This window comes from Amphiura filiformis, chromosome 16, assembly GCF_039555335.1.
Source record: "Amphiura filiformis chromosome 16, Afil_fr2py, whole genome shotgun sequence".
Lineage (NCBI taxonomy): Eukaryota > Metazoa > Echinodermata > Ophiuroidea > Amphilepidida > Amphiuridae > Amphiura > Amphiura filiformis.
This window is the reverse complement of record NC_092643.1, coordinates 9,249,804-9,359,306: the sequence shown is the minus strand read 5'-3', so window position 1 is coordinate 9,359,306 and position 109,503 is coordinate 9,249,804. Positions and strand designations below refer to the sequence as shown.

At 36.9% G+C, this 109,503-nt stretch overlaps 7 protein-coding genes across 9 annotated transcripts; 1 reads left to right on the top strand and 6 right to left on the bottom strand.

Moving 5' to 3' along the window:
• Positions 1–1,421: 1,421 nt before the first annotated feature.
• On the bottom strand, positions 1,422–14,648 carry LOC140135512 (uncharacterized). Its single transcript, XM_072157039.1, has 3 exons — positions 14,450–14,648; positions 7,457–8,000; positions 1,422–5,970 (listed from the first exon to the last, which is right to left on the bottom strand). Exons 2-3 carry the CDS (start codon positions 7,813–7,815, stop codon positions 2,547–2,549), a joined length of 3,783 nt encoding a protein of 1,260 aa, XP_072013140.1. The 5' UTR covers positions 7,816–8,000; positions 14,450–14,648; the 3' UTR covers positions 1,422–2,546.
• Positions 14,649–14,746: 98 nt separating this feature from the next.
• On the top strand, positions 14,747–86,409 carry LOC140135511 (probable D-lactate dehydrogenase, mitochondrial). 3 transcript variants are annotated; one of them, XM_072157036.1, is made up of 13 exons: positions 14,747–14,902; positions 19,844–19,994; positions 28,213–28,325; positions 29,239–29,380; positions 30,669–30,810; positions 32,554–32,713; positions 33,519–33,624; positions 35,541–35,634; positions 36,159–36,287; positions 37,576–37,703; positions 39,210–39,300; positions 41,274–41,385; positions 85,759–86,409. In XM_072157036.1, exons 2-13 carry the CDS (start codon positions 19,881–19,883, stop codon positions 85,928–85,930), a joined length of 1,503 nt encoding a protein of 500 aa, XP_072013137.1. In that variant the 5' UTR covers positions 14,747–14,902; positions 19,844–19,880; the 3' UTR covers positions 85,931–86,409. The 3 variants fall into 3 exon arrangements, with proteins under 3 accessions (XP_072013137.1, XP_072013139.1, XP_072013138.1); XM_072157038.1 differs by lacking the exons at positions 14,747–14,902; positions 19,844–19,994 and adding an exon at positions 25,521–25,576; XM_072157037.1 differs by lacking the exons at positions 14,747–14,902; positions 19,844–19,994 and adding an exon at positions 25,622–25,729.
• LOC140136359 (E3 ubiquitin-protein ligase TRIM71-like) lies at positions 42,526–47,163 on the bottom strand. The gene is made up of 2 exons (XM_072158088.1): positions 46,894–47,163; positions 42,526–44,151 (listed from the first exon to the last, which is right to left on the bottom strand). The coding sequence occupies exons 1-2, from the start codon at positions 47,161–47,163 to the stop codon at positions 42,526–42,528; spliced, it is 1,896 nt and encodes a 631-aa protein (XP_072014189.1).
• On the bottom strand, positions 56,134–57,221 carry LOC140136358 (uncharacterized). Its single transcript, XM_072158087.1, has 2 exons — positions 56,629–57,221; positions 56,134–56,528 (listed from the first exon to the last, which is right to left on the bottom strand). Exons 1-2 carry the CDS (start codon positions 57,206–57,208, stop codon positions 56,134–56,136), a joined length of 975 nt encoding a protein of 324 aa, XP_072014188.1. The 5' UTR covers positions 57,209–57,221.
• On the bottom strand, positions 63,893–68,499 carry LOC140136357 (E3 ubiquitin-protein ligase TRIM71-like). Its single transcript, XM_072158086.1, has 2 exons — positions 67,589–68,499; positions 63,893–65,479 (listed from the first exon to the last, which is right to left on the bottom strand). The coding sequence occupies exons 1-2, from the start codon at positions 67,856–67,858 to the stop codon at positions 63,893–63,895; spliced, it is 1,857 nt and encodes a 618-aa protein (XP_072014187.1). The 5' UTR covers positions 67,859–68,499.
• LOC140135510 (E3 ubiquitin-protein ligase TRIM56-like) lies at positions 75,599–85,281 on the bottom strand. The gene is given in 3 exon segments (XM_072157035.1): positions 75,599–78,031; positions 85,006–85,144; positions 85,146–85,281. Coding segments are annotated over 3 exon segments (1,875 nt in total). The 5' UTR covers positions 85,271–85,281; the 3' UTR covers positions 75,599–76,420.
• A 16,331-nt stretch (positions 86,410–102,740) lies between the features above and the next one.
• On the bottom strand, positions 102,741–106,503 carry LOC140135509 (echinoidin-like). Its single transcript, XM_072157034.1, has 3 exons — positions 106,238–106,503; positions 105,958–106,180; positions 102,741–103,263 (listed from the first exon to the last, which is right to left on the bottom strand). Exons 1-3 carry the CDS (start codon positions 106,396–106,398, stop codon positions 103,036–103,038), a joined length of 612 nt encoding a protein of 203 aa, XP_072013135.1. The 5' UTR covers positions 106,399–106,503; the 3' UTR covers positions 102,741–103,035.
• Positions 106,504–109,503: the final 3,000 nt, after the last annotated feature.

Sequence of the window (109,503 nt, the reverse complement as noted above, 5' to 3'; positions counted from 1 at the left end):
CATATTCATGAGGGCCGATTGTTCCGTGTCAAACAATCACGCCAGCGTTGCGTGCCTTCTCGTATACGTGATAGAGCATTGCGTGCTTTCGCAATTTCGCGATAGACCATGAAAATACGCGGCAATTGCGTAGCAGTCTTGCCTGTCGCATTTCATGGAACAATTGGCCCTCATTATCGGATGATGCGGAGACTTTGACTGGTGGTACGCGCTCTGTAGTCCTCTGTAATTACTATACTCAATACAATTTATTACATCACCAGGGTATGACATCGGTACTATAGGACCAAATTCGATGTGGTGTCTAAGCTGCCTTTAGGAACCGGGTTCATTCTCTCAAAAATGCACGAGTTGAGTGAACAAACAAATGTTGTTTTTTCTGGGATTTTCATGCTTTTTTTCCTGGTTATATTTGAATTTGTTCCAATTTTTCTTGGATATTGACACCAAATTTGAGCAGGAATGAGTCAGGACCCTGGCAGAAAAGTATTGCTCAGGAAGCTGAAAAAAATCTCCACTTTTTGACATGGTGGTGGATATATCAGTCAGAACAATATAACTTTAAAATCAGTGTAGGGCGTAGGGCCTACATTACATGGGTCTACATTAAGGCTGGCATTTTCGGGCGGGCTAGCGGGTACCCGCCGAGATTACATTACCGGGTAGGAAATGCCTCCCGGTACCCAAACTCAAAAAAAAAAAAAAAAAAAAAAATCGGTTTTGTAGTGTCCCTGGACCTAAATGCTAGGATCATTCATGGTTGACCTAAAAAAAAATTTAAAAAAATTTCAAGATGTTTTGTATTTTTTAATATGAAAATTGATAATTTGTATTCATGTCATAGTCTATTAATGATTTCAAAATGCATTGAATTTGAATGCATTTTGAAATCATTAATAGAGTATGACATGAATACAAAGTATCAATTTTCATATTAAAAATACAAAATATCTTGAATATTTTTTTTTTTTTAGGTCAACCATGAATGATCCTAGCATTTAGGTCTAGGTCCAGGGACACTACAAAACCGAAAAAATAAAAAACTGCGCCGGGTACCCGGGTACAAAATTACCCGAAAATGCCAGGCCTAGTCTACATACAATTTATATTGAATGGAACAATCATAAGGCAGCTATAACATAGCAGATCTACACTAAGCTGAAAAAGAAACTTTAAATTTTTCACAAGGATAAAAGTACACACAGGATTATCATACCTCAATACTCTACTCTACAGTTTAACAGATGCCAATTATTGGACTGTGAATGTGAATGTAGCTGTTCCATGTCATTGCATTTTACTGTTGTGTCAGTTGGACAACTGCTTGGTAATTACTAGAGTATAGTGTTAGAGTAGAGTATTGAAGTAATCCTGTGTGTAATTTTGGTTCATTTTGATGGACAGGATAAACAAGATATATGACCTTGTGAAAAATTATAAGTAGAAACACTGACATTGTCTCACCCATATAGCTATTCAAAAATGTGCTTCATTATCATTTGTTAGAGTAGATATTGCTCTCAACTTGTATGCAATTCAAACCTATTTATAATTATATTAGTTGCTTTCAAGAGAAATTTCAAGAAATTTCAACAATCCCCAAGTGACTCAAATCTAATAATTTACCATCACTTTTCAGTTCATATTCTACGACATTTATGTACGTGATGATATTCAAAATTTCTTTATCAATATCATAATACAAACCGATTGCAATATTTTTCATACTTTAAATTATACTGCTATGTCTGCTCATTCCGTGCAGTACATTATTATTATACATCAATTTTGCTTCCATAAACTGTAATTTTTTCATGTTTACATCAAACAAGCTTTAACATGGTTTGTGTCATGTTACAGAATCAAATTAGCAATGTGACGCTACAGGGATAGAAGCTGGTAGGTTGTACTTTACAGCAGCATATCTGATGATTAATATTTGAAGAGCTTGTTTCCAACCCATGTTAAGTCCACAAACACATGATCCTGATTTACCTGTGCGATATTGCAATGGGTGGTAATGCTATGCGTATAGTAATTTCAGTTGGATGCACCATTACAAAGCAAACAGTGCATGGGTGCACAGTACTAATACTGTGTGAGGCCTTTGGTTCCCAAATGAGAACAATAGTCTGCATATTGTTATGCAGCATTGTTGTGGCTTGCTGATGGTACAACTCATTGTTGCTAATGTCAAACTTGTCAAAGTAACTGTGATTGTATCACACAAGTAAATGAGAAACATGTAGTTGGACTTAACATGGTTTGGAAACAAGCTCTTCATTTATAGACAGATGAAATTAGCACTTGTTGTTTCTCTTTCTTGATCTTGTGTTTCTGTAGTTACACACATTTCACGTTTAACTATCTCAATTTTCTCTCGCTGTGTTTCTATAATATTTTCTTGCCCTGTGCGACTTGTCTGTTTCCCCGTCTCCTTTAAATCCACCTGTTCCTTAATTTCCACCTGCTTAATTGATTGCTCTATTGTTTCACCAAACTGCTCCTCTGTCACAACACCCTTTAAGTTTAAGTTAACAAATTTATCATGTGTCACCTGATGCAATTTTAATCTGTAGTTTGTAGCAAACCCTTTCCCACAAGTGACACATGTACGGTTTGACATGATAGAGCATATGATGCTTCAAGTGACCCTTAGTTGCCCAGCGTTTATTACATATGCTGCAAACATGTGGCTTGTCTTTGCTGTGATGCATCTTCTTATGAACATTGAGATTACCTATATTACGAAACTGATGACCGCATTCTGTACACCTGTACGGCTTCTCGTCTGTATGAAGTCGCTCATGGTTATTCAAGGTGTTTTTGTGCTGAAATGATTTACTGCAGAAATCACATTTGTACAGGTACTCATCACGGCTCAATTCATTGCCATATCGAGATTCATTATCATGTGTCTTCTGATGTAATATTAATTGGTTGTTGTGGGCATACCCTTTACCACAGGTGACGCATTTAAATGGTTTTGTATGATTACGCATATGCTGGTTCAAGCGACTCTTATCTTTCCATTGCTTATTACAGATGCTACAAACATGTGGCTTGTCTTTGGTGTGATGCATCTTCTTGTGGACATTGAGATTATGCGTTGTACGGAACTGACGACCGCAATCTGTGCAGCTGTATGGCTTCTCCCCTGTATAGAGTCCCTCATGATTCTTCAAGGTATTTTTGTACTGAATTGATTTACTGCTGTCCAAACCATCATGTGTCTTCTGATGCAGTTTTAATTTGAAGTTTGTGGCATAACCTTTCCCACAGGTGACACACATACATGGCTTGGTATGAATACGCATATGATAATTCAATTGACCCTCAGTTGCATATACTGTCTGGCAGAAACTACAAACATTGGGATTATCTTTGGTGTGCTTTGTCTTCTTATGAATATTCAGTAAATTTGCGGTACGAAACTGTTGACCGCATACTGTGCATCTGTACGGTTTCTCGCCTGTATGGAGTCTCTCGTGGTTCTTTAAGGCACTAAGGTACCTAATTGATTTATTACAGAATTTACATTGGTACGGTTTCTCTTTGGAGTGGATCCGCAAGTGAATGCTCAACGATTGTTTGTGTACAAACCGCTTCCCACATTGAGGGCAGAGGTATGGCTTAACATCTGTATGTTTACCTGCGATATGGATGCGCAAAACCTCTCTATGGCCAAAACGTTTCAGACATGTTGGACACTGAAAAGGCTTGACAACAGAATGTATGCCGATTTCATGTTTTTTCAAAGCATTCTTACTTTTATATTGTTTTCCACACACAGTACACAAATATAGTTGAGGCTGTCCATTCCCAGAATGAACAGTCGCCATGTGGTCTCTAAGTGAACCTTTATGCTCATAGCTTTTGTCACATTGTGTACAAGGAAAACGTTCCTGTAGCGTTGTTGTGTGTTTACGGCGTTCATGGTTTAATAGTGTATAGCGTCTTGCATAACTATTCCCACAATGTGAACAAACATGCAATTTGGCAGGTGGGTCTTTAGTTTCATTACCATGGATACTTGGCAAGCAATTATGGTTCTTGTGACTTTTCTTATGTTTAAACCCCTTCCCGCAGAATTGACACTTATAAAGCATATTGCTACTGTGTTTCCTTTTATGAAGCATGAGAATATACTTAGACTGGCAATGTTTACCACATTCATCACATTTATATTTGCCTTGATGCCACAAAATGTGTTGTTTGAGAGTTTTCATAGATGTGAATTGCTTGTCGCACACTGTGCATGGATGATAAGTCACAAGCCCGAAATGCCCCGTAACATGATCCGTTATATCATTTCTAAATTTGAAGAATTTATCACATATGGGACAATTGTCTGGTTTTTGATGCGTTTTGTCATCCTTGATGTGCTGCAATAGTTTGCTAACGTCTGAAAAGGACTTGTCACACGGTACGCACCGACACGATATCGATGTGTGACAGGTTTTGTGAGTCTCTAATGCAGTTTCATCTTGAAAACTTTCCTTGCAAAAAGAACATTGGTGCTGTGCTTCCTCAGAAACCAAACCAGTTTCCTTTGTTTCCGTTTTAATTTTGTCTGTCCTTTTCAAGGAACCACTTGGAATAGATGAATTATTTTCCTTTCCCTCTGTGGAAGCATTTTGACATATTTCAGCAGACATTTCTGTCTTAATTTGAGAGAATTCTGAAATGCCTGTACCAACTTTAACTTTTCCTCCATCTTCACAAGTATTATGCTTCAAACAATTGTGCGTCTCCAGACTTTTCTTATGTTTAAACCCCTTCCTGCAGAATTGACACTTATAAAGCATATCGCTGCTGTGTTTCCTTTTATGAAGCGCGAGTATATTCTTAGAATGGCAATGTTTACCACATTCGTCACATTTATACTTGCCCTCATGCCAATTAATGTGTGGCGTGAGGGCTTTTCTACATGAGAATCGCTTGTTACACAGATGACATGAATAAGGCTGAACCCCATAATGACCCATAACATGATCTTCTATACTTTTTCTGGATTTGAGGTGTTTCTCACATACGGGACAATTGTCTGGTTTCTGATGAGTTTTGTCATCTTTGATATGCTGGAATAGTTTGCTAAGCTCTGTGAAGGATTTGCCACATGATGTACACTGATATGACTGGTCTGATGCGTGACAGATTTTATGAATTTCTAGTCTAGTTTTGTCTTGAAAATATTCATTGCAAACGGAACATTGGTGTTTTATTTCCTCAGAAACCATAGCAGATTCTACTGGAACCACAACCTTCTTTTCCTGACTTGAAGTGGATTCTTTTTCCTTTTTTTCTGTTTGAACTTTGACCTTTGATCTTTTTGAGGAATGACATGATTTACTTATAGACTCCACTTTCTTTGAATCTTTTTGGCTTCTTTCAGTGGACACTTGTTTCTTACTTACAGAGGATTTTGTGGTGCCAGGTTTCACTTTTCCTCCATCTTCACATGAATTATTTCCAAATCCCTTTCTTTTGGTGGAAGCTTTTTGCTTTCTTTCAGTCAACACGTGTTTTTTACTTATAGAGGATGATGCGGTGCCACTCACAGGTTTAACCCCCATGTGTGTTTCGGTATGGTGACTGATTAAACTATCAGGTTCTGAAAAAGATTGCTTACATGATGAACAAATATATCGAAACTTTCCGCTTGCTACTTTTGAATCTCTTCTATCCTGACTGCGGTCAGTATCATTTCCTTTTACCACAGATACTGTCCGCTTCTCTTTGTCAGCGATGCTATTTGTTTTATTATGTGTTGCCGACAGTAATGGGCCTGCAGGAATATGATGACCTTCACTAGGAGGGGGCCTAGAGTTTGTTGATATTGTTTCATGTCTTGGAGTTCTGTTGTCTATATCCTCTTCTGTGTGACAATGGGCTCTGCTTGCTGAGGCATCTGCATCTTCAAAGTGCTCTGCGTATGGACTTGCTGCATTCGTACCCAAGGTTGGCTCACTGTGCATAGAGATAGAGATAAAAAGATAGAGAGGGAGAGACAGACAGAAGGAGAGAAAAAAATGGTTTCAAAATGGTTAGCACATAATGCTGAAATTATTTTTTCAATCACCACATATGTAAATACACACTGATGTAAGTCTATTCAATCATATAGAAATGTGCAATCCTTGCAGTGACAGTTCTGGATACAAGGATCATTCAATAAGTGCTATCTCCAGGCATACAACTTTTGTTCTGTAGATGGTAGCTTCTTCAAATGTTGCATGATTAAACATTGGTATGTCACCTAGAAATAAGGACAACTTCCAAACGCACTCACTTTACACCCAAATTTGGGGGTAAATTGTTCAGTTTAACCTAATGTGCCAGGTGCAAACAGTACTGTATCAATAAACAAGTTTGACTTAGAGATCTATCTATCACTGCCAAATAGACGTTCGCCTTTCGTATCTCTTTCCTTGTTGGAAAGGTATAACGTTGAGGAGATAGGAACATGTACCGTCATCCGGGACCTACTCTGCCATGTTTGGCTGAGTAACGGTACATGAACACGGTCTTTTGTGCCTATGTAAATTAGTCATTGTGTAAAGCTGTGTTTATACCCATGGGTTGCTCATCATCAGACTGAATCCTTGACCGACAGAGGGTGTCAATACAGGCCTACGTGTCGCTTTTGAAAAACAGCGATTCATGCGCATGCTCAGCAGGCAAATACGACGGCGATTTAGTACACTGATCATGCGTGCGATTCAGATTTCTGCAAAAGCGATTGAGTATAAATGAGTCTTTAGAAATGACTGGCGATTGTGTGTTCTCAAGTGGGTTTTATCATGTTAATTAGTGACCTGACACACATTTGTATTGGTTCGATCAAGCATTGATTTTTTGTACTGGATCGTTCAAGCATCTCCAACAAATTTTTCAATGTAAGTGCCGCTGGCCCTAGTGGAAGTAAAAACAGATACTATGGCCAGAGTTCTAGGGCTACTGCCAAACTACACTTTCCTGCCATGAAAAAAATTCTTTTTTTTGGCACATTTTTGCTAACAGTGTCTGTGCCTATAGCTTGATTTTGGCTTTACAATCATCAGGCACCCAGCACTGGCGTAACTAGGGGCAAAGGGGGGCAACGTGCCCCCGGCGTTACTACTAGGGGGCGCCAAATCAGCCTCACTTAGGGGTAGGGGTGCCAATTTTGTTTCTTGCCCCGGGCACTACCAACCCTAGTTATGCTACTGGTGCCCAGTGTTGTAAGGATTATTTTGGTACCAAAATGACCCCTCGATATCTGTTCCAGTAATCCATACACCCACTATGGAAGACATGACCTTAAATCTCTTACACAGGGTGTGTAGATTTCAAATGGAGACACCCATATTAGGTAGTCCCATTTGAAATTCACACTCCCTGTGTAGGAGATTAAAGTTATGTCTTCCATTGGGGGTGGATGGATTTCAACTGGAATAGCCCATTGCTTCCTTACCTGTCAGTCTGTTTATCATGAACATCCCCACTACAATCCGCCTCATCTTGTAACGTGTGTGTACTGCCAGACACTTGGTGCGTCCTTTTGTGGATTTGCAACGAGGCGCCATCTTCAAAGTTTTCTCCACACGTATTACACAGATGGGAGACATTGCCTGAATGCGCAGTAAGTACATGCTCTTGAAAGGTGTGTGTGTCTCGAAAAAAACGATCACAATGAATGCATTTGAAGTTGACATTTTCAAATTGCACGTCAAAAGAACCATCTGGTCTTGAATCTACTGTGAGGTCTTGCGACCCGTCTTGAGACCTGTCTTGCGACTTATCCTTGTCATGTTTTGATGATGTGGATGCCATTCTGCTACTCAACTCTTTTGCATAATGTGATTGTGAATTGAACTCATTTCAGTACTGCCTTCAATGTGTCTTTTTTAGCTTTCGACCCTATCAATATTTCTCTACTTTGCAAATCTTACGCTGAAAATGTCGGGTGCATTGTTCTCCAGTGACTCTTGCATATGCACTGCTGAGCTGTTTGGTCTCTGTGAAAATAAGAAAAGTTACAGTTGGTAAACCATCAACGCTTCATTTTAAATACTGATTACTGACATTTACTTCAGAAATAAAAGGTACTGTAATGCATTATTCTTTACACGCAAATAATGTGTCCAAGGCAGTAAAAACATAAATAATGGGTGAGGCGCAGCCGAACACATTATTTAAACGTTTTTACTACCGAGGACACATTATTTGCATGTTTCAGGATAATGCTGCACCATTTTACTCAAAAGATACAGTTGAGTGACTCTTTGATATAACTTTCATCCAAATTTTGACAGCATGATGCGCCATCCTACCCGTTGCAAAAAATGTTGATGTTGTCCACCTGGAAAACGATAGCAACATACTGTCATACATACAGTAGTACTACACCCATCGAATGTGTGTCATTAGCCCTCAGATCGGCCCTCAGACACACACACAGGCATAGAGTTGTGCAGTAGCATGTTTTGTTGACATTTTTTGTCAATGTTTACATCAATGACAGAAGTACTCCCATAATTGACAACTCAAATACAAAGGACATCAGTTGGCAATCTTAATGTTATGCAATCAAATTTACAACACATCAGTCTTACAATGGGCAGAAAGTTACTGAGTCAGAGTCACGCCATTCAAGTGCCAATATTGATTACTTCAAGTAGCCTACTGGAGTGACCAGATATGACCCTGTATGATTTTCATGTTATTTTGCAATTTAACAAAACCATGTTTTCCTTGATTTTGGTATGAAATTGAGCAAATAGAATTCAATGTCATGTCAATTTGGAGTTATTAAGGGCAACTAAAACTGATGTGAGGTAAGTTTTATCTGTTTGGAATCTGTATTGACTATTCTGAAGGAATTACTGCAATGTAAACAAACTAACTCATGGCCCATATGAACATTGTGTACTGGTTTTCAGTACCCTGTTTTCCATGGGTGACTGTAGGAACCCATGGATTCGATCCATGTACAGTAGTACCGTACTCTACAGTTTGTCCACTCTGAAGTACAAAGTGACAACGCGCGCGTATACAGTGCTTAAACAGTGCACAGTGCTGCGTCTCTGTTCATGTTGCAGGTATGTGCATATGTGTGCCTTCAAAGTTGGCACAATATTTGCGTCCATGTCGGTACTTTATACTTCAATCTCAGAGTAGACTGACTGTACTGTAGCAGGATCGAATCATTCGAATGAGTAACTAACTATCGTGTGCAAATTTGAAGCTTGAGTTCTCGAGTTATAATAATAAGTAAGCTTATACTATTACTATTATTACTGTCTCAGGTTACCATGTTACAGCATATATTGTACCATGGTACAGGAACTCATGAACTGGGAACTGAGCCACGGATATGACGGTAGCGAGATCAGCGCATACGATGATTTACGCATTTGTATCTGTTTGTGTGTGAAACTTAGTGAAAACAACTCACCATTTCTCATCCTTTCAAAACTCCAAATACAATAGGAAATTATTTTTACTGAGTTTAAAGATGAAATTTTCCAATTATGTAAAGTTTTCCACAAAAAAAGAACATTAAGTATGTTTTTTAATGTCATGAACTTGTTGAAGTTCAGGAGTTACCACCGTAGCGACTCGATCGACGGGACGCCATTTTTTTGTCTGCTTGAAATTCACGAAATCTCGATTTCAGGGGTGTGATTGGTGCTTTAAGAAAAAAACCCCATGAAATTGCGAAGCGGAGCGCGCGAAGCGAGTGGAGCTCTCGCCTGTTGTGGCCGGGTGTCCAGGGGCCCGCTTAATTTTAAAACTGCAGCCAACAAGCTAATAGTTGAGACTTATGACTGATATTTGATTTTCTTACAAGAAACATTATTCATATTGTCCCACTGCATTAATTTTATTCCTAAGTCTCGATGTTTTGAATGTTAAATAATAGGATGAAAACACCAGATATTTGCACACAATCCCAATGCAAGGTATGATCAACTGTACCAGTGTGTACAAAAGCCAGACATACAAGGTCAGAAACCCCATTGGGTTGTGGGAATTATATGTCTTTATACATCCTCTGATTTTTATACGAGTGATATTATTTTTGTTACTACTTTTAATCAACTCTATGATACTTTAAGAATCTGTGTAATTTTTTTTTTTTCACTTTTTTTTCACTTCCTTTGTATTTTTTTTCAATACTTAAGTTGAGAAGTGCAGTGTCAGATGAGGTTGACAAGTAACTAATGCCAGTAATGGCACTGGCAGAACATGTTCATGTGTTGCATGGGTCACATTAGATTATGATTACATATTCATTTGTTTATTTTTTTATTTATTTATTCCTTTATTCCTAAATTTACTTGTTTATTTACAATATTTATTTATTTATTTCTTGGAGGCAATATCATCGTCTCTAAAATAATGCTGTATTGTACGCAAAAAATTGACTCACAAAAAAACCCCAGTAAACTTCATATGACTTTAAATAGGCATAACCTCCCCATATTATATTAAGTTCTAGAGCTGATTCTGGCACCATTGTCTTTCTTTTTTAATGCCCTTTACATTGATACCAGATTTGTAAGTGTTACTTGTAAAAATATTCAAGTGCTAGGCAAATAAATCCAGGGTACCATCCATATTATTAACAAAAAATTACAAATTCCACTACCCTTCACAACTTCAAATAGGTTTAACTCCCCCATACTTTGATAGGTATAATACACAAAAATTGAACTTTTTTTGATTCTCATCAAAGTAATCTCATATTAAAGAGGTAAATGAAAGAAAACTGATGAGGCATAAATGAATGTAATACGACATGTGGTGGCGGAGATATGCTAATTTGAATGTCTCAATTTTTCAGCCAATTTCCTGTACAAACTTTTTGTGCATGCACATATTAAAATGCTTATAGGCCTATACTGTGCATTGTGAGTACACAATTTAAAGAAAAAGCACTTGCTATTTACCGGTACTGAACTGTAAATGTAATCCTAGATTGATTGAATTTGAATTGATGTGAACATAAGGGCCTATCATTTTCTTTGGAAGGGGGGGGGTCCCAAATATACAGGGGGGTGTCATAATTTTTGGAAAGAAAAATAGGGGGGTCATAAAAGTTTTGATGACCAAAATGTAGGGAGTCATAAGATGACCACAGATAGTGTGTTTATCTTATTCAAAAGACTGAATACAATTTTAGCCTCTTCAGGGGTACATGACTTGTAAGGTGTATCAGTGGGTGATGGGGAGGGGGTCATAAAAGTTTGTTGCCCGATATAGGGGGGTCATAATTTTATTGATGCTGACTTTTTGGAAATTTGGGAGCCCATGAAAATGATAGCCCCCTAATATACAAATGAACATGTATGAGTAACATTTTGTTTTATTTCTGTTTTCTGATGCAGATTCCAGCTTTGACAGAGGATGGAAACCAGGGACTGTCTTTTGGAATTTGCAGGAGAGCATTACATAGCTCTTCTAGAGCCTTCAAGAGCTGTTTAGAACATTAACAATAAAATGTAGTGAGAGAATGGTCAACTAAGGAAAGCTAAAAATCACTCTCCGATTTAAGGAGAGCAGAAGAGAGCGATTGCTCTCGCTCTCCTCAAAAGGCAGTCCCTGGGAAACCACAGTGAGGGCCAACAGCATATGCAAAAATAAAGAAAAACTTATTCAAAAAAATGAAATTTGTGTTGAAGTGTCTTATTATTTTTTTGTCATTGAAAAACTCACGGTTTTGATACTACCCACCCAGTACACCTTTTCACTGATACAAGGGGGGGTAATTTGTTTGAGGGGGCACCCTTTAAAATGTTTAATTATTATAAGCACTAGCTGATGCATTCACCCCTCCCCCAGGAAAATGTTTTTGAGCAGGCACCCTTTGGAGCACTGGCTGGCGCATGCTCCCTATTCCGAAGATCATTGCGGAAACTCGAGGGCCAGTTCACTTGATCATCACATGAACCCCCCCTTCCCCCAGCTTAAGTTTTGTCTTTGAGCAGGCACCCTTTGGAGCACTGGCTGGCGCATGCTCCCTATTCAAGATCATTATGAAACTCGAGGGCCAGTTCACTTGATCATCAGAATGGGGTCACTCCTGTGTATGAACCCCCCTTCCCCCAGCTTAAGTTTTGTCTTTGAGCAGGCACCCTTTGGAGCACTGGCTGGCGCATGCTCCCTATTCCGAAGTCAATTGCTGACACTCGAGGGCCAGTTCACTTGATCAACAGAATGGGGTCACTCCTGCTCAAGTATGAACCCCCCCCACCCCTTCCCCAGCTTAAGTTTTGTGTTTGAGCAGGCACCCTTTGGAGCACTGGCTGGCGATGCTCCCTATTCAAGATCATTGCGGAAACTCGAGGGCCAGTTCACTTGATCAACAGAATGGGGTCACTCCTGCTCAAGTATGAACCCCCCACCCCTTCCCCCAGCTTAAGTTTTGTGTTTGAGCAGGCACCCTTTGGAGCACTGGCTGGCGATGCTCCCTATTCAAGATCATTGCGGAAACTCGAGGGCCAGTTCACTTGATCATCAGAATGGGGTCACTCCTGCTCAAGTATGAACCCCCCCGCCCCCATCCCCCAGCTTAAGTTTTGTCTTTGAGCAGGCACCCTTTGGAGCACTGGCTGGCGATGCTCCCTATTCCAAAGATCATTGCGGAAACTCGAGGGCCAGTTCACTTGATCATTAGAATGGGGTCACTCCTGCTCAAGTTACCCCCCAATGACGAAGCGCCATAGGACTACGCCCCCCATCAATTTGAACATTTTAGAAAATCAAATAGGAAAATGGCCAAAAAACGGCCTGTGGTCCCCCCCCCCCGCCATCATACCCGATGTGTATGGCACAGTCATTCATGCGTCTATCATAGCAAAAATCTGATAGCGCTATGCATGATGGGATAGGAATAGAAAAGGTCCAAATTTGCTTCTTCCCCGACTCATAGTCGGCACAGAGTGAGAATCTATCCCAGCATCCACAGCATGAGCCCATTAGCCGAATTCGTACTACATAAAGTCCCCAGTTCACTCACTTTTTTTTTTTTTTTTCCATCCGAATCTCATCAAACCAAACATTTTTATGTACAAAAACTATCTTTATTCACCGCGTGCTCCATTTAACTTACCGCTCAACTCCGTTATTTAGATATTTGGAGAGTAATTTCCGAAAAAAAATAGATCGAAATCGTCACTTTCAAACCCACTAGAAAGTCGCCAAAATTTGCCGCGACCACGTGCGAATCATCTGACCTCTTCCGGGTTATGATCAAGTTCAACCTTTTGACTTGACCTTGTAAGCTTTGGAACTGTTTTTAAAGGGGGGGTAACCCTATTGGTTTTGGATATGGATTGTCTTTAAAATTACATAATAATATCAAATATCTCCCCCTTTATGCTGCTTTGTGAAAAAACGAGAGCATTTTCAGCGTAAATGTGAATAAATAGCCAAATTTGCAATCCAATACCTTGTATCGTGAATTGCATTCTGGGTAGGCATGCAACAACAACAATTCCGTTCAGTATGACGAATGCTGACATGCTGCAATGCCCGGCCCGTATTGAACGGAAAATATTTGTTTGTTTTTGTTTTTTTTGTTTTTTCGTAACAAAAAAAAAAAAAAAGGAAACAAAATATATTTCCCCTTGCAATATGTACATTTCAAATGAATATAAAAAAGTTTGGGTTAAAAATGGAGAAAAAAAACCTTCCGATACAGCGTTATAAACCGGGTAACTCTCGGGTAAAAGAACGGCGCGCTAGCCAATTGAGCTATTTCACCAACTGAAATAATCAAGGAATTGTTTTAATTATATACGGCGGACCGTCTCCTCAGCACTTAGCGTAGTCTCCTACACAGCCAGTTTGCGTCGGTCTGACACTCGTCGATCCTCGTGGCGTGATAGCCACATACAGTCTGGCCGCGAGACTACACTTAGCGTAGTTCGCTTTTTTCTCTTCCCATGATCCGAAGAAATTTTTATTGTTTACAAACTGGTAACCTGTAAAAACCGCTGTGATTCATGATTTCTCCGGAAATACATCGACTTGGAGCGTCAAATTTCAGGATAGTAATGAGAAAAATAGTATCTATTATGTGATACCAAAACCTCATCAACAATGAAAAAAATCGGGGATGATGCTGTCGATCGGGTAACGGACCTTTAACTCGATCGAATTCCCCCCAAAATTTTTTTCAAAAACATCGCCGTAAAATTTACTACGGTAATGAATTTCCAAAATGGCGCCGGGTGCGCGATTTCCCTATGCTGAGAGAGGCTGAATATTGCGCATGCTCAGGCAAGGAATGCTCACATACCTAACTTTGAGCTATAGAGCTGTTTTTGGTACCATTGTCTAAGTTTCTTAATGCTCTTTACAGTGGTACCAAATTTGTAGATGTTCCTAGAATAAACCTAAAAAGTGTTGTCCTCGCTAAAATGACGGAACTGGGTTTTGTTTAGAAATTTAAGCTTACCTCATTACCTCAGCAGCTCGAATGAGAGCTAACACTAGATTAGTACGGTAGCAACAGACTAGACTAGGCAGGCGCCAGGCCAGGCTTCCAATGTACATGTACATCGACTGATGAGTTCCGTAGTTTATTCCACATACATGTAAAACATGCCTAACATCAAGTTCATTAAAATCATTTATCATCCATCATGAAATCAGAATTTCGACGTGACCCCAGACAAAATGACAAAATGCTAGATGACCTTTCCAGATAACCGCATCCATAGACGCCGAGTTTCCATTAACGTATAGAGATTTAATATGAGTTAAATGGCAAAGTTCTCCAACCTTGACCCGTGACCTGAGCCCATGATTTGCTTCAAAACAACAAACTTGCAGGGTCAGTCACGTCGGCACAGCTGATCATGTTGCACAGATTCCAATAGAATTTATATTTTAAAGACTTTAAAGAACGGTAAGCGTACGTGTGAAAATGGTGGGATATTTTAAAGTCTAATCTTTAGCGTGCATGCATGGATTGTAAATGCAAAATGTAAAATGCAAAATGTAAGATTGTTGTTTTAAATGCATGATTTAAGCTTATTCTAGACTCTATAATTTTAATAATAATCATGTTTACCTTGCAGATTTCTTTTTACAATTTTTTTTTTACTGCTCACCATATCCAGTGTGTATATAATATTTTCCACAAGGTCCTATGGTCGCGCTCGTATACCCAAAAAGGAACTTTGCAAGATATTGCAATTGTATTGAAACTCCACAAACATGACAAAATTTGCTTGAGAAGTCTAGCCACGAATTTGCTCACCGATGATCTCCACATAGATCTTTGCATTTAAAATCTAGTCGGATTCACTGAAGCATAACACCGTGCAGAGAAGATGTAATGAATTACATCTTCTCTGCACCGTGTAAAGCAATGGACGTTATAACACACTGATCACGACTATGTGCGATCGCATCAAAAATGTTGCTAAAATTGCATTTCAACCAAAGTTTGGACTGCAAAAAGGCAATCTTTACGATACAGTTGACTCATCATATAATACCTTTCATCCAAATGTCAACAATAACAACATAACATCCATTACAAAAAATCATAAATGTCACTGCTGCGCTGACTGACCAAAAAACGATACCAACGTACTCTAGCATAGTGCGTACCTATCGTGTGCAAATTTGAAGCTATATATAGAGTTCTTGAATAACACAAAATACAAAATAGAGTTCTTGAGTAATTGATTGATATATTGAAGATATAACCACTGCGCATGCATGCATCCCACATGATGCCATATGATGCAAATGAAAATCATGCAATCACAATTTTTCCAAAAAGACCTACATGCATATTTTTGGTGTTTGGGGAAAAAAAATTATATAGAACAAATACGGAAGGTCAAAATTTTCATGATGGACTGTTTTTTATCCCAGCTACATACACTTTATTACGGAAACAGGACGGTTCGCACCCTTTCAATTTCGGACCCGTGCACTTTCGCCCCCTTTCAATTTCGCACCCGTGCACTTTCGCCCCCTTTTTAAACCGCGGGTAATGTGCTGCTGTTGATTGATGATGCACGATCGATCGCTTCAACTCCCGGCGGTACAGTGGGGGTGTTGTATGTGTATTGTATTGGTTGACTGTTTAGTGTTGATTGTCTGTGTTTGCAGTACCGGTACTGAGTCCAGCGTGTACAAAAGCAAATAGTATGTTTTGTTTTCCCGGGATGTTGATGGACTCTCCGGTTCGATTGAATTTAATAGGCCTATATTATTACAATAATGTGCTTCGACTGAAGATTGGTATTCATTATGTTTTTGATTTGTTATTTTATTTTACTTAGGCATATTTTATTTCATTTCTATTTTATTTTATTTTAGGCCTGTTTATTATTTTTATATAATAATTATTATTATTATTATTATTATTATTATTATTATTATTATTATTATTATTATTATTATTATTATTATTATTATTATTATTATTATTATATTATTATTATTATTATTAGAATTATGTTACCTTATTAGCACTTTATTAATAGCTATATAATTTAGTGTTAAATTATTTAAAGCCTATAAAAATTATATAGGGCATAATATTGATATGGTCAAAAATGTGATGGCTTATAATTTATAATTTTATCTCATCTTTATGTTGCCGAATTGATCTTCTTTGACATGAAACTAATGGGAAAAAATATTTAGCAAATTTCTCAAAGACAAATGCGCACAAGCAAAACAAACGCCTGCCAGCAGCTTTGCGATAATGCTGTGCTGACTTTCGCCACCTTTCTTCACCGCGCGTATTAGCTGCCACTAGTACGCGAAAGCGCCGGGCGTGACATGGGTTCAATCAATGCAATGGTACATGTAGCCTACGGTGACTAGGCAGTAGCACACATATATTCATCCCAGAACATACCCGTACCGGATCGATTGCTTGACAAGTCTCCGGGCCACGCGGCCGCGTGACTGTATACATAAGGTGTAACTTCTTCAACCCATTATGTAATGAATGACTTACGGGAAAGCGCCGGGTATGGTGTGGGTTCAATCAATGGTACCGTAAACAGACACGCAAAAGTGCCATATGCCTAGTGACGTCTGGCGATTGCTTGACAAGCCCCGGGCCCAGGGACAGCGTGCGGTATAAACTTGTCAAGAAATACATGCATGGAAACTATAGAAAGATATTTATTTACGAACAATATGTTACGATTGCACATTGAGAAATATTACAATTGCATCCATATTCTTTGCCAAATATAAAATATTATTAATCAGGAAAGTTTTCTGTTCGTTTTAATGAGAAATGTAAATAATGAACCAAATGTTTTAACTTTTATATGTCTTTTAATGAATAATGTATTTTGTCTGTGTTCTTAATTAATTTAATATATATATATTTCTACAAGTGTAATGTAAATTGTATAAAACAAAGAAATGTAAATACTTTTAATGCATTTTGATATATTTGATGTATGATTTTTTGATGTTTATGTTTAAAAAAAATTCTTACATATATAGGGCCTATGTATAATTCTACAAATTGTTATGTATATTGTTTTCATGACACAGGGCCCCTGTAATAGCAGATTTATCTGAAGGGTAACCCTGTATAAATATGGTTTTAATAAGTAAATAAACAAATTTGTGGAAAAAATGCTATCCAATTCTGCATTATAATGATTGACATTTATATGTCCATGATTCATTTTGTTTACCGGCCTGTCAATCACGGACTCATTATGACGATGCTTCATTAACACCACGGCATATCTTACGCGGTATCTTAATCCGCTAAATACTTTATGCCGACAATTTTAAGGCAGGATGTTTGAACTCGAAGATGTCAATAATGTAATAGCATCTATTTCTTAGATATTAATAAAGAAGATCGTGTAAAGGGATGACTTTCTTTCTTTCTTTTTTGATAGTGCCTTTTTTTTCTTTTCTTTTTATCAAGAAAGCTGCTTTGTCTTTTGAAACATGTCTTGTTTTTGGATGTTGCTGCACATAATAATTTATTTCTATCAATTAGATTTGTTCAGTTCATCTTAATTTCTTTGTATTTAGTTTTTTTCTTTTCTTTTTTTCTTTTTTATCTTTCTTTCTCTTTCTTCTTTCTTTTCTTTCTTTCTTCTTTCTTTCTTACACTTACACATTAAAGTATTTATTTTGGAACTTAGCTACAAATATTATGAATTGCAACTAAACGCTATATTCAATTTATTATTGTTATTATTACTGTTATTATTTAATATTATCATCATTGTTAAGGGGGAGGCAAGCAATTTTTGGCCAGCCGAGAAGGGGGAGTGATTTTTGGCACACATTCATGTGGTGCCCTTTAAAAAAAAACGCTCTAAAATGTAAAAATGCTTAGGAAACAACCCGATGACCGTGCGTAAGCAGTTGAAGGACTGGTGGATCAAGTCTAGTAGTGGAGCGAGCAGGATAATTTGCATATTAAAGCATTTCCGTACTGTTTTCCTAAGCATTTTTAGAGCGTTTTAACAAAGTTCCCGTTTTTATACATACATGTATTATAGCCTTAAATATAAATTTATTATTATTACTATTTATTGTTATTACTATTTTTATCATTGAATTCTAATTATTTCATTATTTTGGGTAAGCCTGCTGCTAAAATATCTGGCCTGTAATATATTCTGAGAAAAAAAAATCGTTCCTCTATTTTGTTTTAAAATATCCTTTCTTTCCTTCCTTCCCGGGTTTATCATGACTTAATAAGTGCATGCCCGACGGCTCAGTACTATAAACATACTACGCCGCATCGCCTGGAGTTCAAGCAATCAATCGTGCATCAATCAACAGCATGGCAGCAGCACAATACCCGCGGTATAAAAAGGGGGCGAAAGTGCACGGGTGCGAAATAGAAAGGGGGCGAAAGTGCACGGGTCCGAAATTGAAAGGGTGCGAACCGTCCAGCATTCTTTATTACATATTAGATTTGCAAAATTTAGTCCGAGGACTGTTAAATTTCAAAAATGTCAATTTTTAATCATTTGCCTTGTATTATATTGCAAATTTCAAAATATCAAAATTATTCGATATACAAATGTAAGAAGGACGGACAATAGGACATATTGAAAATGCAATTTGATATGTGCTCTCAGGCCCCACAAAAAAATATGTAAAAATGTCTCTTTCCCAGCCCTTTAAAAGTATATGTAGATGTTAAATTGCTGAATTTCATTGCAGTTTTTTACAATATTTTATCACTTTTGTGAACTATACTGATGAATATTTTGTTTTACACTTGTGATACGATCTGGTCCATGGGGGCCAAAAGAGGCATTTTTGAAAATTGAGTTACTGTATAATTATTGCATTATGGCCATGTGATATAAGGTGGGAACCTCTTTCGTGACGCACCTTAAATGTCTGAAAATTACGTTTTCGCACATTCAAAATACCATATCTGGAAAAGTATTGACCCTATACCCCAGCAAAATTATACATCTTCTGAAAGGAAATTGTCCAAGGATTCCAAAAATGACATTTTTTTGTGGTGGAGGTACATGTATACCTAGTAGAATGTTATATTCCAAAGTAGGGAAGGATTTTTTCAAAAAAAGTGTGTCTGAAAAAAGTTGGGGTTGTTCCATCTTTTGCACTTATAAATACCCATTTCTCATGCCTGTCAAAGGGGACACCCTTGTGAAATCCCTAGATTGGTTTGTAGGACCGTTCAGTTCAGTTCCAGTCAATTTTCTCTACAAAGAAAATAACAATTTGCCTTTTCATTGGTAATTATAGGGAGTTTATTCCCCTGATAAGAAATCAAACTTTTGGAATTGAACTTAAAAGCCATACCATTTTTAAATTCTTTATTTCCCATTGTATTTTACCCAAAATACAGATTTCCTTTTCCCCATCAGGCAGGCAGCAGAACAAATATGAGTAAAGTATCATACCTTACAGGGAGTGTGTTGTCACTATGTGGTAGGAGGTGTCATCAGGGGAGACTTGGTATTGGTAGACACATGTCAACAACCAAGATATGGAATCAGGTAAGAAATGGGTTACTAATATATAGTCATAATGTATGCATGAGTAAAGCATCACACCTTACAGGGAGTGTGTTGTCACTATGTGGTAGGAGATGTCACCAGGGGAGACTAGGCCTTGGTAGACACATGTCAACAACCAAGATATGGAATCAGGTAAGAAATGGGTTACTAATATATAGTCATAATGTATACATGAGTAAAGCATCACACCTTGCAGGGAGTGTGTTGTCACTATGTGGTAGGAGATGTCATCAGGGCAGGGGCGACTTGGCCTTGGTAGACACATGTCAACAACCAAGATATGGAATCAGGTAAGAAATGGGTTACTAATATATAGTCATAATGTATACATGAGTAAAGCATCACACCTTGCAGGGAGTGTGTTGTCACTATGTGGTAGGAGATGTCACCAGGGGAGACTAGGCCTTGGTAGACACATGTCAACAACCAAGATATGGAATCAGGTAAGAAATGGGTTACTAATATATAGTCATAATGTATACATGAGTAAAGCATCACACCTTGCAGGGAGTGTGTTGTCACTATGTGGTAGGAGATGTCACCAGGGGAGACTTGGCATTGGTAGACACATGTCAACAACCAAGATATGGAATCAGGTAAGAAATGGGTTACTAATATATAGTCATAATGTATACATGAGTAAAGCATCACACCTTGCAGGGAGTGTGTTGTCACTATGTGGTAGGAGGTGTCATCAGGGGAGACTTGGCCTTGATAGACACATGTCAACAACCAAGATATGGAATCAGGTAAGAAATGGGTTATTAATATACCGTATAGTCATAATGTATGCATGAGTAAAGCATCACACCTTGCAGGGAGTGTGTTGTCACTATGTGGTAGGAGGTGTCATCAGGGGAGACTTAGCCTTGGTAGACACATGTCAACAACCAAGATATGGAATCAGGTAAGAAATGGGATACTAATATATAGTCATAATGTATACATGAGTAAAGCATCACACCTTGCAGGGAGTGTGTTGTCACTATGTTCTTCGTTGACAAGGTGCAAAAACTTCGTGATAGCTTAGACAATAATGTTGACCTGCCAATTTCGACTGAAATCCCGGAAATCTGCTCTCATTCATTCTCCGAGTTTTTGACTGTTTCAGAGGAAGATGTGCTAAAGATCATAATGTCTGCTTCAATTACATCATGTCGCCTAGATCCCCTTCCAGCTTCGCTCTTAAAGTTGTGCTTACATGACCTGCTGTCTAAACCATTACTACCATCGTTAATGAATCTCTTTCCACTGGCGTCGTACCCTCGTCCTTTAAGCATGCTTGCATCCGTCCGCTGCTAAAGAAACCTGGCCTGGACAGAGAGGCGTGTACGCCAACTATCGCCCTATCTCCAATTTGCCATATTTAGGCAAAGTTATTGAGAGAGTTGCCGTTCTGCAGCTACAATCTTATCTTACCGACAACCACTTACATTCCCGCATTCAATCCGCTTACAGGCGATCATAGTACGGAAACCGCCTTATTACGTGTCCAGACTGACATCTTAAGCACCCTGGATCAGCGCCATGAGGCTTTTCTAGTCCTCTTGGATTTCTCGGCGGCATTTGATACAATTGATCATGGTCTCCTGTTTACGCCGCCTTGCCACACGCTATGGAATACAAGATACTGCCTTAAGCTGGATCCAGTCGTACATGAGTGGACGTACTCAGTCTGTTAGCATCAAAATGTTCTCTCTGATGCACTGCCATTAATCTCACGGTGTCCCCAGGGATCGGGTTGCTGGGCCGCTGTTATTTACACTCTATAGTGCGCCCTTCATGACCTCATACAATCGCATGGTGTCAGTAGCATAGTATACGCAGATGACACTCAGCTATACTTGACATTCAATCCTGAAGATCGAGAGTCCGCAATAAAGAAGATTGAAACCTGCATTGCTGATATACGTTTTTGGTGTTCAACTAATAAGTTGGTTCTCAATGATAAGAAGACTGAGTTTATCCATTTCTCCTCTCAGTTCAGTAAGTCACCTGCAGTGCATTCCCAATTATCCATCGGTGAAACCGTGATTCAATCTTCACCACGAGCTCGTAACCTCGGAGCTGTTATGGATTCTTCACTTCGTATGACAAATCACGTGGATAATCTTTGTAGATCTGCTATGTGTGCCATCAGAAAAATCGGTCAGATACGACAATATCTGGATAACAACACGACTTGCAGGCTAGTACATGCTTTCGTGACATCGCGGCTGGACTCCGTCAATTCCCTCTTGTATGGTTTATCTCAATCTGAAATCGCGAAGATCCAACGTGTTCAAAACACCGCCGCTCGTCTTGTTTTGTGTGCATCTCGCCGTGAGCACATTACACCTTTGCTCTGTCAACTGCATTGGTTACCTGTTGAATACAGATCTATGTTTAAGATCCTGTTACTCACATACAAAGCCATGAATGAAATGGGCGCCTGCGTTTATTTGTGATCTTGTTAATCTGTATGTTCCTACAAGACCGTTCACGATCGTCATGTGCAACACGTCTCCAACTCGCTCGCTCAAACACGAAATTCTACGGTGATAGATCCTTTGTAGTCGCTGCAGCAACTCTGTGGAATCGCCTGCCCGCAGATGTCCGTCAAGCTACATCTCTGCCAATGTTCAAGTCAAGATTAAAGACACATCTTTTTCGCCAATGTTTTCATGTTTGATATGTTTTTGCTTTTCGCGAATTTATAAATGGAGCTCTTTTATGCATTATTTAGTGTATCACACCAGGGTGAAGTGCTAGTAACCCCTCCCCTGGTGTTTTTTGTCTATGATTTCGTCATCTACTATGTTTGCTCACAGTTTTGCGTGGATTAACCATCACCACAACACTTGGGTGACGTGCTAGCAACCTCTCCCCTTGTGTCACTTATCGCTTCATTTTGCATACAGTATATCATTCCATCTGCTTCTGATTAATTTTCGCAATTTTCGCAATGTTATTCTGATTTAACTAGAGTGAAGTGCTAGTAACCTCTCCTCTAGTTAATAACGTCATTGTTCTGCATCATGTTAGCATTGCCATCATTTTCTGTGCTTCGTGTATCTTCGTGTTACTCGCAAATTTTTTTCATCATTTGGATCTTGTATAGCCTACTCATTGTCTGAACTATTACATCGTATTTTGATATTATTGTATTATGAATTATTATGCAAGTTTTTGTTATTAATTATGTTTAAAAAAGTGTGCAATATGTTTCGCATAATATTTTGTCTACACCTCGTATAACTCAAGTTTCTTCTTGGTTGCTCTCGTGTCGTGTCTTGCTCTTTTCATTTGAGCATTATACCTGGCGTAGATAATTATGTTTGCTTCGACACTTTGCTATTGTTTGTTGATATTTTGATATTATTGTATTATTAATTATTATGAAAATATTTGTTATCAATTATGTTTAAAAAATGTGCAATAATATGTTTCACATAATATTTTGTCTACAAATCGTATTAGTTATTTTTCTTGGTTGCTCTCGTGATGTGTCTTGCTCTTTTCATTTGAGCATTATACCTGGTGTAGATATGTTTGCTTCGCCACTTTGGTATTGTTTGTTGATATTTTGATATTATTGTATTATTAATAATTGTGCAATTTTGGTTATTAATTATGTTTAAAAAAGTGTGCAATATGTTTCGCATAATATTTTGCCTACACCTCGTATAACTCAAGTTATCCTTGGCCTTGGTAGACACATGTCAACAACCAAGATATGGAATCAGGTAAGAAATGGGTTACTAATATATAGTCATAATATATACATGAGTAAAGCATCACACCTTGCAGGGAGTGTGTTGTCACTATGTGGTAGGAGGTGTCACCAGGGGAGACTAGGCCTTGGTAGACACATGTCAACAACCAAGATATGGAATCAGGTAAGAAATGAGTTACTAATATATAGTCATAATGTATACATGAGTAAAGCATCACACCTTGCAGGGAGTGTGTTGTCACTATGTGGTAGGAGGTGTCATCAGGGGAGACTTAGCCTTGGTAGACACATGTCAACAACCAAGATATGGAATCAGGTAAGAAATGGGTTACTAATATATAGTCATAATATATACATGAGTAAAGCATCACACCTTGCTGGGAGTGTGTTGTCACTATGTGGTAGGAGATGTCATCAGTGTAGACTTGGCCTTGGTAGATACATGTCAACAACCAAGATATGGAATCAGGTAAGAAATGGGTTACTAATATATAGTCATAATGTATACATGAGTAAAGCATCACACCTTACAGGGAGTGTGTTGTCACTATGTGGTAGGAGATGTCATCAGTGTAGACTTGGCCTTGGTAGACACATGTCAACAACCAAGATATGGAATCAGGTAAGAAATGGGTTACTAATATATAGTCATAATGTATACATGAGTAAAGCATCACACCTTGCAGGGAGTGTGTTGTCACTATGTGGTAGGAGGTGTCATCAGGGGAGACTTAGCATTGGTAGACACATGTCAACAACCAAGATATGGAATCAGGTAAGAAATGGGTTACTAATATATAGTCATAATGTATACATGAGTAAAGCATCACACCTTACAGGGAGTGTGTTGTCACTATGTGGTAGGAGGTGTCACCAGGGGAGACTAGGCCTTGGTAGACACATGTCAACAACCAAGATATGGAATCAGGTAAGAAATGGGATACTAATATATAGTCATAATGTATACATGAGTAAAGCATCACACCTTACAGGGAGTGTGTTGTCACTATGTGGTAGGAGGTGTCATCAGGGGAGACTTGGCATTGGTAGACACATGTCAACAACCAAGATATGGAATCAGGTAAGAAATGGGATACTAATATATAGTCATAATGTATACATGAGTAAAGCATCACACCCTGCAGGGAGTGTGTTGTCACTATGTGGTAGGAGATGTCATCAGGTGAGACCATGCCTTGGTAGACACATGTCAACAACCAAGATATGGAATCAGGTAAGAAATGAGTTACTAATATATAGTCATAATGTATACATGAGTAAAGCATCACACCTTACAGGGAGTGTGTTGTCACTATGTGGTAGGAGGTGTCATCAGGGGGGAATTGGCCTTGGTAGACACATGTCAACAACCAAGATATGGAATCAGGTAAGAAATGGGTTACTAATATATAGTCATAATGTATACATGAGTAAAGCATCACACCTTGCAGGGAGTGTGTTGTCACTATGTGGTAGGAGATGTCACCAGGGGAGACTAGGCCTTGGTAGACACATGTCAACAACCAAGATATGGAATCAGGTAAGAAATGGGTTACTAATATATAGTCATAATGTATACATGAGTAAAGCATCACACCTTGCAGGGTGTGTGTTGTCACTATGTGGTAGGAGGTGTCATCAGGGGGGACTTGGCCTTGGTAGACACATGTCAACAACCAAGATATGGAATCAGGTAAGAAATGAGTTACTAATATATAGTCATAATGTATACATGAGTAAAGCATCACACCTTGCAGGGAGTGTGTTGTCACTATGTGGTAGGAGATGTCATGAGGGGAGACTTGGCCTTGGTAGACACATGTCAACAACCAAGATATGGAATCAGGTAAGAAATGGGTTACTAATATATAGTCATAATGTATACATGAGTAAAGCATCACACCTTGCAGGGAGTGTGTTGTCACTATGTGGTAGGAGGTGTCATCAGGGGAGACTTGGCCTTGGTAGATACATGTCAACAACCAAGATATGGAATCAGGTAAGAAATGGGTTACTAATATATAGTCATAATGTATACATGAGTAAAGCATCACACCTTGCAGGGAGTGTGTTGTCACTATGTGGTAGGAGGTGTCATCAGGGCAGGGGCGACTTGGCCCTGATTGTATTGATATTTCAAAGTAAAATGCTATTACCGTACCTATTTTAATGCATCTAAAGGTCCAGGGAAATTAATGAGTTATCACTGGAGCTGGAATATATAACAATATAGAGTCATATTAAAATGCATGTGTACATGAGCAAGGGTGAAAATAATTGGGCTACATACCTCGTTTAAGGCCAGTGTTCTTAGTCGGTTAATTAACCTCAATCTTACCGGTTAATTAACCGCATCATATTTAACCGGTGGTAAAATAGGTTAATTATGAATTTTGAATAATTGTGATGCTTTTTTAAGTTTTAACATTTTAATATCACTTCATTCACTGGAAATATTAAAATAGTATTCTTCTTCCTTTTCTCTAGTCCTAGAGTGTCATGCAGCACATCATAGACCATATGCAGACTATATCATGGTCTATGAGGCATGAGCACACCACATGTACAAATCCATGGGGGATGGTTCTTTGACAAATTTTGTACGGGGATGTGCCATGCAGACTTTTGGATGCTGACTTTCTCTATACCTACTCTTTGCTGCTATCAGTGTACCAATATTTCACAAAAAGCACCCAAAAAGCGCTTTTAGTCCTGAGCATTGGTCTCCACTGAAAACCTACCCATAGATGAAAGCATAGGGAAAGTGTGTGATTTTTTGAGAGCAAAATATGTGCGCCAGTTTTCTAAAATGCGTAATTTGCGCTTTTTTTCCAAAATGCATGAATTCTCTCCCCAAAAAGTTTGGATTTGCAATATTAGGTCAACAGATAATGCAATTCAATGTTATAGCAAGGCGAATGTTGTAAATCTGTTGAAAACTACCTATCCAAGTACATTTTTTGACCAAAATGTAGGTTTTAAAAGTCAAAACTTCAAGTGTTCCTTACAATATTTTTCAAATTTTATGTCATATAATGGCCAATTCTCTAACTCTTATGCAAAAAGTTACTATTTTTGCCTGTTTTGTCATACAGTTCAATGAAATATGACATTGCTAAAGAGCACTTACAAATTGATATGACCCAAAATGTGCAAATTTTCTGCACTTTTTGCACCTTACCCATGGATATACCAAAATTGCTGAAAAGGTAGGCCTATCCCAAAACCGTGGCACATCCCCGTACACATTCAACCAGGCAGAACGCCCACCACCTGTTGTACAAGTACCCAAAAATCCACAGCAAATTGAGCAGATTATACCATTTTTGCCCAGGATTGTTTCAACCAATAAATTAAAAGTTGATAAAATTAAAAATGTATGTGAGTTACAGACTTACAGTGTCATTGTGCGCCTGTGTCAATGAATGAATTTTTTTTAAACAGGGTGAACTGACATTATAAGTTTATATGAAAATATTTTTTTAATTTTAAAATTTTAAAATGGAATGTTTTCAAGCTAAGGCTAATGGAACTCGATTGTTATTGACCGCCCGCATCACTTTTTCAATTTGACCAAAACTTTCATTATTTTCATAAAAAGTCAATTATCTGAACATTGAAATGGAAATAATCAAAATTGAAACTCTCAAAATGTCTGACATCCCCTGCTGATCATAATCAGCACTTTTTCTTAGTTGTAGGGGTAGAGGATGTAGTAAATAATGGAAATTTAAGGATAACCTCATCATGTTTCTAGTGATTACAAAAATTGCTAATTTCTTTTCATTTTTATGAAAACAAATTCAAATCTTTTCTCAATCTGTTGCAAAATGTCTGTAAAGATGATCTAAGCATTAATACATGTTTTGAGATGGTCTTTCATCAACAATATATACTTTGGTACTGGTGGGGTACCTAAATTTGGAGAAAGCTGTTCATAAAATCATTGATTTTGTTGACATAATGGATAACGAAAAGAGACCGAATAATGAATAATGAAATAGCGACCTCGTCCTTTTTTTTAAACATCCAATCGGAAACTAATAATCGAGTTCCATTGGCCTAAAGGTGGACAAGCACACTTCATCTGCTCATGTTAAATGCTTGCACAATGTTCTTCAGTATGATGGCATATTGAATTCCGAGCTCGGATTTATATATTTTCCAACCATAATTAACCAATCTTACCGGTTAATTAACGTTAATTAACCGGTTAATTAACCGCCACTTATAATTAACCGGTTAATTAAGAACACTGTTTAAGGCCCATTAGTTGCCTACTGTAGCCATTTGAGGCTCCATTGAGATTAAAACTCATAACACCAGGTACACTTTTTGTCCTGAACGATAGCTAATTATTGTTTAAATGAAAGTACACTATTGAAGTGAACTGTGCCATTGGATATCAGACCATTTTTCCCTCAAGCCGTATTGGTTTCACTCATGTTTTTATTTATTTATTTATTTATCTATTTTTTGTAGCAAGCAGTTTCTGAAGAAGCAGTGAGTGCCTTTACATCCATTGTTGGCAGTCAAAATGTATCTACTGCTATGGCTGTGAGGGAGCAACATGGTAGAGATGAATCATGGCATAAGTAAGCATCATACCTGAAAATATAACCCTTAATTCCTAAACTATATCTCAACCCAAAACTGTAGCCCAGGGAAGGGGTATTTGTGTTGAGGGATGTCCTGCCAACACCTTGTATCTACTGTGGTATTTTTGAACTTTACAGTCATCTCAGCTGAATTCCTATCTATTCTCATATTTGTCTGGAAACTGCATTCCCAAATTCCTGCTCTGCTAACCCTAATCCGACTGAAACTCACTAAAATTCACTATAAACCACTGTGCATGCATGCATTCCACATGATGCATGATGCAATCAGTATAACTTAGGGCTCATATTGAAATACCCTACCACGCTTTCACACAGAAAGAAGGCAGGATTCCCCTTGCTAAGCGCGTGCCTCAGGAAAGCTCGGTCATAAAACGGATGGATTATATGCATCAGTGATACACCCTGCCTTTTGAAGTGGTCCATGATGAATGGGAAGAAAACAAACTGACTATGGCTCATCGCACAACCCAGGAAAGCGCGCTCCTAATTTAAGTGGCTAATTGCAGTGTTATATAATCACACAGGATTTTAACAAAAGAAGGCTAGCACAGAAAAGCTGCAGGATGGCGCACACCGTCCTGTGTAAGGGAATTTCAATATGAGCCCTTATATTTGCCCACAGAATCGCTGACCAGGCCAGCAAAACTCTGTGGCTGCAGATTGGTGATCTACTGCGTGGCATGCAAGGGGTCAGAGGTTCAAATCCGGGGGCATCAAGTGACTTAGAACTGTGTTCATCATCTCTCCATTTTTATTTCTTCTTTCCCTTCTGATAGCAAAAAAAAATGGGTTTGGTTAGTGTTAAGATCTCCTGTCTATTGTTATGCAATACAACAAATTTCAACCATGGCAGTATCAAATTTTACTGAATTTCTGTTGATTTTAGATGTGTAGCACCTGATGCAGTAGTTTGGCCAGAGAACACAGAACAAGTCAGCGAGATTGCCAAGATCTGTCATAAGAATCGCTATCCCATGATTCCATTCGGCACGGGCACAGGATTAGAGGGCGGTGTTACAGCTGGGCAGGTAAGTCTGCAATCTCAGAAAAATTGTTCAAACACTGGAAATGATCTCCTTCTACCCCATCCAATGTTTGAATGCACAATATGCACCTCATCACCATACGTTTCCCCCTTCTTGGTGGGGAAAGGGCAGGGGATATGTGGACAGATGTAGCAGGTAATTTGCCTTTTGTTTTCAGCTGGGCAAATGACTTAGGGTTGTCCAATGTCAAAAAGTGAGGACATTTATTGATGATCCAATCCAAACTATGTGATGATTAACACTAAAGCACCCGCTCCTGTTAAGGGACAGATGTTGAGCTCACACCTACACTGCTTTTTCGACTACCAGTTCAAACCAACAGGGTTCAGACAGTGTTCTTAGATATGGGTCACAATTATCTGCAAAACTACTGTACCCATAGAAAAAATATTTAAGGGGTTAGTAGCTCAAGCCACACACCTTCATAGACAAATAATTCAAGTACCCCACTGGTTCTGCAGTGAATATGATGTGTTAGATATTGGTGTAAATGATGCTTAATACCTAGACGTTATCACATCCAGTCAGTGTCATAATGCAATGACTGTGTGGGCTAGCCTATTGCTGGTATTATTAAGGGGGTACTACACCCCTGCCCAATTTTGTGCCTGTTTTTGCATTTTTCTCACAAATTATAGCGCATTGGTGACAAGTAAGATATGTACATTATAGGGGCAAGGACTACAACTATTGCACTGGAAATTTTGTTTCAGCACAGACAACAGTTTTGGAGTTACACTCAAAAATGAGGGAAAACCAATATTTGATAAATAAATCAATAACTACTTGCCTTGAGTTGCTGAATTTTCAGTGCAGTAGTTGTAGTCCTTGCCCTATAATATACATATCTTACTTGTCACCAATGCGCTATAATTTTTGAGAAAAATGCAAAAATAGGCATTAAAATTGGGCAGGTGTAGTACCCCTTAAAGGTTAATGTACGTGTGTACCTCATCACTTTGAGTGAACGCTAGAGATTTGAAGCTGCGCCCGATGAAACTGGCTCTAAATTCACTGCCACATCCAGAGGAAAATGGTATAGTGGTGTGAAAAATTTGTTACTGGATTCATGGTTGATATGATAAGGAAAGTACCATGTGCTCAACCCTACAATGTATACCAGTTTCAGGCTTTGGCTTCATTCGCTATAGGGATTCATGCATGGTAATTCCACATATCATTTACTCAGTGACAAAAATGTTTGCCGCTTTTTTTCCCTCTTCATTTCCCTATTAGTTCAACAATTTCTTTCTTCCTTCTGCATCTCCAGGGCATGGTGTGTATTCAACTTTCGAAGCTGGATCAGATCACTGATTTCCACCCAGAAGATTTTGATGTATGTGTACAGCCAGGAGTAACAAGGAATGCACTTAATGACTACCTCAGGGATCAGGGGTTATGCTTTCCTATAGGTGAGTAGCATTGATGTGTGTGTTCAGCAAGGAGTAACAAGGAATGTACTTAATGACTACCTCAGGGATCAGGGGTTATGCTTTCCTATAGGTGAATATTATTGATGTATGTGTTCTGTCAGAATATGATGAACCTGGAGGTGATTCTGATGGATACACTCCCAGTTGCCTATTCCAGCTGCCAGCACAGGTACACCATCGGCCAAGGTACTTGTAGTTCCAGGGGACACTGCTCTTGGGTCCTGTGCAGTAGCAGCATTGTATTGTGCAAGTACTATAGGTATACCAGTCAGGTACCTTGGCGACGTGACGGTGTGCCTGCTTAAGCAGCTGTTATTGGGATTTGAATTGCAGAGTATGTAACCAGTATCCTGTTCTGTCAGCTGTTCCCAAACCTAGTTCATCTGTTTCAGTGTGCAATTTAGAATGTCAAGGGATTGTTACCAGTACATCACTCAACAAATTATCAGATACACATGCAGTGGATACACAATTGGAAATCCCCCATTTTGTATGTTTGTGTATAAAAATCCCTCTTTTTAAGGGAACTGGAATGAGCGTTTTGAGCGTTTCGACAGCATTTTTTTTGTGGGACATGAGAGAGCACATCAGACCTATCGAATTGCATTCTGAATACGAAGAATGTCTTTCTGATATCAAATAATTTTCATTTTATGAAATTCACAATATAATACAAATTTTATGACAAATTATTCAAATTTGATATTTTACACATTTGGAGTCATCAAAGTAAATTTTATAAATTTAATGATATAGTCTTAAAGTGTATGTAGCTTGGAGGAAAAGCCGACGATCAATTGAAAATTTTGACCTTTCATATTGAAGATATGGATTTTTTTCCCAAAAAGACCTAATTTTTTTTGGTGTTTTGGGGGAAAAATCCATATCTTCAATACGAAAGGTCAAAATTTTCAATTGATCGTCGACTTTTCATCCCACCTACATACACTTTAGGTAGAAATCATCAGATTTATAAAGTTTACTTGAGTACTGTTAAATATCAAAATATCAATTTTTAATGATTTGCCATAAAATGTGTATTACATTGCTAATTTCAAAAATCAAAATTATCTGATATCAGAAGGACATTCTTCGTACATTCAGAATGCAATTCGATATGTCTGATGTGCTCTAATGTCCCACAATAAATACTGTCCAAACATTCATACTCCTTCCCTTAATACAAAATCACAAAAATTGAGGGTGTTAAAATGTCCCTTTTGTGATATCACAAATATTTGACATGACACCTGATTTAAAAACATAAAGTGTAATAAATGCACTCTATAAAAGAAATACAAAATTGAAAATTCACTTGTCATGCTTGTCCTCATTCAAAACAAAGATGGTATAAGTATGATGCTTTCTAGCAGACAAGGACAATATATACTTCTGGTGATTTGAAATTTTTATGGATTCCTTTTATGGATTACAAATCAAATGCTCCCTTTATGGAATTCTTGAGAACAGAAATTTGAAAATAAATAATATTAATCACCCTTTTTTCATGAAGTTGTCCTTGAGCATGTGTAGCTGGTATAATTTGGGAAAGTGTTGGAACCAGGCATGATCTTTGTTTCTGCCCCTTTTTTGTTGAGCAGTTTGGGTACATGTTTGTTCTTCCTCATGAAGCAATGTTTAGTGAAGCATGTTCTACTTCTTTTGAATTTCCTCATAATTTCTCACAGCAGCCTTATAATTTTTGTTCTTTTATTTTCATAGATCCTGGTGCAGATGCCTCTCTATGTGGAATGGCTGCCACAAGTGCTTCTGGTACTAATGCAGTACGCTATGGTACTATGAGGGAGAATGTGATGAACTTAGAAGTAGTCCTAGCAGATGGAACCATAATAGATACTGCTGGCAAGGGAAGACGAACAAAGTAGGAAATAGTTTGGTTTTCATCTTATTTTGGATTCTTATTGTAAAGTAGCTTCAATTGAACTCAGCAAGTTACAAGTTTATTTACAAGTTTCTATCTTGCAAGTTAAGTAAGAGAAAGAGAGATTAGAGACTTTTTAAGATTAGTTGGTTTGTTATCAAAAGCTACCATCACCCAAAGGAATTTGATAGATAATTGGTGGTTGTTTGGATATGTTTGCACCATTTAGCTGCAACCAGCTTATTTAGGTGTTACTATCTGATTCTAGCAATTAAATTACAGCGCTGTGAATCCTATGAAAATGTGCTATATAAATCCAAAATGTATTTATTTGCTCACAATACCAAAATAAGCGAACCCGTGGTTAATTTTTTTGGAAAAGTTAACATCAGGAATAATATTCATAATATGTGTATGTGCATTACTAAGGTTGTGCTTTGAATACTGAGGCAGTCATTTCAAAGTTCATTTCATAGAAAGCACTGTGTAATTTTAAAAGCTTGGGTGAAAACCAGGAATACTTATAGATACCACCAGCAATTATTTTATTTTTTTGGAGGGGACACAGTGAAATCTGGGGAGGCAGCAAAAATTTGCAGATTAGCTTTGTCAGTGATTTGTTGTTCAGACTGGGGGAGAGGTTGCTTTACTCAAAGATTTTGTCTGCACAACAATGCAGGGTTTGTAATGCATGCATTTTTAACACATTTGTTGGTATCAATCTCACAGACTTAAGACCATACAAATGACAGGAGATATCTTATACAAGAAGTTACAATCTATTAAATTGTGTTTGTTTTTCCAGAAAAACCTCTGCTGGCTACAATTTGACTAATCTAATAGTTGGATCAGAAGGTACACTTGGAATTATCACCAAGGCAACACTAAGGCTTCATGGGATACCAGAAACAGTAAGTTGAAGAGATGGCAAGGTCAAATTGAACAATACTTGGTATTAGACTGGGAAAGAAATTACCATTATATAAACTCCTTTTTTCAAGCATCTATATCTCAAATTATTTGTGACATGTTCATATCGTGTTGCATATCAATCAATAACTACATTATTTCCCTTTAAAATGACACCACATTTCAAACAGTCCTCTCTTTCACAGCTGAGTACACGTCTGGTGAATGTAGTTGGGTCTCAAACAGAATGTGCCAAATTGACCATTATTCTGTGTTCTAACAACACTAGTCACAAACCTCAATAGCGGGTGGAAAACCATACACAGCGACAACAGCCAGGTACTTCACCCTCATGCTGCTCACCAACCTGGTCACACATTGCTGTGGGATGGCATTTCATTCTTCAACCAGGATTCGTCGCAGGTCATTCAATGTGGTCGCATTGGCTATTCTGGCATGCACATGCACAGCACGACCAAGCTGGTCTCACAAGTGTTCAATCGGGTTGAGGTCTGGACAGATGGCAGGCCATTCCTTTCTCTCTACTCCCATATTCTGTAGGTAGTCATTGACTACACCGGCTTTGTAGGAGCGAGTGTTGTCATTGGAGGATTGCATTAGGTCCCAGATTGTGGAGATATGGGATTGCAGCTTGCTACAAAGAATAATGCTCAATTTGGCACATTCGGTTTGAGACCCCACTAAATTCACAAGACATGTACTCAGGCGTGAAAAGGGTGATTGTTTCAAATTTGGTGTCATTATAAAGTGGAATACAGTAGCTATTCACAGATATGCAACATGATATGAACATGTCACAAATAATCTGAGATATAAAAGCTTGAAAATACTTTCCAAACTTTTGTTGAGGAGTTTAGTTTTCCTGTTTCATGATAGAAGCCATGTCATAAAGAATCACCAAGAAACAATGTGCTATTTAAGCATACTGATGATGATGAAAAAATATGTATGGAATATCCTTGTTGCTTAAAAAATTAGATATTAGTTTTACCAAGTGTATGTTAAAAGGGCATTTCGTGATCCACAGTATCAACCCCCCACTTTTCTCAAAAAAAGTTGAGATTTTTATACCACTGGCTGCATAATGTTTATGTACAAAATATTTCTTGCAGATTTTAAAGTCAATCAGCAAAAATATCTTGAAATTTGAATTATGTTCTGGTACACCAGAACGAAATTACAGCACATTGTCTATGGAGCAGTGTAATACACATAATCATGCATAACTCGCAAACACAAAATCAGAATCAACTCAAAATTTTGGAATAAGCTATTTTCGTAGATATCTACTGAAATATGTAATAAAAAGAAGATGCTAGAATGACGAAATACTCCTTTAATGAATTGAAAACTATCATTTTCTGATCTGGTCTATTTTCCTTTGTCTATCTTATAGTAAATTGCTGTATACCTTTAACAAGAGCATACTTCTGCGATGTTGACAAGGCACAACTCACAAAGTGTATAACGCATATACGGGGGAATTAACATGTAAAGCACGCATATAGGCATAGGGTAACATTGGTGGAGTACGTTCTCATCAAGATTTACAGCAAAATACTATAATATGTACTGGACAAGCTTCTACAAATTCAAATAAATAAATAAACAAATCTTCATGGAATCCTAGAACTAGTATTAGTTTAATTTTGAAGGGCATCCAGATTCACAAAATATCTATCCACAAAAGATGAAAGGTAAACGTTGTGAGAAAACATAAAATTACAAAAGTATAACTAAACCAGAATAGAAATTTGATCACCAAAGAGTTTTATTAAACATTTTGTTATTCAGAAGATTTGCATACTGTAATATGCAGCAAATGTTATAGAATTAATCACATTATATATGCATTTGTCTTATCAAATTCTTGTATCCATATCTAAACATTTTACAGACGATGGCTGCAGTATGTTCTTTTGATACCGTCCATTCAGCTGTAGATACTGTGACCCAGGTCATGCAATGTGGGGTCCCAATGGCAAGAATAGGTAAATAATAATAATAATGATAATAAATGGTTCTTTTTAAATTGCAAAATCTTCCAAGGAACTCAATGTGAATCCAGAAAAGCTTGGCGAAAGAGATGGGTTTTAAGCTGGCGTTTAAATTGAGATAGTGTTGGGATGTTAGGAAGCATGTTCCAAACAGTTGGAGCAGCAAAATGAAATAAGCGTTCCCTGACTGATTTGAGGTTAACTCGAGGAGTTTTGAGTAATTTTTCAGAGGATGATTAAAGGGAGCAGGAAGTTTGATAAGTAAAAAGCACAGATAACAGGTATGGTGGTAAAGTGCCAACTTAAAATTAACGTTAGAAAACTAACGTTAGATTCATCATATGGTAGAAAAATGTGTTTTCTCGATCCAGAGAAATAAAATTAAAAGAAAATTGAGTCAATTATCAGCCATCTTGGATCATAGCATATATAGCATTCTTGGTCAGAATTCAATTCATTCTGCATTTTCTGACTGTACAAGCTACTGCAATCATTGGTGCTCTTTTAATTTCCCACAGAATTCCTTGATGATGTAATGATGGATGCATGTAATAAATTCAGCGGTCTGAATCACCCAGTGGCACCTACCTTGTTTCTAGAATTCCATGGCTCAAGTGCAAGTATCAAACCGCAAGTGGAATTAGTAGGTAAGTCAATATATGCAGGACTGTAGCATGGCCCCCAATAGAGTAATGGGTTATTCCATTTGTAATCCACACCCCTGTGGTAGATTTGCGTAAAGTCTTCCACAGAGGAAGTGCCAGTTTTGAATAGAACAGGCAATTGGGTAACTTCAATTTGAAATACTCACTCCAGTTGTGGAAGATATAGGTAAAGCTACATACAGGGGAGTGTGCATTTCAAAATGAGCAACCCTGATCAATTACATTTGAAAAATGTTCTCTCCCCGTGGAAGATATTTTCAAAATCTTCCATAGGGGTAATGTGGATTTTAACTGGAATAGCCCAATTTGCAGTGAGGTAGAACCAAAGAGTACCAATGTTTGTGTGTCGTTCATGGAGAGAAAAATTGGATACATTTGTATCATTTCACTATGCACATGGCAGCCCATGATTCTTAGTGCATGGGTTGTTTGTGTTCTGCGTGTAACACCTTGTGCCAAAAATATGTGATAAAAGCTGCATGTGCAAATGTTTGTAACCATCACGGATAAAGACGCCAACTGTCGTGCCATTTCGGGCTTTAGCTAATTAAAGCTGGCGGTACACTATTTGCATTCTATGAGTGACGCACCAATATGGCAAATTTACCATAACGTTGCGCTCGGGCTAATTTTGATTTGGTACTCTTTGGGTATTATCTCTTTTGTATATTAACTTATGTGGGCCTACTTGGAAAACTGTGCTGGTCACTGAAGTATGTTATCCTTAATGAAGAAAGATTGAACTAACATACAAATTCAAATCATACAGTGCTGCATTGTCACCCATTTGAGAACAAAATGCCCACACCCCATATTTTTCTTGTTGTAATTTATTGTTGTATGACATGTTTGTTATGAGCAAATGCACAACATTATCTTAAAAGGAAATAAAATTGATGATCTTGAAATGAGTTACCACAAAACCACTAAAATGACAACCAGATTTTAAGAAGTGATTACCGTAAAGATTCGCCTAATGACGCTATGGGGTCATTTGACATTTTGGGGTTACATGAAATTTTACCTGAAATTTTAGGCACAACCTAAATGTACCCTCCCATAAAATTTCCACCAGCAAATAAGGGCATGGAACCTTAATTCTTGTTGGGATTTCAGAGGAGTGAGCTCTCTTTGCACATTAAATGTACCCCAAGGCAAAGTGTGCCATTAGATGAATCTATACGGTATGTATGTTTAAGTGATGATGCAGTGCTTTGTTAATACATGCTCATATTAACCATATCAAAATATTTTATTTTATTTTTCACAGGAGAATTAGCATCAATGAATAATGGTTCAGACTTCCAATGGGCAGAGCAAATGGAGGATAAAAATAAATTATGGAAAGCTAGGCATAATGCATGGTATGCTGGCCTAGCATTAAGGCCTGGCTCCAAGGTAATTTTGAATAAGTTAGGGAAAGCTAGGCATAGTACATAGTATGTGGGCCTAACATGGAGGCCTGGCAATAAGGTAATTGAAATAAGTTTGGGAAAGTTAGGCACTATGTATAGTAGGCTGACTTAGGTAATATATATAAATAAGTTATGGAAGGCTGGGCATAATGCTTGGTATGCTGATAATAATGCTGGCCTAGCATGACCCCAGTCTATGGGCTCATGCAGGAAAATAGCTTACGCTACAGGTAATTTAGGTGATTCTTGGCCAAATTCGAACAGTAGGAACGCTAGTAGCTACGCGATAAACACACACACACATAGCGTGGTACAGAAGAAAGTATATATGCGCCTTACATTGCGTACATGCTTTAATAGTATGCTACATGGACGCAACAGACACATTCGAGCTTGGCTAAGAATTACTTAATTTACCTGTAGTTATCAATGAAGTTTGTTTGTCAGTATGGAAGTAGGGTTCTGATTTGCTGATTGAATCACTACAAAGTTATCACTTCATTCGCTAACCAAGTCACATAGCATCAGGTAATCCTTGCTTAATCCCATTCTTTTCACATAATTCTGGGTGCAGTCGTCATCAAGTGGCAAGCTTTGTTGGAAATAATTAAATGTTTCTGAAAATTGTATAGAAAGTTTATCCATGCAAGTAAAGCAGGGTCTGTCAACCTGTTTTTGAATACAACCACATTTCTTGAAAGGCAGACCATACAAATTGTATAATCTGTCCCACCGTATTCCTACAATAGACATTTCAATTGAATGGACACAACCTGACATAGCGTGACGATTTTTCGCGTATACTGCGCAGTGTGCCCTTACATGCGTGACTCAGAAGTGAATCCAACCATGCCAACTCACTCGTTATTGGTTATTCATAAACACTTGAGAATGTTCTTGCAATCTTATTGGTTCTTACCTGTGTGATATGACACGATATCACACACTTAAGCGTGTGCGTGTCAATGCGATACTCGCACATGCTATTTGAACCAATCAGAGGTGCGTAGCAACAACAGGACTGATCGATTCTAAGCCCTAGGTAATTCTTTGTAAAATGTAGGATTTAATTTGATTAAAACTTGGTATACTTATGATTAATATATTTATTTGAATTGAAGTGTTTAAGAATGAGAATAAAGGTATTGTTTTTAGCGGCTGTTGTGCATCTATCGTCTCAAATAACACACAACATCATTATTTTTGGCGTAAAACAATGAGGTGAATTCGGCTTCGCCTCATTGTTTTACTTAAAATAGTGATGTCGCCTGTGTTATATAAGATGATAAATGTACTCCAGCAGCTAAAAACAATACCTTTATTCTCTAAGTATTGTATCCAAGGTCATGCGTTTGCGTTATAGTTTGAAATATGGGAGGATCGAGTACATATTTGGAGTTGCAAGTAATACAGAAAATATATAACTCCACCAATATTCATGATATATTGCTCATATATTATTATCTATTTTATTTCCCCATATATTCAGGGCTTGTCTACCGATGTATGTGTGCCAATTTCTGAGCTGCCTTCAGTCATTGTGGAAACAAAAGAAGACTTAAAGCAATGTAGTTTTATAGGTAAGAAAAACATGTCTTGCACATTTAATATTATGATGGTTTCATACTTTTTGCTGCTTGCCGCTAAGCAACGTGACGCTTCATTGTGCCGCTTGTACTTGTCTGCAAGCGGAGTGGCACATCGCTGAGCAGCAGCGGCATGACTCTCAGGGGCGGATCCAGGAATTTTCAATAGAGGGGGCGCCGAGCCACCGCCACCGCGGCTCGGCGCCCACACAAAGTCAGGCGCCGCTCTGCAAAAATACACAGAGTCAGGCGCCGATCTGCACAAAATAGAGGGGGCGCGCACCGCCCCTGACTCTGAAAGCCACTTTTGCTGCTCAGCACCGCTCTAAAATTGTATTTTGTTCTCATACGTCAGACCGGCACCGCTCCGAGTTTACTTGAATTCAACTCCCAGCAGTGCTACCGCTGCGGCAAAGCGGTGGAGTGATCAATATATTGGCTTGCCACTGGTCACCGCTAGCTTTTCTGGTGCGACTGCGCAGTGAAGTAAAATCATCTTCAGAGCAGAAAAGCGGCAAGCGGCAGGAAAGTATGAAACCAGCATAACAAGCCAAAGACTAAATACATTCGATTAATATTATATTGAAGGGGACTAACTTTGATTTCCACAAATCAAGAAGGGCCCTAGGGAGCCATTTCCTAACAAATGCATACTTGCTCTAGCTTGGACCAAGTTATACCCACCCACCAAGTAACAAGTTTGATGGGCGTGCGACCTCTGAGAATATAAGGGCAGACAGACGGATAGATGGATATTCCGTATTTATATAATATAGAAAATAATGTCTAGCAACTGTTAATCAAAATTTTGTTCCACTATTGAAGCAGTAGGCAAGTATCATCTCATCTGCAAACATGAGTATATTTTGATTGACAGTTGCTAGGCATTATTTTAAATATATTCATCAAATCTATCTAGCCCTGTATAGTTTGATCGGCTCGTAATCGGTGGGCCTTATAACATCGCGGATTAATATCAATATATTTTATTTCGAGCAGCGTCACCAGAGGCATCAGTAATTATTAATTCAAGTCCTGTACTTTATTCTTTAATACGCACAATATAGACCAGAAATGTCAACTGTAGCACTTTTAACATGGGTATACTTTTTGGCGTATTGGTAAAAGCCTAACAATTCCCGCCGATTACAAGCTGATCAAACTATAGTAACTATTTGTGAGTAAATGAAGCTGAATGAGGAAAGGGGTAAAACAGATGTTTATAGCACATTGTTTCATATGAATCAATGAACATTTGATACCAAAATCAATGTTAAACAGCACTCTTTTCAAAGTTATGAATAATTGAAAATCATGTTGTCTTATCACCTCAATGCATATTTTCATAAAACTAAGCTTTGAAACTGATAGCATTATATTGCACAGTTCATTCAAGTGCATTATAAATTAGACCCATTTTGATCATATTCCACATTTGTGACCAGCTCCAACAAAACCTGGAACAAGACACCAGGCATGTTTTTGAGTTATAGACCTTTAAAGATGACATTCCCATAAAAAAAATTAATTTTATGATATCTGACCTTGGGACTAAGTGGACTTTCAAATCCTTGAAAGTACTTATTAAAAAGAGATTTATTTAATCACTATTGACAGTTGAACTATGATCATCCCTATTCAATCCTGTGTTAAAGCAGGAAACTAATTATCCCATTACTCAAATTTGCAGTTTGACAAAAATATCAAAGTATCATTTACAAAATTATCTATATCTTGAAAAGTATTGATGCTATCTATATAATTTTGGTATCATTTTGAAGCTTATTTTCCCGTGCTTACATTTTTATTCAAATCATGACATGTCACAAATGCAACTTGTTCCTGGTTTTGTTATAATGGGTCACATTTGTGCTCATAAATCAAACTGGCATTTACCGCATTCAGACTCATTCACTGGTGTTAAGTCACATTTAGTAACATGCATTATTTTTCTTGTATCCATGCAGGTACCATAGTAGGCCATGTAGGTGATGGCAACTTTCATGTCCTGGTTGCATTTAACCCTGAAGACCCAGAGGAGATGAAACAAGTCAAAGAGTTTACAGAGAGAGTTACAAGGTAAAGGAATAGTGACCAGTAAAATATCTCAAATTTCTTTGTCTGCATCGCATACTGCCATATCTCGAAAGGCTGCATTGTGTGATCTTTTTTTTGTTATTGTTATGAGATACAGAAAATTAACTTCATATATTAATTTTAAGATATTATCACAATATTACAATCTCATATCCATTCATAAAATAAAGAAGCATGCTTAAATATAAAATAACAATATGAAATACAGCAATGATAATAAAAATCGCACAAGGCAGCCTTTTGAGATACGACAGTATGTGTTGCAGACGACGAAAATAGGATATAGAGATTACCAAGTTAGGGTGTGTTGTATATTGTGTTGTATGTGGGTGTATGTGTGTGTTTGAATCTGTCTGTCAGCCACTGAGTAGCTAGATGTAGCACGTATAGTTGGGTAAAATTGTCTCAAACATAAATATCATAACAGGAAGGTTTAATTTTGCTCGATTTGAAAGCTGTGACGGTAAAAATAGAAAAATGACCTAATATATACATCATAAATCAAAATTTTAATACAATTATTCAAATTTGAATTTAAGACAGGATAAGGTGTACTTTTGTTCTACTTGCCTGCAATTATCAAGTCTAGCTTACTTTTAGGATACAAAAAAACCCATTTTTTCTTGGAAAAGTTGATACTACATTTTGTATGACTTCTTCGCTAAGTGAACAATTTTACGGGCTCATTAATTGCAAGGTCTCCATGCCGATGCCACTGGCGTATTGCCTGTTTAAATAATTTTTCATCATTATTGCCTTCATTCCTCACCTGTGCCTTTCTGTGGTTTATGGATATTCTTGTTATGTCGCAAATATTAAATTTTTTATCTCATTTGTGAACGACACATTTAGATTAATCACTGTAACATACAAAACAACATGTTGGTACATTTTTAGTATAAATTTTACTAAACTTGACTAAAGCGTGGAGATAAATTTCAGTTGCAGGAACTTGTTGATGCACCAGACTGCTTGTAGCTATAGGGTGGGCAAAAATGTAAAATAGAAATAACTCCTTTTGCTTGATCACATGGCATATGTCCCAAAACCACACTCATAGTTATATCTGGGCTTGTATTCTTGTATTTCATGATTAACACTATTAATTATTATAAATTAGGATCATGGCCGCTGAAATATTTTGACATGGTTATCCCCAAGGTTAGCAACAAACAGCTCCATGCCATCCCTTGACATTGCAATACCTGTTGGGTTTGGGACCTGTGTAGTAACACATCCCAGGTAATCACCTTCAGCTGTGAACCTGTACACACCTGTAGGATCACCTGTACCTGCATTGGAGGCAAATATCTCACCTTGTCTACTACAACATACAAAACCAGGGCGCCATACTTTGACCTCTGCTGGAGGTTGTATGACCCTGATGCTACTGCCAGAGTAATCCATCAGCAGCACACATGTTCCTTGTTTCAATTCAGTGTCCCAGAAGGAACTCACAATCTCTCCATTGGAGGTAACTGCAAGGCGGAATGGCTCAGATTCTGTTGCAAACTTTGAGATGAGAGATCCATCAGCATTGTGGATGGATATGGTGTCTTCTACCTGTCCTACTATGATTTTTCCACTGGAATCTACTGCTACTGAATTAGCATTAACTGACTTGTTATTCACATTAATTATAGGAGTAGTGCTTACTTGTTTACCAGCACTGTCATAGGTGACAATTTGTGATTTGTCTCTTGGTATTGTCACATAGTTATGATTAGGTGTAACAGCAACATCCAAAGTACCAGGAGAATCAAAAAGTGTACATTTGACTTGACCTTCCCTTGAAAAGATCTTAGCCCCTTTTTCGACGCTACATACTACAACATCACCTTCTTTGTTAATATCAAGTCCATGTAGCCTATCAAAGTCCCCAGTACTAAACTGTCCAGCCAGCTTCCATTCTTCTCCCAGTGTTAGTGTCCCATCCTTCAATAGCTGCCCTATATTTGGAATTGCTGGAGTAGCTGCCTTGAACTTCACATAACTAAGAGACATGTCTACCGCTTCTGGTTTGTACTTGGAAAGCTGTTGAAGTTGTAAAGACAGGAGGGCATGAGTGGATATGATTTCAAATTCCGATTCTGACGCAAGGACTCTGGTTGTGTCTTCTGTAGCTTTTTGAATATCTTTCATTGTTGACTCCAGGTTTGTCTGCTTCTGACCAAGTAATTTTATTCTTTCCTGCTTGATTTGGTCCACCTTTCCTTTAAAGTCATTCACTGTCTTCTTCACAAGGTCAATGCACTCTTTTTCTATCCTCTCAAGTGAGTCTGTGGCTATTTGTGAATATATTTCAAGTTCTGCCCTCACATTTGTTGTAGTCTTGACAGCTTCCTGGAACTTTTTCAAAGTAGCTTCACTTTGCTTCATCAAGTCCTTTAACTCATCCATGTGATTTTGTGCCGCTTTCTTCAGGCTTATACGAGTATGCTGAGCAGGACATTCGTTCAATATGACACAATCCCTACAAAGTGCTCTCTTCTCATTTTGACAGTAATATTCACACAACTTTCCGTGCATCTTGCAGTACCTATATTCCTCTTCCTTTTTAAGATTCACTTTACCAGCAAGGATGTCTTCCATGGTGATCACTTTGTGGTCTTTCATGGCTTTGATGGCCTTATGGTAGGTATAGCATGTATCACAGAGGTATTCTTTGCAGTCAACACATCTGACTTTAGCTTTGTTACCAGAAGCATTGCAGTTACTGCAGGTAGTGTCAGCTGTTGGTTTTTGAGCCTATTATGAGTAACAAAGAAAAAAGGCATTGTAAAATTACATTTAACGGTTGGTTCTCTATTGGTTACTATAGATGTCTCCATTGTTGCTCTATACAATTGCATGTGATTTGCGATTATGCAAATTAAGCACAAAAGCAGACAAAAATCAAGACTCATTGGGGTTTGAGCCCTGGACCTCATGGTTATCGATCAGGAGATATACCTCTGAACTAACCAAGTTCACAGTTGGTACCCACAATCAACAAATTTAATAGTTGGCACACCTTGACAATATGTTGGAACTCTTCATTGCTACTCTGATAGTTAAGTGAAATTAGTATAACTATGTTTGATGAGAAGTACATACCTTTTCCTTTCCCCTTCCCTCCCCCATTCCCCCTCAATCAATGTTGGGGAGACTGGAGAGCCCAATGGAAAAAGTGCTTTCATCAACATTGAACTGGGGAAGAAGGGTGGCGATTTACAGTTAGTATGCCCAAGCATGCCAACATTAATTTCTTTGATTGTTCGAGGCGAATGTAAAAAAATTTCATCTAAATTTTGTTTTTGTCTCATAACTCAGAAACGGAATGCCGCATGAGCTTCATATTTCACACAATTTGGGAGTGGATTATAGGCCTTTGAATTATAATAAATTTGTACATGTAAATAAAGAAATTGGTTTATTTAGGGAGTGGTCACTGAAATCCTCCCCTATGCTTAATTAAACACATTTTGTGATGGGTCTAAACTGCATCTAAAATTGTTTTTTTGGTCCATATCTTTTAAACAAAAGCACGTATTACAACCAAATTTTACGCATTTTATTATGATGATATGTTTCCACTTCTATCAGATGTACAGTACGAGAAACACTCAATTACGGGGGAAAACTATGCAAATATGTAGCACACCATGTAAAGCTATGTGAAAACCGATGAAGGCCAAATAAAGTGCATAATGGTGACATTTTGCATTTTAGCTCAAAAAAACAGTTTGACAACACAGAAAAAAGGACTACAAACAAAATACTAAGGTTTTGTTAAGGGGGTACTACACCCATTGCATTTTTAATGCATTTTTGTTGCATTTTGTGAAGAAATGAGAAAAAGAAATTGGACAAAGTGGTATGCAAAATGAAGGGGCAAATCTTCTCGTTCAATTGGTGGCATCAGTATCAATGAAGCGTACATGCTTCTAATGATATAAGCCAAAAGGTGGTACATCACTGATGTTTTAAATTCACTTCATTTTGGAAAGTTTACTATCAACGGATTTCGTTAAAATTTTGGATATGTGTTGCTAACACATTAGGGAAATAATGTTGATATTTAAAATGGGAATAAGTGGTCCCTGATTTCTTTTATGACTTCATGAACTTGGTGCTCCACAACTATCAAAATACGAACCAGTTAAAATGCTTCTATTTTCAATGTTGAGCTATATTTTGTATTTTGAACTTCATGACACTATTTCACTGAAACTTAATTAAGCCATAGGTAACAGGTTACCACAACCACACTACAGCAATGTTGAAAAAGATTGTATTTTTGTCACCTATACCACCATATTAGGTAGTTTTCCGTAAGCTTCATTTTTGTGATTTTGGTAACTATTTTATATTTATTTGCCCAATCCATCTCAACTAGGCAATCTAAATTGTACTCACCAAATTGATGCCTCATTATGACATGTATGATATCACAGACTATCAAAATTGATGCCTGAATTTGACCTGAACCAATTGACCTATAACCTGACCTTTGATGACCTTATAGCCTTTTTTAATCTCTTTTCCTAACAACACATAGAAGATAAATACATGGTGTAGTATTAAATTGTCTATGTGGAAGAGATTAGGCCTATTTAATTTATTCAGTGTTATAATCAGTGAGTACATTTCTATAGATGGTATAACAAAGGATTTAATGTATTCTATTCATGTACCCTACTTGAACATGTTGAAAAGAATGACTTACTATACAATGGTTTAAAAGCACCTTTTTTTTTTTTTTTTTTTTTTTTATTTCACATGATCCGTGTATATATATCGCCTAGCTATAAATGAAAAAATATTTTTTTAGACCAATCAAACCAATATATGGGTGTAGTACGCCCTTAATGGTATTAATCATTGAGAGAATAGCGTTGCACTCTATCAAGAAGAGATAACAAAATTGCCGGGGTTCAAACCCGTACCTCCAGATCATGGGCTACATACCACACCACTGGACTATTATGTGCAACTGTGATAAAGACTTGAATCATTGTACTAATACGTTAAAGATGAATACTTTTTTCTGTAACTATTGTGTAAACTGAATAAATTATGCGCTATGCATGAAGTTTTGCAAATTGACTCGGTAATCCACGATATATTGTGTACAGAAACACCTCGAAATATAATGGCGTTGCTCAGTAACTGACGATATGCCTCGATAATAAAAAAAAACAAAAAACTTGTCTATTCTTTCTTGATCACTGTCCAAGATTCTGCTTTCTGCATTCTTAACAGCCCTACATACGCATCACCTCCATTGGGCGCCCCATTACTTTTTTAAAGGAATTTTTAGTGATGTATTGTTCAGGTAAGATTTGATACCTCCACTTTGCATGATATTTACCCTCAGTGTAGCATATTTTAAAATGAAGATTAGATCTTTAATTATTTTACCTTTTACCTGCATTATTTTCACTTCAATAATATAGAATAATCATTGTTTCAGTGATTCCATCTTTAAAATTGTATTCAATTACTCACCTTTTCTTCCAAATCCACTGTATCCTTCAGACTGCTCACAAGAAAATCCACAGGTAGATCCTTCACGTTGTCCTTTGATATCTTCACCTCTTCTCGACAAGTAGGACAAACCAGAGTTTGTTTGTCTTTACTTGATGCCACTAACTGCTCCAAACACTCCCTACAGAATCCGTGCTGACAGGGAAGAGATCTAGGGTCACTATATGTGTTCATACAAATGGCACAGTTGAGGAAGTTTGTTTTGATGGTTTGCGTAAAGTGACTGGCCATGGTATGTAGTTGAGCTTGAGATTTATATCACATTATTTGTCTTGTAATAACAGCCAAGTTAAAATATCACATTGGGCTTCAATCCTGTACTGTGCTAATTACTTCACACTTTCAGAAAATATTATAGATCCATGATCACAACATTGTGTGTGTAGATATATATGATATAAAAAGCAGTGATCAATGATGTAACACTTTCAATATACTATTGATTTTGATGGCTATTTCATGATCAACAGGACTAACAGCTGACACTTTTAAAATATGAACTCATTACTTATCTGTGACCTGTTGGGTGCATACCGGTAAAAAGCCCCCATTGACTTTCTGTACAAACATGGTCCAGGAAAACATCATTTTCTTGACTCCAGAGCGACTCAGTTCTTCAAAACTTACCCTTTCTGCAAGTCAAAGGTCAGATGAAGTCATCCATTGTAGAAATTATATACGGAGTCCAGCATTTTTTCCAGAAAAAAGCCGACTAGATCACCCATAGCCCATACAGCTTACACCACCTCACAAATAGCTTGGTGTTTCTGAAATGTAACACATTTTGAAAGTTTAGCCAAATCGTCATAAAAAGTCGGATCCTGCTCATTTTTCACAGACAATCTATTTCCCAGGCCTAAAAAATTAATGAGAATTAAATATGAATCATTATCAGGGCCTAATAGTTGGGTTTTAAGCCTTTTCTATTGCATTTAATTCTTATTAATTCTTATGGCACGTTTCCTCATTTGAAACACTGATTTTTTTCTCCCAGGGTGTAGGAGACTTGCATTTACTGGTGTGAACTCGGTTGTTCCCACAAGTCCAGAAATGTGGCAATTTTAGGGTTTTTACAACCTGTGCCTTTAGGCCGGCTTGTATTGTATTTCAACAATTTCTTTCTTCTTCTTCTTTCTTTCTGTCAATTTGCTTCTTCTCCCACAAGCAACATTGCACAGTGACGCCATTTGCACATATGCATTGTTATTACACTGTGTCTTTGGGGTGTTCACAGATTTGGGGTCAAAGGTCATTAAGGGGTAGCTACTTCCAGTTTATGGCCCAAACATGATTTTTTACACTAAAAATACTTCTTCTACAAATAACATGGAACAGTAATGCAACTTGCACACATGCATTGGCATTAGTCAATGCCTATGGGGTGTTCACAGATTTGGGGTCAAAGGTCATTAAGGGGGTCATTTCCGGTCTGAAATTTAAAATAATTCAAAAATTAAATTCTTTCTAAAGTTACATAGTATAGTGATGACACTTGCACATAAGCATTGATATTAGTCAATGTCTTTTAGGTGTTAACAAATATGGGGTCAAAGGTCATTAAGGGGTCACTTCCGGTCCAAGACAAAATATCTTCAAAATGCCTCTTCTGCCACAAAGAACATAGCAGAGTGACGCCACTTGCACACATGCATTGACATTAGCCAGTGTCTATAGGATGTTCACAGATTTGTGGGTCAAAGGTCATTAAGGGGTGGCCGTGTGTCCTGAACTCGCCACCCTTAGCGTTACATGACAAATATTATGAATTTTTACACCAACTGGGTTTCTAATTAGATTATCTCGACAATCATCAACCCTAAACTAGCAAAAGTATACATTTTTGGAAAGCTGAAGGCATAAGCAATTCAAATATATACATTTCAACTCATTATACAGGTGACCTGCAAGTTATACATGGTGGAATAAAAAAGATTTTGATAAAAAATGGGTCACTCAATGCATTGCTTATTACAAACTTAAAGTAATAAACTGGAAGTAAACAACATTCATTTGGTTAGAGGATATGGAGAGCCAACTGACTTTGGAAGAAACCAAAATCACAGCTGTTTGGTAATCTAGGAATATAGGGTGTCCCAAAGTATGTTAGATTTTTTTACAATTCAACATATTTTGAACCTAAACATTTTCCCCCTAACCCATACAGAAACTAGAGTCAATAGAATCTGGGTACACAGCGAATAGCTATCTGGCAACCATATTTTGACCTTTTGACCCCAAAGTAAACATTGACCTTTGGGGTAATAAATAATTTTAACATGTTAAGAATGTCGTAAGAATCGTTCCTGTTGAATTTGAGCTCGATTGGGCCAATTTTAAACATTTTTTTGCAAGTTTGATGTTTCAACCTCCTTAATGACCTTTGACCCCAATATAAAAAAAACCTCATCTACACCGAGAAAATGCATTGTTACAGTTTAAATTAAATAAATCTACTATGCTTAGTTATGGAGATAAAAATTCTTGAAGTTATTTAGCTTAAAACCGGAAATGACGTCTAAATGACCTTTGACCAAAAAATAAAAATACCGTGCATACATCGGGTAACACTAATGCATATATGAAGTTTATGTCACTCTATGTTTTGAGATAAAAAAATAAAAATATTTGATGATTTTTGGTTTTTGACCGGAAGCGACCCCTTAATGACCTTTGACCCCTAAACTGTAGACACCCCAAAGACCCTGGTTGGTAGCAATGCATGTGTGCTAATGGCAACACTCTGCTATGTAATTTGTAAAAACAGTGATTTTTTGAATATTTTTAGCTTTCAGACCGGAAATGACCCCTTAATGACCTTTGACCCCTTATCTGTGAACACCCTATAGACACCGACCAAAGTCAAGTCGCATGACCTAAGCATGTCATCATCACATGTTATTTAGCCATTGTGAGCAGGTCAAAGGTCAAATGGAGTTCAATGTCATGTCACATGTGGGGACATGGTCACTGGTATTTGTGACCAAGTATGGTCAAAATCAGTCAAAGCATAATAGAGCTAGGGCGAAACGTGACAAGTCACGCAAAATGTCACGTTTTGCTAAGATAAAGGGAAAAAACTCACGTTTTTGACCATTGCAGCTAGGTCAAAGGTCACAGCCAGGTAAAAGTCAAATGGAAGTTTTGGACTAGCCCAATGGTCATTTGGGTCAAGTATGGTTAAAATCTGCCAATGCCTTGCGGAGCTAGAGCTCATTGCCAGAAAGAAAGAAAGAATTGGCAAAAGACAGAACACAGCGAATTTGCAAATTCGCTGTGTAAAAATATGTCCATATTTAGATTCTTCGTCAAATTTCCCTTCAGAAAATCTATACTTTGACTATGATAGGATAAGTAATTAAAATTTTACAGTAACTTTTAGATTTTGAAGACATCTGCATTACTTACTACAGTGTTTAATATGACAATGGGTAGTTTTGTATGGAAAAGTTTGTATTTTCTAGACTAAACCAATCATAAATTATTAAAAACAATTAGTAGAATTGTTTAGCTGTAAGGCCATGAGTGTTTTAGATGCTAAATAGAGTTCAAATCCAATTTACAGCCTTTACAGAAGCAGATTACGCACTAAAAATACCAATCCCATAGAGTTTGTGTGTACCACATCCCCCACCACCACATCCCCCACCACCGCCACCCTGCCCATTCTGAATTCTATGAAGCACAGTGTCAGTATTAAAAAGGTTCAAGTATTTCTTTTTACAGGGTTGAAAGTGCATTTTATTTAGCAATAAAATGAGACCACAAGCATGACAATACCTTCTTGCTTTACAGAGATATCATTTGTTTTGAGTCAACTTTGGCAAAATGTAACGTCGCCACCTTTTTTTGGTAGCGAGCTCAAGACACACGACCGGGTTACTTCCGGTCTATAACTAAATACCTTCGATAATTTTTATTAGCCTGGAAAAACATACCAGAGAGCCGGTATGTTCACACATGAATTGTTATTACAAAGTGTAAATGACACGTTTTTTATTTGGGGTCAGAGGTCATTAAGGGGTTACTTCAGGTTTAAAACAAAACTCCGTCAACTATTTTTATTAGCCAGGGAAAAAATAGCAGAGAGCCGGTATAGATGTTCACACATGAATTGTTGTTACCCTGTGTATATGTGGTATTTTTTTAATTTTGGGTCAAAAGTCATTAAGGGGTCACTTCCGGTCCGAGACAAAATACCTTCAAATTGCATCTTCTTCCATAAACAATAGCTGAGTGATGCTACTTGCACACATGAATTGACATTAGCCAGTGTCTATAGTATATGTTCACAGATTGGGGTCAAAGGTCATTAAACTGGCCGGCTTGTTCGTGTTGTATGCAACACTAGTCAGATTTTATTCTAGCTGTAAAGCTTGAAAGTGGTACCAAATTTGTTTTTGCACCGTGTGTGCTTTTGTAAATTTGCTAAGGGTTCTTTAGAATAAGGCAGTGAATTTCCCCAATTATGCAGCACTGATGAATGGGCATAACATGCTAAATCTGAGGCTATTAATGGACATGTTGAAACTATGCTTTATTCTGTATAGTATGCTTATTGTTATAGAGGGCCATACTACAGGCTGCATGCATTGTAATGTACAAAAAGTAGTCTAGGTTTCGAATAATAACCTCAGATCGTGTACTGTCTATGAATGAGGCATTAACAATAATTATCAGGCATTTAATATTCCTCATTTTACATGCTCTTATTAATGTCTCCCCTGAACATATTCAGAAAGAGACTATGCAGTTAACTTTTTCTGTGTAGGTGTGTCCGGGAGGTGTGTGTGTGACACTGGTTATTAGTATTAAATCATATGCAGAATGAGGTTCTCGTTTGGAGGTATTTACAAACAGGGTGTGGGTGTGTGTGTGTGGGGGGGGGTGTGTGTGTGGTAAATTTGATGAAAGTTTCGTAAAATATGCTATTCCAAAAGTATTACTACTAGTGAACTCAAACTTGGTAGCAATGGTCATTGGTAGGAGACTTATAGTGAATTAAAGCATGTTGAGGTCAAAGGTCACCTTGCGATTGAATTAGGTTAATGTCACTGGGAAGTAATAAATCGATCATTAGCTTCCCCCAAAAAAATTGTTTGTTTGTCCACGTCCGACCGACCGTGTACTCTGGTCCCGACTGTGTCTTTTTTTTTTTTTTAATTTGCGTTGAATGTGCTAGTAAAACAGTGGTTAGTATAAATTTAAAGAATGAAAATGTAAAGAAAATGAACAGTATAACATGCAGAACCATCTCAAGAGTTAAACCAGTAAAGTGCTGTGTGTTTTGACTTATTTACCAGCAGGGCTACGAAATCACCGGTATCGTGGTACCGGCGCCGGCGTTCCCAGAAAAAAAATTCATAGTCGCAGAGAAAAAAAAACACCAGACGGTAAAAATGTTTTTAATATCCTAATCATTTAATACCATTTTCCTTCAGATCTGAAAATATTCTGTGAAAACCACCTCTTGCAAAATATATTTCTGCAAACTTTGAGAGCTTTTGAGGATAGCTCATAGCTGATCAATAAAATTGAACGCGAGGAATATCTGTAAAGAAAATATGAAAATAAACAGATGCCTTTTAATTTGTTGATTTTAAATTTTGTATGGCTCGATCCACTGTAGTCTCTAACGCTGCTGCGTCAACAAGAGCTCCAGACCAGACGACACCGCTGGGAACCCAGAAAGTAAATGCGGTAGAGTCTAACTGTCACCTTGTTTTTCAAGGGTTCATACCACTATAAAATCCGCTATATAGTCTCAACTTTGCATAAAAATTGTGCAAAATCGGTACAATATTAACAATTTTAGTGTTGAAAATTATGTTTGCTAGAACTTGTGAATGTGATCTATACAAATTTGAAATGAAAACACGACAATTTGAGTGATATTTACGATTATGTGCGCATGAACAGACGAGGTCAAAACATGGTTAGCAGTCGGATGCCACACGGAAAAATCTGGCCTTTTTATATTGCGCTAATTTTCTCAAAAAGTAGACCTAAATTGCGTAAATAAATTATCCATAATTCATAATTTGCCAATGTTCTTGAGTACAAATCCAAAAGTATTTCGGTATAAAGATCTGAAACATACCTCAATGACGTTTCGTACTACACCGTATAGTAGGCCTACTTTCTCAAATGGACTGATTTTTTTTTCATATTTGAATTTTCAGAAGTTTGGTATAAATTTTTGCAACCTGCTTGTAATTAAGTAGTTTCGTACAACGGCCGGCCCCTGCCTGGACCCGCTGGGGCTTGCCCTGGACCTCACCCGTTCTTACTCGCGCTCCGAATGAGTGCTGGCAGAAAATATTCCAAACAGCACTTCACGTTCCCAGAAAGGGAATTATTTTCCGCTGCCCTGTTTACCAGTCTTCAAATTGTCAGTTTCAAGTGCAATATCTGTAAAAAAAAAAAAGCCTCTATGGACAAACAAACAATTTTTTTTGGCCTTACCTAGGTTGGTCAAAATACTTCATGTGGGAAGGGTCAAGTGAGGTGGGAAGGGTCAAGTGTGGTGGGAAGGACAATAAGGTCAAAGGTCACCCAGGGGTCATATATTCAATTTTTATATGAAATTCTGAAAATTGCTCGATTGGGCAAATAATTGCAGGAAGTAAATTCTGAGGCGTGAGAGAGATATTAAAAATAACCAGAGGTCACCCAAGGTCACAGGTTATCAAGAGCTCAAATTGTAAATTGCTCCTTGTGACTGAAACTTGGTGGAACTAAACATGAGGATGAGGAAATGTGCTCAAAATCATCTTTTTGTCCCCATTATGGTTTTTGTGGTTATTGTCCAAGCTGTTGCTAGAAAGGAAGGCATTGCTATTGTACAAGCACCTGGAAAGTTATCATGGTTGTGTTTAGAAAGACTTTTGTAGTAGACAACCAAGCCGAAAGGGCTTTTACAAACTTTGAACCAGACTTCATAAATTTCCAGTTGTGAATACTCAATTTAGGTGCATGAGGCTTTTGCACCATAGGTACTCTTACCGTATTTCGTCAAATAAACGCCCCCGGGGGCGTTACATTTTCCCAAGGGGGGGGGGGCGTTTATTAGAGGTCATTTTTAGCACGACAATTCCCGTTAAAATCATTAGGTAAGCTTAAAAGTCACGCTAAAATGACGAACTATGAACTTTTGACACTGACTTTTGGTTCACTTCGGGTTGCCGATGCAGATTTTCGCCATTTATTGCTGCTATTATCAACCATGTGAGCAACTTGGTAAGCTTACTACACAAGATAGCATGGAAATATCGGAATTTTTGAAACATCTTGGTTGAAAAAGTGGTGGGGGGCGTTTATTTGAGGGGGGGGGGCGACTATTTGACAAAATACGGTATATGGGTACCAGATTCAAAAAACAAAATTTAAGAAATCAAACAATTTTTTGTTTGGTATAGAATGTATGTATGTTTTGTAGATCTTTTTCTCAAAAGGAGGGTTGTTAACATGTTCCTTGTTTTGTGGGAATAACTGCCATTATGGAAAAAATCACACTTATCCTACTCTCTCATGCTAAAGTCATGTTATAATATGAAATTTGTCAATTTTTTTGTCAAACCTGATTTTTTTAGCATATATTTGTAATGTTTACTCATGCCCAACTTACACCTAAATGGAATCGTTTTAATGGAATCCAAATTTCATTGTGTTTGTAGGTCAACAGAGCAATTTTGACATAATTAATGTGATAATTATGAGAGTCAAATGTCATAATATTTTAATTAATACATTAAATCCCCCATAGAATTCCATGGTCAAACTAGCCAGTAGGGTTTCTTTCACTTTTACCTTGTTATTGCAGCTTTGAATGGATAGAAACCCTTCCTGGCATCGGGTAATTACAGAGATGCCACTTTTCCTGATTTATCAGGAATTCCTGATTTTTGCCATTTTTAGACATAAATTCAGGATTTTTTTTTGCAATGAATGAGTGGCTATGCTTTGCAACTTCCTGATTTTTTTCAACAAGCAGGCATCTCTGGGTAAAGAATAACAAAATTAAAATTAACACAAATCATATACATACATAATATGGCTTTAACCATCATCCTAAAGGTTCATCCGGCACACAGTGTCATCGCCCCGATATCTTCATGGCAGAAATCGCAATGGTAGGTTAAATCCACCGCCACGCATGGCCATTTTGTATCGACCTGTTTAACAGTTTTGAGTCACATAATGGGCCGAAGGACATCTGACTAAGGCTACTGACAATAGCCCCGATTAGGCCGGTCACTGACCTCGCCGAGTCGAGCATGGTACATGTACGCCATAGGTCATATGCTTTTAGACTACCTTCACAATTGGCCTATACACTGCGCTATATAATTCGGCACATATAAATCAGAATTATTGTCAGTTTCTGACTCAAGACGCAAGCTTCTATCTCAAGACGCAAGCTAACAGTATACAAATATTGACTGCTATGAGGGGCATGGTTAAAATTATAGGCCCAGGTGATCTCAAAACCATGACTATGCCCGAGGCATAGCCGAGGGCATAGTCATGGTTTTGAGATCACCAGGGCCTATAATTTTAACCATGCCCTAATATAAAGCAGTCAATATTTGTTTTATATACCGAATAATATAGATTCTTGTCATATGATTGGTTAAAAGTAGGCTTATTTGGTAGCAATTTGAGTTATAAACATGGTATAGCTTAGGTCAGGCCTAGGCTATATAATACCATAAGCTTAGCCTAGGCTAGGCTAGGCCATACCAATTAATACTGCTTAAAAGCAAAGAAAGGTATAAGCTTACTTACCGAAAGTGTAAAGGTATTCCATCCATCCAATGTTAAAATAACCATGTCAAAAGTTCAAACATCAAAGTTTAAAGTTTCATGGGTAAATCCAAGAGTAAAAGTTTCATGGGTAAATCCAAATTCCAACGCCGAACTTCAATTTTATAAACATGTAAAATGTTAAACAACAATTCCAAGTTTGAAAGTCAAGCCCAATGATCAATGGCAACATATATACAAAGTACAATGTAGTCTACTTGTTGTAAATTTTAACAACACAGTGTTGAAAGTTAAACTGCGTTGCCTTCTCTTCCACTTGACTGTTGGTGCTTATGTTTACTGGAATAGTCATTTGTTTGGGAGACTTGCCAATATCCCGCAGAACCTGATCTATCAGTTGAAGCTCATTGTCTTGGCTTTGGCTGCTTGACATGGGGTCTAAGAAGCTTGAAGCGTCAAATGAACTTGTTGAGGGATTACTGGAGACTGTGGACGTGGATCGATTACTGCAGCTATGGCATTGCTCATCTCCACTTTTTTAGCTTCACTGGTTCTCGCGTAGTTTTTGATACTAGCCTCTGAATGGTGACCCGACACTGTCATGATATCGCGACTGGTAAATCCTGCAGTGTCGAGTGTCGTGATGCTGGTGGCTTGCAAACAGTGGTTGGTGTATGTGCGTGAACAATTTGCTCTCAGGGAAACGTTCTTCACCTTGTCACCGAGTGTGTTTTTCCCCAATGGTGAATTATTATACCATGGCTCAGAATCATTATCAGGTGCAATGATCTTTGGCCGTTGCCAGAAGCTTTTGCAGGCAGGGTTAAGCTTCTCTTTGTACATCATGAACGATGAAACAGGGCATCTTGCGTTGCCAGGTTTTTCCATCATAATTCCTCCTTGGCTTTTTTCTGTGTCATTTTGGCGATTTACCTCCCTCCTCATGTTCTTCAAATCTCTCCAATGTCATCTCTCGCAAATTTTCTCTCCCTCGGTTGCAGAAATACAGCATGACGTCAAAAAATACCTTATCTTGTAGGCCTAGTGGAGTAGCCAAGTCGAATGAATCTTGAATTCTTGCCATATCGTCTCCCGGTATCGGCTGCTTGTGGTGTATTTCTGCTTTGCCTTCCTTCTTCAAGGTGGCAGCAAATGATTTAAACACACGCGAGGAATTGTTAAAATCGGCATGCTTTATAATGTCAACTTTGTTCGCGGAGTTAAGGAAGTGACGTTGGAGGCCAAACCTGATCGCAGACATAGACTTCTTGCTATACTTGGTACCGTTTTGCTGACGTGAGGATGCATAAAATTTAGCGAGAATGTTATCCAGCGTCAAATTCGGCAGTTGATGTACCGTTGTTAGATCCATTTGTGTCGCTGTGAGGTAGTCCTCGAATATTTTTGTGGCATATTTGACCTGCTTCTTTGTATTATCGCTATCCGCCGATTCTATGATATCTTGTAAGCTGTCATCATCGACGAGAGCAAACCGAGGTTGAGATTGGGCCATGTTTTAGCCGGTTTTTGATCGTGTTTAATTCCAGCACAGGCTATGGTCACGTCGGCGTCGTCTGCAGGTAAAAAATAATTGCACTGATCCATCTCTGCCACAGTCGTAATGTCACACTTGACCATGACGCATTGTAAACAGCGATATTATTCAATCGAGAAGAAGCGACTAGTCATTAAAAAAAGACTATTCCCGGGAATAGTCTTTTTAAAAGACTATTCCGGGAATAGTTCAGTTTTTACGTAATTCTTCAAAAGGAGGGCATAGCTAATTCAATGACTGCACTTTTAACCAATCAGATGACAGGAATCTATATATGAGGTATATAATAACAACTATCATATCTGTTCAAAATATATATTCAAGTGCAAGGAACCATATCATTTACAGGAGATATTCATCATTTCCAACCCCGGTATCCAGAGATTTTCGTCTTATATCAAACTTGTGCATAGGACATTCACGTGTATCGATCCCGGGTATTGATTTTAGTATCTCTGCAGAGAAAGTAATTATTAGCCAGGCGATGTCGGTGTGCGGCATACTATAAATGCTTCTTAACATGAAAGTTAATATGTATTGATAACCCATATATAGAAACATACATTATTGGCACACTGGTTAAGGTCTTTGCCTATAGTGTGAGCAGTCCAGGGTCCAATTCCCTGCAGGACCCCCTCCCCCCCAAAAAAACAATCTCACCCCTATGCATGGCTCATCTGGTAAAGGCAGAGCAGATGACCTATGATAAAAGACATTATGGTTGGTTCCGATCAGAGTAATAAGCTTGATTATTGGCTACACTTACCTGTCCTGTAAAAATGCCCATACCAGCTAGCTACGGCGACCCCCTTCACCAGGATTTTTTCTTTTTGTCTTCTTCCCCTCCACCTCCCCTCTTGACTTCCCACTCTGTTTGCCCTCTTTTCACCCTCCCTCCTTCACTCCCTCACTTTTCCTGGCTTTTAAAATGGGACTTTGTGAAATTAGAAAAACCCATTTGATTTTATTTATTTAATAGGCCAATAAACATAATAAAAATATACTGTGAAATATATAATAGAAAGTGCACAGATAGACATGGACCTGTACCTGGCAGCCAAGCCACATTGTTATGGGTAATCGATCAGCAATTCTATTTAATTTATTTAAACCAGCAGATCACCCGTCTTTCGCGGTTCGTAAATGCATGCAGTTTGGACTTTATTTGTTAGTAGTTTTACTTTACATGTTGTGGCCATGAAGGTGAAATTGCTGAAGACATTAGTTAAGAATTAAAGTCCCCCGTACAATTGTACAGCGACTAAAAAATGTGGCTAAAAAAAGACAACTGTAAAATCTCCACTGTACAGCTCAACTTACCGTACTTTTCCTAACCAGACAGTCCATGCCAAAATTGTACACCTTTACATTTCATCGAATCTCTTTTTGATGTCTGTCATTTTGAACATCACACTTGAAAGATGTATGCTATGTAGAAACTTTATTTTGCAATTTCATAATTTGCATATTATTAGCATATTTGCAAGAAAAAACATGAAAATCAATAAATACCTATATTTTTCACAATTTCAATATTTTATTAGAAATTAAGCATGTAGGCCGTTTGTTATGACTTGATGAATGAAGCTGTTTTAACAGCTTCATTCATCAAGTCATAACAGATTTTGATATTTTTGCTTATTTTTCCTTTTTTGCCCCAAAATGTGTAAAAATCAAAAATTGTGAAATTTTCTTTGAATATTTATCAAATTTCTTAATTTAGGTATAATACAGTGCAGAAAAAGATGTCATAAAAATCTGTTAAACAGATTTCCAATAAATTTTCCATTTTGGGTTAAATACTCAATTTTCATGTGTGGGATATTTGAAACATAAAATGAAAACATGTCCATTGCACTTTTTCCTCGAGATGTACAAGGTATATCAAGGTTACGGATATATTATAATCCCTTCTTATCTTCACTGATCCCGAAGTCACTCCCATTGTGGCCTGTACACCATCCGCGATAATCAACTTTTGAAAAGCACCTAAACAAGGATTTAACCCTTGGCTAAAAGCGACACCCTAAACAGGGATTTCATTCCTAACATCAAATTTCATTACCCTAAATTTCATTTCCGCGTATTTAGAAATTGCAATTTTGCTACCCTTTTTTCCAATTTTTCATGTTTTTGACACCCTAAACGCGATATGCGCGTATCGTGCCTACCCACGAAACCGACCCTTTTTACGCGTTTTCATTATCGCGGATGGTGTACAGGCCACAATGGGAGTGACCCCCGGGACTGATCCATCAGATACCTATTGTTATGAATGATCAATGAAAAGGTTCAGAACTGGGCTACTAATGGTCTGTCAAGTATCTATAGTTTATATTTTCATGACTGTGTCAACTCAAAAATCATGCAAGGTCGAATGTAGGAAAAGTATGATCAGTTGAGCTGTAGGACTAACAGTAAGCCTATTCTACTGCCGGACTACATTGACCATGTAACAATAACCTCCTCCTCCACTGGTAGGAGTACACAGTAAAACAAATTTGCCCTGTTGGACTACTTTTATCCTGATACTTGTAGGACAACACAGTATTAAAAAGAGAGAAAAACTCCTACCCCTATACGTCACGGTTACATGTTAATACATGTCCCCCAGTAGGACTTCATTAAATAACATCTCCCCTGGTAGGACTAAACATTACAACAACAAAAAGACTCCTCATAGGGTCTATGAATAAACATTAAATCACCACTATCATTGTCATCATGATGTAAATTTGCCCTGTTGGACTACTTTTATCCTGATACTTGTAGGACAACACAGTATTAAAAAGAGAGAAAAACTCCTACCCCTATACGTCACGGTTACATGTTAATACATGTCCCCCAGTAGGACTTCATTAAATAACATCTCCCCTGGTAGGACTAAACATTACAACAACAAAAAGACTCCTCATAGGGTCTATGAATAAACATTAAATCACCACTATCATTGTCATCATCATGTAAATAAGATAACAGCCACTATACTCAAGCCAACAGTAAAATTTAATAAACAACACTGATTACCAGTTAGCTCCCTGTGAGTGTATAATGATATGAGTGACCGGATATCAGACAAAAAAATTGACCCGGAAGTCCAAATGCTGGAACCTTATTGGAGGTGATTAGTCCGAAAGGCCCTTTCAGTGCTTTTGAAACTAATTAAATTAATTAGACCCCTTAACGTAAACAAAAACAAAATTCAACATTTTATTGAAGTGCGCACGACCTTGTTCTTCACATCGCAAAAGTCCGTTTAAATTCCGAAATAATGTAATTAACCGTAAAAGTTTTTAGCCTCGCCAATTTGCCAGTTTCAGTAATTTATAATAGATGATGCACCTAAAATAAGGTGGGCAGTAAATAACTTGACATCGATGGCTAAAGTATGCCTTTGTATGTGTGACAACTCAATCACACCTGTGGGCTGTATGAGAAAAAAATGTACCACTGACTCAAGTGGGTGCTTTCACATGACTTTCTTTTGATCGCTTATTGACAGAAGCCTGCCTGGTAAAGTGTTAATATACTAAGGAGAGAGATTGGCAGTTTTTATTATATAAATGTGGCAGGAATTTAAGTCTTCTGACTAAAGGATAGTTACAATGTATATCACAAAGAACTAAAAAAAATAATAACTTCAAATTTTATGCATACTAATTAGCTAATTTGCATATTTATTTAGCCTGAATTGTACAGATTTTGAAAAAATGTAGCTCTGCAATAAAACTTCACAGAAAGTTGATTGATGTGTCAAATGAAAGCTTTTGAAAAGATCTAACAGGGTTCCCATGGTCTTTGAAAGTACTTGAATCTGAAAACACCTTTTCAAGGCCGTGAAAGTCCTGGAAATTTGCACAAAGTCCTTGAAAATTGGAATTTTACCTAAAGTATAATTTTGACAAAATTTGGGGCATGGAGAGGAGCTGTCACTTCCGTTAATACGTGCCACATGGAGAGCCGCATCATGATTTTTGTGTTGTGGTAAGTCCTTGAAAATCATGCTTTTGGACCATGAAAGTCATTGAAAAATGTGAAAAAATTTAAAAATGTGAAATGTCCCACTCCCACATGAATTTTGGGAAATTAACCAACCTTAAAAGAAGTATACATTTCATTTTATTCAAAGTAGGTTCAAACCATAGCCCTTGGTTTTAAGATGATTTGTGCAAAGTTTCAGGCCCACAGGGGGTGTAGTTTTGCTTCCACATGTTTTTGAAAATGCATTTTTGGTAAAATATGAAATAGGAGAGAATCTACAACCCAGGAAATTAATAGTTGGCACACCTGCACTAAACAATGGAAATGTGTGCCCTATTAAAATTGGGGAGGCGAGGAAACATGCATGCAATATATGTGAAGTACAGACTCCCCTATATTCACCCTTCCCACTCCCCATCATTCAATGTTGGAGGGTCTCACGGACCTGTTGACAACATGGCTTGGTCCAACATTGAATTGGGGGAGCGGGGTCAAAGATATACCAAAAGACAGGCAAACTGTGCCAACCTTTTTTTCCTGGGTTGTAGTTTAAAGTTATAATATTAACTAGCTAATTAGCATAATATTATGATTAGAAATTGTTATTTTTACTGACTTCTCACTTGAATTTTACATATGCAACAATTTGTTCTGTTCCATTGATGTTTTCAAACAGTGTTATTTAAAAATAACACTGTTTGAAAACAATAAAAAATTAGAGTTGGGCGACTATCACTTTTTTCCTAGTCGACTAGTCGGCAGCAAATAGTCGCGACTACGACTATAGTCGCGACTATCTGTGGTTAAAATTGGACTGAAAAATCGGGTGAAAGATTGGTGGCAATTTAGTATTTATAATGCATGATTACAGGACCCGTGATTGCCGGCATCGCATCACAGTTTGCTACACAAACCAGCACTGTTGCGATACAAATTGCTACACTGTATCGCACGTTTGCGATGCAAATATTTGACTGTAAAATGCTGTAATATAGGCCTAACTTTTTGTTCAATTAAATTCACTTGCCACTTTCCAGCAACAGCACAAGAAACTTCATATAATTTCTCAAACCTTCAATATTCCAATAGCGATCTTCGTTCGTTTCCATGTTTTGCTGTGCATGAAAATATGTAAACATGCCGGTACAGCAGTGCATATTTTCCATGGTATGCTCATGAGCGTGTTGCATCGTGCATGTATGCACGATTAACTTTCACCTCCGACCTACGTCACCTGACCTCATCTAGACTACTGCATTTGTCGCTACAGGGGTGGCATTGCAACATTACGACTGTTTGTCAGCTAATTTGTTTATTTTCCTGTTGCTTTCTAAATATTCTTTTACCACAATAAGCATAGCTTTTTGAAATTACGTGAAAAGTACTTCTAATCTAATAATATTTTCCTAAATTTTCCCTTTTGGAAAACACTTCTCGGAAGTTCTCGCTGTTTCTTTCCAAAGTTGAAATAATCTCATACCTTCAGTAGTTGGTACAAACACCCAACCTGGGTCTGTACATGCACGCTATGACGCTGCTACACCTGTTATCGCTGCATAAATTATAATCATAATGAGATGTTCGACAGTTCTAAGTAATTTGAGTTTTTTAACGGCTTTTATCTTGTGGGAAAGACGTTCGACAACAAGTCAATAACACCAATTTAATGATGATTTATGGACATTATGATTACTTGTTGGTTAGTGTTACTATTGGTAAGACAATGACTAACATTTTTTCACATTTTTCGCAGTTTATATGTTAGTATTTGGTTGGTTTTGGTGCGAAATACTGGCACTTTTAAAGTAATTTTTTAACACAAAAATATACTTGCATTAGTCGACTTTTGGTTGTCAATAGTCGTAGTCGCGACTATCAGTAATAGTCGCGACTAACGACTATTGGCGACTTAGTCGCCCAACTCTATAAAAAATATAATGCATTGTGTTATATGACAGTTTGTTGCCTCGGGTGCCTCATCTGTTGAAAGTTTTTCACCCACAACTTTTGAATGCAATGTGCAATTTGTATCAAATAAAAAGTAAAAGAAAGCTGAATGTTTAAGTAATATGATCATAAGAGAAATTCCAAAATTGCTTTTTTAGCACCCAATTCCTATCCTTCCACCTTCTCACAGAACCCTTTTGTCCTGAACAAAAGGTACCACTTGATATATAGCTTGTTGGCAATAAAATCGGCAATCAATGGAACAGTTAATGCGTTCTCCCTCAATTCCAGTTTTCAGAAAGAAACCTTGTTCAGCACTTTGATAAATTTTAAAGGCACTTTATAAATATCTTTATGGAGGGTATGTTACTTAATCTGTTCCATCTCCATGCTTATACAAGCTCCCTGTGTTTGTATATAAGCATTTTACCAATCAACTTCCAGTTCTAAGCCTTCCTAAATTATTTTGTTATACATGCTGAGTTCTCTGTACAAGTACCGCACTAGAAATAATGAATATTATGAGGTCCTAAAACAAAAATGAATATTGCTAATATATAAAACATTAAAAACAGCAGGCCCATTAAAGTGGAGTTCACTTGAGAATCATGAATGAAACAATGAATTTACTTGATCATATTCATATCACATGTTCCAAACCACACAGTTATAATTGGTCTCTCTCCATGATTTACAGCATTAATTTAATTAGAATCATGGGCGCTGAAATATTTTGATGTGGTTATCCTTATAGTCTGCTACAAACAGCTCCATGCCATCCCTTGACATTGCAATGCCTGATGGGTTTCTAACCTGTGTTGTAACACATCCCAGGTAATCACCTTCAGCTGTGAACCTGTACACACCCGCAGGATCACCCCTACCTTTGTTAGAGACAAATATCTCACCTTGTCTACAACACACAAAACTAGGAGACCATACTTTGACTTCCACTGGAGGTTGGATAAACCTGACATTACCACAGGAGTAGTCCATCAACTGCAGTGATTCACCTTTATTTACTGAACTAACAATCTCTCCATTTGAGGTAACTGCAAGGCGGTAAGGCCTGGACTGTGTTGCAAACTTTGAGATCGGAGAACCACCAGCATTGTGGATGGATATGGTGTTATTTACATTCCCTGCTATGATTTTACCACTGGGATCTACAGCGATTGAATTTGCATTAGATGTTGTAGGAAGATGGTTTATCTGTGTACCAGCATAATCATAACTAAGACAGTGACCATCTAGTGGATTAATCACATACCCATGCTTAGGTGTGACCGCAACATCTGCAACACCAGACGACACGTGGAGTGTACATTTAACTTGGCCCTCCCTTGAAAATACCTTAGCCCCTTTTTTCCAGCTGCATACTGCAACATCACCTTCTTTATTAATATCAATTCCATATAGCTCATCAAAGTCCCCAGTACTAAATTGGTCAACCATGTCCCATTCTTCTCCCAGTGCTAGTGTTCCATCTTTTATTATCTGCCCAATTGTTGGAATTGCTGGAGTAGCTGCCTTGAACTTCATATAACCTAGAGACATGTCTACTGCTTGTGGCTGGGACTTGGAAAGCTGCTGAAGTTGTGAAGACAGGGTAGCATGAGTGGATATTATTTCAAATTCTGATTCTGACTTAAGGACTCTGGTAGTGTCTTCTGTAGCTTTCTGAATATCTTTCATTCTTAATTCCAGGGTTGTCTGCTTCTTGCCAATTAGTTTTATTCTTTCTTGCTTGATTTGATCCACCTTCCCTTTAAAGTCTTTCACCGTCTTCTTCACATGGTCAATGTACTCTTGTTCTATCCTCTCAAGTGAGTCCATGGCTATTTGTGAATAGATTTCAAGTTCTGCCTTCATATTAGTTGTAGCCTTGACAGCTTCCTGGAACTTTTTCAAAGTAGCATCACTCTGCCTTACCAAGTCCTTTAACTCGTCTGAATGAATTTGGACTGCTTTCTTCAGGCTAACACGAGTATGCTGATGTGGACATTCATTCAATATTACACAATCCCTACAAAGTGCTCTCTTCTCATTTTGACAGTAGTATTCACACAACTTTCCATGCATCTTGCAGTACCTATATTCCTCTTCCTTTTTAAGATTCACTTTACCAGCAAGGATGTCTTCCATGGTGATCACTTTGTGGTCTTTCATGGCTTTGAAGATCTTATGGGAGGTATAGCAAGTATCACAGAGGTATTCTTTGCAGTCAACACATCTGACTTTGGCTTTGTTACCAGAAGCATTGCAGTTGCTGCAGATAGTGTCAGGGCTTGGTATTAGAGCCTACATGCATAACATAAAACAACAGGAACAAATTGCATTAACATAGACTACATTTATGACATATCAAATCCATACAGGCTGTATCACTCATACCGCGGAAACAGGGCATGTTGCCTTAGGGGATCGACGCTAAGTCAGGTACCGCGTGAGCAAACTCAAAAATAGCGCAATACACAAAAGAAACTTCGCGCGTAAGATAAGCGATGTCGCCAGGTCTATACGCTGTACCGGTGTCAGCTGAATTCGAGTACGCATAGAGGGCACAGGCATGGAAAATTTCAATCTGTGTATTAATAATCTAAGGTATCACTATTGTTAGCTTCATTATTGTCTTCCTCAGCACCATTGTCATTAGCCTTTTAAAGGTATGGCGGACACAATAGGATGGCGCTGCATGAAGTGGGTAAGGCTTAAAATTTGGCGGGTTTTACCCATATTGAATAAGAAAGAATGAACTGTTTACCAACCCAAAGTGTTACAATTAAACATGACAACAAATAAATACAAATCCCAACCGGCACACAACCCAACTTGAAAAAAAGCAAGGGAATATGCTGGCATGGGAATCGAACCCACAACCTTGAATAGCAATACTGTCCTCCTATTGTGTACGCCATGCTTCGAAAAGGCTAATTACCCTCATCATTATGATAGAAATTGTAAAGTTATTCAAAATTCAAAAGTAAAGTTATTAATTCAAAATTGAAAAACAATGTTATTCATTATTATGCAGAAGTGTTTTGAATCAGCAATTTCCTTGATCAAGATGGCTCAGTGACCCTCTGTACACTAGTTATTTTATAATTTCTTACAATAGCTGATATTTTTATAGCAAAATAAACATTGTGCATAATTTATGCAAAAGTCTAAAACATGTGATACTGAAGATTAGGAGTGAGTTATCGCAGGTTTATGATGTGTATGGTAATGGTGGAAGGAAGGTATGGTTTACACCAAACGTCTCTTTTTAATTCAGTTTTCATCTTTCTTTAAAAGCCATGACACATGATGAGCCTTGGACTGGATAGTAAACATGGGACGCGATTTAAGGGATCGGATAACAACGTTTGCACAGTATTTTTTGTGGGACATGAGAGCATATCAGATATATCAAATTGCATTCTGAATACGAGGAATGTCCTTCTGATATCAAATAATTTTGACTTTATGAAATTAGCGATATAATATTTATTTTTCATATTTAACAGTCCTCAAAGTAAAATTTATGAATCTAATGATATGTACTTAAAGTGTATGAGGCTGGGAGGAAAAGTCGACAATCATTTGTATTGGAAAAGACCTACATTTTTAGGTCTTTAGGGAAAAAATGTATAGGCCTATCTTTAATACAAAAAGTAAAAATTTTCGAATGATCGTCAGCTTTTTCTCCCAGCTACATATACTTTAAATAAATATCGTTAGATTTATCAATTTTACTTTGAGGACTGTTAAATGTCAAAAATATCCATTTCTAATAATTTGCCATTAAATTTGTATTGTATCTCAAATTAAAAAAAAACTAAATTATTTAATATCAGAAAGACATTCTTCGTATTCATAATGCAATTTGATATGTCTGAAGTGCTCTCAGGTCTCACAAAAAATACTGTGCAAAGGTGGTGACTGACCCCTTAAACACGTAAACATGATTTTTGTGTTAAATGTTTTGTTTAAAAACATGTAAACATGATTTTAAGCATGTAATATAAGTGCCCCCTGGATTTTTTTATGTGTATTTAAACTTGAATTGAAACATCTTTACCTTTTATTAATTATTATATAAATAATTATTAATTTAATAAAATGAAATAAATAGAAATATATTTAAAAGAAAGAATGTCTGTTGAGTTATATCTTATTTGTGTGCAATCAGTCAGCACAACTTATTAAAGCCAACAGAAAATTACAAAATTGGTAACAAAATTTACATTCAATGTCCTATATCACAAACTACTTCATCTTTTGTCATAATAGTTAAAAGATGCAGCCATTACATGTAAATAACAGGTTTGTGTTTAAAATAATTCATTTTTAGATACACATAGCACCACATTCACTGGGCCCTGCATGCTCTTTTTGAATTGGACACCATGTGACTCTATTTCTTACTTTTTCTTCCATATCCACTGTATCCTTCAAACTGCTCACAAGAAAATGCACAGGTAGATCCTTCACACTGTCCTTTGATATCTTCACCTCTTCTCGACAAGTAGGACAAACCAGAGTTTGTTTGTCTGTACTTGATGCCACACACTGCTCTAAACACTCCCTGCAGAATCCGTGCTGACAGGGAAGAGCTCTTGGATCATGAAATGTATCTAAACAAATGGCACAGTTAAGGAAGTTTGTCTTGATAGTCTGTACTAGCGAGCTGGCCATGTTTAAAAGGGTACTACTGTATGTAGTTCTACTTCCTGTTGATAATCAGCTCATGCAATCTGTATCACATGACATTTTGTACAAATAGTAGGGTTCAATATATATACCAGAAAACAATGACCTTCAATTGATCGTTCAAGTTCAACTGGCATGTTAGTAAGCACTGTCTATGTTCAAGTTCAACTGGCACTTTTGCAAGCACTGTCTGCATGCACAAGCATTCAGGTGATTATACAATCATGATATTCCAAACTGACTAAATAAAGAAGTCATTTAATTTGTCTTGTGCAAAAAGCAAGATTATGATAAACAAGGATATTGGCAAGTTTATAATCATAAATATTTTTAAAAACATAGAACGTAAAAAAATAAAGCTGGGAAAATCTACTTGAACAAAAAGAAGATGGAGATTAGGGACCATTTAAGCTCATTTACAAACACTTGTAACTGGGGGACCTGATGCAAAAAGAAAAATTCACATATTTTTTTCAGGGCCCTCCCCCCTTTCGGACCTAAAATTATTTTCAGGGCCCCCTCTTTGGCCATGAAAAAAGAACATCAACCCCATAGAAAATAGTGTAAACTCATGATCTATGAGAAAAATTAAGGCTCCCCCTTCAGAGGGATAAAAAAATTCAGCCCCCCCCTTTTTTTGCTTTTTTGCATCAGCAGCCCCTCCTGTTACAAATGTTTGTGAATGGTCCCTTAAGGTTAGCAACAACTTTAAATTGTTGCGATTTGGTAGTTCACAGCATCTTGCGAATGGTATTGAGCTTTGGCAAAAATTGCATTGCTCAATTCATAGCGAGGTTGTAGAAGAATTAAAATATCACAGATATACTTTTGTAGGTCCTGTGGTTCTTGAGTTATGTTGTAAAAAGGGCTGAAACAACAACACTTTTGTAAAACGTAGATAACTCATTAGCAGCAATAAATTAAGCAAGTTTTCAAAGTATATGATTTGTAGAATGAACTTTTGCAAAAGATCAAAGTGTTATTTTTCAATAATATATTGATTTAGATAACAAAAATCAATTTTTAGGTTGCTTCGACCAACAATACCTCGTCTACCCTTAATGCAGGACAACAGATAGGCTAACTCAAATTTTACTGAGTGTGTAGCAAGACCTTGTGGGTCCTCTTAAAGTCCACAGATAAAATCATTTTAATTATTTTTATATCACAGTAAAACAGAATAGGTACTCAAGAGTATAAAAAACAATTGTTTTGATGTAATCCAGGTTTCTTACCAGTTTATATGATTTAAAAACAAAGCTTGGAAAATCTGGTGGAAAAATAAGAATATGTGGGACTCTGATGCAGGCCCTTTGAGTCCAATTCAAATGCATCAACCAACTGAACTAATGTATACCCTTCAGGTCCAATTCAAGCTATCTGGGTAGCTCCACATCTCCGATGTGTGAAAAAATCACTTATATTACATACAGCTAGTCTCAGTGACGTAGACACTAAGGATCGTAGTTTGAAATAGTGGTCCCCACTCCAACCATAATTTTAGCTTACACCTTAATTGCTTAATCCAAAATATAACCATCATCTCTTACGGTGGTATATGGGAGGCATTTTCTACAAATTAGGAAATGCTTTGAGCATGTTTTAAACAGATTAGTAGGGTAAAGTACACTGATCAATATGCCTTTTGTTTGAAGCAAATCGGACATACGGTTTCCAGCTTGCCTGACTCAGGCCACTCACATTCCTACTCTAGCATGTCTAGAGTGCATAAACAAGCTAAAATCCATGAGCTTTGGGGGCACTGCCCCCTCCAGCAACGCCAGGGGCCCTAAGGCGGGCCCCTGGACCCCACCCGATTTTGGCTCGGTCGCCTCGCTCCCTCACAGAAAAACCTCCCTATACCCAATTCTGTTGTCATAACATTAAACCTTTCAAGCATGTGGTTGGTACCAAAGACCATAAATTTGGTCTTATCAACATTTAAAATAAGTTTGTTTGCATGAAACCAATTTGCTAAATTGTGAAGACTTGACTCTGATTTAGCTTGCAATTCCAAAACACTCTTTCCTTCACACATTAAACTTGTGTCATCTGCATACATGATAGGTTTACATAAACACCTCAAAAGAAATAAGTCCCCCTCTGAACATGTCGTCATAACATCGTAAGCTTTCGTTTTGTACCAACAAATAACTAATTAACCCCAGACAAAATAATGAAATTGGAAGCAATGATTTGCGTCTTTGTCAGACGTTCAACAGACATATATGATTTATTTGCAATAAGTATGTAACACAAATATATAGCATGCATATAAGGAATCAGCACCCAAAACCTGGACTTATTAGCAAAACGATATTTAGATTTACAAAGGACCCTGATGAACTATCAAAAGTCACCACCCCAGTGACCTACACAGTAAGGGCTTATAAATATCTTAAAATAAACAAGAATATTTTAGAGGACCTAGATGAAACCTATCTTAAGTCACCACCCTCGTGACCCCTACAGAGGAGCTGAATAATATCTTGTTAATAGAAAATATAAATATAAATACGGAATATTTAATATAGCACCCCAGATGACCTATCTGAAAATCACATCCCCAGTGAACTACAAAAGGGAGATTATAAATATCCAAACAAAGAGCACAGCCAGTAATATAAAATGACATGGGCTGAAACCTTTAACAATATTTGTGCATGCAAAATATACAATATATATTCCTGTAAGATGGTTTCCAGGAATCGTACATTCATATAGGGGAAATCCCTGACAGGTTAAATTGGATACTTGATCCATACTAAAATGTCTACATACTTTAATTTGTGTGCATTTCTTATCCATACTTAAATAGATATATGTTTCAAATTAGAAAATCTCTGCCAGCGGATTTTAAATTTGTTTAAAGTGATGCTAATGCTTTAGCATTGCTCACTTCAAATGACATGGTTAGACATGTGTGTATTTTTAATCAACTACAGCTATCTCTTCCTTTTCTTTTAATTTTTTGTTTGAAAAGCTATAACATATGAGATAACATTTGACTATATGCTTATTAGCCCAAGGAGAGAGATTCCGCCGAGATGTACATTTTACACAATGAAGTTCAACTATCAACAGGAAGTTCTTGATTGATATAGCAAAGGAAGGCACCTATCAAGAGTTTCATGATTTGAGCAATTTACCGCTCTCAAAAGGAATTAGACGACTGCACCAAACCAATCATCAAATCACGAATATCGTGACCGAATCTTTGCTCTATCAATTACGTTAGAATTGCTTCTTTAACTTTAACATACAAACTTAAAATTTTCTTTATAAATTTTTCCGCACCACCACTATTATACTCTCAATATGAAAAATTGCAAAGGGAGTGGTGGGTGGGAAAGAAAATTTTTTAAACACAACCTAGTCTTGTTGAATCTGACAAAATAATGACGAAACAAGAAATGATCGGAATGCAAAACATCGCCTGTGTACCACGTGACTTAGCAACAGTACACACATTCACACAATAGGCCTTACCAACGGGGACTACAGCATTTATTCTGCAGGGGTTAAATTGGTTTTCAATTGATGGGATTGAAAACGTTATTAACCCCAGACAAAATAATGAAATTGGAAGCAATGATTTGCGTCTTTGTCAGACGTTCAACAGACATATATGATTTATTTGCAATAAGTATGTAACACAAATATATAGCATGCATATAAGGAATCAGCACCCAAAACCTGGACTTATTAGCAAAACGATATTTAGATTTACAAAGGACCCTGATGAACTATCAAAAGTCACCACCCCAGTGACCTACACAGTAAGGGCTTATAAATATCTTAAAATAAACAAGAATATTTTAGAGGACCTAGATGAAACCTATCTTAAGTCACCACCCTCGTGACCCCTACAGAGGAGCTGAATAATATCTTGTTAATAGAAAATATAAATATAAATACGGAATATTTAATATAGCACCCCAGATGACCTATCTGAAAATCACATCCCCAGTGAACTACAAAAGGGGAGATTATAAATATCCAAACAAAGAGCACAGCCAGTAATATAAAATGACATGGGCTGAAACCTTTAACAATATTTGTGCATGCAAAATATACAATATATATTCCTGTAAGATGGTTTCCAGGAATCGTACATTCATATAGGGGAAATCCCTGACAGGTTAAATTGGATACTTGATCCATACTAAAATGTCTACATACTTTAATTTGTGTGCATTTCTTATCCATACTTAAATAGATATATGTTTCAAATTAGAAAATCTCTGCCAAAGAAGTTAATGGATCATGCAAGAACTGAATGAGAAATAAACTTCCCAATCCCCCCCCCCCAGATTTTTAAACATATTCTATTTATTCTTTAATTTTCATCAGTTAACCCTGGGGGATATGGGAAGCTCTCTGGATGTTCTTTTGCCTGATATATAGGAGACCAAACGGTGACTGCGAGTGCAATCCCCTACCCATTACGCATATCTGGATGAACTATATCTGTGGGTAATGGCAAGTTAACTCTGCTCTACAAATTTTGTGTGCCACTTGTTTATATTTCTGGTACAACTAAGCCCCGCACCATTTTTTTTTATTTTAAAATCATCAAACGAGAAGTATGCCATGCTATAAAAGTGTACAGAGAACTAGGATAACATGCCTATTCTATAATACAATAGGTCAACATACTTCTTGAATCAACGTGATAACTAGGCGGCTGCGCAACCTCACGAAAAAACTTGAACACAATTTTTGATTTTGAATTTAGTTGAACAAGAAAATTTGAGGGCATAGTACTTGGCCCCTGCCTAGGCTATCCCATGCCAACCTGGAGTTGATTCCTTCCTTAGTATTACCAAACTTAATCGATCAAATCCCACATGCTAGACCGGCTTTCAATAAATATTTGTTAAATAAAAACAATAGGGCAATTCATGGTTCTGAACAAGATGATCGTTTAAAACAATACAAAACAAAAACAAACATTCATGCTTCTGAAGCAGCAACTTGACACGTTCCTTGCTTATTAACTTATACCAATCTGACAATTGAATTCTTAAGTGTTCTTGTACTTAAATTTACATCTCCTTAATCCACTATATCATGTGCACATATTCAGTGTGCATTCCAAATGTTATGCATACTTTCATTAAACAATTTTGAGTACCTAACAACTGAAAGTATTATTGATGATGCTGTACAAGTGTACATACCTGTCAAATGTTCAGAATGTCAGAAGATTGATTGCAGCAACTGCATGACTTTGGGAACAGAGGTCTATTGGTCAGATGACATTCAAAAACCAAATAGACTGTCCCCTGTTAATGCTCCATGCAACATCTTGGATTGGACAGGCAGAGTTGAAACAACACTCTTAAATCGCAATACCAGGTCAGTCATATTACTTATGACCCACAAGACAACGACGACGTACAATTGTACGTGATTTGTGATTCTTACCAGATTGTACACCATTTTATTGTTTTTAAAAGCACTTGACATGATTCTTCCATTGTACGTAGTTTGTAGATAAAGCAACGTGCAACATTCAATGTTAATTCAAAATGTTAATTCAAAATATAAGTCATTGATTGCTGCAATGTAGCTGTTACGTGGCTCCATGTCTAACTGAAGTAAACCCGTTATATGCTTGATGATGAGATCACCTTCAAATATTATTGTGGTCATAAACAAATCTCCAGTCTCACGACAAGCAACACGTCTTCCCTCCTGTTACCTGATATAATCTGCAATGAAGAACACAGAAAAGGGAAGCAAATTGTGCAAGCAAAGGCTTTTGCATATATACAAGCCTGATTATTAATAAAACTACCTTACTATATACTAAGGAGTTGAAAATTGAATTGATCTTGAACATGATTATTTTTCCATTTATTTTGTTTATTTATTTACCTCTTTATTTACTTTTCAACTTTTTAAATATGCCAGAAGGTCCAAGTGGAAAGGCAGTGTGCACTGTTCCCACTATCTAGGCGAGCTTCACAAAGATGATCCCGTCCATGGATTCGATAAATCAAGCATGTCGAATTCTGCAACCTATACCACGCGCCTATTTCATCCTGCAGAAGTCCGATGTTTTTCTCTCAATTAAGTTGATACATTATGTGAACGATGCAAATTATATGTGAAAACCCACTAATTAAACTAAATAATAAACATTTTAATCATAACTGCTCCTTATTGGCACTCAAATTTCGATTCGGACACAGCTTGATATCGCAAGTTCAACAATGTAACTATCTTTGTTTATGTGATACATGTTCGAATGACGTCATTCCATTTAAATAAATAACTTATGTAATTTCTCGTAAATGGGTTGATCAATAATAATCTGTTGATAGCACGCCACAGAAATTGGCTATTTGCAAAATCCCCAGGACTGATTGACGGTAAACAATTTACGCAATCATCGAGACCGCCATTTAGTATTGCCAAACCAGCGATTTGGTAGCCCAATTGGGCTTAATTTCGATTTTATTTATTTATTTGCGACTTTTGACAATTTCCTGGCCTCAAAAAGCAATGATTAAGGAAATTTTTACGACTTTTTAACATTTGGCTCCCATAAAGTTAAACCAAATTAAACCATTCTTGGAGACTTTTTGATTATTTGGGCAGCAATTCAAGCAGAAATTTTTTGGCAACCTGGTTTTGCGTTCTGCTTGTGTGAATATCACAGTTTGAAAAACTTAAAACCGTGTCAAGTGAAATTATAAAATAAATCGCTTTTCGACCCAATGTTATTTATACTTCCAATGCCCATTTTTTACAAATGTGTTCTACCTATAGGCTTTAGCCTTAGGCCTAGGCCTGCTATTAAACCCCGGGATTGATTATAAAAGCAAATTTCTCACCGAATCAACTCATCATCTTGACTGCTCTCAACACCGCTGCCGGATAACGCCCGACGCTGGGTGACCCACGTAAAATTGCCACATTCCGCATTTAAAATACCAGCAACTTCGCCTCTCTATCACTCGGGTTAGTTTTGTCCAACTATTTTTATTATTTTATAAAATATTTAAGAGAATCCCAGACAATGTCACAATTTCCACTTGCCGCAGTACCATCACTATGATAATATTGACGACTTTACTTGATTGCTGCAGCTAGTTGTTTCGCATGCGTAAATTAAACAACGATTTTCCGTTCATGTAAAAAAAGACTTGAATCGTAAGGGAACCAAACTGGAACTATATCATTAGCCTATGATCGCACTTGTACTTTCATAACTGATGAATTATCAGCCATGCACCTGGCGAGATGCTCTCGGTGATAGCGCAAATAGACATAAAATTCGATCCAGCTGGTGGTATAGACTCCTTTTCTCCCAATGTTCCACTCAAAGTTCTTGAAATTCCAAACCGCCGCACAAGTTGTTGTATTTTTCCGACGAAAACCATCAATGAAAACATGGTCCACGCCACGAAATATTGTTGTAAATACACTTCCAAATTAATATAAGCTACTGGGATTACTACTTGTAAAATATGCAAACTAAAAAACTTCCGAAAAGAAAATTTTTAAACACAACCTAGTCTTGTTGAATCTGACAAAATAATGACGAAACAAGAAATGATCGGAATGCAAAACATCGCCTGTGTACCACGTGACTTAGCAACAGTACACACATTCACACAATAGGCCTTACCAACGGGGACTACAGCATTTATTCTGCAGGGGTTAAATTGGTTTTCAATTGATGGGATTGAAAACGTTATTATATGACTGTTTACTAAGTGCTGTGTGAAAATGAGAGATTTCCATGACTTCAGGGCTGAATGAGCCTAAATTGAAGACAAAAAGTGCCCTTTTCAAAAGTCACAAAGTAGGCCTATGCTTGTTAACTGCAAGGCGTATTGGGACAAGGAATGGAACTGACTATCTTACAACTCACTGTGCTGAACTCTGCACCAAGGGGATTTGCATGGCTGAATGATCAAGAATCGATACACATTTCAGTAAATGTTCACTTGGTGATGATTTTAAACTGCACTCAAACACATGGGGTTTTCCATTAGTAACAAGCCATGAATCAACTTTTGTGACAAGCATAGGCCTACTTTGTGACTTTTGAAAAGGGCAGTTTTTGCCTTCAATTTAGGCTCATTCAGCTCTGAAGTCATGGAAATCTCTCATTTTCACACAGCACTTAGTAAACAGTCATATAATTATTTCAAAGTTAGTTTTGTTGGTACAAAATGAAACTTTACGATGTTATGACGACATGTTCAGAGGGGGACTTATTTCTTTTGAGGTGTTTATAACAGCACTAGGCATACACTTTACAAAAACAGTAAATGACAAAGGTCCCAAGATAGATCCTTGTGGAATTCCAATATTACCATTTTCAAAATCAGATAAAGAAGAATTTACACTCACTGTTGGAGATCTTAATGTTCAAATATGATTTTAAGCACAGAAGCTATTTGCCTTGAACACCATATTTATCAAAATTTAAAGAAGTTTTTCATGGTTGACCATGTCAAAAGCTTTTTTTAAGAAATCAAACACCAGTAACAAATCCATTATCCAAGTATAATTTGTTTCTTCAAATCATGGCCGCTGAAATATTGTGACATAGTCATTACTGTACTCTGCAACAAACAGCTCCATGCCATCCATTGACATTGCAATACCTGTAGGAACTTTAACCTGTGTAGTAACACATCCCAGGTAATCACCTTCAGCTGTGAACTTGTATACGCCATTAGGGTTACCTTTACCTTCGTTAGAGACAAATATCTCACCTTGTCTACAGCACACAAAACCAGGCTCCCATACTTTGACCTCTGCTGGAGGCTGGATGACCCTGACATTGTTGCCAGAGTAATCCATCAGCTGCAGGGATTCACCTCTGTTTACTGAACTAACAATCTCTCCATTGGAGGTAACTGCAAGGCGGAATGGAGTGGACTGTGTTGCAAACTTAGAGATGAGCGAACCGTCAGCATTGTGGATGGATATGATGTTATTTACCTGCCCTAATAAGATTTTACCACTAGAATCTACTGCTACTGAATTGGCTGCAGTTGACTTATTTTTCTCATCAATAAGATCAAAACTGTTAATCTGTTTACCAGCATCATCAAAGATATAAATTTGTGATTTACCTATTGGTATTGTTACATATTCATGATTAGGTGTAACAGCAGCATCCACAGCACCAGGAGACTCATGGAGTACACATTTAACTTGACCTGCCCTTGAAAAGACCTTAGCCCCCTTTTCCCAACTACATACTACAACATCACCATCTTTATTAATATCAAGTCCACATCGCTCATTAAAGTCCCCAGTACTAAACTGTCCAACCAGCTTCCATTCTTTTCCTAGTGATGGTGCTCCATCCTTTAATAGCTGCCCTATGGTTGGAATAGCTGGTGGAGTAGCTGCCTTGAACTTCACATAACCAAGAGATTTGTCTATTGCTTCTGGATGGGACTTGGAAAGCTTCTTGAGTTGTGAAGCCAGGGTGCCATGAGTGGATAGCACTTCAAATTCTGAATTTGACTCAAGGACTCTAGTAGTGTCTTCTGCAGTTTTCTGAATATCTTTCATTGTGGATTCCAGGGTTGTCTGCTTCTGGCCAAGTAGTTTTGTTCTTTCCTGTTTAAGTTGATCCACCTCCTCTTTAAATTCTTTTACTTTCTTCTTCAAAAGCTCAATGCACTCTTGTTCTATCCTCTCAAGTGAGTCCATGGCTATTTGTGAATAGATTTCAAGTTCTGCCCTCACATTTGTTGTAGTCTTCACAGCTTCCTGGAACTTCTTCAAAGTAGCATCACTTTGCCTCATTAAGTCCTTTAACTCATCCGATTGAGTTTGGGCTGCTTTCTTCAGGCTAACACGAGTATGCTGAGATGGACATTCATTCAATATGATACAATCCTTACACAGTGCTCTCTTCTCATTTTCACAGTAGTATTCACATAGCTTTCCATGCACCTTGCAGCACCTATTTTCCTCTTCTTTTTTCAGATTTACTTTGCCAGCCAGAATATCTCCCATGTTGATCACTTTGTGGTCTTTCATAGCTTTGAGGGTCTTATGGGAGGCATAGCATGTAACACAGAGGTATTCTTTGCAGTCAACACATCTGACTTTAGCTTTGTTACCAGGAGTATTGCAGTTACTGCAGATAGTATCAGGGCTTGGTATTTGAGCCTGCATGAGAAATAAAAAACCAAGACAAAAACAAAGGTTAATATAACTCTAACCAATATAAATCTTACAAAATCTTACAAGGATGCATGCATTCCATGTGATGCCATTGCGCAACCACCTTTAGTCATATATGCCCACCAAATCGCTGGTCGGGCAAGTGACTCCCCCGTGGCATGAGGTTGGTGATGGTGTGCGTGGCACCCGAGGGGTCCCAGGGTCAATTCCCGGGGGTGCCAAGTGAAATCTTTCTTCATCTTCTCTCCTTTTTTGTTCCTTCTCTGCCTTCCGATAGCAAAAAAGCATGTTCCTTGTTAGGAGCGATGTGGACTTGATATTAATAAAGATGGTGATGTTATAATTTTCCATTATAAGTCCTCCGTTGACAATAAGCTATTATATGTCGACGACAGTGTCATCTTAGTTTCTGACAAAGACCCCAGGGTTGTTTCCCATGAACTCAGCAAAGTTCTTCAATCATGTAATAATTGGCCTGTCGATAATGAATTGTCCCTGCATGTAGGTAAGACCAAGTGTATTTTATTTGGCTCTCATGTGAAATTAAAGAGAGTCACTGATTTTAACATCAATTATAATGGGCAAGTTATCTGCTCCCAAGATAGTATTAATTATCTTGGGATCACAATGGATCAAACACTCTCGGGTGACAACATGGTTGATGTTCTTGTCAGGAAAGTCATTGGGTGTCTTAAGTTTCTTTATAGGCATTCAAACTATCTCAATCAAACCCTTCGCAATGGTTGGTATCAGTACCAGAGCTAAACACAAATTACAGATCACCCAAAACAAAATAGTCCGCTTTATTCTAAATTTGTCTCCCAGGACCCACATTGATCAGTTGACTCGTAACTCCATTAAACTTCTAAATTCTCAGGACCGTGTTAAACAATTAAGGCTTAACCACGTATTCAACATCTTCAATGATACTGGTGCACCATACCTCAGAAACAACTTCATTAGAACCTCAAGTGCTCATACCCATCGTACCAGATCTAGTAATTTGAATTTCTTTGTGCCCAGAGTCAAAGGTATTGCCAACAAGTCCTACTATAATGCCATCTTAGATTGGAACGAGTTGCCACCTCAAATTCAGTCCATAAGCAGCAGGATGGCATTCAAAAAGGCTGTCAAAAAACACCTGGCTGATAGTGCTCTGAAGCAGGAATCTGCAGAATTTATACGTATGTAGGCTTATGTCCAAATGTCTCTTTTTTTTCTTCTAATATTCCTCCACGTCCACAGCCATTTTTTGTTTTGGGACCCCATTGGAAATAAGCCTGCATACGTAGCCAGGCTTTTATGGGCTATCCTTGCCTTGCAACTTTTGGTGTTGTGGCGTGTATGCCGTTCCAATCTGGGATGGCATTTGGTGGTTTGTGCACATTTTATTATTGTTGTTAAATTTTGATGCTTTGTACTTGATGTCTTACCATTTTTCTGTATTTTTGTATATGTTGCAAAGCTAAATAAAAACTAAACTAAACTAAACTATATAATAACAGCACTAGTCCTAAAAAAAGTTTGTATTGCCCTTTTTGACTGACCCAAAAATCTGAAAAAATAGGGTTGCATTTCCCCCCCCCCCCATAAAAATTGTCTGGCGGGTAAGCATCATTAATGATCTCATACTGTTTACCCTGACTTCTCATATCCATAAGTACCAGACTTGAGTCCTGTTTATCAGGGACAGTCTGTGTAGCTCAGTGGTTAGAGTGCTGGTTCAAGTCCCCGCACAGGCAGGTATGTCCGGAGATTTTACTTTGGTTTATCTGCCTATGCATGTTATGTTTCCATTGTAATTTCATGTTTAAATGTGCTAGTGTGTGATGCATAATTCTTCTTTCCCCTGTATATTGCTATATTAAGACTAACGATTAAGCATCATTGATTTGATCTCGTGCGCTACTTTGTAATGTTTGAATCTTTCTATGTTCCAGTGTATGATAGGTAAGCCTCTTCCCTTGTTTGTATAAAGTTTGCAAAATGTTTTGCCTGTTAATTGTAATTACTACTGCCCAACTTGTGATATATTCCAAAAACAAGCCTGGCAAACCTTATAAATTATTTCATTGTTGTACCTTCATAATATTATTTTGTGGTGAACATTGTATGTTGCAATTTTTTTTTTTAAATGACCAACCGGCCAACTGTGACTCAAGAGATTAAGGGTAATAGAAGCTTGTTTAGACCATGGGAATGGAATTTTCATTATTTAAAAATAAATTCCCTCAAATATTCTCAAATTGTAGATTTTTCTCTTCGTTTTAAAAATATGGGTCCAAAAGGATGAAAATTTGACTTTTTTCCAATTTTGACCAAAATTGGGGATAATTTAGGAGGTCGTTGATATACCAAGATGCTGAAAATGCTACATGTACCCATGTTCGTGGTCTTGTACTGAGTGCAATGCTCAGGTTTTTAATTTTTAAGTGCGATACCTTTTCAAAAGCACCCTTTCTATAAAAAAAAATACCACCCAATGATAAAAATGACACCTTTTTTTGACACTCTTTAGACCTGAGTGCATAGCAAGTCGCAAGTTGCAAAATCTGTCCTCATAATATGTGCCTTCAACCAAGGTGTTTATAAAACCAAAACCATGGAGAGGGAATTGATCATGTAACACATTGTTTTTTGTACCAATTTGATTTGCTGACAAGCTATTCATCAAGTGGTTCCTTTTGTTCAGGACAAAGGGGTTCTGCCATTAAATCAGTAACTGACTAAGTGTATTAATGCTTAACCAGGCAGGCAACTGGCAATAAGTGATCAAAGAAAAGTTTTGTGAAAGCGCCTACTTGTTCTCATACAGCCCACAGGTGTGGTTGTGTAGCCTGATTTCCCATAACAATTTGGCGTGGCTACCAGGTATTATAATAGGTCCATTCAGAGTCTATGATGTATATCACCTTCTATCAATTAAATATTTTGCAGTTTATTTGTTTTATCATGGTTATAGGCCTATTCAATAAAGATCAAATGTCTTTGTTGTTTTTTGTTTTGTTTTTTCATAACTTGAAAAGAGGGAAATCGAATTGTTGATCGAGAGGGGAGGGGAGTGGTAAGAGAAAAAGAAAGAGGGCAGAGAGAGGGGTGAAGGGGAGAGAAAGGAGAGCGGGGGAGTGATAGAGTGTATAGTTCTAAAAGATAATAAGTACAGAGAAAGGAAAAGAAAGGAATGATTAAATAAATATAATAATAATTATTATAGAAACTAAACACATAACAGCATTAGGCAGCCATTGATGCCAAAGCCTTTATGCGTTACGTAATTACAACACCCAGTCAGATGTATTTCACACCTGCCAAACACAAGTCACCCAATTTCGAAAACTAGACGTTGAATGTACACTCTCATGAATATTGATTGGCAACATTTTCCAATATGTCAGCGCTCTAATCGGAAACAATAGATGAATAGATTCTGCAGTCTGTTGCTTTGTTCGGTGACCCCCTTCACCAGGGTACTTGTGCCTGGCCGAAGTTTCGTCAGCGTTATCTCCTAGATTCCAGCTGTTAATGCCTAGATATGCTTGGCATTAAAAAAAAAAAAAAAAACTGTTCTATTTGAGTATATGAAAAGAATAGTTTTAATAATATTCTTTATTTGGAGAAGTTTTCCACAATATTTTAGCAGTTTTGAAAAATCACACCTGTACTAAATAGTGTCCCATTAGGCCAAATTAAAAAAAAGGATTGTCTCAAAGCTCTCCAACTCTGAAAAACTAATGCAAAATGCGGGTTTTTTTTTCAAAGATTTTTTTTTCAAATGTGAAATAACCTTTCAAAGTCCTATTCTACTGTATGAAGTGTTGTATTTAACAATAAAGTGATGCTGCTATTGTATTGAAGTGAAGTAATCTAAGAGCAGGGGTCTGGTCCCGTATTCAGTTGCGTAGTAAGAAAAAAAAATGAATTCCAGAGGTTTTACAAAAATTGTCAAAATGGCATTTCAATCATTTTTTTGAAACTTTTTTTGAAAAAAAAAGGGGAATTTTTTTTTACTAATGCGGGTGAATAAACTAATGGGCCCCAGGAGCTTTGAGATGATCCTTTTTTTTATTTAGCCTTAGAAGGAAAATTTGACCACTTTCCCCAAATTATATGCAGCGGATTCAAACTAAGCTCCTCAAATTTACTAAAATTTCTATCCGATTTTTATATCTTGTGTATGGTTCCCTAACATGCCATATCACCTGTGGAATCCCCTACTAATGGTTCCCTAACATACCATATCACCTATGGATCCGCTACTAATGTATAATGATGCCATGCAGTCAACTACCGTAAAACCCCGTCTACAAGGATATACCTAAGAAACGCCCTCAATAAAAATTGGTTGCTTGTTGTATTTGGAGTTTGAGCAAATATATACTGGCACTGGGTGGCTATGCATTCCATCTAAGTATGTTGTAACACCAATCAATTGTATTGACATAATAACGACTGTTTCAGTATATCAGGATCGTGATAGCTCAATTGATAGAGCGTCAGACTTTGGAACTGAAGACATGCTGAAGAGAGCATGGTCCGGGCACCGGTTCCGTTTTTTCATTCTCGTTTAATTTAAACTTTTGACATGTTCTTTTTATCTTTCTTCAAATCTACCTTTCTACTTTTAATTTTAGGTGCGTTGTTTTTTTTGTTTTTGTTTTTTAGTTTTTTTATAGTTTTTTTTAGTAATTTTGTGGTTTTATAGAAACTAGTAAAAGCATTTATTCTAAATAATAGCGAAACCCACGGTTAGACAGATGTGTTGTAACTACTTGTCTGTCCTCGTCTTTGCAATAAAAACCTATGTTGCACCTTTGTGCCATCCCAATTCTTGAGGTAGGGTGCGTATTAAAATAAAGCACGATTTTGTTTCTACTTGAAATGAAATCAAAATAAATATTGTTCTGTTGCCACAATTGCAGTTTTTTCAATAAAAAAAAATAGATGAGGAATAATAATTATTCCATATTTGAATCTATTGTCCCATCAAGAATAGAGTGTCTTCAAAAACTTCAATCAATTCATCTGACAAAGTAAACTATTCTGGTCATTCAATTTTGTTTCGCTTGCACCTGTTATATCACATGCGTTGGTAGAGAAGGCACACTTCTCTTGTCTTCACCGAAGTAGTGATGTAAACACTAACATGATTAATTACCATAGCTAGCAATGGACATACACTATTTTTTGTTCCACTTGAACCCATACTATAGGCTATTCGCTGTCGCTGTGACGTAATTAATCGGATTAACTACCATAGCAATTGATGAATACAATTTCGATATAGCCCTGCATTTCATCGTTCACGTGGCACCTATGCATTAAACCATAGTTGTCAAAGAAATGCTAATCACTCGCCATGTAAGATTAGTATTTATGAAAAGAGTGGTATTCAATCTATGTTTGGTGACATACGCGGGTGATTAGTGCAATCTGCTTGATGGTAGTTATTGCGATTATTACGTCACTTCGACAGCGAATTGTAGTATAGACGAATCCAACAAGCCAAGTGATGGTCAGAATTTATTCGGCCATTATACGCTGGTGAAGTTGCGTAACTAATCGGATTAATTACCATAGCAATAGGTGAAAACAATTTTGAACATATCGCGCCGCGCTACAAGCAGGTTACACTCATCACCTGTACTGTGTATGTCTGCAATCATAGATTGAATACAATACTGGTCTTTTCAAAGATCTTACAGGTGCAGCATGATATGGTTCAATGAAGAGGTACCGCCTGAACGTATCAGTGTATAACGCGGTATATTCAAAATTGTTTTCACCTATTGCTATGGTAGTTAATCCGATTATTACGTAACTTCGCCAGCGTATTGAATAAAACAGGAGGATGTGAGTTCATAAGGGCAATGTCGGGGATAGGTCACAATCGATGTGGAGAGATGAGAGGTCCGACCAACAGCCATAGCGATTCAACTAATTCCAGCGGACGGTCTGTGGCTAGTAAGGAATCGTCTTTGACCACATGCGCAGATCTGTCTCGTCAGGAAGATATTTAATATCCCGAATTTATAATAGGCCTATGCCTACCAGTTCCATCGTATAACCGATCTGCTAGAGAATATTTGTTACCATGTTTAATAAATTCGTATTTATCGTATAATAAAATGTAGCCAAATGTATATTATGTGTCACACGGTTTTCTGCTGAACCACTAGCAGGCTATGTTACCACATCTATGACAAAGGTGAATTTTGATGATTTTTACGATCGTCCGGATGAGCAAATCACTGAATGGGTCTTTAGTTCCTCCTCTCCTTATCCTGCCAATATTATATGAATCAAAGAAAAATAAAGAAAAAATAAAATTAAACAAAAAAAAAGACAAAGAAAAGAAACAATAAAAGAAAAACAATAGAATAAATTAAACTAAATATGAAAAAAAAATGATCACGAAAGGAGTCTTTAGAAAATGCAAGAAAATATAAATGAAAAGTTTGAACAATATTTTGTTTATAAAAGTTTGTGTGACCGTGATGAGGCTCGAACTCACCATCTTCCGATCTAAAGAACCAAAGTCTTATGCCTTGCCAAGTGAGCTATGCTCGTGAGATGCGAAATAAAGATAAAATAATACATTGTATACCTGCTTGTGTCGGTAAATGATTTGCTCAAATTCCATAATGATATAATATTGTGGAGGCGCTAGCGTGAAATATGCTATCATCACAGTCGCTTCTATTCCTTATAGACGGGTTTCTACGGTAGTCTCTCAAACAGTGAGAAACTTGGTCTTGCCCCAAATAGTTAACATTCAAAATTCTATTTCCCATATATGACATCAAATGAACTTTGTTCTCTTACCACTTGTAACTAAAAAGATCTTTGTTCAAAATGCATATAGATATAGGAGGCTTAGCAAATGTGGTGGCATATGCCACCACATTTGCTGAAGCCTACTTTTTTGACACCCTTTATGTTAAAACTGACTTGATTTATACCTTTTCTTCCATATCCTGCACCGTATTCTTCAAACTGCTCACAAGAAAATGCACAGGTAGATCCTTTACACCATCCTTTGATATCTTCACCTCTTCTCGACAAGTAGGACAAACCAGTGTCTTTACTTGATGCCACACACTGCTCTAAACACTCCCTGCAGAATCTGTGCTGACAGGGAAGAGCTCTAGGATCATGAAATGTATCTAAACAAATGGCACAGTTGAGGAAATTTGACTTGATAGTCTGCACCAGTGGTTTAGCCATGTTTGAAAGGGAATTATGTAGTATGTGGTTCCTGTTGATAATCAGGTCATGCAGTGTGTATCATGAGACTTGTGAGATATGTTGTCCCGGTATTTTGTACAAATAGCCGGGTTCAACAGACAAGAAGCAATGACCTGGAAAATATGATTGATCATTCATACATGTAGGGCACATTAGTATAAAGCACTGGGTGTACACAAACTTTTTATGAGTGAGAGACAGCATCCCTCAAATTAAGATTTTTTTTCCTTGAGATGCAAAATTGGAGTGGGCAAGAGGCACTTTGTGATTGAGGAAGTCTGTGATGATACAGTAGATGTAATGAGTTTTTTTTTTCTTTTGGTTCTACTTACAGTCGAGCATTGGCAGTACAAGGCACTTGTACAGGGGAACATGGCATTGGGCTAGGCAAGAGGCACTTCTTAATTGAGGAAGTCGGTGATGCTTCAGTAGATGTAATGTGGTCTTTCTTTTCTTGTTTCTTACAGTCGAGCATTGGCAGTACAAGGCACCTGTACAGGGGAACATGGCATTGGACTAGGCAAGAGACACTTCTTAATTGAGGAAGTTGGTGATGCTACAGTAGATGTAATGAGACTGGTTAAGAAAGCACTTGATCCACACAATCTTATGAATCCTGGGAAAGTACTGCTACCATGAGAGTAATATCATTGACTGGAGGTGAAAGACACTTGAAGTTAAGGGCTTCTACAGTAAGGCTCGGTTCAAACTTTTTATATTCATCATCAAATATTTGATGCAACAAATATTCATTATTCAATCTATTTCCATTGTGTTGAGGTAAATTTAAACTGGTCACACAACTAAGAAAAAATTTGACTTACTCAAATTTTTGTCCGTCATCCGACGAGACTTTTTCAAGAGTGGTTGACTGGAGCAGGATTTTGGTCATGTGACTTGGATATGACGTCAGAGTCGGATGACAGGTTGGTAGACGGCTGGTAGGTGGTGGCGGCCCCTGTCCTTATTGAGATCCGGGTTATGAGCAGCAATGTATATTTCCATTGTATTTTCAATCATGTTTAACATCTAACACATTTTGTTGGCGTAAAATGAATGATATATTTCCACCAGATGTTCAATGATAAATATAACTCACTTGTCGTCAACAAACATTCATTATACACCAGGCACTAAAAGAAACTCGTCAGTTATATTCATCCTTGCTGTTCAATAACTGATAATTTTGGCTTATTCTGAAATATACATTTTGTTAATCGGATTTTGCTTTCTCATTTGACACCCTGTTCGTGAAAAACGAACAAGAATTGACCAAATATCGCCTCCAAAGCCTCAAACCCCAAAATCAAAAGTTGCATTTTCAACGATTTTCAATGGGAACGCATCGTTGTATTGCACACAAGCACCACGGGCCAATCAATAAAGCACACAGTGTAACAGGCACAATTGAATAGTTAAAATTGCAACTTTTCATTTTGGGGTTTGAGAGTTTGGAAGCGCATATCTTGGTCAATTCTTGTTCAATGTTCACGAACAGGGTGTCAAATGAGAAAGAAAAGTCCAATTAACAAAATGTATATTTCAGAATAATCCAAAATTATCAAGTTATTGAACAGCAAGGATGAATATAACTGATGAGTTTCTTTTTGTGCCTGGTGTAGTGTCTAATCTTTTGTTGAAAGTAACACCATGTTTGATTTCGCAGTGGCTGACTCAAATCTTGTGTGATAACCTAATTCTGCGGGGCGTATACACAAGCGTAGAAGAGCAATTTGTCCATATACGCTGGCAATTAATGTAAACGCAATGATTCAAATCTGCCACTATGAAATTCAATATGCTCTCAATATGACACAACTTAAATTGAAAGAGATTGAATAATGATACTATCTGTTGAATGAATATTCAAAGGCCCTAATTGTAAAGTTTGTGGTTTTAAGAATGTATATTCATTTGTTGAGAAAGAAATGAGACAATTTTATGTGCACAGATGTGTCTGAAACATGAGCTCAGAACCCCACGAGCTCAGAACGTGAATGACAGAACCTTAATATTCCACACATGGAGTGTGAATTTCAAATGAGGTTACCTGAATTGGTGATTCAATTTGAAATCCACACTCCCTGTGTGGAAGATTAACATCATATCTTCTGTAGAGGGCGTATGACTTTTAATTGGAATAGCTAGTAACTGCAGTAAGATAACGCTTTTAATGTATTTTCCAGTGCTTGAAATAAGGCAGAGCCTTATACCAAAGGTCAATGAAAATCAGACTAAAGATACTACCCTACTAACCCAGGAGCTTGTGAAATTTTAGACCAAAGTCAGTAAGATACACTCAATGTAGACTTTTCCATAAACCCATGGCGTTACTCGTCGAGTTATAAAGTGTGATGTGGACCAGTGTTTTATTAAACACAAATCGGGCCTATGAAAATTTACAAGGGCCCATAGATGTCAAAGGTCCCTGACTTGAATATTTTGGTTTATTTCAAGCACTGGTAATTATTATTGAAATGGTTGTGATTGAATGTGGCCAGTACTGACAGCATATGACCAGTACTGACCACAGCATATGATTAGTACTGACCACAGCATAATATGTTGTGAAGTGTGCTTAGGCCAGCGAGTTTGGTGTAGCGCACTATAAATCATCTAAATTGATTTGAGTTGTTTTGCTCTCTCAGACCAGTTCATTCAATTGAATGAACACAGCTTTCAATAGCTGTATTTGATCTAACCATGATATTTTGCGTATTTCAATCTACAATATGAACGCACAACCTTAGATACAATACTAACCAATCACAAATGTGTTGGTATGGTTGATTCAGTGTATGCAAAAAATTGTCACGCTATGTCAGGCTGTTAATTCAACTGAAATTTCCACTATAATATCAAAAATGCATTGAAGAAAACCTTGGGTGGTACTCAGTTCAAATGACCATACAGAAATGTACCTCAAGCATCTGTCCCATTTTCGGCCATAGTCAAAATTTTTTTTTAATTTTTAATAATTTTACACAATCAGATGTGCTCTGTTCATTGAGGTATATTCCCTCGCTATGGACTCATGATGCACTAGATAGCAAATGAGTACACAAAATTGAAATGGGAGAATTGCATTATGGGAAGTGTAAGATCATCTCTGAAGAGTAATGGGCTGTTCCATTTAAAATCTGCACTACCCCTGGGGAAGATTTTGGAGGGAGTATGTTTTTCAAATGTAGTTGATCAGGGTTAATCATTTTAATCAAGTTACCCAATTGTCTATTGTATTCAAAACTCATACTCCCTCTGTGGAAGACTTTAGCTAGATCTAACACAGGGGTAGTGTGGATTTTAAATGGAACAGCCCAATAATGTTGAAACTTGACAACTCAAGTAATTTTATCATTAATTTAGTATAGATTATTTTTGATTGAAGTGTTGCTAGTAGTCAGTGTCTACAACTCAATTTCAGAAATTGAAGGGGTGGTAATAAAATAAGAAATCTGTGTGCCAGAAAAGATTGAGATATGGTAAAGTTACCATGCAGGAGCTTAGAGAATTGGCAGTTAGTACCCAGAAATAGGCTGCTTTTCCACACATTTTGCAGATTTGACAGGGACTACCCCCTCTGTACCTTCAATCAAAGAAAATAATAGTTGGCACATCTTGACAATATGTTGGAACTCTTAATACTCTGCGTGCTAGCCATAAGCTTCAACATAAAAAGCCCAAGTTCTGAGATATTTTGTCGAGATATCAAAAGCTATCTTAAGAACCACTGAACCAATACTATGCTTGTTTGTACTCATTTTAATGCATTTTTCATGCTGATTCCAAATATGGTCATGAAAATTTACAATTATGAAATTTTTGAATTTTTAAATTTTTTTTGGAAACTTGTCGTCGAAGGGGTGGCAGTTTACATTTTAGTATTCCATAGTGTGCCAATGCTATTTTCCTTGATACTGGATCTGCCCCTAATATCCATGCATGTAATTTTAATGTAATGTAATTTTAATAGACGAATTGTAACTTAAACAACATGTAATGGTGAGAATCCGAATGGTTCTGATTTTTATCTCTCTTGTATTATAGTGTCAGTTGCCTGAGCTTTACTTATATTTGTGCCCATCCACCACAAACTGGTCGTGAAGTCTGCATTTTCCATTTTGAGATACAGTCAAAAACAGTATATGGATTTCTATGTAAAATATATTAAGAATTTGACGTTTGATGAACCATAACTTCACTTCCAGATGTCCGATGAAGCTGGTTGAGGTGTCATTTTTAAGCTGAAAGTGCATTCTTTCAAAATCTGTAATAAACAGAAAATGATCTAGAGCCGACTTTACTACCATTTCGTGGTGGATGGTCACATGTTATGAGGCATGTATTCTCTGTGATCCTCACATTTATTATTTAATGTCTCACCCTGGGTTTGGTTTAAAGTACATGCATTTACTCAATGAATAGCAGCAAAATAGAGGTGGCTGTGTTTTGTGTTTTAGAATTTCCAGCTTATTTTGGTTTGTTTGCTACCCCTTTTTGTAAGAGCTTGTAATCTGTGTAAATTTTACTTTAGAATCTTTTTATATCAGATGTACTTCCTAAAAGCATACAACTTGAGACCTGTTTGCACAAAATGAGAGCAAAGTTGCTTGGTACTAAACCAGAATTATTATTACCATGGAAGCTCTGGCATATGCTGTACATGTTCTGACAGCATATTTCTTGAGCTGAATATATATATTCCATCCCCGAGGGATGAGTGATTGTTTTTTTTGCCAATGTGGTATCATGGCACTTTTTGTTGCATTTGGAAAAAGCGCTGTGTCATTGGTCAAATACTAATTGCTTGTCGTTCAATAATGGAATATTAATTCAGTTTTATTGTTTGAAATCTGATGCTTGTATTGATTGTGATTTGTAGAATGGTGCTTAGTAATTAAGAATATTGTAAAAATTACGCCCTGATTAAAACTGATTTGTAGAACTATTGATAACATATTCCTATCAGTAGACAAGGTAGAGCTGGATTGCATGCTTTCTCAACTGTTGCTCCTCCTGTGTGGAATTCAATGTCATCAAATAATGTTCATCATGCAACTGCATTTAGATAATTCAAAAAAATATTTATGACTCATTTATGTCCTACTATGTAGACAGTTATTAGGAAATATATGAGTGTTAAGTAGTTTTTTAATTGTCTACTTTAACTTTCTTGTACATCATCAGTTGTGCAACATTTGCAGGCACTTGGTAACCTATGTAAATCTTCACAGGCCCAAATCAAAATGTAAAATGTTACAATGGTCCACATTTTGCGACACTTTGTAAGATGTAATGCCAGGAATTGATTTTGAAGTTAGCAATGAGTCCATCTTGGTGACAAAATTTCATGGGCCCCAAGGGCCGAAGGGATTTTAGCCTGAGGGCCTGTCTTATTTTGAGCACCGTTTGTGGGTGAATTTGCTGAAACTACCGTTTAAGTTTTTTTGGTTTTTTTTGGCTTTGGAGTGTCCCTGGACCTAGACCTAAATGCTAGGATCATTTATGGTTGATTTAAAAAAATATTTATATATATATATATTGTAGGCCTATGGAATTTCAAAATGCATTGAATTTGTATGCATTTTGAAATCATTAATAGAGTATGACATGAGTACAAATTTATTCAAAACACATAGGCCTACAAAGTTTTATTTTTTTAATTCAACCATGAATGATCCTAACATTTAGGTCTAGGTCCAGGGACACTCCAAAAGTAAAAAAATAAATAACTTAAGAATAAAAAAATAAGAAAAAAAATGTTTTTTTTTTTTTTAATTGAGTATAGTGGGACTATACTCGGCGTCAATCTGGTATTAGTGTTGATGTTGAAAATCATGTTTTGGTTATTAGGGACTATCAATGGCTTGACAGGTCCTTTGTTGTCTCGGTAGCCTCCCAGCAAACATTTTACAGGAAACATTTGAATGTTGGGTTATGTAAAGGTTATATAAAGGGTATAAAATATTTAATAACATTCAAAAACATTTTTGAAAACTTGCTGCAGAACATTCTACTATAATTATATTGTTAGTATTTTGCAAAAATGTTTGCCAAAAAATGTTTAACAATAACATTTTGACAACATTTTTAAATGTTGTTGTATTGTTTTTTCATATAAAAATTTTTTTAACGCTTTCATGACCGTTATAGTAACCTGACATTCAAATGTTATTAACGGAGTCTTTCGTGATCCTAGCATCCTCTTTTTATGACATTTTTCAGTAGATATCCAACGAAAAAAGCTTATTCCTAAAATTTCAGTTGAATCTGATTTTGTGTTTGCGAGTTATGCATGATTATGTGTATTACACTGCTCCATAGACCAGTGTTGTAATTTCGTTATGGCGTAAGCAGAACGTAATTCAAATTTGATGATATTTTTGCTCATTGAATTAATCTGCAAGAAATTTTGTGTGCATAAACATTATTTAGCTAGAGGTATAAAAATTGCAACTTTCTTTGAGAAAAGTGGGGGTGAATGGGTGATGAGGCTGTGGATCATGAAATGCCCTTTCAAAAGGTTTATACCAATACCAAAGCATGTTTAGAACATTAAAAAAATATTTTTGTGTTTGCTGGGCTGCAAGTATGGCATGTACCAATGCTGAAACCATTGGTGTTGATGTAGAAAATTGCTTCATGCTTCAAGCATGTAAAATTAAATGAGTGCACCGTCATTATGCATATTTTCAAATGTTTGTAATAAATATAAATGAAATTATTTAATCAATGAAATTGCACAGATTAAGGTATTTGATACGTAGGTAAATTGTAACTAATCACTGCATCATACTGAAATATAAAATATGCAATCATTCACTCAAAAAAACCGTATATAAATGTTGTAAAACAGCAAAGCTATAGGAAATTGTTTGAAGGGGCAATGTAAATATTTATGCTATGTATTTTATGCTATATATTTTGTATATTATTATAGAGTGTTTACCTTAATAAATAATGAAGAAAAAGAAAGGGCATAAAAGCAATATTGAATGTTTGAATTTTAATCAGTTCTGGGAGCAGTTAGAGATTTAATTGGAAATGAAAATCTAAAAAATACAGTCAGACACATAGACAGGGGATGTGGGTGATATAAATTGGCAAACCGTCTCCTTTGTCTGTAAAAAATAGCAAAATTAGGGCAATAATGTCATAATTTTAGATATACCCCAAATCATGAACTTCCTATGAATTTTGTCTGAAATAATAGCTTCCAAAAATAAATTGGTATAATCCATATACTTTCCTCGAGTCAGTAAAGTAAAATCAAATTTTGAGATTTTCTCAAAAACTGTTAATTTTTGCAGGAATCTGTTATGCTATACTACTATGATCAGCTCTTAATAGGCGGGAATTATTCGGTTTTTGTTACTGCGCGAGTCAATAAAGTTCCAACTAACGCACGCGTAAATCCACAAAAGCACAGGTCTTCACGCAAAGCGCAGTTCGCGTAACTGCTGCGCCCAGCTGTGTGTACGCCGTTCTATATCAATCCACGATGTTATGAGTCCCCGCCTATTAAGAGCTGATCAGAGTATAGTTGGATTCCTTGCATTATTTCCTTTCTGAAAATGTATACTTTTATATACTTCTCATCATTACATTTAGAGATACAATAAAAAACAATATCTAAATTACTGACTCGAGAAAGGTATACAGACTAGAGGTAAAGGTCTGCTTTTGGCTATAGAATGACAATTTCTCTTGAAAAGATCTGCATTTGGAAAATCAGCATCCCCACAAAAAAAATCCTGGCTGAAATGGTTGTTTTCAACAAAAATTTTGGAATGTACATGCCTTCTCGTACATTTTACCCCGGAATTGTACCCTCAAATTTTTTTGACCCCCTACTAAGGACTGAATATTTTTTGATCCCCCCTTTTTAGCACCCAAAATTTCGTTAATAGGCCTAGGCCTATACGTTTTAATTTACTATTTGGTGTTTTTATGAGTGTGGGTCTCTACTCGAATTTTTTTTTTTTTTTTTTAAGTTATTTATTTTTTCAGTTTTGGAGTGTCTCTTGACTGGAGCTAAATGCTAGGAAGATTGTTTGTATTTTTAATATGCAAAGTGATAATTATTTCAGGGGGGGGGGCAAAATCAACAAAAAATTGCCTGGGAATCACCAATGGTTGTCGGATTCTTTTTTAAATGGCGACCATCTTGAAAATAAAAAATAAAAAGCCCTCTCCTCCTTTTTTTTTTTTTTTTTTGAAAACCCGGCCGTGAAACTTTTCTTTTTGGCCTACGCGCGAGTATGATCCACACCTGTTGGTTTGGTACCGTGAAGGACTATACATTTTAAGCCGCTGGTAACCAGTATTTCAAAAAAGGGTGTAGCTTTGACTGATATGATGGAATTAAATTTCGCAATATTTTGCAGCGATAATGGTTGTCGATTTGCTGAGGTATCTGGCAATTGTCCCACCATCTTTGGTTTCCCACAAATTTATAATGTCTTCTTCATTGTTGCGTAATTATTGCATTGCTATGCTCCGCTTGTATTATATATTTTGTATTGTACCGTGGTTTTATATGCAATAAAAGATATGAATTTGTAAATATCGGAGCAGTTTTCAGGTTGTGACCCCTGTGGAGTCCAAATTGTGACCTTCGTGAGAAGTTTTGCTCCAATGTGCATGTGGGATCAGGGAACCTCTATTATTATCGGGAATTGCCTGTCACACATGATCGCACACAAGGTCGTAGGCAATTGGTGGGACCTCACCTGCCCAGAACATATTGACCCAGGTCAGCATACCGCCATATCCTTCCCGACATGCTTAGTAGCCAAGTCCGTAGAAGAGTGGATCCACACACTATGTACACAAATATACATTTGGCCACATTTTATTATACTGATTAATCTGAATTTATTAAACATGGTAACAAATATTCTCTAGCAAATCGGTTATACGGTGGAACTGGTAGGCATATTATAAATTCAGGATATTAAATATCTTCCTGACCAGCCAGATCTGCGCATGGTCAAACACGAGGATAGACGAGTATCAGACCGACGCAAACTGGCTTATAGTCTCCACATCAGCCAGTTTGGTTCCGCCCCTCCACAGGGAGCGTAACCTGTGTAGGAGACTCGGTCGTACCTGGTGGGACCTCATCTCTCCCCATCGATTGAAAAATTGTGATCTATAATTAATCCCCGACATTGCTCTTATGAACTGACATCCACCTGGTGGGATGCTGGCCACCCTGATATTTAAAATTTGTAGGCCTTTTTTGTACTTTTTAGCCCATTTTTTACCATTTTCATCCAAGTTCCTCCCCCCCCCCCAAAAGTTGCCATGACCCCCATTGCCCCCATCTAAAAAGTCCAGGCTATCCCAGCAAACACAAAACGTTTCCAAAACGTTTTGAATTGGTTTTTATTTGGTTTTGGTTTTTTAAAACGTTAAATACACGTTTCCAAAACGTTTTGATAAACATCGAGTTATCTGATGGCAGAATAGTTCGACCAAAACGTTATAAAAACGTTCTAATAACGTAGACCCATTGTAGACAAAATACTCACGAAAAAAGCAAATAAAATCACAATGTTCATAGATCGTTCCATTCGACTGGATTTCCACTATATAACCAATTAGCTGGATATTAAATAATTATTTAATATTTATTATAATAAGTAGGCTATCGAATCAACAAGAGACTTGCATTTTATTTTTCTGTAATTTATTTAGGCCTACTGTACGTTATTTGCATGAATGATGACAGATATGAATAAAAAACGTAAGCAAATTAAAGTAAAAAGTACCGGTAAATTTACATTGCTTTATTTTATAAATCAACTTTCAAAAGATGTAACCATGGTAACGCACGGTCTCGATTTCAGTAAAATAATGAACCGGCGAAAGTTAGTCTCGGTCCCAGACGGCTTGTGCTCCTCGTTATTCAAGGAGCACAAGCCGGTTGGGACTAAGACTACCCACCGTTAGTGCGGTTTGTGTGTTTCAAATACTAGTAACAAATTGTAACCGTTTTGACCATGCATCAACGGATATATCTGTGAATCTCAATTGCTGACTGTTTACGGTGGAATTTAATAGGCCTAGCTAACCTTTAATCATGTTTATAGATCAAAAGATAAACGTGTATAGGCCTTTGATTTTGTAGACAAGTTGCAGCTATGTTTTGGGCGAAACATTTGCGTTTTAATGGAATTACTGACATATGATTTTAGTCTGCACTGATGGCGAGCAATGGTGACTACTACACAGTACAATAGTACTAGTATCCTTGATCTCAGTGACCTTATACTTGACTAGCCTATACGTGGTTACTGCTCAACTACTATATATTAGCTGTTCAAATTTGATTCTGGTGTGGAGAAAGCGATACAATTCTACATGTATTTTTGTTGTATTTAATGATAAGTGTTCCAGCTCCAAGAGTAAAGTATAACAGCATTAGGTCTACTCATTTAGGTAAGTTTTCATTTTCAGTTTTAATTGAGGCCCTTTTATTTCTTAATTCTGTAAATTTTAATAGCATGACATGGTATAAATGTGCCATTTGTTTCTGATTATAATCAATATAATATTCACGCTAGTTGCCCATTGCAAGTCTCTTGTTGGTTTATATACAAAAAAAAAGTATCCTTACACTTGGAAGAAAAATAGATAGCGCATCTATTAAATAAATAAATTTACCCAAATATGGTTTAGTTTTAATTCACATGTTCAGTTCAGTTCAGTGAGTTGTAGAATTGATTTTTTCCAAGTGTAAGGATACTTTTATGATTTTAGCGCAGAATACATTTACATTAATGTATTTTAATATCACATTTAATATCCTAGCTAAGGTTGGCTTTCATATTTTGGTTATCCGAATCATGCTGCCAGCTGCCGGCAAGAATAATCGATGCAACAGGACTGGACTGATGGGACGCTGAACATGTCTTGATGTCGAAGACATTGGGGACATGGAGTTATACATTATCTCATGGTGTACATCTTTTACTTTCATGGTTAATGTATTTCTTCATGGTTTCATGTCTTATATACTACACAAGAGATCAAGTGTTAACGTCATAACCATGATAACTTGGACTACCAAAGTGATGCGGTTTATTAGCATTTGGAAAAGCGGTCTGATAACGTTTTCAAAGCGTGTCATGCAAACGTTATTGAAACGATTTAGAACTACGTTTTAAAAACGCAATATTGAAACGGTTTTTAAACAAAAGTGAAACGTAATATTACGCGTGAAAAACGTAATCAAACGCGTTTCATGCAAACGTTATTGAAACGTATTCAAAACTCCACACATTTACGTTTTTAAAACGCAATATTGAAACGTTTCTTAAACCAAAGTGAAACGATTTTTAACGTTTAAAAACGTATTTTGGCTAGCTGGGATTCCAATCATTGGCATAAGAGCCTTCATTGGCATACCCAAGGAGGAAAAGGGGTGAGCTGGCCTCCTGTGAGAAGTCTTGCCCCTCCCCTACTGACTCCACTGGCATGAGGTACCCATTTCGTGACCACCATGCAGACATTAGTTAATATTCCATGACTATCCCGTCTCAATTCGCAAACACAATATTAAAACGATTCAAATTCAGCTATCAGTATATTTTAATATTGCTGTCTATATTCAGTCACTATGTACCGTTTTATAGCACTTGCTTTTATAAGAGACTGAATTGAAGGTATTTTTCATTGGTGTATATTTATTACAGAAAGTCATGCACATAATGTGACTGGACACTACGAATGAGCCGTAAAGTCGGCAAATTGTATTCTGAGTAACAGTGTAAAATCTGTGTGAAGGTAGTATTCATAGATACCTCAATTTGGTGCGACAAGTATCTCATCAAACACTGTTTAAACCAATCAATAATCCTATTGTTGAAGAGGATAATAAGCTTCTACCTAAGCATTGTATTTTGTCTAGGTATGTATAACCATTAATTAACAATGAGAGGACATTCCTGAGCCTCGTTGACTTGGGGCTGATTTGAAATAACCGCCAATTATGACCGTTTGATATTTATTACCAGAAATGTGAAAAAAGAGACACATGTAGAACTGAAAAAGGTTCAATTTGTTGAAGGAACATAGTTCAACAAACCATAACCCGATTCTGGACGTCAAATGATATACCATTTTAAAGCTTATGATATATATTTTCTAAACACGAAATAAAACAAAATTGACCGGGGCCGACTTTACGTCTGATTCGTGGTGTCCAGTCACATATAGGCAATTTGAGGTGACTTTGGGAGCGCAAGCTGCCTGGGGGTAAAAGCAGGGGCAGCAAAAAGGAAGGGTGGCAGAAGGAGAATTATTAAAGAATCGCCTATTATCCTTTCTCTTTTGCAAACCATCCAAAAATATTGGGTCAACCTTTTGGGCTGTTGATGTAGGGGCACTGCAGCACGACTGAAAATGGGGGATGAAAGTGAAGTGCAAGCCCCAAGGTGTGGGGCCCAGGGGCGGGGTCTCACTAAAGATCTTTTCATGCTTCACTATATACATCTGCGGTGCATTACCGATATGCAACCTTGATCCAGTTCACTCCGGCTAAAGTCATATTTTTTCAAAATTGAGTTATTATCAGATTTATATGAAGTTACATATTCCCTTTCTATCAGTCCAAACCCCATGTTAATAACCAATTTGGTTGCGAACTTACTTGTATTTTTCAACATGTTCATAGTCTAACCTTTTTGGGCTGTTGATGAATGGAGCGGCAAAATTCAACTTCTCTCCAGCATCCCCCAGGTAGGAGCGGCCTAGGTATGCCACTGAAAGTGGAGGATGAAAGTTGAAGTTGAAGCGCAAGCCCAAAGATGTGGGGTCCAGGGGCGGGGTTTGACTTAAGGTCTGTTCATGCTTCACTACATTTGTGGTGCGTTACCGATATGCAACCTGATCCAATTCACTCTGGCTAAAGTCATATTTGTTCAAAATTGAACTATTATCAGGTTTATATGAAGTTACAAATTCCCTTTCTATCAGTCCAAACCCCATGTTAATAACCAATTTGGTTGCGAACTTACAATATTTTTCAACATCTTCATAGTCTATGACTAACTATTGTAAGCCTAACCAATTTCTGGCTATATCTCAGTTTCGCTTTTATCGACATTAGCCTGAGTGGACTAAATCTGGTCAATCAAATCGATCATTTTCTTCCGTAACTCAACGCAATGCACTGAAAATCCTGTTAAAATGAATTTAAATTTATTGCAATATGTAATATTTTGGAAAGAGACTGCAATACAGGTAACAAACGCAAGTCATCGCAATGCAGATGCAGTGAAGCTAGAACGGACCTTTAGGTTTCTCTTTTGTACTGGTCCTCTGGGCCAGTGAGATTGAAGATACTGGACCAAATTTACTGGCCCAGCTTTCTTAGGGGTGGGGTATGAACGTTTGGACAGTATTTATTGTGGGACATTAGAGCACATCAGACATATCGAATTGCATTCTGAATACGAAGAATGTCTTTCTGATATCAAATAATTTAGATTTTTGAAATTCGCAATGAAATACACATTTTATGGCAAATCATTAAAAATTGATATTTTTGATATTTAACAGTACTCAAAGTAAACTTTATAATTCTGATGATTTATACTTGAAGTGTATGTAGGTGGGATGAAAAAGTCGACGATCAATTGAAAATTTTGACCTTTCATTATTGAAAATATGGATTTTTTTTTCCCAAAACACAAAAAAATTAGGCCTTTTTGGGAAAAAAATCCATATCTTCAATATGAAAGGTCAAAATTTTCAACTGATCGTCGGCTTTTCCTTCCAGCTACATACACTTTAAGAATATATCATTAGATTTATAAAATTTACTTTGAGGACTGTTATATATCAAAAATGTGAAAAATATCAAATTTTAATAATTTGTCATAAAATTTGTATTATATCGTGAATTTCAAGAAATGAAAATTATTTGATATCAGAAAGACATTCTGTGTATTAAGAATGCAATTCGATTTGTCTGATGTGCTCTCATGTCCCACAAAAAATACTGTCGAAACGCTTAAAACGCTCATTCCAGATCCCTTAATATTTTCTACTGCAAATTAAAAAAAAGTGACAGACAACCAAGTAATTCCATTTCCCATTTTGGGAGATATCTAGCATTTTAATCATGATGTGCCATAGCCAATAGGATCAGTGACATAGCTAGGGGTCGTGGCGCCTGGGGTAAAGGATACAGAATGGCACCCTTTCACCAATTCCATGCACAGCAATTTGTACAATTACTACAAATTTGGTTATGATCAAGTTAAATTTCGGTCTCAATATGGTCTTTCAAATGACTATTAGTATTGAAATGTGTGCGAAGTGCACAAAAATTTTGACTTTCACCACTGAGGGCAGGATTGGTGTTGAGGGCACTGAATTGGTTGATTAATTTGGCACCTCCCTCTCCCAGATGGCATCCAGGGCACATGCCCTCCCTTGCCCCCTAGCTACGCCACTGGCCTGCAGAATTAACAAGAAAATGTTTCATTTTTAATAATATTTGTGTCAGGTCGTTCGATGTAGTCATGCAACACAAATTTACCATGAAATTGTCCATGAAAAAAGCCCATCCTTGCTAATTGTCACTCTGTGGGAAACATACACACAGCGGAAAGTACAATCACCGTATACAACACAAGAATAAGAACAGATAAACGAAAAATCAGAAAATAAAAGATATAAATTACACAGCAGTATACCAGAAAGTCCCAAACACCCTGGAAGGTGACCGGATATATTTGGAAAAATCAAATTCTTTAAAACTTGTGTATAACATAAACTGTTGTCCCAAGCATTCATGCAAAAAGATCATGTAACTTTTCATTGTAAATGCGACTAATTCTTCATGGAATTACTGACATTTAATACAGCTTAAAACTGGTAGTCTACAGTGTTTTTATCATAATACTAATCATGGCGTGTCCGTCCGTCCGTCCCTCCCTCTGTCCGCACGCTAACGCTTGCTCGCGGTGCGTATCGCGTGCGTGCAGTGCGCTATCATGTAGTGCGCGGAGTACCGATGGGCGCAGTGCGAGCATCGGAAAGCATTACAGTGTGGTTAATCGTGCAGGTGCATCTCATCGGATTCCAAAACGGCACATGGCAAAGTAGTTTAAAAGGTCAGGGCAAGTAGGCCTATATGGGTAACAGGTGTTGGGTATAAATTAGAGATAGTCACAAAAACCACCCAACCCGAGAACCGCGAAATCTAGTTAATGATAATCATCATGATTATGTAAAAAATTGATATGAAATGAAAGATCCTATTTTTCTCATTTACTGAAATTAGCCTAGTTCCAAGTCAGTATTTCCGAAGATATCATCAAAAAACTGCTGAATTAGTCAAAAATATGGTATACCATATTTGAGACTAATTCGACAGTTTTTGGATGATTTCTTCGGAAATATACAGATTTGGAATGCCTAATTTCAATATGTTAATGAGAAAAATATGACCTTTCACCTGATACCAAAATCTGCATTTTGATAGGGTAAAGTTGGGGATGAGGCTGTCAATCAGGTCACCCACCTTTAAAGCCTTAATGTACGATTTCCGTCCAATTTTAATGTTGTTTTTCTTTATTCAAAATATTGAAATAATAATAGTAATAACTGACACAACGCATTGCCAATAATTATAGGCGCTAGAAAGAATTTCATGAAATAGCAAATTTTGCTGTTTTTACCTCATTTGGTTTAGCTCAAAATTAACTGGGGGCATATCTGATAGTGAAAACTAACATTTTGTGGAAAACAAAAATTCTTATGTTTTATTAAAATCGCACAATAGCTTCAAGGTATGATCAAAGTACTTTTTTCAACAACTCTTCCTATACCTTTGTACAGGAGCCAAGCGTTGTTAATCTGTGATGAATCCACACATTTCTAGTAGCGTATACGCGAAAGCAAGGTTACGCATGAGCGCATAAAATTGTCATACCTGGAACTTATGCGTAAACACTTTCTTAATCTGTTATTAAAGTAACAGCTAAATATTAACTCTTTATTCTTAAGTTTTATTGCTGATTATCAACAGAGAAATCATCGACCTTCTTGTAAGGTTGTGTGGCAATGACAAACGGATATTCCGAATGAAAGAATCATGTGAATTAGACGATATTTAGCTTGTTTTCGTTGTTGAAAGGGATTCAATCATGGTTCACCATTTTTCATCACCGATTAACAACTCGCGTCCGGCGCGTCTGCATGGTTTACTTCGTAAAGTAAACCACGCAGACGACGCAGACGCATCGTTGTTTATCGGTGGAACAACAGTGAAACATGATTGAATCCCTAAATCACTACATAATACATTTTTGAGCATAATTACTGGTAGGCCTACCTGTCTACATTCTGATTGCCACAGATGCCACTATACCATTTTAAAGCTTAAAATTCAAAGTAAGGGACCATTCACAAACACTTGTTAAGGGGGCCTGATGCAAAAAGTGGGGCCCTGAAATTTTTTGACCCTCCTAAGGGAGGGGAGGGGCCTGAAAAAAATGACCACAATTTTCCTGGGAGAATTGAGTTTATATGCTTTTCTATTGGGTTGACCGAATTTTCATGTCAAAAAGGGGGGCACTGAAATTTTTGAGATCTCAAAAGGGGGGCCCGAAAAATTTTTGCGATGAAATTGTTTTGCATCAGGCCCCCCTAACAAGTGTTTGTGAACAGTCCCTAAAGTACCAAATATGTAAACGTTCATGAAAGTTCATCTGTGTTGGTATATCCAATGATTAAAGTTTAAATCTTTTGATCCAAACACAAGAAAGTTATTCCTACGTACCTCTCGGAATTTTCAGTCTCAGTCTAACTGATGAAAGATAGAATAACCATCTGAAAATTCTGAGCGGTAGGAATAACTTTCTTGTGTTTGGATTACCAAATATAGGCCCTAGTACAAAATCTGGTCCATGGTGGCCAAAGGCGGCAAATTTGAAACCGAGATAAAGGTAAAAATATGGAATAAAATACATAAGAAAATAGACATCAAAAAACTGCATGAACTTTAGAACCAAGTATGCTAGACCTTTGGTGTTTTCAGCAGTAGCGTAGCCAGCGGGAGGCAGGGGGCAGAGTGCCGCCCCAAAAAAAAAAAAAAATGAAAGAAAAAGTGCCCAAAAAAAAAAAAAATGAAAGAGAAAATCAGGAGGGCAAAGGAAAAGAAAAAGGGCAAGGAGCCCTTTTCTAGCAAAATTCAGGGCCAAAATAGTGTAAAATACATAATTTGTCCCTTCTGCTAGCACATTGTAACAATAAAGCCCTTTTTAGCCGGATAATGGGCTAAAATAGTGTAAAATACCTTCTTTTTTTTTTGCGCTACGTGCGCACATCATCCCAATTTCGGGAAGCTCAAAGACATACAGTCTCTATGTATTGTATGATGCAACTGCAATTTTTTTTTTTTTTTCCTCAAAATTTTATTTTGCCCCCCCGATTAAGAAAGCTGGCTACGCCCCTGGTTTTCAGCCTATTGTATGTATAATGTAATAATTACAGTAACTCATTTTCAAAAATGCATCCGTTGGCCTCCATGGACCAGATCGTGTCACATAATGACGATTAAAAATGAATGTTTATCAGGTTATCATGCACTTCCCCTGTTTTGGACATGTGATTTACAAATAAAGCATTCAAGCCAGGCATTCAAGTGATTAAAGTTCTTAATGAAAAGTTCACCTTCCCCCATCTATTGATTATCATACATTATTTGTTAAGTTGTTGGATTACTAGTTTGTAATCTTGCAAATAAAAGAACGACCACCATCAGTGCACCATCTGTCATCCCATTTGCTATTATAAAAATCACTCCAGTGAAATACACGCATCTCTGCACAGTTTTGGTTGCCATGGAAATTGTTGGGCTCTCCCCCAAACCATTTAGTGTAGTCAACAGGGCTCCCGTCTGTCCACACCCAATTGCCTTCTGTAGTCTCATCAGTGAAACCAATCCAAACCTGCATTAAAACCAAAATTGACAAAGAAAAACAAAGACCTTTCAATTTAACAGTTTGAGTGATTTGCTGGATCAAAATACACATATTTTCAGATTTGGGTATTTAGGGGCCGGTCGCTATTTATGCCGGGGGAATGGAGGATTTCAATTTTGTTGACGAAAAATTTTGTGTTCCCCTTCGCAATCCTCCATTCCCCCTGGTGTAAATAATGACCGTTCCCTTAGAACATGACTGTGAAACGTGCTAAATGGCAAACTTGAAATGGGACAAATAGTGCTAAAACCAGTGAACCAAATCCAATGAAAAATTCACACAAGGTAAAAAAAATAAACAGGCTCATCATTTCTGTAAGTGAATTTCCTATTATCTTAATAATTTGAGGATTGCATTACTTTTAGAACCTCCCAAATGGACATCTTTATTGGAACACCCTGTACACCATGTACCAATCACAGTGATGTGGGCCAAATTACTGGTTATCATAAGAGTATGCACAAATAGCTGACAAATCTACCAAAATTCAGGCCTATTACAAAATAACTGTTTTGAAATGATGTGCAGAAAAAATGATCGACTTTCATGCAATTACGTATCGACAAGTGAGTCCTAAGAGCGGATTGTCAAACAGCTTACAAATCACATGATGGGGTCAGTAAAAATTTAAAATGTGAAAAAAAAATTACAAATGTTGATCTAATATGTTCAAAACAGATGTATAATGATCTTATGATATGAAATTGATTAATCTTTTCAAACCTGCTTTAACATTTCCTGAAAATGTTTATTTCCTTATTTCCAAGCAAAATCTCCTGAAATAGGAAATTTCCTGAAAATTTACATCCCATATCCCAATATACACCTAAATGGAATCAGCCAAATTTGTTTTGTTTACATGTCATCAGATCAATTTCGATATAACATTAAGGGATCAAATAGCAACATTTGCACAGTATTTTTGTGGGACATGAGAGCACATCACACATCAAATTGCATTCTGAATATGAGGAATGTCCTTCTGATATCAAATAAATTTGTGAAATTCACAATATAATACAAATTTTATGGCAAATTATTTAAAATTGATATCTTTGAAGTAAACTTTATGAATAATGATATGTACTTAAATTAGGTCTTTTGGGGAAAAATGTATATCTTCAATACAAAAGGTCAAAATTTTCAAGTGATAGATGGCTTTTCCTCCTAGCTACATTGTCTTACGCCCTGCTAGGGTGAAGCATAGGCCGCCTCTTTCATTACATATCATTAGATTTATAAAGTTTAATTCAAAGACTGTTTTATATCAAAAATATCAATAATAATAAAATTATTTGATATCAGAAGGACATCCTCTTAGGCCTCAAACAAAAAACCTGACCGACCCTAAAATTCATAATACGCAAACATAATGACTTAAATAATTCTGACCAGTCGACATATGTCATCAGACAGATAGCATCATAATAATTATAAATGAGGACAACATACAAGTTCCTTCCCAGGCCGGATTTACCTTTTTGGTGGCTCTGGGCCAGGCCAAAATTTGAAGGCCCCAAACACACCGTGAGGAAGGCATATGTGCACTAAAGTGGCCAAGTTTTTAGATTCTACTAGGACATTTTAGTCCAAATTGAAGCTGAATTTTGCTATATAACAGCGGCATAAAATTGTGCAATTCTTGAACCCTATTTTGGACAAAAACATGGTGTTTTACGGCTAAAATAGAAGATTCACACTGCACAGGGCAATCCGGCCCTGCAACGGTGTAAGGGAAGATTCAGAGTAGCGACAAGAAGCATACTTTTTTTAAATAATTTGTTGAGGGTTCATGGCACTTTCAAAACAGGGAAAAAAGCTTTATGAATGCACATTTCCTTGGTTTTCTCAGCTTCAAATTGCTAGCATTCACTCTCCGATTCACTCAAATCGCTGCAGTACACACGCTTAAAACCCCTGCATAGATGCATGCACAAAACAGCTGCCTCAATACCTCACTGCCACTGTGCCACATCAGGGCAAAAAATGGTATCGAGACAATTGCCACACCATTATGCGAAATATATGCAGGTGAATAAGACGCATTGTGGAAGTATTACATGATTATTACGAGGCGAGAATTTTGATTTTTAAATATTCCCATTGCGCAATGAAAGAATAACAAACAAACTATTTGACAGAAATTGTATCAGTATATCATAGCTTTATGACCTTGCGGTTGCACTCATATATTGAGACAAATAAAGCTGACACACAAGAGGAATGGTATGAGTTCTATAAAGGAGATCCCAAGGCATGATTTTTCTTGGTAGGTGGCCAATGCCCATAACCTTTGCTTTGACACATTATTGGTCTTAACCCCCTGAGCACTACCTGCTGATCTAACATTGCCTTTGATTGGTCAATTACATGACATTTTCACTTTAATCACCAATCAGAATGGAGTTTTGCATATAATTCACCCCAATTTTTTTGTGTGGTGAAATTATTCTAACAATGTTGCTGATTGGTCCAATTGATAATGAAAACTACTTTTTTACCAATAGGCAGGTAGTTCTCATGGGGTTAACTGAAGAACCACAAGACCTATGCAAGTATTGGCTTCCTTGGCTCATTTCTAAGATCAATGTATTATATTTAGTTGCATGCTTGGCTAAAACCACTAAAACTGCAAAAATATGAATATATAGGCCTACTTACACTGGGGCCATCAGCCACGGTTGTAGCACCATTCCTTGCTAGCCAAAACACCATATCATTCTCCTCTTCAGAATGAATACTGACAAGATCAGCATCCAAACTTTTACAGTGAGCCAATGCTGCGTTCCAGTCCGACACGGTGGATGCAGGGAAAAACTTGTAGCAGTTACCATTGTAACCCTCCTCCCATGACTCATCTGGACAATTCGACTGCATGCAACACCTGCAAGCCTGCATTTTATCAGCAGCATTAGTACAGGGGATCTCGGAATTGCAACACCTGCAAGCCTGCATTTTATCAGCAGCATTAGTACAGGGGATCGTATCGGGCGGCCCGCCATTCCCCTGGCCCCGGCCCTGGCCTGCACCTGGCCCGCCAACTTGGGCCTTACTAGTGGCTACAATAACTAAGACTAGTACTAAGCCTTTGAGTGCCAACATCTTTCCTGGTGGTACTATCTGATGATAAACAGCAGAGATCTCTGACAGTGGATGAGCTGAGTTAAGTTCGTAACTTCTGGCAATAATAATGATTTTGTGGAAGTTTTACAGCAGTTTATATATAGTTTGCTTTACATTTGACATTTGCATGGTTTGTGGGCACATTGTGTCGTTGCTTCTCTTGTTGTTGATATTTTCTTTATTACTTTGTTTAAATCTCTTTATTAATCTCTAGTCAAGATATTTTCTTTACTAATTTGCTTGATTTGACATTAGAATGGTTTGTTAGCACATTGTCTTGTTCCAGGATGCGTTAGCAATGCCCCAGGAATGGAATCTGGCTGAATTTCTTGGAACCCTGGCTGAAATTTGATACACTTTTGATACACCACTTTTGATACGTATGAAAAATGTATGAAATAAAAGGCTTTGAATTGGAACCCTCATTTCATACACTTTTATGTATCAAAACTGTATCAAATTAACATTGCATACACATTTTATACATATCAAAAGTGTATCAAATGCCAAGATAATGTATCAAAAAAGTATCAAATGAAATTTATCCTTTCATTTCATACATATTTGATACATAATTATATCAAAAGTGTATCAAATAAGTAACTGTATCAAATCAGGGTTCCAATTTAAACTGTATCAAATTAGCGTTCAAATTTTTATCCTTTCATTTCATACACATTTCATACATAATTTATATCAAAAGTGTATCGAATATGTTACTGTATCAAATGAGGGTTCCAATTTAAACTGTATCAAATTAGCATTGAAATTTTTATCCTTTCATTTCATACACATTTCATTCATAATTTATATCAAAAGTGTATTGAATATGTTACTGTATCAAATGAGGGTTCCAATTTAAACTGTATCAAATTAGCGCTCAAATTGTTATCCTTTCATTTCATACACATTTCATACATCATTTATATCAAAAGTGTATCGAATATGTTACTGTATCAAATGAGGGTTCCAATTTAAACTGTATCAAATTAGCATTGAAATTTTTATCCTTTCATTTCATACACATTTCATACATAATTTATATCAAAAGTGTATCGAATATGTTACTGTATCAAATGAGGGTTCCAATTTAAACTGTATCAAATTTTCGTTGAAATTTTTATCCTTTCATTTCATACACATTTCATACATATTTATATCAAAAGTGTATTGAATATGTTACTGTATCAAATCAGGGTTCCAATTTAAACTGTATCAAATTAGCGTTCAAATTTTATCCTTTCATTTCATACACATTTCATACATAATTTATATCAAAAGTGTATTGAATATGTTACTGTATCAAATGAGGGTTCCAATTTAAACTGTATCAAATTTATGTTCAAATTTTTATCCTTTCATTTCATACACATTTCATCGTAATTTATATCAAGTGTATCGAATATGTTACTGTATCAAATGAGGGTTCCAATTTAAACTGTATCAAATTTATGTTCAAATTTTTATCCTTTCATTTCATACACATTTCATACATAATTTATATCAAAAGTGTATCGAATATGTTACTGTATCAAATGAGGGTTCCAATTTAAACTGTATCAAATTTTGCGTTCAAATTTTTATCCTTTCATTTCATACATATTTCATACATAATTATATCAAAAGTGTATGAAATATGTAACTGTATCAAATCAGCGTTCCAATTTAAACTGTATCAAATTAGCGTTCAAATTTTATCCTTTCATTTCATACACATTTCATACATAATTATATCAAAAGTGTATGAAATATGTAACTGTATCAAATGAGGGTTCCAATTTAAACTATCAAATTAGCGTTCAAATTTTTATCCTTTCATTTCATACATATTTCATACATAATTATATCAAAAGTGTATGAAATATGTAACTGTATCAAATCAGTGTTCCAATTTAAACTGTATCAAATTAGCGTTCAAAATTTATCCTTTCATTTCATACACATTTCATACATAATTATATCAAAAGTGTATGAAATATGTAACTGTATCAAATGAGGGTTCCAATTAAAACTGTATCAAATTAAAGTTAAAATTTTTCTCATTTCATTTCATACACATTTCATACATAATTTATATCAAAAGTGTATCGAATATGTTACTGTATCAAATGAGGGTTCCAATTTAAACTGTATCAAATTTATGCTCAAATTTTTATCCTTTCATTTCATACATATTTCATACATAATTATATCAAAAGTGTATGAAATATGTAACTGTATCAAATCAGCGCTCCAATTTAAACTATCAAATTAACATTCAAATTTTTATCCTTTCATTTCATACACATTTCAGTACATAATTTATATCAAAAGTGTATCGAATATGTTACTGTATCAAATGAGGGTTCCAATTTAAACTGTATCAAATTAGCGCTCAAATTTTTTATCCTTTCATTTCATACACATTTCATACATAATTATATCAAAAGTGTATGAAATATGTAACTGTATCAAATCAGCGTTCCAATTTAAACTGTATCAAATTAGCGTTCAAATTTTATCCTTTCATTTCATACACATTTCATACATAATTATATCAAAAGTGTATGAAATATGTAACTGTATCAAATCAGGGTTCCAATTTAAACTGTATCAAATTAGCGTTGAAATTTTTATCCTTTCATTTCATACACATTTCATACCTAATTTATATCAAAAGTGTATCGAATATGTTACTGTATCAAATCAGCGTTCCAATTTAAACTGTATCAAATTAGCGTTGAAATTTTGATCCTTTTATTTCATACACATTTCATACATAATTATATCAAAAGTGTATCAAATATGTCACTGTATGAAATCAGCATTCCAATTTAAACTGTATCAAATTAGCATTGAAATTCTTATCCTTTCATTTTATACACATTTTATACATAATTATATCAAAAGTGTATCAAATATGTCACTGTATCAAATCAGCGCTCCAATTCTAATGCTGGCCAGCGGGACCGCCCTATTTTTGATACATGCCATTTGATACACTTTTGATATAGTTTTTGATACACTTTTGATACAGTTTTTTATACACTTTTGATAGTTTTTTGATACACTTTTGATAGTTTTTTGATACAGTTTTTTATACAC

Coding starts and splice junctions, on each gene's coding strand:
- LOC140135512 (XM_072157039.1), bottom strand. CDS start 7,815: ATGGCATCCACATCATCAAAACATGACAAGGATAAGTCGCAAGACAGG. Junction 5,971..7,456: donor CATGATAAACAGACTGACAG/GTAAGGAAGCAA, acceptor CTCTATGCACAG/TGAGCCAACCTTGGGTACGA.
- LOC140135511 (XM_072157036.1), top strand. CDS start 19,881: ATGAGTAAAGTATCATACCTTACAGGGAGTGTGTTGTCACTATGTGGT. Junction 36,288..37,575: donor ACCGCAAGTGGAATTAGTAG/GTAAGTCAATAT, acceptor TATTTTTCACAG/GAGAATTAGCATCAATGAAT. Junction 37,704..39,209: donor CATTAAGGCCTGGCTCCAAG/GTAATTTTGAAT, acceptor CCATATATTCAG/GGCTTGTCTACCGATGTATG.
- LOC140136359 (XM_072158088.1), bottom strand. CDS start 47,163: ATGGCCAGTCACTTTACGCAAACCATCAAAACAAACTTCCTCAACTGT. Junction 44,152..46,893: donor CAGTGGATTTGGAAGAAAAG/GTGAGTAATTGA, acceptor TACTCATAATAG/GCTCAAAAACCAACAGCTGA.
- LOC140136358 (XM_072158087.1), bottom strand. CDS start 57,208: ATGGCCCAATCTCAACCTCGGTTTGCTCTCGTCGATGATGACAGCTTA. Junction 56,529..56,628: donor TGAAGAACATGAGGAGGGAG/GTAAATCGCCAA, acceptor TGATGTACAAAG/AGAAGCTTAACCCTGCCTGC.
- LOC140136357 (XM_072158086.1), bottom strand. CDS start 67,858: ATGGCCAGCTCGCTAGTACAGACTATCAAGACAAACTTCCTTAACTGT. Junction 65,480..67,588: donor CAGTGGATATGGAAGAAAAA/GTAAGAAATAGA, acceptor TTATGCATGTAG/GCTCTAATACCAAGCCCTGA.
- LOC140135509 (XM_072157034.1), bottom strand. CDS start 106,398: ATGTTGGCACTCAAAGGCTTAGTACTAGTCTTAGTTATTGTAGCCACT. Junction 106,181..106,237: donor GATAAAATGCAGGCTTGCAG/GTGTTGCAATTC, acceptor GCAGGCTTGCAG/GTGTTGCATGCAGTCGAATT. Junction 103,264..105,957: donor CCGTGGCTGATGGCCCCAGT/GTAAGTAGGCCT, acceptor GTTTTAATGCAG/GTTTGGATTGGTTTCACTGA.